General features: G+C 36.6%; 5 protein-coding genes and 2 long non-coding RNA genes across 8 annotated transcripts; 3 read left to right on the top strand and 4 right to left on the bottom strand.

Moving 5' to 3' along the window:
- Positions 1 to 9,169: 9,169 nt before the first annotated feature.
- On the bottom strand, positions 9,170 to 24,652 carry LOC138333878 (uncharacterized). The gene is made up of 14 exons (XM_069282521.1): positions 24,520 to 24,652; positions 23,555 to 23,622; positions 22,696 to 22,716; positions 21,582 to 21,811; positions 20,558 to 20,777; positions 15,247 to 15,267; positions 14,599 to 14,840; positions 13,546 to 13,768; positions 12,547 to 12,686; positions 11,807 to 12,215; positions 11,512 to 11,631; positions 11,214 to 11,336; positions 10,291 to 10,401; positions 9,170 to 9,489 (listed from the first exon to the last, which is right to left on the bottom strand). Exons 2-14 carry the CDS (start codon positions 23,619 to 23,621, stop codon positions 9,203 to 9,205), a joined length of 2,214 nt encoding a protein of 737 aa, XP_069138622.1. The 5' UTR covers position 23,622; positions 24,520 to 24,652; the 3' UTR covers positions 9,170 to 9,202.
- A 1,964-nt stretch (positions 24,653 to 26,616) lies between these two features.
- On the top strand, positions 26,617 to 31,314 carry LOC138333876 (translocon-associated protein subunit beta-like). The gene is made up of 6 exons (XM_069282520.1): positions 26,617 to 26,745; positions 27,074 to 27,231; positions 27,989 to 28,087; positions 28,414 to 28,525; positions 28,786 to 28,863; positions 31,153 to 31,314. Exons 1-6 carry the CDS (start codon positions 26,731 to 26,733, stop codon positions 31,261 to 31,263), a joined length of 573 nt encoding a protein of 190 aa, XP_069138621.1. The 5' UTR covers positions 26,617 to 26,730; the 3' UTR covers positions 31,264 to 31,314.
- On the bottom strand, positions 29,530 to 30,917 carry LOC138333877 (uncharacterized). Its single transcript, XR_011210041.1, has 2 exons — positions 30,564 to 30,917; positions 29,530 to 29,982 (listed from the first exon to the last, which is right to left on the bottom strand). It is a non-coding gene; the product is annotated as an uncharacterized lncRNA (long non-coding RNA).
- Positions 31,315 to 31,568: 254 nt separating the features above from the next.
- On the bottom strand, positions 31,569 to 52,314 carry LOC138333875 (HAUS augmin-like complex subunit 6). Of its 2 annotated transcripts, none has more exons than XM_069282518.1 (18): positions 52,198 to 52,314; positions 50,132 to 50,301; positions 48,817 to 48,912; positions 48,363 to 48,444; positions 47,906 to 48,035; positions 47,465 to 47,636; positions 45,994 to 46,101; positions 45,293 to 45,374; positions 44,165 to 44,338; positions 43,702 to 43,804; positions 41,646 to 41,845; positions 40,846 to 40,957; positions 40,171 to 40,306; positions 39,638 to 39,774; positions 37,530 to 37,778; positions 36,053 to 36,904; positions 35,542 to 35,703; positions 31,569 to 34,203 (listed from the first exon to the last, which is right to left on the bottom strand). In XM_069282518.1, the coding sequence occupies exons 2-18, from the start codon at positions 50,233 to 50,235 to the stop codon at positions 33,470 to 33,472; spliced, it is 3,633 nt and encodes a 1,210-aa protein (XP_069138619.1). In that variant the 5' UTR covers positions 50,236 to 50,301; positions 52,198 to 52,314; the 3' UTR covers positions 31,569 to 33,469. The 2 variants fall into 2 exon arrangements, with proteins under 2 accessions (XP_069138619.1, XP_069138620.1); XM_069282519.1 differs by having other exon boundaries at positions 37,530 to 37,775.
- Positions 52,315 to 52,502: 188 nt separating this feature from the next.
- On the top strand, positions 52,503 to 58,691 carry LOC138333873 (leucine-rich repeat-containing protein 61-like). The gene is made up of 8 exons (XM_069282517.1): positions 52,503 to 52,594; positions 52,793 to 52,879; positions 53,341 to 53,487; positions 53,983 to 54,043; positions 54,700 to 54,845; positions 55,166 to 55,234; positions 55,560 to 55,688; positions 56,599 to 58,691. Exons 1-8 carry the CDS (start codon positions 52,588 to 52,590, stop codon positions 56,685 to 56,687), a joined length of 735 nt encoding a protein of 244 aa, XP_069138618.1. The 5' UTR covers positions 52,503 to 52,587; the 3' UTR covers positions 56,688 to 58,691.
- A 1,581-nt stretch (positions 58,692 to 60,272) lies between these two features.
- On the bottom strand, positions 60,273 to 66,490 carry LOC138333874 (uncharacterized). Its single transcript, XR_011210040.1, has 3 exons — positions 66,400 to 66,490; positions 61,463 to 61,581; positions 60,273 to 60,290 (listed from the first exon to the last, which is right to left on the bottom strand). It is a non-coding gene; the product is annotated as an uncharacterized lncRNA (long non-coding RNA).
- Positions 66,491 to 66,734: 244 nt separating this feature from the next.
- LOC138333872 (uncharacterized) lies at positions 66,735 to 89,616 on the top strand. Its single transcript, XM_069282515.1, has 16 exons — positions 66,735 to 66,795; positions 68,256 to 68,476; positions 68,876 to 68,976; positions 69,875 to 70,015; positions 71,191 to 71,302; positions 71,750 to 71,866; positions 72,706 to 72,835; positions 73,777 to 73,848; positions 75,762 to 75,894; positions 76,410 to 76,577; positions 77,326 to 77,516; positions 80,988 to 81,111; positions 81,488 to 81,707; positions 85,407 to 85,555; positions 86,360 to 86,584; positions 88,368 to 89,616. The coding sequence occupies exons 2-16, from the start codon at positions 68,260 to 68,262 to the stop codon at positions 89,058 to 89,060; spliced, it is 2,793 nt and encodes a 930-aa protein (XP_069138616.1). The 5' UTR covers positions 66,735 to 66,795; positions 68,256 to 68,259; the 3' UTR covers positions 89,061 to 89,616.
- The last annotated feature ends 14,864 nt before the right edge of the window (positions 89,617 to 104,480 follow it).

The following is a 104,480-nucleotide window of genomic DNA, read 5'->3' as shown; positions in this document are numbered from 1 at the left end:
CACCGATGTCCGAAGTGTCCTTGGTTGGTCAGTAGCTCCAGTAAATATCAATCTAAGTACATATTACCGTATTGTTGGTCCTGACTAATGTATACGGATTTGTTATGATACAAATCGTAAATGTTCTAATTCGTTGATGGTCAAGAACGATAAGTTCACGATGTCCAATCGTTAATTGGGGATGGGGAAAACGCACACTTTATGTGTATGAAGGACAAGTACAATGCATCAGGATTTATCAGGAAAAGACTAAGATAGGCTATACCTGATGTCTAATCCTATTGACATATACGTGTAACATCTTTTGTCAATCAAATATTTGGAAATTGATAAAAAGTACAATGCAAGAATTTTTCTGGTTCTGCAGGATATTTTCGTAGTGATAGTTTCATCAAGACTGTCCAGAGAAAGATCTTACGGAGTTTCAAATTCATACCTCATACTAGGGGTGGATATAACGTCACTGATAGTAGCCCCTGGATCATCGATGATGATATGGTACTAATAACGAAAGTCGAGTACTTAATGTACATTTATTCTATCAATTTAATTGAGATACAGGTCCTTTCCTCATTCCGTTTCACAAAGGATCTGACAACATCCCATTAGAGGTCACGTTCTGGTGACCTTTATATTTTCTCCACCTATAATATCAATTGAACACGACAATTCGTCCCAGCATACCTATTCATTTAGCTTTGTTGTGCTCCGTGGACGATATGACTACATACATTGAAATGATTTCGACAGCTCTTGCAAACTATTTTGTCCCTAAAGTTTAATTCCCAAAATTCTTGAAGAAACAGTTTGATTGGCCAAGAAAAAAGGTCACCATAACGCGACCACTAATGGAAGGTGGTCAGATTCTTTGTTAAACGGACTTATTTTAATCATATTGACATTCTATTGGCGAAAGGTATACAGGCAGCTTCTCGCTTATTTTTTTGTTTTGTTTTCATAAGCACCAGCCGTTGCCTTCTTTTATGCATATGCCTTAGGAATACTGGAATTGTGGTTCGTGTACCTTATGGATACAGATACATGCACAGGGATACTGGAACTGTGTGAACTTAAACAGTGAAGACATGATAACAGCTGAGAAGTTTTATGGTCGATACAAAGATATATTGCCTTTAGGATAGGAAATTAAGACAAGGTCGGGCTTTCTTTCCTTTACATTGCGGTCCTGCTATCAACATTCTATATGATCTCTATAAAAATGTAATATAAACACGGTATGTATACGTCATCGAAAAAGTTGATACCGCCCAGAAAGCATCCTCGATATTCTATGGGTTACTTTCACTATAGTTATATCCACCCCTGGACTATTCAGGAGAAGCAACTGACCAACCAAAGGCATACATTCTTCCTTTGAAGATTACAGAGAGCAAAGCCAAGCTTTAAAGCCACAAAGCCAACCACAATGTGTCATTATTCTATTCTTTTGATGTATATCAAATGACCTAATTAATTGCTCATTCGTTGCCGCAGACATAGCCTTCACTTTTGCTATGACATGGTTCAGTGGTGGATATTACGATACTGATAGTAACCCCTGGAATGCCCATAAGGTAGTGGACGCTTTCTCTTACTGAGCGCGTGGTCTTTCTTAGATTGGTATATGGCTGTTATGTCGCTTTCCAATTATTTCTCATGTCTCAAATATATTTGGGACAGGCATTACCATTGTCAATCTGTCTCAGAATACAACTGTGTCCTTGACCGTACGAGTGCAAGAAACAATTAAAACAAAAGCTCTTGGCCGAGATGAGGACATACTTTTAGTTATGGACAAAGATAGAGCTTTATGATAATTAATCTTAGTTTCTTTTTAAAACTATTTCAAGTGAAATTCCACCAAAATAAGACAATGATACCAAGTTTTTTGTTGATTTTTTTACAAGACATCATATTGGACTATCGATTCACACGTCCGTAGTTTCGCTTTTTCATGCAAAACCTATCTTGTCTTTCGAAAATGAATTAGCCGGAAAAGTTTGGCATTATTCAAACAAATAAAACGCATATAGAAATATGGATGTTTTGTCTCATTTTCTTCTGTCAATTTAAAGACGTTTCATTATTAACCTTTACTCTTTTTTTTTTAAATTACAAATATGACATGTACATGTATATATATTGACCGAGGATAGCTCTTCCGTGCACGGTACATTTTGTATAACAGCCGACGCCAAGTTAATGTGATGATGACGTATATAGATCTACATAATAAAAACAATTCAATCATTATCATAGATATGTATATATACTTACCCCATCATGTACATATCTAGCTGACCATCACCTTAGCAATGACCACGGATCGTCACTTGATAATGTGTTAATAATACAGGTATGTACAAGGTTGGTCAGTCTAGCCTATTAGACTGCTCCTTAAACTTGAGTGGTCAAAATCAACACCATAAATAAAACTCTCTGTCCGGAGTAGCTTGACTAGTGTCCAGTCCGTGTAGAATTACGCTGGTACTTCCGGACAATATGGTTTTAATATTCAATGTATCCAGTGCTTAATCAACTAAACACATTTAGTTCTGATTGTCCGGACGCATTTGGCAGATGACCAGTTATGGCTAAAACAAATTGACCGTTTGGATATTACTTGTACTTGATCTAAATATTTTCTTAAGGTTTATATCGTCCAGGATATTCTGACATTTAGAATACTGACTTACACAGATTAGGGATTAACTCGTTAGCGTAAATCAGTCGACCATTATTGATTACGACCAGATCAATGAACGATACACCTATGGTCACTCTATGGTTACTCTACGGACATTAATGACGGTCATTTTAAAGCATTGATTTGCACAAGTACTCAGCTTTGAATGTACAGATATAATATGTGTTATTTAGATAAGTACATTTGGAGGGCTATCGGGTTTCATTCTCAGTAAGTTATGTTCTTATATTTACTCATTTTCATATAACCAATCGCCATATCTCACTTGCGTTAATAGCGTTGACACAGCCGATTTGGTCCCTTACATAAGGAAAGTCATAATAAATACGATTTTGTATGTGTTAGGGTACATTGTTTGACATCGACATTAAGGCACCGTTACACATACACAGTTTCGGAATGTATGTTGGGTGCCAGAAGTTACAACTATAAGAAGCCATGTACTTGGAGAGCTTTTCAATGACATATTAAAACGTGCCCCACAGATAGAGAAACCGTAACAATAAACAATTTCAAGTATTTTAGTATTACCATAACTGGATTTGTGATAAAACAAGTTGGGGTAACTTTTACATGTAAAACTACTCTTGACTTTTGGGTTGTTTTGGAATTGGTTTACCACAAGTACGTGTAGTTTATGTTTTTACTCTGTCACTTAAATGTTATGTAGCATACCCCCTTAAGGAGATGCCAAGTCAATTTTATATCGGTAAACACCACAAAATGTACTAGACATGAATGTAACAACTTACAAGTGTAAAAATGATCGTTTTAACCCCAAAAGATATTTTCCCGCGAAACATATGTACAAAGGACAAGTACTAAAGTACACAAGAGATATTTCATAACGCTGAAGACTCTTAGTTCGAATTATAATATACTGTATCGATAAACTCATAGTCATTGTATTTAAGACTTTTTTTCGTTCCAGCACTTAGTGATAATGTAAATAGAGGCTCTTACATGAGTGACTATGTAATATGATTTTTTTTAAACTCTTTAGATAATTTGATATGCTACCCCAGCGGTCAGTATCTGCAACCCTTAGCGACCCATACATCGTAGGTAGGTGTATGTACTATATCTAGACATCTTAACCACCCGGCCACCGCGGCCCCGAAACTAGAATTAAAATTTTTAATTAGATCTTATATCATTCCCATTCTAGAAGAAACCAGTGTGTGAAATCGGCTTTTACCTTCTGAAAAAAATGCAATGATTATTTATTGATTCGCTTCCAAACAACTGAAATTGATCTTTAATCTCGGTTTAAAATCTAAGAATACTACATGTTAAACCTTTAATATATCCCCAAAAAAAGTTATCTAGACAAAACGAATTATGCGAATTTCCGTTCTGTCGCATGTACATGTAGCCAAGGAGGACTATCGATATACAATTATTGGCTAAGGTTTCCATTCTCATTCTTTGTGGTCAAATCTGCCGATGAACTTCACAACAAAACATCTTAAAGATGCTCCACCGCTGACAAACGTTATTTTTCCACTATCAAAAACATGAGCAGACGATTTAGTATTTTTCTTCAGTTAAAAAAGTTACTTACTTTACACCGTTACCACCATTGAAAAGTTTGAGCTTCTAATTTTACTTTAAGTTAAAAATATAAAAAAAAATAATTAATTGCATCCCGAAAAAATCCATGTCACTCTATCCTATATGTAATGAAATACTGATTGCTTATGCACCAAAGGCAAAATAAATTATTTTATTACATTATTTGTGCTAATTATACAAATATATACACGATTAAACACCAATTACTGTTCAAGTGATGAATATCATTTATGCTCTGTCGGCGGTGGAACATCTTTAAAAAATAAAAAAAAGGAGAGAGAATTGCGTTTTAATTATTTCATTACATAGTAGTAATGAAAAACGTAATATACATGTAATTAATTAACTATACCGGGGTTTATTTTGAACCAAATTAACATCATTCATCCACGTATCCTTGGGATTTCCATTCTCGTCTGAACCCTAGCATATCTCGGTTTCATCTTGCAGGTCCCCGTTTCTTTTCCAAAGCAGCCTAGCTTGTCAATCGGTGGAAGCCGCCGGGGAGGACAGTCTGTTCTGGCTCGGTACGCCCCTACTGAGTAGGAGCTGTACTCCTGGGCCCCGGGCATTGTGGTGGCGATTGGCCGTCTGTTGCGCCCCCGATCTCCGCAATGAAAGCAACACCTCCGTCACCCTTTCTGGGTACAACCCCTTCTGCCTTAAACTGCATAAGGATAGTTTGTTCTGTTTTTCGTCTGGTGTTTGAACTTTCAGAGTTCAAAGATGTCCCGCTATTGTCTTTTACAGGAATATTGATGGCCACGATCCTAAATATGATATTAAAATGCACATTGATTAGGATTAGTTTCACTAAAATGCTGACCAGGTACATACATGTATGTAGCTCATTCGATAGAGCGTTCGGCCAGTGTAACATAATGTACAATTGTATGTACGAATGGACTCTCATTGCATAAAATTAATTGTTTTTGGGAAAAATTTTACACGTTGTTCTGCATAATTTAATCATACGAAAAAGAAATGATGTGCATCCTCGATACTATAACCACATTGACAATGTTTATAATTTATTAAATTAGCATGATATAAATCGTTATTTAGAGTGCTGGATCTATTTCTTATTCTGGCATGCAATATATTGTATTTTCTATCACCTATAAGATAGTAAGAGGGTATTTGTGTATCTCTAAAACTGAGAAGGGAATTTTGAAAAGCCAAAAATGATACACTTTGTCTAATTTCAAGGTCCAATTGATTCCATAGTTGGATTGTAGAAGGAAAAAAGGAGGAGTTTGTTAGCTGTAGACGATAGTTATATTGAGAATTTTCTGAGACTAGAGGCGGAAGAAGAGCTGTTAGGTAATCAGGTGTTAAGTTATTTTTTAACTTGTAAAGTGATTGTAATTTTCTTCTGGATCTTCTATTTGAGAGCGGTTCGAGTCCAGTTTCAGAGTATAAAGATTCTCTGCTAGTGTAAGATGGTAATCCAGTAATTACACGAGCAGCTTCTAGTTGGAGTTTTTCAAGTCTGTCTGCAGCATCGAGAGTACACCCATCCCAAACCTCACAACAATATTCAAGTAGAGGAATGATATATGAGTTATAAATTCGATATAAAGTTTATCGATTTAAAATGAATTTTAGCTTTCGCAGAATACTAATTTGCCTTGAAACTTTTTTACAAATATCTTCAATATGGCTAGTCCATTTACAATGTCCGTCTAATATGACTCCCAGGTGTTTATGATTATCAACAAAATTTACACTAACGTTATCAAATTTAAGATCTATAGCATAATCTAATTCAGAATTATAAATAAGTAATGCCTCAGTTTTTGAAGGATTGAACTTAACTAACCATTTTGCGCCCATCGTTGAATGTGTACCAAATTATTATTAACTGCAGTTCCGATATTTAAAGGGGACGGATTAGAATATATCAACGATGTATCATCTGCAAATAATGTTGATAGACTTCGAAGATTATCGGATATATCATTTATGTACAAGATAAATAATATAGGACCTAAAACAGAGCCTTGTGGAACACCGGCACTTATACTTTTAATTGACGATTTAGAATTTCCAACATAAACCTGTTGTTTTCTATCACTGATGTAATTAACTAACCAATTCAATAGATTTCCACATATGCCATAGTTTGCTAATTTCACTTCCAGTCCCCTGTGCCACACACGATCAAACGCTTTCGATATATCACAAAAAACTAAACATGTAGGATGTGTATTTTCAAGGTTTTCACATAAAGTGTGATATGATGAACTGTAGAGTGACCAGACTGAAAACCAGACTGAAATTTGTATATTAATGAATTTTCAATTAAATAATTATTCAGATATTTTACAACTAATCTTCCAAAAACTTTCCCGACTGTACTAAGTAATGAAGTTGGTCTATAGTTAGTAAAGTCATGTTTATCCCCTTTTTTGAATAATGGTGTTACAAGAGCATGTTTCCATAGTTTTGGAAAAACTCCAGTTTCCAGTGAAGACCTAAATATGAGAGACAGAGGGAAAGCTACAGATAATGCTGTATTTTTTAACATGTTATGACTAATAGTATCTATGCCTACAGCTTTATTTATATTCAATGATTTTAAAATGTCGATTACGTCATTTAATTCAAACTGTATGTCAGAAATAGTAGATTGTGTTCGCAGTTCTATCCTCGGTAACTCAGTATTACTGTCGTCAATCGTAGAAATGGAAACAAAGTAATCATTGAGAACATTAGCTTTACCATTATCAGTCATTTCAATATTGCCATGTATATTTCTAATAGGAGGTATAATATTAGAACCATCTGATGTTTTAATTAATTTACGAACTATTTTCCAAAAATTACGGGGATTAGAATTTGAATATCGGTCTAAAATTCCATTAATATCAGCATAAAATATTTCTTTAGTTCTTTTCTTTACATTGTTCACGTGATTACGTTGTTTACGGAAGTTTAATAAATTTCTGTCGGTTCTGTTTGTTTTGTATAATTTCAAAAGTCTATTTCTTTTCCGAATTTCTCGTCTTATATTTAAGTCAAACCAAGTCATTTGGTCTAATTGTTACTGTCCGAGTCGGTATACATTCGTCAGCTATCTCTAAATATCGTGATGTAAAAATTTCACACATGTCATTTGGATCATTTGCAGTAAAAAATAAGTCTACCCAGTCCGTATCGTCTAATTTGGTGTTTAATAATTCATAATTTGCCTCGTTATAACATCTCACTTTTCTTTCATATGAAGTTCTAAAATTGGTTCTAATAGTCAATTCAAACGTTGTCGCTTTATGATCAGAAATATCACTGTCTATGTCATTTAAATGTCTTTTTCTGAGTATCCATCTCGGTTTTGGTGTTATTACAGCCCATAGTTCTCTAGCTTTCGTGAGTCGCAAAATGTATGTAGCCATACGACAAATGGCGCAGATACCTATGACGTCACATTTGGGATGGTTTGATGACGTAATAAAGATTATTTGATTTCACGCGATTATATGCATCACCAGAATAATAATAATAATAAAATAAAGATACTTTATACGCGCTACATATAGAATATGTTCTTAAATTACCAACTGTGGTCACAAGTAGATCTCCATGTTTGCTGTAACAGAGAGCTTTAAATAAGTGTTTTTCTATGTTATATACATTAATCGAACTGATGGAGCGCAAAAAAAAATTCATGAAAAATTCCTACAAAAAGAATACTCATGTCCTGACGTCAACACTGTTTTGTACGTGTCCTAACGAAAACCTCCTTCTCTAAAGTTCTAACGATAACACGTTTGATCGGAGAGCGCACGATGTCTGTCCTTGAATGTTTGAAAAAACGGCACATTCTGTGAGAAATTCATAACATAACAGTCAGTGAATCTTGAATAAAGTAAAAGTACTTTAGACGGTATTGCTAATTGATAAGTTGATTTATACAAACAGAGGTAAACTTACCGCGAGGCGGGCCTCACGACAGCTTCCCTACCGTGGAAAAAGGAATACACCTCTATGGTCTATAGATGCCAGAGCTTTGCAAACAATCTTCATAATGCGCGCTAGAGCATTATGAAGATTGTCTGCAAAGCTGTGGCATCTATGTAGACAATAGATGTCAAAGGAAGATAGTTTAATACTTATATTTACACTATTAACTCATTTTGGGGTCTTTGCATTAACATTGTTTAAGTTAGACAAGGAAAACTGTTTATCAACGACAATTTAATCTATAAGATGGAACAGCCATTTTGACGGTGATCAATTGACGTAACCATGTCAACATTGGTGACGTCAAAATGATCACGTTTTGGGCGTCAGTTATGCCAACATAGACTTCACTTTGCCTTAGTTTATATAGTAGAAGTTGTAAATGAATGTAAATACATTTTATTTCTTCATAACCATTCCAGCGGATAGTTATTGCAAAAGACTTTAAGCTTTTCCCGTACCAACGCAAACTAGAGAAGCAGCTATTGTAAAGCACTTTTATAATTAACTGCTATAATTTAAGACTTTCTCCCTTTCAACGCATAGCTATTGTGCAGGACATTTCCGTTCAAATTTTGAAATTCCCAGATACTTTTTCGAAAGAAAGAAAGCCCATACTTAGGTTATAGGGCAAACCCTTATAGGATTACATGGCGTTCGATATCATTATGACGTAAATTAGATGATTCCAGAACCTTGGAAGTGAATATTGGGTACACCAAATCTTGCACAAGTCTATAACAATATTGCGTTGTAACGAAATCTCTTGTAGCCTGCATATGGTATCCGTGATACAAGAGAACAGTCATCAGAGCATGAAGTGTAAGATCAGGACTTGAACCAAAGGAAAAACCATTGTGGGAACGTATTCTTCTCAATTATGTTAATAACTAGACACATGTAAAATAAAAAAGAATACATAAATAACATTTTGTAATTATTTAATTCAAGTCTACTTCACATGCGGATACGTTTCTCGGTGGTCTCTGACCTTGGGTTACTATAATAATCCCGAATGCCCAGACGAACACGTGGGAAAAAAGCCGGAAAAAAGAATTCCGTGCTGGGTTCCTCTATTATAACGGACTGGGCTGTGGACTGTGGCGCCTCCATGCGGCGAGATCTTTGATTAAATTCCGGAAGTAACATGACAACCTCTAATAGCATGATGAAGGTGATGACAGCCATCCAGATAATCAGTCCGACAAACATGGAGTTGGTCAGCAAATCTTCACTAGCAATGCCTGTTTAATATTAACCAATAACAAATTAACACCAAGCAGGGCAAACGTTTACTAGACCAGTTCTACCCTCAGTTACCTCCCTTCCTTCGCTACAATCGGAACTCTTCGGATGACGATATTTACATCCGGAGAGTTCCGAGTGCGCTTCACAAGTGAGTGGAGCACAGCCTGGCGGAGAGTAGAGAACTATAAGGGAAGGGAAGCAGTCTAAACGTTTATGTACGGAAAATGGCGAAGATTTTCGATAAAAAACATGAACTTCATATTATTAAAACAATAAAGCTATTAAGAAATAAGGCCACCAGAGATCCGACATTGATTGTCTTAAACAATCTTTTTACCAATTTTTTGTTGTTGTTGACCTTTTGACCCATATTCAATCACAGCCTGTGTTACCTCATAAGCTACAATTGCATTACGTTTCAACAAAAAACACCAATTCTTTCTCAAACTATTATCTGGACACCAGAATTTGGCAATCAACCCTAGTTTTAATTACATTGACCTTTGTATCTGACATTTGACCCCGAAGTTCACTTTGTATGAAGTTTTAACAAAATTCATTGACCCGTTCCCAAATTATGTCCTGGAAATCACAAGAGACATATGAAAACTAACACTATAGAGTTCTCTCCGTTTAACTGTCTGGTACGGAAGTCTATACATGTCATACAGTTTCTTTTTATCTCGTTATAGCAAGATAAGACAATAAACTAGATGACACTACAGGCTTCCGTGGTCAGGGGACTAATAACAATAATGAGTATAGATATCAGATTTGTATTTGAGAAAACCAGAGACCTGATGCAGTAGTGAGAGTGTATGGCCCCACACAGACACGTCCGTCCCACGTGTTAATGCACAGCTGGTCGGTGGCGCAGTCGCCATTGTTCGTCAGACACTCATTGATGTCTGAAAAATGAAAATAAAACATTTTCATGGCATCGACCCTTGTAGGAAATTACATTGGTCGACCCGAGTTTGGTGCATTTACACATGGCATAACCCACCAACGTACAACATTAGGATTAGAACACCTCAGAAATAGTTCGTTAACGTACATGTAGGTCTTGATGTCAGTATATATCCAGGTACATTCCGATCCATTATTGCATGTAACGCACAGTACACTAAGAACACTTCTTTATATTTCCCAGCCAAACCAACGCATTTATGCTTCCCGCTAGAAATCCAGACGGTACACTAACGTACAAAATGTATTTCTGGTTTCTGCAAAATGCTTATCAACTGTAATCATGCTTTATAGATTCGGTAAACGACTATAGCAGCGGTAACGTTTTCTGGCACATGTATGTACTTCCGGTTATAATGCTTAGTGCCACATAGTTTACATGTACTTCCGTTTCCGGTTAGATCCATTACCGACATACCTATGTATGCTTGGTTCTATTAAGATCATTTTGTCAACAATGTACTTCAAGTAAGTATTACCAACAAAGCTATATATTTCCGGTTCCGATAAGTTTACATACCGTTACAACTATGTATGTACTTCCGGTTCCATATGCATTTCCGATTAATATACGTTTTCTTACCATTACAACAATGCGTTTCTGGCTCAATACATGTTTCCTGTTCCGATCAGTTTGCTTACCGTCATATTGTAACCCTATATGTAATTCCGGTTTCGATGAGATTACTTACTGTCACATCGATGTATTTCCGGTTCCTTGTGTATTTCCGGTTCCGATTAGTTTACTTACCGTCGCAGCGATGTTCATCTTTCGCTAGAGCATATCCTTGTGGACAGGAACATGCGTAACTTCCGGCTGAGTTCGTGCAGAAATACTGACAACCACCATTCTTCGTTACACATTCATCAATATCTGAGACAAAAAGCAAGGGGTTATTTCGAAGAAATGATTTAAGGAAGTTAGACATTTTAAGAAGCGTAAATGACAAGAAGAAATTCAATTTTGCACATAAGATATATGTCTAAACGACTGATGTATACATGTAGGTATTGCTGGTTTATCAAGAACGAAGAGGAAAAATACTTACCCTGACAGTCTCCATTACTTAGCAACTTAAAGCCCGTCCGACAGGTGCATGTGTACCCGACCGCAGTGTTGATACAGCCATGGTCGCAGGAGCCCGTATTTTGGGCACAATGATTCACATCTTTAAAATATACATTCTCAAACTTCAATAGAAAGTAAATAAGATATATTTCAGAAAGTTTTAAATAAAATTACCAATATTATCTATTGATTTTTTTATTCTGTATTTATTTGGGTTATTTGTTGACACTACATACTTCAAAAGAAAATATACTTTATTTTTATCAGACAATTACCAAAAGGGTCCCAGACGGGGCCTTGTATTCCTGTAGGTCCTGCAACACCCGTGTCACCCTCATCCCCCTCGGACCCAGTCGCTCCCACGTCCCCTGGTAAACCATTGCTCCCTGACTTGCCCGGTGTGCCTGTCGCTCCAGTTGTTCCCGGAAGTCCGTTAACTCCTGTACTTCCGGCGTCACCAACGTCTCCTTTGTCACCCCTCTTACCTTCACTTCCGGTTATACCTTGTAATCCTTGTACACCGGTATAGCCCTGAGGGCCCTGGGCGCCCACGGAACCTGCCACGCCTATGTCCCCGTTTGTTCCAGTGAGTCCCTGTGGACCGGTGACCCCTTGGAGTCCCTGGGACCCTGTTGGGCCCACTAACCCCGTTGAACCTGTCACCCCCAAGTCTCCAAAAGCTCCCTGTCGTAATTACAACAACATTTCAGTAAGGGCTTAATTGCATGCGTTTCAACTATCAAATATGTTCATGTGAAGCACTTGTTTCCTCGTCATATTCCAGAAGCAGAACAGATATTTTTGTTATGCGTGTTTTACAGATGATATTCCCTTTGGGGCAGTTATCGCAATATCTGTGAAAGAATTACTTGCTGAATAGCCCCTTTAAATAGCCTAACTTCACACCATACATATTTATATTATTTCAAAAGAATTTCGTTTTCTCCTGTTAATACGTAAAGACTATTTTCCATGGCGTTTAATATCGCTGACGTATGTTTAAAAGAAAACTTACCGCTTGGCCTGTATTTCCAGTCGGACCCAAACTTCCCGTCGTTCCCGTCTCACCCGCTAGTCCGGTGACTCCCTCAGGACCCGTATTACCTTGGGCACCAACGGCCCCCGTGACGCCGGTCACTGATCTGGGTATTATCCCTGTTGATGAGAGGCCAGATATGAAGCATTTTTCACATATCGTACAGTAAGGATGAAGACTATGAGGAAGTTGTATGGTTGATATGATGAATACATGATGGAGATTACTCTCGTTTCCTTCAATCAACAGTCGAAAACCGCTTAATTGTTATCGGATATATTGAAATATCGTTCAATTTGAAAATGAAAAATAATCTCAGTCCAAAAGTCTTCTTTATATAGGTATTGTTTCATCGTTTAATTTGAAATACCGGTAATATGTGTAATTACAATTATCATCTTCTTGATACATTCCATTTTTAGAAACACTGACACGATATTGCTTTTTTAGCGTCACAACTAAGCCAACACTACCCGAGATACCCAAAGCTACATTGTATAGAGTTCACCAGGGAGGTGTCCTAAGGCCATTGGTCCTCTACCAATTCCATGCATTAACACCATAAGGCCATAGTTGTGGTTTTTTTCTGTTTTGCGTCTGCGTGCTGGTAGGTTTTAGGTGTCTTGAGTGGAAAAAAAACCAAACACAAACATTTTTTCCGAACTGGGCAATATAAAAGGTGTGTAACTAATGTTTCCTGCAATATCCATAGATATGAAATCTATCAAAAGAAACTCTTTTCTAAATTTGATCAATGAAAAGATTTTTTTAGATAATTGTACAAAAATCAGTATCAGTTTGAACCCCAAAAAAACCCATTTAATTCGTTGGCAAAACATTGTGTTTATTTTCTTGTGTGTGTTTTTTCGCCTTGCTGGCTGGTAGGTTTAAGAAAATCAAAATGACGCAAAACAGAAAAACTATGGCCTATTTGGTAAATATAGATTTACGGGAATCACTTTAACCGTAACAACTTACCATCCACCTGCACCATCACAGAGAACCTGTGCGTAACCTGGAAATGTTGGAATATCTTTTCTGTTCCCGGGGTAGCTATCCCGGACCGGAAGTCAGCTGACCCTGAGGCCGAGAACCGCGTGGGGTTGGGTGTAAACTCGAACACCACACATGGGGAGGGCGAAACGTCCACGAACACGATACGGTCATCGACGGTCACTATCATCATGTCGGGGACATCTACCTGTGTACACATAGCAAGCAATTATTCATCCTTCTTTTATTTTTCCTATATTCTTCACACGAAGCCCAAAATTGTCCAGTTATCATCAGGGTTATTTATGGACGACCTCTGTGTTCGTGATGTCTTGCGCACGGTGGCTGGGAAAGGACAAGGAAAATAAAATATAAAAAAAAATATTGCGTTCACACGCAATACTATTGCGTTCGTCTGCAATATTTTTTATTATTATTATATTTTATTTTATTTTCCAGTCACCGTACATGCGTGTGAAAGGTGCGGGATGTGTCTTTTGGGAGACTGTGGTATATCCGTGTGTCTTAATCGCATATTGGATCGCCCTTGACCTCTTTAGAGTGCTATATCACTGCAGCATGCCACAAGAAACTTTTTATTTTGGCAAAAAAAAAAAAAAAAAAAAAAAGTCTACTTAGGGTTACATTGGCATAAGAAAATAGGGTCGGTCGGTCGGAAGGATTTAAAAAAAAAATTAGTGTCTTTCACTCTAAAATGTTGGCCGGAACCAGAGTCTGAGATCGAAATCCCGACTTTTTTTTTTCGTAGAAAAGTGGGGAAAAATTAGGGTCGGTCGGGTAACCCTAAACAGATATTTTTTGGCCTTATATTTTTATTTATTATAAGATGGAGCCAAATACACAAAAGTACAAATGTGTAGTTAATGTCGCGATTATCACGGTGTTTATCTAGTTGGGTATAATTTAGAACATTTGGCGTACGATTCAGAAGTTGAATTTCAATTAAGCGCGTTAACCAACTAAAAGACATATAACGCTTCGCTTTACAGAAAAAGACCAATCTAGAAGTCCGATTACCTTGTAGTACCCATTCTCCGTAAAATTCTGCATTGTCGTGGTGTGTTTCATTCTGTAATTCATTGTTGTTGTGTTGATAGTTTTCCACAACTGGAAATATACTTGACAGTCATTTCCAAGTATGTTAACGTAGTAAGCGAGAAGGCGTCCAAATGTCAGTGGTATATCACGGAGCATGACGCCGAACCCGGATGCAGAGGACAGGAGTACTTCTGCTCCGGTGTTGTTAAATCCGAACAGAGCTGTGAACAGCAGTCAAACGTTGTAAAACATGAAATAAGCTAGTAGAACGAACGACTGTCAAAGATTTAAGATTTCCGACCACAATGTCTACATTTTCACACACATTTCACTACAGTGGGTTTTTCTGACATATCACAGTATGATCAAATAATCTGACTTCAATTACAGCTGTTTCCGATATATATGTGCAAATTGTAATGTAAACGTACTCTTAGACTGAATTGTCCCCTTTAAAGATGCTCCACCGCCGACAGAGCATAAATGCATTCATCATTAGAACAATAATTGGTGTTTAATCTTGTATATATATGTCTTTAACATTCTAAAACACACGAATAAGCTATAGAACGAGCAATATGATACACGAATAAGATGAAATGGTAATAACTTAGGGTGGGGGGTTGCCACTTGAAGGAGGTTCTGTATCTACAAACAGATCAAAAACAATGTTACATTTACCATAACTTGGCGAAAATTTTGATTTCTGTTATTTGTTCTTCAGTTATCTATCAATCACATATTCAAATGGATCAGAGCGAAACACGTACCGTGCATGTGCCCATTCATTGAACATTAAAGTTATCCAACACAGAATTTCTCTGCACTGTAATGAGTAACACCTACCCTGAAATGAGTAACACCTACCCTGTATGTGTACCACCTACCACCTACCCTATAAAATGTGTACCACCTACCACCTACCCTGTATGTGTTACCACCTACCCTATATGTGTACCACCTACCCTGTATGAGTAACACCTACCCTATATATGTACCATCTACCACCTACCCTGTATGAGTAACACCTACCCTATATGTGTACCATCTACAACCTACCCTGTATGTGTACCCCCTACCCTGTATATGTACCACCTACCACCTACCCTGTATGTGTACCACCTACCCTATATGTGTACCATCTACAACCTACCCTGTATGTGTACCCCCTACCCTGTATGAGTAACACCTACCCTATATGTGTACCACCTACCACGTATGTGTACCACCTACCCTGTATGTGTACCACCTACCCTGTATGTGTACAACCTACCCTATATGTGTACCACCTACCCTATATGTGTACCATCTACAATCTACCCTGTATGTGTACCCCCTACCCTGTATGAGTAACACCTACCCTATAGTGTACCACCTACCACCTACCCTGTATGTGTACCACCTACCCTATATGTGTACCATCTACAACCTACCCTGTATGTGTACCCCCTACCCTGTATGAGTAACACCTACCCATATGTGTACCACCTACCCTGTATGTGTACCACCTACCCTTATGGTACATCTACCTGTCACTACCACTACTGTGTGTAACCCCTACCCTGTATGTGTACCACCTACCTACCCCCTACCCTGTGTACCATCTACACCTACCTGTATGAGTACCCCCTACCCTGTATGTGTACCATCTACCTATTCCACCTACCCCGTATGTATACCACCTACCCTGTATGTGTACCATCTAAACCTACCCTGTATGTGTACCACCTACCCTGTATGTAACACCTACCCAATATATGTACCACCTACCACCTACCCTGTATGTGTACCACCTACCCTATATGTGTACCATCTACAACCTACCCTGTATGTGTACCACCTACCCTGTATGTGTACCTCCTACCCTGTATGTGTACCACCTACCCTGTACGTGTACCACCTACCCTATATGTGTACCATCTACAACCTACCCTGTATGTGTACCCCCTACCCTGTATGTGTACCCCCTATCCTGAATGTGTACCACCTACCCTGTATGTGTACCCCTACCCAGTATGTGTACCACCTACTCTGTATGAGTACCACCTACCCTGTATGTGTACCACCTACCCTGTATGAGTACCACCTACCCTGTATTTCTACCACCTACCCTGTATGAGTACCACCTACCCTGTATGTGTACCACCCTACCCTATATGTGTACCATCTACAACCTACCCTGTATGTGTACCACCTACCCTGTATGTGTACCTCCTACCCTGTATGTGTACCACCTACCCTGTACGTGTACCACCTACCCTATATGTGTACCATCTACAACCTACCCTGTATGTGTACCCCCTACCCTGTATGTGTACCCCCTATCCTGAATGTGTACCACCTACCCTGTATGTGTACCCCCTACCCAGTATGTGTACCACCTACTCTGTATGAGTACCACCTACCCTGTATGTGTACCACCTACCCTGTATGAGTACCACCTACCCTGTATTTACTACCACCTACCCTGTATGAGTACCACCTACCCGGTATGTGTACCACCTACCACCTACCCTATATGTGTACAACCTACCCTGTATGTGTACCCCCTACCCTGTATGTGTACCAACTACCGTTTATGTGTACCACCTACCCTGTATGTGTACCCCCTACCCTGTATGAGTACCACCTACCCTGTATGTGTACTCCCTACCCTGTATGTGTACCCCCTACCCTGTATGTGTACCCTCTACCCTGTATGTGTACCCCTATCCTGAATGTGTACCCCCTACCCTGTATGTGTACCCCCTACCCAGTATGTGTACCATCTACCCTGTATGAGTACCACCTACCCTGTATGTGTACCACCTACCCTGTATGTGTACCACCTACCCTGTATGAGTACCACCTACCCTGTATGTGTACCATCTACCATGTATGTGTACAACCTACCCTGTATGTGTACCACCTACCCTGTATGTGTACCACCTACCCTGTATGTGTACCACCTACCCTGTATGTGTACCACCTACCCTGTATGTGTACCACCTACCCTGTATGTGTACCACCTACCCTGTATGTGTACCACCTACCCTGTATGTGTACCACCTACCCTGTATGTGTACCACCTACCCTGTATGTGTACCACCTACCCTGTATGTGTACCACCTACCCTGTATGTGTACCACCTACCCTGTATGTGTACCCCCTACCCTGTATGTGTACCACCTACCCCTGTATGTGTACCACCTACCCTGTATGTGTACCACCTACCCTGTATGTGTACCCCCTACCCTGTATGTGTACCACCTACCCTGTATGTGTACCACCTACCCTGTATGTGTACCACCTACCCTGTATGTGTACCACCTACCCTGTATGTGTACCACCTACCCTGTATGTGTACCCCTACCACTGTATGTGTACCACCTACCTGTATGTGTACCACCTACCCTGTATGTGTACCACCTACCACCTACCCTGTATGTGTACCACCTACCCTGTATGTGTACCACCTACCCTTTATGTGTACCACCATACCCTGTATGTGTACCACCTACCCTGTATGTGTACCACCTACCCTGTATGTGTACCACCTACCCTGTATGTGTACCACCTACCCTGTATGTGTACCACCTACCCTGTATGTGTACACCTACCCTGTATGTGTACCACCTACCCTGTATGTGTACCACCTACCCTGTATGTGTACCCACCTACCCTGTATGTGTGTACCACCTACCCTGTATGTGTACCCCTACCCTGTATGTGTACCTCCTACCCTGTATGTGTACCACCTACCCTGTATGTGTACCACCTACCCTGTATGTGTACCACCTACCCTGTATGAGTACCACCTACCCTATGTGTACCCACTACCTGTATGTGTACCCCTAACCCTGTATGTGTACCACCTACCCTGTATGTGTACCACCTACCTGTATGTGTACCACCTACCCTGTATGTGTACCCCCTACCCTGTATGTGTACCCCCTACCCTGTATGTGTACCCCCTACCCTGTATGTGTACCACCCTACCCTGTATGTGTACCACCTACCCTGTATGTGTGTACCACCTACCTTATGGTACCCTACCCTGTATGTGTACCACCTACCCTGTATGTGTACCACCTACCCTGTATGTGTACCACCTACCCTGTATGTGTACCACCTACCCTGTATGTGTACCACCTACCCTGTATGTGTACCACCCTACCCTTTATGAGTACCACCTACCCTTATGTGTACCACCTACCCTTATGTGTACCACCTACCCTGTATGTGTACCACCTACCCTGTATGTGTACCCACCTACCCTGTATGTGTACCACCTACCCTGTATGTGTACCACCTACCCTGTATGTGTACCACCTACCCTGTATGTGTACCACCTACCCTGTATGTGTACCACCTACCCTGTATGTGTACCACCTACCCTGTATGTGTACCACTACCCTGTATGTGTACCACCTACCCTTGTATGTGTACCACCTACCCTGTATGTGTACCACCTACCCTGTATGTGTACCACCTACCCTGTATGTGTACCACCTACCCTGTATGTGTACCACCTACCCTGTATGTGTACCACCTACCCTGTATGTGTACCACCTACCCTGTATGTGTACCACCTACCCTGTATGTGTACCACCTACCCTGTATGTGTACCACCTACCCTGTATGTGTACCCCCTACCCTGTATGTGTACCACCTACCCTGTATGTGTACCACCTACCCTGTATGTGTACCACCTACCCTGTATGTGTACCACCTACCCTGTATGAGTACCACCCTACCCTGTATGTGTACCACCTACCCTGTATGTGTACCCCCTACCCTGTATGTGTACCACCTACCTGTATGTGTACCACCTACCCTGTATGTGTACCACCTACCCTGTATGAGTACCCCCTACCCTGTATGTGTACCACCTACCCTGTATGTGTACCACCTACCCTGTATGTGTACCACCTACCCTGTATGTGTACCACCTACCCTGTATGTGTACCACCTACCCTGTATGTGTACCACCTACCCTTTATGTGTACCACCTACCCTGTATGTGTACCACCTACCCTGTATGTGTACCACCTACCCTGTATGTGTACCACCTACCCTGTATGTGTACCACCTACCCTTTATGTGTACCACCTACCCTGTATGTGTACCACCTACCCTGTATGTGTACCACCTACCCTGTATGTGTACCACCTACCCTGTATGTGTACCACCTACCCTGTATGTGTACCACCTACCCTGTATGTGTACCACCTACCCTGTATGTGTACCACCTACCCTGTATGTGTACCACCTACCCTGTATGTGTACCACCTACCCTGTATGTGTACCACCTACCCTGTATGTGTAACCACCTACCCTGTATGTGTACCACCTACCCTGTATGTGTACCACCTACCCTGTATGTGTACCACCTACCCTGTATGTGTACCACCTACCCTGTATGTGTACCCCTACCCTGTATGTGTACCACCTACCCTGTATGTGTACCCCTACCCTGTATGTGTACCACCTACCCTGTATGTGTACCACCTACCCTGTATGTGTACCACCTACCCTGTATGTGTACCACCTACCCTGTATGTGTACCACCTACCCTGTATGTGTACCACCTACCCTGTATGTGTACCACCTACCCTGTATGTGTACCACCTACCCTGTATGTGTACCCCCTACCCTGTATGTGTACCACCTACCCTGTATGTGTACCCCCTACCCTGTATGTGTACCACCTACCCTGTATGTGTACCACCTACCCTGTATGTGTACCACCTACCCTGTATGAGTACCACCTACCCTGTATGTGTACCACCTACCCTGTATGTGTACCACCTACCCTGTATGTGTACCACCTACCCTGTATGTGTACCTCCTACCCTGTATGTGTACCCCCTACCCTGTATGTGTACCACCTACCCTGTATGAGTACCACCTACCATGTATGTGTACCTCCTACCCTGTATGTGTACCCCCTACGTACCTTGTATTATGGCCATGATCCCGTAGTGGTTGGTGTCCTGGTACGATGTAAAGGTGTAGTTATTGTTGACAGTTGGAGCTAGACTGAAGAATGAGACCATAGAATCCGACCGCGGATTGATGATGGAGTTAAAGGTGATACACTCCTCTAGGCCGATTGCCGTAAATCCCAGTATCTCCGATCCTGTCATAGTAACAGCTTTTCCGAGACCTAGGTCCACCTATAAAATATAATTTTTTTAAAGTTATCGCCATCACAAGCCAAAATTATCTCCCCTTTCTTATAGCGAAGAATGACATTTTCTTTGTGTAATAAACATATTTGATCTCTGACCTCTCTGTTAATGTGGAAGGATAGGCAATGGGAGATAACTATCAAGTTGTAGACTTGAAAGAAGCAGAAATACAGTTTCTGTTTTAAATCTGTTTTTCACTAATATGATATTGAAAGAGTTTTTCATCCAGCATGCCGCAGGTCAAATATATTTGAATCATTTAGGCATTAAAAGATAATCTGTTTGGCGGTTTCTACGTATATGACCATTGTTACTTTGATTGAATGTCAAAGTCATTCATTTGAACAAACATGGTAAGCCTTCATCCCAGCACTAGCGGTTGCGATGGCCGAGTGGTTAAGATGTCACGGCATATTACCAAGTCCTTCACCTGTGGGATGCGGGTTCTAATCCCAAGTGGGGCAGTTGCCATGTACTGACCGCTGGAACGTCCTTACATAACCATGGCTGGTATTAGGACGTTAAAATAACAACAACAACAAAACATTCGGGACCATTGTTAGGTACTGACCGCTGGTCGGTGGGTTTTTTCCTGTGTACTCCGACTAAGCCAAACACAAAAATAGTCTGGCACTTCCTGAAATGACACTGATTCTTATAGGGGATTTAACTTTGGGGATTTAACTTACAATTGAATTAAAAAGTTACGGACGGCGCATGACTGAGAGGGTATCCTGATTCTCCTGGTAAGATGGCCAAAAAACGTGATGCTGTCATGTTAAACAATACCTGATACTGTCCACTTGAGGAAAATGAGAGATCCTCGGTTGAGTACAATAGGGTGTAATCCTGTTGACCGACACCTGTCCATAACTGTAGTTGAAATATACAGTTAGCGTCCGTGGTTACCAGAAATCCCGTTAGCCAACCACTGGGCAGATTAATTCCGGTCAGAATCACGGTCTTCTGTCCACTGAGGGGGTTGGGCGTGCCCGTCGTAATGTTGTGTCCTACGTAAGCTAGATAAACAACCACGGACCATAGATTAATTGTTGCGTCTAGAACTCTAGAAATTCCGGAATTTCGCTTGATTTTTATTCTATGATTAGTGTATACGACGTTATGATACAGGTACGATGGCCTCCCCAGAAAAGAAAATTCGGTTGCCAAAGGCTAGTATTATCTTTTATAACAAAATAAAATGCATGTAACCAGTTCTAGCGTTGAAAGACAAATATTTCTTACTTTTTACGATGTATATTTTATAAAATATTCTCTTCTAAGATTTAAGAGATTCAGTAAACAATCAAACAAGCGATCGGTATAGGCCTATTAGGCCAAAAAAATGTCTGTTTAGGGTAACCCGACCGACCCTAATTTTTCTCTCTCCACTTTTCTAAAAAAATATATTAAAAAGTCGGGATTTCGATCTTAGACTCCGGTTCAGGCCATCATTTTAGAGTGAAAAAAAAAACACGGGGAAAAAAAGAAGAAAAAGACATCCTCCCGACCGACCGAACCTATTTTTTTACCCTAAATGTGTTTTTGGCCTTATCAGAGATCGATATAAGTTCTAAAAATGTGGCCATTCCTTATAATGTGCCATGGACAATTTAAAATTTATCACGTTTATCCCTAACCTTTATTATTAATAATCAATTTTTGTCTGTTTGTATGAATTTATCAATAAACCAAACGGTTTGTGCTCAGTTTCCCAATATTTGCCATTAAAAGGTAGATGGGTTTCTCCCGGGTACTCCGGTTTCCCCAACATTGAAACTTCTCAAAATCGTTTATAGGAGCCAACAAGTGTGATTATAAATTGTTATAAATGTTTGACAGCCATAAAGAGATAATTAGATTATAAATGTCTAAACATTATGTTTTAAAAACGATTACTTACTAACGTTCTGGCCCAGCGAAACTGAAGAAGAAAAAAAAGAAGAAAAACATGACAATGTAACATATTCCAGCAAAGTCACAGGCAAATAGTACATATTGGTAGAAGTGTATTCGTGGTAAACTAATTTATGTTGGGAAAATCCACCAAACATCAAAACAGCCAATATCGACGTTAGTATTCGATGTTCATGTTGAGAAACGCCTGATATGACATCGCCATGACGTCTGACAGACGTTTCTCGACGTCTAAAATCTGACAGTTTTGGTAAAATCAACGTTATTGTGACGGCACCGCGAGAATAGGAACCGATATTGTAGAATTTGAAAATGGTGCTTTACGTTTTAGTTCAGTTCTGTTTCATTTCCTCCCGGAAACACGTTTTAGGATAGTCGTGATGTGAAGCATATACACATTTCATTTGACCACAGGCGTTTGGCCTATAGATACGTATACGCGTACACTTCTATATATGTGTAATACTGTATAACACAGTATCATACATATATATGTCAGGGGCCTTGCACGAATTTCTAACCAACCGTATACATATGTGTGTGTATCATACTACAATACATATATATATATATATATATATACTGTTGATTAGAAATTTGTGTCAGGTCCCTGTGATGTCATACGTATATATAGAGCCAAAAGTCTGTGTTTTTTTTATTTGATCATCTTAGTTATGTTCATCTGCTCCAGAGAAATGATTTATATGCGTTCATTATATCACTAGTTTAATATCTTAAACATCATCCTTATCTTTGTAAAAAAAATTTACGTACATAATATGATGCACAGGGGCTTGGTAAATAAATCTAGCACAGGTCCATATAAAACAGTTAAATTTACCAACCTTCACAACGCGACAGCACCAACACCAATACGGCGAATTTGGCGATGTTTCTGTGACCAGTATCCATACTTAGAACATGAAAAAATTGGGGAAAGGTATAAAACATACAAAGTTTACACCGAATAAAAAATTAAATCCTCAAATTGATAAGGAATAGAATTTGGGAGGCGGGGCTGTATATATATGATCACTTCGTTACGCTACATGTAGCTGTAATGTATTATTCGTTATACTTTCTGGAAAATACGATAAAGAAGTCGCAGATTTGTTTTCAATCAACCAGGGATCAAGTACCTGCGGACATGATTTGAAAGTGTACAAAGAACATTCAAGGCTGTGCGTGAGAAAACACTCGTTTACCCAGAGAGTCGTGAATACTTGGAACAGTCTCCCATCAAATGTTGTTCACTCTAGGACAGTTAAGCAATTTGAATATGAACTCGATTCACAATGGAAAAATCAGCCACAAAAGTATTTATACACTGAAAAAATAAATCCGTAAATTTCTAAGAGCTGACTATTAAAGGATTATAAAATATCCTGTACATGTTAACATGTATGTTGTCAGAATGAATCTATGTATCTATCTATGTTATGAACACGTGTACATTTAGCTGAACCAGGTATACCACAACCTATCAGCATCATAAAGGAACCTTAACCCGGCTCCCCCACATGTCACAGGGGTCTGAGAATTAGTTATAGTTTAGTCACAAGTTTTCCAACATAATATGAATTTATGTACAAATCAACTGTAACTAATTCTCAAACCCCTGTGCCACATATATTTTTTTGTATGTGATAGGTGTATCGACAGAAATATTTTATTTACGCGATCTATTACAAATGGAAACGCATTCGCATACAATAAAACATTAATTGTGTTCCAAGGGAGGTAACTGTAACAAAATCAAACTTAATGGTTTTAAATAATTATAGATGATATTTTATATACGTGTTCTTACCTGTTCTTTATAACTGTATATGGAGAATGTCACTAACCACTGCAAGGCCCTTTTACTAGTACCAGCCAGCTACAGACCACCGGCGTCTTTATACTGCACGTGCACGCTTTCATGCGTGCCCATACCGAGTAGGTACTCCATACGGGTGTAAACACGTGTTTTACACGCGTATATCTTTACACCATTATACCATTTCTATCACTTTTTTCAAATAAAACTAACTCAAAATATATCATAAAATTGATTACACAAAAATTATTATCTTACCGTTTATATTAAACTTGTCAACATCTTCTGAACAATTTAATTAACATAGATAAAATGTTAATTTTCATAACCAGGGTTGGGGTAATGAAAAATGTAAAAGTAATTAATTGCAATCAATTACTTTTTTTTCTAGTAATTGAAAGTAGTTTGTAACTAAGAAATATATCAATTACATGCAATTGTAATTAATTACATTTACAAAACTGAGTAATTGTAATTGAGTTTTGACCAAGTAATTGTAATTGTAATTAATTACATTGCAATAAACCCAACCCTGTTCATAACACGGGTCTGGCAGACGGCAAAATCTCCATTCTTAACATAGGTTAAGCAAGAAACTTACATTTGTTTTGTGTTGAAACCTCATCTTAGACAATCAATATAACTATGTAAAAATTAGTATGTGATGATTATTTTAAAGAAACTTTTAATTTTGGTTTCGGAAAGGTAGTGGGCCTTTATACTGAAATTCCCTTCGCATATATATATACAATGTATATCAATTATGGACCTTTGCTGAGGTCCATATATTGTTATATCACCCCAATAGAATAAAAAATAACCGAAGGAAAAATCATATATTTTAAATTCTACATTGGCGATATAACACCAAATGGACCGAAACGTCACGGTCCTTAATTTTTATATTAGATATTTCATTTCTTTAACAAATCTTAAAAACAATCTATAATATGCATGTTAATTATAAGAAAAGCATTGCGCAAAGAACGGCACCCTGAAGAATGCTTTTGGGAAATGAAATCCGCAAAAATGGAATAACTGAGTCAGTATTGAACGTTATGTGACCATGTTTCAGCCAATGAGAATAGTTGAATATCAGAAAATATATAATTTATATATTATATATTAAAAACGGGAGTTTGTGTTATTACTCTAGCTATATATGTCACTTCCTGTTGTTTCCCGTTGTTGTGATTTTACAGGAATTTTGCCATATACACTTTTTTTTCTTAAAATATCGTCTGATAAAAGTGAATGTTTGCAGACAAAATGATTGTTCTCTTTTGAAACATCAGTTAAGCTTATCAAAAGTTTTGGTGTTAAACCTTCAAAATTATTTAATTAGCTGACGGCATAGAAATTGGATCTCGTGTACTTGTTATTTTAATCTGAAACAAAAATTCAAAGCGATCAAGAAACAAGATCGAATTTCAAATTCAATCACTGTGCCTTGTACAGATGTATAGTATAAAAATAACAATATGCAGATAAAATGTCGTATCGATAATTTTTTAACTTCACTTATGCGCAAGAAACGCATTTTCAAAATGGCTATAGGTTCTAGATTTATTATTAAATTCTTTTACGTGTGTAAATTAAGAATACTTATTCAAATGATAGAAAATTATATTGACAATTTGAATGTCATTTGATAATCCGTATATGAAAACATCAAGAGCTCCTTTATGATTCTCCTCAAAGATGATTGCTATCAAATCGTACTGGAACATTTTAGGACATCGTCAGTCCCTGTGACTAATATTGACCATATTCCAGAGGGAAGTTTTGTGTAGTTATTACAAAATTATTTTCTACGTCCTCTTTTATTATTGATATACAATTGTAGACTAGTTTCCCCTTTGTCTAAGGCCGTTTTCGATTATACGGTTTGACTCGGGTTGGACCTAGTTGTTCGTTTATTCATTGAAGACGGACCTGGGGCTTTTACATTGTTTTCAGACGAGCCTAAGCAAAGCCCTCACAGGCCTGTATCAAAAACTGCAGGTCCGTCAAAATTTATACTTCAAATAATGACTTTAACCAATGGTCGAACCGGTTGTTCCGAATATTTAATACGACTATATTGCCTTTCGTTTTTTTCGATAAGGGAAATCTGTAAGATTGACTTACCGCGACACGTATCGTACTAAAATAACCAATGCGCAGACTCGAATCTCCGACTTCCTTTTCCGCCTTGGGTTGATGCCGGTTTGCAAGGTACGTTTTCGTAGTCAATTTCTCATCTTTTTCTCCAGTTAACACGATTGCGTTATTTGCTACGGTATTTTGATTTAGTATATTTGTTAAATATTCCATCATTGTAACATTTCATTAAGCTTATTGATCCCGTAAAATACTTATTAGGCAGAAAGAGAAAGTCGACTTCAATAACCGGTTGTGTGCATACGTGGCCATAATGTTTGTGAATTTGAATGATTGGATGAATATATGGAATACTAGATATTCCTTATTGTTGTTTGGAAAACGCGACTTCGTAATTTAGCAAACTGATCAATGTTAAAACATATAGTGATTTCCTTTTCAGATGAAGCTTTGGTTGGCAGTGTTGGCTGCTTTGTGCATGGTGTTTAGTTGTAATGGAGACAATGCTCGACTGTTAGCTTCTAAGAACATATTGAACCAGTATTTGGTTGAAGGCAGAGATTTAACAGTGCAGTACAGTATCTTTAACACTGGAGGAAGGTAAACAAACCATTAACAATTTATCTCTTTGAAACAGGCTAGGCACAAGTTGACAACCCTGCGTAGGGTATATTGCATTAGTATATATTGCTTTTCAGTAACAGCTACCACATTGGTTAATCAGATACAACATTACAAATCAATAACTTGTAGATTTATCTGAATACAAGACTTTATCAAAAGCAACACATAAACTTATTTTTAACATTGCTTTTATCAAAAAAGGGTGTCTTTTAAATGATTATATGGCAACATCAGATCACAAACATGACATATTGTACATAATCCAGAAGTCAAAACTACGTGTCTCAATTTTTGTAAAAGTCACAAACTAATAAATTACCTCCCATAGCTTACTATGAGACAAAAATATAACGGGTAAAATTTGAATTTCGCATAACTATGACATTTGCATTGGGTGTCCCAACAATGGCTATTATAATACATTATTGTTGTCACTGAATGGAGGGCATGAACGACAAAGCAAGACAATAAAAATCAATTGTTTTCAAAGATCCTGCAGGCTCTTTGTTCTCTTTTGTTATTTTACATTATTATTATGTATTTTGGAATTGACTTGTGAATGATTGTGTGTTTATGAACAGTTTCAATTATGATTAGTTTTAATTTCCAATCCATATTATGTGTTGATCTAAAAAAAGTATCTTTTATTGTCTTGTGTGTTTCAAAGTTAATATACAATGCATGTTTTGCTTTGAATGGATAGACTAAGTAATTAATCCATTAACTCTTACAGTGCTGCTCTGGATGTTAATTTGAAGGATGATGGGTTCCCAGAGGCCGACTTCGAAGTCGTCCGAGGAAACCTGAATGTTCGCTGGGAGAGAATTGCTCCGTATCCTTTATTTTCGAAAGTTGCAAAAAATATTTTGGGTTTCATTGGAAATTATTTTGGAAAAAAAGTTCTTTTCCAATTGTTATCCAGTGAGTTTTAGTATGATCAATACAAATCCATTGGGAATTTGAAAGAGACAGCAATTGATTCTGTGAAATACAAGTTAATAGTAGATTGAGTGTTAAATTTTCTCTGAATCTGCATGGTTGTTTTTGAAAAGTGTGGGGTTCCTCTAGATTTGAAATTACCAGAGAATTTTTTTTTAATTTGATAAAACTAATCCATTCATTTCAAACAATGGTAACTTTTCCTTATCTGGAGCTTAGTGGAACCAATGTGACACATTCTGTCATCCTGAGGCCTCTCCAATATGGTTACTTCAACTTCACCTCAGGAGAAGTCAGCTACAAGGATTCGGAGGATGCTACAGAAGCTGTGGTAAGAATCACATTTTCCGTATGAAGGCTAACAGTAACCTGCCCAAAATGTGATATTACTCAGGTGGCCTATATCTGTGTATCTTTCCCCGTTATTTTAGGAAATTAAAATTATTCAGGAAACATCAAAGCATTAATAGTGTCCCTCCGCTAAATATCACTAGAATGCAGAATATTGCATCAAAGTTCTTAAAAAAATGTTTGTTAATTCAATATCATAAATGATTCAAATGTAATATTTTATGGAAATATGCTTTTCAGTTTGGATACACCAGTGCACCTGGAGAGGGTGGTATTGTAAACAGCAAAGAATACGACAGACGTTTCTCCCCTCATGTTGTAAGTTTCAAATGAATCATTTATTTCTTTATTCCTCTGCATGATGAAAATAATTTAAAATTATTAGTCATCCAAATCATAGTTTGCAGTGTTCCAGCTAGGATTTGAAAAGGGCAGGGCGCTGGGCAAAAAAAAGGGCATTTTTTTCGCGACATAAAACTTTTAGGGCATTTTATATACGACATACAGCTAATATCAGAAACAACTGTATAATATGTATATTATTGCATCATAATCATCAATGATTCTAATATCATTACCTATATTATGGCATCAAGTAGACTTTGGGAGTGTTTTGTGAATTCTCCAAAATGTCTGAGACATAGAAAGAAAATGTTGACTGTTTTGATAATGATTCGTTTAATTTTCATTTGGATTAACATGAACAGGATGCCACAATATCTGCTGTGTTTCAGTTCTGTATTTGTCTCTATGCTGATTCCTTAAGTCTTACTTTAAGAAACATCTTCCATATATTTGTCTTTGTAATGTGTGTTGTCATTTACAAAGTCCATTCAGTCTCGCATCAAGTAACATTTACCAAATAAGTATTATAAATTGCCACAATTTGTCTTTAAGTGATCATGTGTTTACCATTTTGTTTCAGAATTTAGTTCTATCCATGAGCTTGAATGGATTTACAGAATGAAAAGAGAAGAAACAAAATTCTTTCAATTAAATTAAATTTATTTAACAAGTAAATGTTGAAAACAATGTATCCACATATACAGCTCCCTGTAATCTCACCATGCACTCAGTAGACATACCTACACATCTCTCAGACATTAAGTTATCAATTAAAACAAACACACTTTCATCCATGATATCAAGAAGTTAATAAATTAAAATTAAAAAATATATATATATATAAATTGTAACAAAGTTTCATGTCCAAATTAAGTAGTTGACAACAATTGTAATTGACTTCAAAAGAGTTCTTTGATAAAAGTATGTGTATATATAACCTAGGAAATGTGTCACACATATACTAAATCACTGACAAACAATAAAATAAGGCTGGTTGTGAGGTGTTCATAAATCATAAGTGAAGCTAGCGCTGGACATCAGGAGTACTAGTCCTCAGCATCAGATTTGTCATCTATGGAGTAGAAGGAAGCTCTACAAATTAAAAAGAAAACAAAAATATTAAACAATTGGACCATTATTCAAGTTTTATTCTCAATGTTAATTATTTGAAATTGCATGTCTCTGACGCGAATTAACGTTTAAGATAGGCCTACTGGTCATGAAATAAATATTTTATACGCAATGAACGAAAAATACAGCTTATAGTAATACTTTTTGTTCAAATTAAGTTTGAATAAATGTATAGGATTAAATGAGGAACTCGATGACTGAAATAACTCCGTGTATTTTGATAATTTGTGTCTGGATTTAACCAGAGATTTAAATATCTCTGATTTAACGAAGCCATGCCTAACGGCTCGCACTACCAGAAAATGTATAATTACACAATAAAGTACGCAAGATATCAATTCCAAAGTGTTATCGGTGGCATAGAATAATAATTGCCAATTCAAAATCTCGCTTCTTGATCGATAAAGCTTCCTATTTTGTGAATTTATTTACTTTTTGCACATCAAAGAAAAGCCGATACGCGAAAATGCTACGCCGATTTTGAAGCAATCGAGGCAAAAATGTATCAAAATACATGACGAAAATTGCATATAACTACATACCTGAACATCCCGAAAAGATCGTGACATTTCTTTGCCGATTTGTTGAGTTCTTGGCGAGATAAAAACATTGTAAATTTGTTTATTGTGAGTCGGAAGTTGAAGACATCAATGATGTGCGCGAGCAAACAGGAAGCAGGAAGTTGTGTTAGCTAGACTTGCTAAGTCCCGAATTTGAGCCGACGATATCGGGGCAGTATGGGGAAATCGAAAAAGGGACAGGGCGATGGGAAAAGGGGCAGGGCGTTAGGAAAAAGGGCAGGGCGCTGGGAATTAAGGGCAGGGCGCCGCGCCCTGCTAACCCGACCTAGCTGGAACACTGTAGTTTGGATGGTTACACTTAAAAGTTCTTCTCAAAATTTTCTCAAAGACATGTAGTAAAGGAAGTTGAACATTTCTGGCAATCTTTTGGTTACCTGTTTTTATCGACTAAATTTCACTTTGTATAAAATAAAATACTGTTGGTGGTACTCCTCGAGTCCAACACATTGACTGTAATATGACTCAATCTCACTACTGGTCATTTGTCTGATGAAGTACATGTCACCAAAACTTAACAATATCATTATACCTTGGTAATTTTGCCTTCCAGCTGGACTGGTGCGTGTTTGCTGTGATGACTCTTCCGTCCCTCGTCATTCCATTCCTACTATTTTACAGAAGCAAAAGCCGATACGATCAGCCCAAGGCAAAGAAAAATTAAATTATGCACATCATATTTTCATGTTTTTTAATAAAACAAAAAAAAATTGTATGATTTATCTTTGTCAATTGTATACCTAGTTAAACATATGTAATTCTGACTATGGTCACTTGAATCAACTAATGCATTTTGAGGAAATGTTTTTGAAAAAAGACCTCTGACAGACCTAGAGCTTGGCCCCCATGTTGGCCATAAAAAGACACACTTGTGGTTGAAATGTTTTAGGGTCACCTATGGTAGCCTCAAATGTTAGCAAATCAATTGATTATAAGAGATAACATATTGAAAATAAAACGAACACCAAATTTCCATTTAAAATATTTTAATGCCTGAAAGTAATGCAGATTTCATTAATCAATGGATGAATGCACCTAGTATCACAATCTGAATATATAATGCCTAAACATTAATTATCTTGTGCATGTAGCAAGGCAAATCTTGGGACAATATATTGTAAACATATATTTTTGCAACGGCAACAATACTAAACCTGCTTCAAAATTACTTTTTGTCGATCTTTGTCCATGTGTTGTGACTAATGCAAAAAGTAGCTTGACCAAGTTTCGTTACAATCGAATATCATTAACATCATAAAAATGGATTTTAATTCAAATTTCAATTTAGACATCCATGCTGCTGAAAAGCAACACCTAAGCCTCTCCTATCGTTGAAAGCGAACCAAAAACACGCTATATACTGAAAGTTGTATCTGGATCAAGTGAAATATTGTGAAATGCGTAGATATTGCAGCACTGACCTAAGGCTTTGAGCTCCTGTATTAAAAAATAAATAAATCTAATTCTAGTATTTACAATTAAAATCTTAATAACTTTAAATTCATTGATTCCTACTACCTAGTTGTTCAAAAATATTGTATAACATAAAATGTTTGTGTAGAAACTTTCATTTTTCCTGTGGTTGTTGATAAACCACGAATAAAGAAACAATGATTGTTTTTCTCGTGCATTTAATTGGAACCATTGTCCAATATTTTACCACAGATGTTTCTACCCACGATAGCTTCAAACCACAAAATAATCTAACCATAAACATTTTACATTATAATAACAGTTTAAAATGGAAATATTCATTTTAATCAAAGTTAACAAAATATCAAGTTGTTAAATTAATAACTAAAATACAAGATGATTAAAATATATTATAATGTCTGTATTAGGTCTAATCCAGGGCCTCAAATTTTTCATTCAAAATCAGCACTTGTAAAAAGTATGGTTTTGCTGAAAAGCATTTATTTTGTAGTCACTTAGCATAAAGAATTGCTCCTAAACATATACAAAGGAAACCCCATTCTCATATACATATTGTCAGCTGTGGATCATCTGTAATAAACCTAAGGCCAAAAAAAAAAAAAAGATGTCGGTTTAGGGTTACCCGACCGATCTTTATTTTTTACCCCCGACCCTAATTTTTTTCCCTCACTTTTCCACAAAAAAATATTAAAGTCAGGATTTTGATCTCAGATGCTGGTTCCAGCCATCATTTTTAGAGTGAAAAACACAAAAAAAAGAAGAAAAAAATCCTCCCGACCGACCAACCCCCCCCCCCCCCCCCTTTTTTTTTTTGCCAATGTAACCCTAATTAACCATATTTTTTTTGGCCTAATGTAAATCTTGAATAAAAAAAATTGTTGACTTGTGCTAGGAATTTTGATGTTTACATGTAAGACTGTCTAAATTTTAGTATAAGGTATACCATTATACTTTTTCTGGTTCATTTGTGAGAAAAATATTAAAACATTGTAGTTATTTTCAGAATGTATTGAATTGCTAAGAAGCTATATGTCTTCAATAAAATGCTTAGGTTTCACAAAGCTTCAAGAAAACGTTTCAATGAGCATGATATACACAAGTGCAGTGGGAAAAGTTTTTACAAATTTATATGTTTACTGACTAATCTATAAATAATTCTGATTTGTTTATACTACATATGTTTCTTTAGAATTATTTGATAGAACAAATCAATTGTTTTGATAACCTGAATATGCACTAATGCTAAATCAATGTAAAATGAAAATGATTATACTATAGTTCTATATTAGACATTCATAGATGACATAGGCAAATTTCTGTAGTAAAGTTAAAAAGAGTTTCAAATTTTTAAGAAACAAACAGTAGAAATCTGTTTAACTTAACCAACAATAACAGAAAGATAAACTGCTTAAAAACAATATACTTCAATACAGCTATCAAGATTCACCTCTAATGTTAGCGGAAGTTTGTTTGAGCTTCTGAAACCATGCAGTAAGATTGTTACGGTCCACTGACCCATCATTTAAAGACATGGTAAAAGAATTTTGGTTAGAACTTGGAGCCGATACACTAGAAATCTGTCCAGGGATCCTTGATTGAGCTTGAGATTTTCCTGGAGTTCCTCCTTCCAACTGGAATCCTCCCTTCAACGGAACAAAAGAATCATCTAAATCGTCCACTAATTCTAAATCTTGTCCTTCTAGAAAGAGAATGCCATCCTCAAGACCTGCATCCCCATCATCAATACCCCCTGACCACTGTCCAGTGGACTTCGCACCTCCTGACCACTGTCCTGAGGGAGCTATGTTCACTAGCCAGGGGCTCGTCTGTAGGTGCAGGGAATTGTCTATCACTGGTTGATGTGGAGTAAGAGATATAAGGATGTCATTATCATCTGCTTTCTCATCTGTCTGAGGAAAGTTTGGCTTGGTATACACTTGATCGCCCAAACTTCCAGTTTTAACACTGTCCAGACTTGTGAACCCTCTGATGAGGTCAAGTTTGGGTGATCTGCCTTTGTCCTCAAAAATTCCTTGCATGCCATCTGTGATTTCGTCCATGGACATGTTTGGAAGTTGAATGTCGTCTAGCTGTTCTCCGTCAATTTCTCCCAGACCTTCAAATGTAGGAAAGTTACCGTCTCCCGCCCCTCCTAAATCAATGCTAAGTCCTGTAAATAACAATTAAAACATTTATTCAATACAGTGGACCCGCGATAATCCGGACGCCGGTAGTCCGGAAAACTCACAATCCGAACGGAAATGTCAGGGAACGGATTTCCGTAACGTTATTTATACTCACTAGTCCGGAAATTTGTATTCAGAATCCGGAACTCCATTTTGGGAACGGAATTTCATTTTTGTTAATAAATTCCTGCAATAATCCGGACAAATTGTTGTCGCCACGTGCCGAGAAAATCCAAGGCCAGCTACAGTCATGTGTACAATACACACAATCACTTGACACTGAGTGTGTTGTCATAACGACGGCTACCAGGCCATAGCCACGGGCGTTTACCTGAACACCTTTCACACGGGTACATGCAGTCATGTAACGGTTCATTGGTTTTCTATAGGAGATCAAACTTCAGTGTTGTTATTGAGATACGCAATATATGTTTAGCCACACACTTTTAAACATGCAGTTTGAGCTTGGGTACGGGTATGTATGCTGTAGATACCTTACTTGTTTCGCATGCAGAATATATCGCTATGAGTATCGAATACAATAAAGTGAGATAATACTCACAAAATTAATAAGAATTTTAAATGTATGTGAATCTATTCGAATTCATCGTCTGTGGTATAAGATATAAAGGCTACGGCATATGCCATTTACACGTGTGTGACATTGTGCACGAAGTTAGACGTGAACGGGCGCGTGTTTGTTACAAACGTCTGTAAGTCAGAAAGCAAAGACTTGTAGAAATGGTCATTAAAAACACACATTATACAAAATAACAATTATATGAGTTTATAAAATGTTCACAACTATTTGCTATCATAGTTTTTTATGCCAAGAACGTAGATGATATTGATCCTTTGTTAGGCAATTTGCCGTACGATAGATCAAGAGTGGGATACGTAGCTATATGCATACATAGTACACAATTAACAATGGCTTTAGGTTTCGTATTTTGAAGAAGAAATAAGTTTATTCAATATTTTTAACGTAATGATATAAAAATACCTATAAATCATAACAAACGAAGGATTATCGAGGGTCCACTGTAAATATTATTTATTTTACAATTTTAACCATCTAAATTTGATAGAATATAAGCAAATCTAATTTTCTGATTTTCCCTTTTGACTTAAATTACCACTGAAAATGCAATACAGAAATTCAGAGAAAAATCCTTAATTTCAGACATTTCTTTCTTTATTAAATGCTTTCCCATGAGAAAAATTTAGGAATTTTGATGGAATCAACAGTTTCAGTAAGCTCCTCTGTTTCTCTGAATCAGACTTCTTATAGGTATCAGACTGGCCTGGTGCTTACTCCTTACCTGTGTCTGAGAAAGACAGGTTTGTTCGTTTCCCCGACTTTGGGGAATCTGTAGTTTTCAAGGCCTCCTTCCACATGTCCCTGACATCTTTAGACAGTGGACTGTCCACCATAATCATAGGCTCTGGCTCCGGCTGGTCAGCTTCTGGCATCGTGTCACATACTGTTGTACAACAATTACACAATAGACTCAGTGGAAAACATTTTCTTTAAAAAGCATCATGGTTTGTTAAGGTACAGTAAATTCTGCAATCGTAGAAAAAGAAATTGAAATGTTTGCTTATTTTTTTTTGGTTGAATCATTCAATATCTGACAATAATATACAATTTTTTTTCTTATTTTAAAACAAATGCTGTCTTAGTCTTCACTGTATTGTTCAATATAACTTGACAAAAAGACGAATTACTTTTAATAAATGAATAAGTACATAGATTGAGAAGCAATAGACATTACTGTTGAATTCATATGGAATTATGTAATAATTTATGTTTTTCGCTTTTACTTGACTGACCTTCCATATGTGACTTCATTAAAGCTCTAGCTGAAGTTGGACATGACTCGTCCGATTGATTCAAGTCATCATCAGCGCCTGGAGACCCAAAATCAAGTTTAAAGGACGTTTCAGGCCCATTACTGATTGGTAGTGAGTGGTCTGAATGGTACTGAGGTGTAGGGAGTCCTGAATTCACCGATTCTTTGTCGCTCTTGTCCAACGGCAGAAACTCTGGCTGCTCAAGTTCAAATGAATCATTATGAAGCGTATGTTTAGAACTATCAAGCTCAACAGATTTATTGTGATTTTCTGTACTAATTAACCTCGACTTTGAGGTGTTCATAGGGATGGAGTGACCAGAGTGAAGGCTAGAATGAGGCGATTGGTCATCCATGTCCACCAAACCTGAGGGTCGAGACAAGTTCGAGCTGATTGAGTGGACACTACCTCGTACAGATGACTGACCGGATTGATGCGAGTCTTCCGATCTTGGCGAATTTTTGAATTCCTGTGAGTGTTCTAAAGAAACATGTGAGGGTGAATTCCCTGTTAAACTTTCCAATAGGGATCGGGTTGTCTGTGACCTTGGAGACTCGTGGTATGACCTCGAAATGTTCTTTAGTGAATCCTGTGAATGTTTAGATACATCTGAAATTGGTGATCGCTGTGATTCTGAACGTTGTGAGCCATGTGGAGAGTTTATAGAACTAGACATTTTCTTGGTGTTGAACCTTGGTGAATCGTGCACTGAATGTTGCGATAGATTTGCCTCTCCACGAGATGACCCAGATTTCGGGGACTGTTCAAAACCTGACAGTGACCCTCCTTCTAATTCTCTGGACTTTTTGATGTAAGCACTCATTAAATCCTCTGAAAAATAATAGAATTTCTAGCAATATCCACAATTAACGATTAGTGCTTTTAGTATTTTTGCCATGATCAATATCATAAAACATGTTTAAAAGAAAACTAGTATAAAATGTAGCATTAAAGATCAAATTTCTTAATACTGCCATGTGGCTTGTGCAGCCAAAAGTTTTACTATTGAACAATCACCTTGTGAAAAACATTTAAATTAAATAATGGATATTATACAAGATTCTTTTTTTCTTTATCTATAAAAGCTATAAACAAAAGATCTGAGAGGGATCTTGCCGCCCATCAAAGAATAATCTACATCTGACAATGGAAAGAGGGACATTTTCAAACTTTCACTACATATGAAATCCTTTAAGAAAGATCCTTTAGAACTTTCTGTGAAATAGCACTAACAAGAATTGTTAATGGACGGAATGACAAACGGATTATGGACGAAAGGCAATTTGAAAAGTCCACCATGATCACATGGTGGACTTAAAATATTAGTTGCTATAAATGTCAGTCACCTTCTCTGCTGAAGGTGTTTAGATATATATGGCTACATTTGAAGCATGAAATGTGCAGTTGGCAATATTTCAGTGTATGTTTACATCATCAGCTGTAGAGGTATCCTTACCATCATCGGATTGATCCAGTAAGTGAGGGGCCATCATTCTATTGACGATGACATCACTGGGTGAGAGAGTGGCCGGTGACCTTTGAACCATGGTAGGAGGAGTCCTTGGGGAGGGGTGTTTTGGGGAGGTGTTTTCTACAGGGCTGCCCCCAGTACAACTGGTGATACCAGTGAGGGTACGATCCCCACTACTGAGGGACTGCTCCCGCGACGACGATGTGGCACTCTGGTACGAGTTCTCAAATCCTACTGACAAACACACAGAACAGGATAAACAAAGGAATGTTCATCACTGCAACATGATTTTGAAAAAGTACCACAGAAATGAATTTACAATGTCTAGATTTCCAATATGTACCAACTTTCCATTGAACTTGGCCTTGATTTCTCAAAACAAAATGTGAAACTATTTCTAATTTCAATATGTAAATTCTTTTCACAACTGACTGATCGCCAGACAGTATATAGCCATGCCTCCCGCTTGCAACTGACAAGTACGCAATCAAGTCATAGGAAATTTTGTAACATACACAATACAAAGTGCAAAGTCACGTCCGGTTTGATCAAAGGCTGGCAATCATTCAATTTTAAGTCTGTTTTTTATGTAAAGTTTGAATCAAGAACTCAGGACCAGTGTGACACAATGACATGACACATCATGGTATATACTTATTTATTGTACTTCGCATTGTATATAACTTAGGGCTGTTCCAGCAAAACATATATGGTAGGGGGGGGGAAGGCACTTTGAAATTTGGAGACCCACCGATAGAAGCGATTTTCAATTTTGTTGACCCCCACACATATCTATTTTTTTGTAAATAAGACCATGGTATATAAGTGATTTAATTTTGTATTTAGCTCAGACATCTTTTTGGATTGACATATTTTGATTTCTAGTATCACCGAAGAGTCCTAGGACAAACTATTGTTTGATGTGCTGCATCTATTTTGAAATTTGTATAAAGGAATAGTCTTCCTAGAACCAGCAGAAAATCTACTTAAGATGCTGAAGTGTTGCACAAGCGTAGAGTAGACATCTGAACATTCACACTTGCGCTTGTGAACTGCCACTTTTTCCTCAACTTGCATAGTAATACAAGTGAATTCAAATAAAATATGTTGATTACAACAGTATTTTGCCAAACACTTTTGTTTCTCTGTACCATTGCCATGTTTGATTGAATATAATATGTTTTCGATAAATATTCTGCCATTATTATATCAAAACACCCAGAAAATAAATAATTGTTTTTATTGAAGATGAACAACCTATTAGTATTGTCAGAAATTAACATTTTTCTCAACAGTTATTTTGCAGTCAGGATGACTGACAGCATTATAAAACACAAATTTTGCATTTTATTTCAAAAGGTTACAAATGCTTCTGATAGACCCACCCACAGAAGTGATTTTATTGAAACGCCACCTTGGCACAGAAGTGATTTTATTTTGATCCCACCATGGCACTTACTATTTTTTAAAGTGCCTTCACTGGGTGCCATATATGTTTTGCTGGAACAGCCCTTATAAGCAATGCATCACATGTAACTATATGTAAACAAACATTGTCCTTGCCACTAACACGCAACTAGTAGTATATTGACTAACCCGGTATATGTATGCGACTATTTATCTTACTAGTCTGTATTCCCCAACATGAGTTCCTAACCCAACAGACTCCCCTCCGAGGGATGTCGCCTCGTAGCCTACATCCTGGAGTCTTTCCCTCAACTGGGGTCTCTCTAAATTCCCAGTATATCTAACAACCTTACACCTACTTCGCCCCTCCCCTTTGTACATATATTGAAAAGGCACGTGCGGCCTAAACTATATAATTCCGATTAAACCCAAATCTTATCCGTCACCGCTGACCGCTTTGGTAAACTGCAAGTCAGGGTCTGCCCTGCCTACCGTGCAAGACAATACTGCTGCTTCACCTATCAATCTGCAGTTTGTTTTACTTTCCCATATGTGCTATATCAAATGTACTTTCAAACTACTTGTTATAAACTAAATATTTACCCATTTTGTTAAACGAGATAGCCTTTACAAGTCTTATTTAAATATACAATTTTTCCTATTGGATATTGTACATCCAGCTGTACCTGTGTGTGCTGGACGAGCAGTAGAGTAGGATTTACTGTTAGTGAGTGTAGCTTGTCTCTGGTCCGGAGGGTTCCGCGTCTTTGCTCCCTTACTTGGCATCTTACTGACCTTTCTTGGCACCTTTGTTGCTGGAGCTCTGAAAGGTCAAGGTCATTCTAAAGCTTTTACCAAGATCAAGCAGGCCATAATTCTAAAGTTTTTACTAGAGATTTTAGTGAATTGAAGATCAAAGTTTTACAGATTCTATGTTGATTTTTTTCTTTTACATTTCAATTCCATTATGCATTCAATTGTGACTAGGTTCAACTAGGGTCATTATCATAGTAAAATGAACACTTCATGGGTAACATGATAGTCATTAATTAGGTTTGTCTCAATTGTTTCTCCAAGTAAGGAAAATATCGTTCTGCTCAAGATTTTGGGTTCATGTTACACTTACCAGGTACACATCTACCTAGCAGGATTAACACTAACATAAAGAATTCATTGTTTTACAATGAGTTGGTCCAAAACAGAACCTTCATGAACCTACTTCTTTTTAGCAGCTGATGAACTAATGTTGACTCTAGGTACATATTCAGGCGAGCCCTGAAACAGCTTTTCGTGTCCCTGCCGGACGGACTTTGCAATACCTTGAACCAGTTTACTGGCAGCTTCAGGTGTAGTTTCTACAGGTGTTAACAGAATATACAATCAGTTAAGTTTGTATTATCACTAGGAACTTGAGTTGCAATATAATATATATACACTTTCAAATTTTAGACACTAATCGTACATGGTTATTTCATCCGTATATGGCTGATAATGTATACAAGATGTTCATCCAACCATGTCATACAGCCATGGCATGAATATCGTAACACACCTGGGTAATTACATTACTATGATGCCATAATCAATATATGATGTGTTATTGTCTCTGTATATAGAAACGTTACATTTGAGCCTGATTTCTATTGTTTTACATATAGATACAAAATTTTTAGTTTCACTTATATTTCCATTGATAAAAGTTATGAGATAAATAGAATCTTACATTCATGGCTAAGTAATATGAAGTTTACCAAATTTGTTAAATAATTTGATAAGCTAAAGGGTTGTGGCATATCAAATTATTGAACTCATTTGATAAGTTTCACATCACATAGCCATTTGAGAAATATCCTTAATTTTTTATATATATATCTACCTTAACAAGGTAACATACCATTCTGAGGAGTCCGGCTTAATGCAGATCTAACAGATACGCCCCCCTCAAAGGCCTGGCCCGGCGTAAACGATAACGAGGGTGATGGCTCCATCAACCCCAAACCAAGATTCTGTATAAACAAAGAATCATAGAAGACATGCTGAAACACTAAGTGTATTGACAATGAGTTTGGAAAACAGCAATAATCTTTCAATATACATGTGTGTTTACTTGCATTTTATTACATTTCATGGTTTATATTCAGTAATTATCTACGTGTTTGTCTTTATCATTTAAATTATATGATAAACTATATAATAAGCATGGGTCTATTCCGTCTATGAGTATTACAGAGTTAGCTCCCTTCCTGGCTGGTATCCATTGTGATGTCATTATTTTGTGGGCACAATTCACAATATTTTTTTTAGAAAAGTATGACAGTATGCTCGCAAACACATGACAATCAATACCCACAAGGGCAGATAACTCTGTAATATGCAAATACAGTATCAGTAATGACCTTAATTATTGCTTTTTCCAGATCCAATTCAAATTGAAAAGTCACGGCAAAGTCCATGAGCAAACACACAAAATTTCAGAAGTATTACTCATGGACTCGTGTATTTAAATACATGATGTAGTGAAAATAAAATTTGATTGGTAAAATCAATATGTGTGTACCCCATCTCTGATCTAGTAAACTCGGAAACTGTTGTTCATGTAAAATCTTTGAAATTAAAAAATAGGCCAAAAATACAGATACAAATATTTCTTATCAATGAACCTGAATAATCGCAGTTAAATAATAATGTACAAACTGTTGATCTTGTGCTGCGTGGAGTACTATTCTGATTGTGGCTATCGAGTTGGTCTCGGAGCTGCTCCACAGACTGCTTTAGTTTGGGTAGATTTACTGATACTTCCTTCTTCAGTGTCCTTGTGTTGGTCAGGTAGGCATGGTTACTGTGTACCTGTTGAGTGACCGCACCTAGGTCATCGCTGAAGTCAGGTACACCAACTGGAAAAAAACATAAGAGAAACTGTGAAACTAGAACTGTAAGCCAATGTCTTACTAATGGTAAAACGTCTTATCAACAGCTAAGGTCATTAAAGGGACAATTCAGTCTGAGAGAACATTAAAATTTGTATATATATCGGAAAACCCCAGTTCTAATGGAAATTAGATCAGTCTGTTTAACTGTGATATGCCAGAAAAGTCCATGGTGGTGAAATGCATGTGAAATGTTCAAACTCGCTCGCTGTCCGCTATTACACATAGTAGTCGAACATCTTGTATGCCGAACCCTGTCTCTTGTTCGTAGAGTGATGCAACTTTTGTCTAGAACTGCTCAAATCGCTCTGACAGTAGTGTGTATACTTTATCAGGTGAATTATCTTGTCTCAAAATCATTTTATCACCTCCTCAGTGGTTATGTAGTTCATTTGTTTAACGTGCGTGACTTTTGCTCGGGTATGAGTACAGCGTACATATTGTACCTGCTTAATCGTATTGATCAACGATTTGTTATTACAACGGTATCAATTAAAATTCTAAACATTGACGTGTAATTTGTCAATATTATATTTTTTTTGTTTCATAAGAAATGTAGAACAATACATTTATGCCATAGTTTGCTTCTTGGTTATGTTAAATAATTAACCTGAGTGAATTGTCTCTTTAATATGTGCCAGGAGTACCTAAAGAAAAGCCACCGACCTGCAGTCAGTACCTACATTGTCTCAATAATTTCTATTCTGTAATGTTCATGACCAGGAAAGAGATTGAGGATTTTGTAACAAGTAGTAATTGATTTTTACTATTATCTTTATAATCCTTTGTATGTGAATACATAGTTACATACTGCATGTTATCAGAATAATCAACAGGTTATTGGTCAGAATGTTTACTTACCTTGGTGTAATCTTTCTTGGTCAGAATGTTTACTTACCTTGGTGTAATCTTTCTTGGTCAGAATGTTTACTTACCTTGGTGTAATCTTTCTTGGTCAGAATGTTTACTTACCTTGGTGTAATCTTTCTTGGTCAGAATGTTTACTTACCTTGGTGTAATCTTTCTTGGTCAGAATGTTTACTTACCTTGGTGTAATCTTTCTTGGTCAGAATGTTTACTTACCTTGGTGTAATCTTTCTTGGTCAGAATGTTTACTTACCTTGGTGTAATCTTTCTTGGTCAGAATGTTTACTTACCTTGGTGTAATCTTTCTTGGTCAGAATGTTTACTTACCTTGGTGTAATCTTTCTTGGTCAGAATGTTTACTTACCTTGGTGTAATCTTTCTTGGTCAGAATGTTTACTTACCTTGGTGTAATCTTTCTTGGTCAGAATGTTTACTTACCTTGGTGTAATCTTTCTTGGTCAGAATGTTTACTTACCTTGGTGTAATCTTTCTTGGTCAGAATGTTTACTTACCTTGGTGTAATCTTTCTTGGTCAGAATGTTTACTTACCTTGGTGTAATCTTTCTTGGTCAGAATGTTTGCTTACCTTGGTGTAATCTTTCTTGGTCAGAATGTTTACTTACCTTGGTGTAATCTTTCTTGGTCAGAATGTTTACTTACCTTGGTGTAATCTTTCTTGGTCAGAATGTTTACTTACCTTGGTGTAATCTTTCTTGGTCAGAATGTTTACTTACCTTGGTGTAATCTTTCTTGGTCAGAATGTTTACTTACCTTGGTGTAATCTTTCTGGGTCAGAATGTTTACTTACCTTGGTGTAATCTTTCTTGGTCAGAATGTTTACTTACCTTGGTGTAATCTTTCTTGGTCAGAATGTTTACTTACCTTGGTGTAATCTTTCTTGGTCAGAATGTTTACTTACCTTGGTGTAATCTTTCTTGGTCAGAATGTTTACTTACCTTGGTGTAATCTTTCTATATAAAGATGCAAACACAGATTCCAGAGCTGTAGTAGACTAACCAGGTTTAACTTTCCTCCGTGAAATGTGTTGTCTACATGTCGCTGTAACCAGAGATTCATTAATAAATAATCAACAGGTATAAAGTAAAATATGTACCTTGTACAGGAGATATTTCTCAATCTGTCAGATTATTTATCTACAATCATCTTTTAATACTTTAACAGAGTAAATGGATAATTAGTTACAGTTCCGTTTGAGCGTGTATCAAGTAAGGGTTTTGGTTATCTAATAACTGCCATATACATTTGATCCGGCAAAAATACCTCTAAAAGTTATCACTGTCACGTTTCTGGTTTTGCATAAATTAAGTCGAGTATGTGTAACATATGTGCAAGTAAGCAGTCATTCAGAAGATTTGTGGGAGCACATTATGTAACTGATCCTTATATAAGTTGACTTACCTGTCTGATTTCCTGTTCACACTCCCTAAGGAGTAGATCGGGTACTTTGATATTAATACTAGCAGCATCAATTTTATGTTGACTCATGGTACGATCTACTATGGATTCAATGACCTCCCTCTCCGCAGCCTCACGCTCGCAGAAGTCGTTGACCTGCTTCCACATGTCACGTACCTGTGAGGTGATACAAACATCTGTATATACTGGACTTTGGAGAGTTGTATCATTACAATTACCTTAGAGAATTGAGATTTTTTCCAAACTTTTCATACAGTATACAAAATGCTTATTAAAGAGAAAGACCAACATATTATGGAGGATTAATTTCAAATCCTTCTTTTATTTAAAGAACTAAACTGAAAGTCTTTAAAATTTGTAAATTTGACCAGAAGCATCAATTTCCCATATAGACCTTTATATTAAACAAATGGTCTTTATAAAACTCCAAGTATGTGTGGTGGATTGTGGAATGATGCAACTGTATACTTACCTGCTGTATTCTCTGAGTACGTGTGGTGGATCATGGAATGATACAACTGTAAACTTACCTGCTGTTTTCTCTGAGTATGTGTGGTGGATTGTGGAATGATACAACTGTAAACTTACCTGCTGTATTCTCTGAGTATGTGTGGTGGATTGTGGAATGACACGACTGTAAACTTAATTGCTGTATTCTCTGAGTACGTTTGGTGGATTGTGGAATGATACAACTGTAAACTTACCTGGTGTATTCTCTGAATACGTTTGGTGGATTGTGGAATGATACAACTGTAAACTTACCTGCTGTATTCTCTGAGTACGTTTGGTGGGTTGTGGAATGATACAACTGTAAACTTACCTGCTGTATTCTCTGAGTACATTTGGTGGATTGTGGAATGATACGACTGTAAACTTACCTGCTGTTTTCTCTGAGTATGTGTGATGGATTGTGGAATGACACGACTGTAAACTTACCTGCTGTATTCTCTGAGTATGTGTGGTGGATTGTGGAATGATACGACTGTAAACTTACCTGCTGTATTCTCTGAGTACGTTTGGTGGATTGTGGAATGATACGACTGTAAACTTCCGTGCTGTTTTCTCTGAGTATGTGTGGTCGATTGTGGAATGATACGACTGTAAACTTACCTGCTGTATTCTCTGAGTACGTTTGGTGGATTGTGGATCAAATTCATTGTCATAACAATCGGATCTTCTTCTCCTTATCGGGCTGAAATGTAAAAGAAGAATTACTTACTTGTGCAGTAGTTTCATAGTTTCCATTAAGATTATAAGCCTCCTTCGTATGTGAATATGAAGGATTCTACCCAAGAGTTACAAATGTAGTAATACTTTAGACTTGCCATGAATTTTACATTTTGTGATACTGAGGCCAGATTATCCCCGTCCTTCATATCCACAAATTCCCATAAAGATTTACCATCATTTTGAAGACTGGAAATATGCGTTTTAGATGCATCTTTGTGTTTTAGGATAATATATATTAAAGATGCTCCATCCCTGACATATGATTTTTTCCCCCATCAAAATCAGGAGCAGGCAATTTAGTATATTTCTTCAGTTACAAAAGTTACTTACTTTACACCATTACCACCATTGCAAAGTTTGAGCTTCTTACTTCACTCCAAGACAAAAAATATATGTATTTCGTAAAATTTTTTCCATTAAAAATGGTTAATGATATGTAAAGCTGAAAATTTCCTATGCATTCTAAAAATTGGTAAGCATGCTATGAATGAAAAAATAATTCTAAAAGAAATCAAACGTAAAATTTTCCCTAAATAGAAAGTAATGGCATGAATCCCCAATAGATATTCTGTGATACCAACCTGCCTCGCGCGACAGCAGAATCTGCAGCTTGCTGTTTGAAAGTCCGCTCTAGATGTTCTTTCTCCCTCACTTCCTTTGATTGTTTTCGATAGTCTTTAACCAGCTCACTGTAAGACAAAGGCCCAACAATAGTAATGTTTCAACATGTAATTGAGACAATGCCTCACTATCATTTAACAGTCTTAGACTTCAGTTTTTGCTTAGCCAATCAGAAAAGACTTTTTGTAATGTCATCTTTGATTGGCTAAGTCTAAACTTAAAGACAGTTTTGGACTGGGTTTCAATAACAGGCGGTGCCCGGTACTTTTTGCCGGTTGAACCTGGCTGTGGTACTGCCTGATTTGGGCTAAATCACATTATATAGCATACAGATGGTATAGAAAAGTACCCCCTGAAATTGCAATTGTACCGCCTCTCCTGAAAGATAATGAAAACCCTGAGTTCAAGATTGTTGAATGATCCTGAGACTAGGTCCAACTACAGTAATGTTTCGATATAAAATTGAGACATGGACAACTACAGTCATTTCATATGATATTAATATATTATTCAGACAACTTTACAGTAATATGAAATTAAACAAATCATTACATTCATGCATAAAAATTCTCATTCCTTAATTTGTAGCTAAGAGGCACTTGTTAGTTGGATAATTAAAATTTCCTATGATTAGTATCTAGTGTATAGATGAATCCTGACAAGCTTTCATTTGATGAAGGCTAACAATCAAAGTGAAGGTCACAGTGACCTACTTTTGGAGCATAACACACTACCTTACAATTGTGAAAGATGCTCCACTGCCGACAGACCATAAATGATACCCATCATTTGAGCAATAACTGGTGTTTAATCGTGTATATATATGTCTAATTAACACAAAAAGTAATTTAAAATAATTTATTTTGCTTTCGGTGCATGCGCAATCAGTATTGCATTCCATACAGGACATAGTACCACGGATTTTTTTCGGGATGCAATTAATTATTTTTGATATTTTCATCTTAAAGTAAAAAAAGAAGCTCAAACTTTTCAATGGTGGTAATGGTGTAAAGTAAGTAACTTTTGTAACTGAAGAAAAATACTAAATCGTCTGCTCCTGTTTTTGAAAGAGAAAAATTACCATTTGCCAGCGGTGGAACATCTTTAAGTTTTTATTGATTAGTATTACTGGAAGTAGAGGTTGGGACAGAAAACTAAACTTGGTCATCAGACCTACAATGAAAGATATATATGAAGCATGAAAAAATTCCTTTGAATTACAAAGAATTAGTATGAATTCACCATATGGTCAAACAATTTTGAATAAGTTACCATCAGTAATGTTTTGGAAGACATAAAATTTGAAGATTCAGTACATTTCGTTTACAGACAAATCACTAGGATCTGAGAGGATCAGAGCCAAAAGGGGTTGAAATGGCTTAAACTTCAAAATTAAAACGTTCTAATTGTGTTTCTATAAACCATGCCTACCCAGTATAGGCTTTCCACTCTCTATTTAACATTAGCGTTGTCTGAGATTCTTCCAAAAATTTCTTTCGCAGACGAACTACAGCACATTGCATATTCTTGGCTATCACATCCCCGAGGGCGTCCGTCTGAGAAGACAACTGGGGGTATCGAAGCTGCTCAAAGTCTTTCACACCTGAAACAATAATTAAAAGGCCATTGAAATCAGGAAAATATGACATTAAAATAGCAACAAAATTTAGAATTTTGGGTAAATCAAGCTAGAAAATAATAATTTTCAGATGTCTAAAATTGTAAGACTGCAAAATGTACCATCTTCTTTCTGTAATAATGTCTTATAAGTACATATAACATACCATTTTCTTTCTGTAATAATGTCTTATAAGTACATATAACATACCATCTTCTTTCTGTAATAATGTCTTATAAGTACATATAACATACCATTTTCTTTCTGTAACAAGGTCCTAAGTACGTATCCAGAGAAGTGAAACAACAGATCGTAGAATTTGTCCCCTCCTGGAGACATGAAATGTGAAGCAACGATTCTCGGCAGGTGTGCCTCTGGCTCCGTCTGAAATAAATGAAACGAACATTTCGTTACACTATAAGGAAAATGTTTGTAGAGTTACGAATTGCTTCCTTAATGAAAGAAGATCAATATTTAATCAAAGTTTACGGGCCAAATGCAAATCACTTGCGCATTACATGAAAATTAGTCGTTCAGAAATATAAGATGAATTACAGTAGTATTCTGGTATAATAAGTAAGAATAAAGCTGTTACTTGTTGATTCAAGATATTATTTCGTATTCAAAGAATTTATTTTTTTCATTTTCGAATTTTGTTTCCTTTAAAACGATTTTAGATGTCTTGTGTTGCTTATCCCTATGGTATATTACCTTTGCGATGTTGACCAGCCAGTTGTGACATGTACGTCGGAACTGCTGTTCTTGTTGTTTATCTAGTACAGGCCAACAGTCTCTATAAAACAACAATTAAATAAACACAATATATATTGGAAAAAGAACTATGTGAAAGTTCTCATATTTCTTAATCTATATTGATACAAAAATATGATATTATTTTTTGGAATAATATGAATATATATATATATATATATATATGCTCCCAAATGGTTGTTTAGGGAGTTGTTTAGCAAACTCACCAATGCATTTTTATAGCTACATTATCAGAATTGAAATACAAGTTGGAATCAACAGGTTATTTATAAAAGTTTGATGAATTTAAAGGTTGAAAAGGGGAAAATCATTCATAGTCCTTTTCCTCTCACGTTAACAGTATCTTTTTGACACAATACTTTATATGAATTTTTTGCATCAATAACATCCTTACCTGAATTCTTCTCTGCACATGATAGGGTTGAGCTTGTTAAAAAGAAAGTGAAGCACCACTTCGGCTCCTTTCTTGTTTGGAAGGTTAAACATATCTCTGGAAAATTCAAAATGGAATCAATCACAAACAGAAACTGATAATACAAACATCACATTTTTGTATTAATGTTCTATCTTCAATCTTTTTGTTAACCTTGATTAGTATAATCAAAACCTGAGTCTTTCTTTTCATATACCGTATTCGACCCAATAAGCGCCCATGTCCCTATGAGAGCCCCTCCCAATTTTGAGGCCTTTATTTCAATTGCCCAGGCCTAATTAAAGACCAAAACCTGTACAGATTTTCAATAATTTCGTCTTATTAGAACTTTTTCAAGTTTTAAACGCCCTGGGCGCTTATTGGGTCGAATACAGTACATAAATATAGTCTTTTCCCAAAACTAGGTTATCGATCCCTGCATTGCGGCTGTTTACCGTATGGGGGCACTCCGCTTAAGTAGCAAGTTTCACTTCCGGAGCTATGTTATGGCTTCACTGACAAAGGCGACAATGGCTACCAAGACGAAGAAGTACTGCTGTATTTGCAGAAATTTCAGAGGGAAATGTGTCAATTCAAAAGTGATTACATTGCACAGATTTCCAGCAAACGACACAGTACAAAAAGCATGGTTGCAACGCTGTAAACTCGTTATGAAAATATTCAAATGTATGAAGAGCAGTTTGTTGTGTACCTTTCACACGCTCTATTAATTGTCGTTTAATTCCCGATACTGGCTGGCCGTGATACTTAGGTAGCTCTTCAATTCAGCGACGGTAAACCGCTCCAGGCTATCGTTGTTTACACAAGCCTCTTTAATCCTATTGTCCACCATATTGTTACATTGTGGTCGATAGCCCCCGGAAGTAAGAAAAGTAACAGCGCCCTCTATGCGTAAGGGGCTATAATCTAGTTTTGGGAATGGACTATATGGTACATACTCCAGTTATTCACATTTTTTACTTCTGGAAAATACCAAATGTAAATATCATAATCCTCTGTATTGTCCCTTGAAAATAGGAGCATGTATACAGCTACGTGTACGATACCAATATATTTAATAACTACATCTTAAACAGGGCATATGCATCCAGTAGACCCCTGAGATCTAGAGTATTACTCGAGCTCTCAGAAATCAGATTGGACTCTTCAGTCTGTTTTATTCCTATGACTGTTTGTCATAAGTTTTGACTCTTCAGACTTCTGAGAAATGATGATTTGACTTCTGAATCTGCTAAAAGTCAAGGGTCAACTGGATGTCAGGTGTTAAACAACTTACTTATTAAACGGTAGACTATAGGAGGCTGCCATAGCCCCGGAATCAAAGCCCAACAGTTGTAGGTTGGTGAACAACATCTGCCTCAGGTCGAGTGTGTCACCCATTTTGGTAATTTAATACAGATGCCTTCAAGATCAGTATAATAATTAGATTTTACTGAAAGACTCCATCTAAAAAAAGAAAAGAAAAACATTTTTACAATTATGAATAAATATTTATAAGGGCGCAGCTATCCGTGCCCGAAGCACTTCGAAGGTAACACGTACATGAAAATATAAGAAAAAACCCAATCTTCAAAAACCAATCCTATACACTGACAGCTTCAGTTTGCGACCGCCCTTTTTTTTCTCATACCTATGCCATAATGGGGAAGTGAATCATGGGCAATTACCATGGATATGATGCTTTGAAGTAAGCTCAATGTATAATCAAGCGGTTCAAACGCTCTTATGATCTGACAAACGTTATCTTCATCAGACAGAAGCTCAGTGCTATTGCTCTTTTTTTGTAAGCGTTCAAGTGATTAAGACCCCCTTCCAATATAATCAAACACAAGTTCTCTAATGGGGGTTTCCTTCTCAAATGGGGTTATGAGGACAAGGATAGAGTGTGAATATATGAATAAAAAATAAACAGAAAATTAGGCTCCGTTATTTCCATAAATTGCACTTTTTAAAATTGCATAATATTATTATTAATCATTAATTACTGAAACATCTGGCTGCGCCCTTTAAGGCCTTGCCTTCAATCATATTACAACAGTATTTGGGTAATTACAAAAGTGCACAGAAATACATATGAACCTCTTATTGCATGCCCCTTGAGGCGTAGCAGTTAGAATCTTATGCAAATCACGCCATCTTGCAGGATAGCCATGTAGCAAGAATGCTTGAATCAGACAGATGTGTTACAAGCATTGCCTGTTAAAGTTATATAAAACGAAATTACTGAAACAGACTTGAATCTGTCCGGATTCGGACGCCATCTTCCTGATAAAGCATGATCACAAAGCGCTTGTATCTGTTCAGATTTTTCAGTGTAGGACAAGCTTTTGTGGTAAAAGTATTCTAAATACGGTTGTCTAGAAATTAATCGGGCATTTAAAATCAAATCTGGTTCCATTTACAGATGGAACAAATATATCTGTAGAAGTATAACATGTTCGAGACATTACTTTTATATTTCTCATTAAATGTAAATCACCATCGTGTAACAATAATAATCAGACAATGCTAAGATGCGAAGTAACTGGACACGGAACATATAAAATGTGGAATGACAGCTACATACTAAAAGCGGAATGAAAACGGAACATAGAAAAACACAGAAACATATGAGATAAGTTCAATATTTTCTCTGAGCTTATTAATTAGCAATCTCCAACTTCGCTAGCCAAGGGTACATTGTCTACGATACCGAACGGTATCTTAGACTACTGTACCCTTGGCTAGTGAATGAGCAATCTATGCATCAATCTTTTTATTTTGTTGGTACAAAAAGTATTATTAAAACTGTTCGTCTGTACAAGACCTGGCTACCTTGCACTACCACAAGCTCACAAATTATAAAATGGCTTTCAACAGAACAATCAAAATTGGAAAACAATATCGTCATATCATTGTTTAATTTCCATATAATCTGTCCAATCAAAGGATTTAAGCTTCCGCATAGCCCACTCAGCTTTTTGGGAAGCTAATAGGCCTACTTGTGTTTATTATTTCCAGTTCAGGATTTATACCGGTTATTCCTATTCACTGGAATGTCATTTAATCGAAAATTTAGTGAGAGAGAAAAACCTATAACCTTGCGTTTGAAATTTAAGACATGGACGTCGGAAATTAAATGAAGTTTTATAATATATCAATTCAAATTCAGTGACAACTGACGTAATGGCAACACATTATATAGAGCCCTTGTTTTTCTAAAGTCCATGGTACCAACACTCTGGCAACAGGAATGAACTTGATTTTTAAAGTTTAAAAAAATAATGCCGGTAAAGTGATTTACTTATTCATAACTTATATTTGACATGTTTGAATCATTTTTCGTCCCTTCGGAATGCTTACCCTATATAAGGAAATGTATTGTGTGTTAAATCGAGACAAATGTAAAGGTCCAAATGCTGCAGAATTTGACGTGACTTGCCCCGGTAGCCATATTGAAAGTAGCCGCCAAGTCGGTTACCCGGATGTTAAACAGGAAATAACCTTTTAGCGATAGTGTAAAAAATTTTATTTATAACAAATGTACGTCTTTAAATATTCATTGATAAAATATCAAAAAACATTCTACATTATTAGCTAAATAATAGTTCACTAATTAGATTTAATATGTTTTGTTTTTATATAATAATTTATATTAACAAAAATAATAATTAAATAATAGTTACCGAGTACATCACTTTTGTTTACAGTCGCAACCAAAATGTACGTGATGATATTTTAGAAATCAACAGTATGGAAGGTTTGTTAATAATACTTTAAAATATTCATAAATGCCATCGATACGGTGTACTTGCTTGGTGAACGTCAGCATGTTATCCATATTTTTTGAAGTGGAGATATATTGTAAAATGACTAGAATAGACTACTTTCTGATCTTTGTATGTATGTTTTGAACATGTTCTGTCTGTTGAAAGAAAAAAACTGCTTTAACTTCCAGAAGGAAAAGTAACGAAAGCCCTACTGAAGACCAGAAGCGGAGAGTTTGAACTAGAAAGCATCCATTCCATCAATCTTAGAGAATTAGGTAGCTGTGTTCATGTATTCTACCTGTATTCAATTGAATTACAGAGAAATAATTAATTTACAACCTATCATACTGTTAGTGTTGCAATAAAAAAAATAATGTATTTTTTGTTCCAATAATAACTTAATTTCAGATAGATTCATCTATACTTATAGCTCCTTCAATGCGCCAAGTTTGTTGCCTTACACACTCCGCTTTAAGTCAGATTTTTGTCCCTTGTCCATCTTTAGTACATTGTAATGCAATAGTTGTCATATGCTGTAATAAAATTCGCGGTAAGATCCCAACAAATACAGAATATTTTCTAAGATTTTTTTTCTGTTCATCTAATTCCATACAATAAATAAAAGTAAAGAAATGATGCATTTGTTTCATTTTCCTTACATACTGGTATTAATAGTTGTATCTACAAAATGCTGAATTTGTTATACCCAGGTAAATATTTTTCATTATTCATACAGGCATTTCCGATCTTGGATGTATAGGGGAGTGTACTGGATTACAGCGTGCCAATCTGTCTAGAAATGACATCACAAAGCTTACCAAATTGGCAGGACTTTCAAACTTAACTGCTTTAAATCTTTCAGCCAACAGAATTATGACTCTGGGTGAGTTCCATTAAAATCAACTAATTATACAAATTACTTTGTAGGATGAGTTTCATATTTGAAGCTGGTTAGATTAAATGATGGTTGGTTCATGTAATTATATTTCTATGGTGATCTTTTATACCAGTGTGTTTCTGGAAGATTTTGGATATGGTAACTTTTAAGAAATATCTGGTACTTTTTTAAAGGAGTTATTGCCCATTGTACATACCTATAGACCTTAAACAGCCTAATGTATTATCTCAAGTGATATCCTGCCTAATCAGTTCAGTGGTTGAATATGCCTGCATGCTAGACAACTGCCCACACGAGATTTAAACTGTGGTATTACATATTTATATAGGTATTATTTGGACATCTTAACCACTTAGCCACCATAGCCTCTAATATGAAGGCTATGTGTATAAGTTTACTGATCAAGCTTCAACAATACTGGAAATACAAATTCACCAGTAGACCTCTTAGCTTTATATTTTTCCTTTCTGTTGTCTCTAGAAGGATTACAAGCCCTGGACAATTTACAATCTCTCAATTTAGCTGGGAATCTAATTGGTGGGTAAGTAAAAAATCTATATATTTATATGGGGTTTGTATTTCACTCCAAATAATGGTTGTCGTATCGAAAAAAATTCCCAACTTAGAAAAAAACCAAGAAACACAGGGCTAGCCTAATAGTCACCTGAGTTAATTCTGATACAGAATGTCAAAAGGATTTGTCAATATTCTTTGACCAATGTACCAGCCACCAGTTACTTGATGTTATCCAGAACCAGCTAGTGTACTGGGCATGCTGCAAAGAAGGTTATTTTTGTGGAGTTAATATTTTTTGCGGTTTAACAGTACATTGCTATGGTGGCGAAAATTTGATCCTAAAAAAATTGAGGAACTGAATAAATAAATTATAATACATATACCCTTATATTGAAGGAGTTCCATTATTCATAGTACTCACAATGTTCTGTCCATTTGTATGAACTTCTAGCTATATATACACATGTACATGTATAGTTTGGGTTGTTTTTTTCGATATAAAGATGCGTTTTTATGTCCATTTATATTCAAATGCATGTTTATTTAGTGAAATTTTAATGAATTTTCAGTTTTGGAAAGAAGTGAGTCAGTCTAGAAAAAAAAATCCACTTTATTGGGATCAAGTAATTCAAAAATAAATTAAAAAGTTGTTGATTCATTTATTTCCCCATTTTATTTCAGTGTTGAAAACTTTAGATGTCTACAAGGTCTAGAAAAACTCGAGAGTCTGACAGTTAATGACAAAGCCTTATCCAATCCTTTCTGTGTTAATGTCGGATACAGAAAAGAATTATCAAAATTACTACCGAAACTGAGGACGATTGATGGTACGTAGATGTTAACAATGATAAATCTCATCACTATTATTCCTGTTCAAAAATTGTATATACCGGTACCAGTGATGCTTCCAATACTTCAGGTCCGCAAGCCTGTTCGTACATTACGCACCTGATTTTCAACTTTTGGAAATTATATCAAGCAATATACTTCTTGAAAAGCACAAATTTTGCACACTTGAGCAACTGTATCATGTTTTGCATTTTGTCATTCACTTGATCTCCATGTACCATTTTGCACGTTAATTATCTGAATGTCCACAAAGCCTATAATAGCTTCTTACACACATGAAACAATGATTTTGTTTTAGGAGAGCGGTTACATGGCCGAGGGAGTGAGGTGTTTGAAATGTGCAAGGAGGTTGAAGAAGCATTAGAAAGTAATTAAATATTGTAGAACTTAAAAAATTGATATAATTAAGTTTGAAACAAATTACAGAATTTATTGATCTTCATAATATTTGCAGAATGTGATATTTTAGTTAAGAACCACTTAAGCAAAGACTGGTCCGTTTCTTAGCATAGAAGTAAAATCAAATCATAGGTACATAAAGATGTGACTAGCTAGTAGACCATGACTGCACCTTATAGTTGATTTCCTAATGGACAAAGTATTTGGTGCTATTTCTAAAGTATTTCAATTATTTTCATTTGGGTAATTTTGTTACGGTTTCTTTATAACAAGTGATATATTAATCATTATAGTGCGATCCAACACCAGTCGAGACCCAAAGATCACTAAAGCAGAGGACTGGCTACCAGAAGACTACTGGAAATTTTCCACTAAAAAGTTTGAGCAAACAAATTTGGCTGACGCTGATGAACAATTACAAGGTAATGTGCTGTTAACATTTTGTTAGTGGCCATGTGATATACATATATTTAACATGTATGAACTGTTCCCCCTACAGATTCTTGCTGCTGATTACTGCATCCTTGCCACAAACAGTTTGCTGTTATTAATTTGAAGTGGTGGACGAGTGGTCAAGATGTCTCAACATATAACCACAAGCCCTCCACCTCAGGGTCATGAGTTTGAATATCATGAGGGCAGTTGCCAGGTACTGACTGCTGGTCAGTGATTTTTCTCTGGGTTCTCCGGCTTTCCTTCATCATCATACCTGGCACATCCTTGCATGACCCTGGCTGTAAATAGGACATTTAACTAATAAAGCCAAAACTGTTTGCTGTAAGCTTTACCCGTCATACAACAGAGGTTTTGGTGTGATCAGATCCCTTAAACAAATTAATCAAGCTCAATCTTCATCATATTTACCTTTCTTAAATTGCTTGCCTGGGATTGCTTTCTAGGTCAAAAGGTCAAAAGTTAAAGGTCATTGTTACTTAGAATGGAAAATCTGTTTCCATGCCTATCTTATTCCCCATGCATGCAGACAATGAACTTCAAACTAAATGCCCATTTACCTGAAGTGTCTGTTCTCAATTGCTGAATTCTAAACATTCTGTACTAATTTTTCAGGCCATGTTGGCCGAGTGGTTTAGAAGTCCACAAATCTGGGACCCAGATGTGGTAGTTGCCAGGTGATGGTTTGTGGTTTTTCTATGGGTACTCCAGCTTTCCTCCACCTCTGCTTTGTCCTTGAATGACCCTGAATGTTGCATGTAATAGTACAATAAAACAAAACATTTAACCAAACCTGTTTTGATGCTGCTTTTGCATGTGGTATTCAAATTAAGAGTTTCTGCCATGAATTATAGTTATTTTTCATTTTTTTGTTTTCAGGTCTTTTATTCTCCTGCCAACTTCTAAGTGAAAAAGCTGATGCATCTCTGAGTTCATTAAAATCTGGACAGTCAACCGAGAAATCTTGATAATGGAAGAAAGTAGACAACTGTATTTATATTGTCAAAAACATTTTCCTTATTTCCAAATATCTTGGTAGTATGGGATTTTGGTGCCTTGGGTTTCTCAGCAAGAAACAAGATGGGTGTTGTACATAATCAATTTGTACATGGCTGAAAGTCAATAGAATTGGTGTTATTAAAATATCATCATTTGTCTAAGCCCTAAAAAGACAAGTTGGAAAGTTGTAAGGGCTTGGTTGTCTTTTGTAATATGAATGAGAACACTGGCATTTGGCATTATAACAAAGTACACTTAGTCTATCTATGTCATGGTTGAATGCACATTGGTAGAGTTACCTGAGCTCCTAGACAAAGGCAAAAAAAACCTGGCTTTTATTAGAAATAAAAGTGTACTTTATTAACACAAGGACTTGCTATGTTTTAAGTTTGAAATAAGCCTCAAACTGTACAATATGCGGGAGAGAGAACAGATCTCGGGCCTGACAGGCCTTGATATAGTTCTCTCTCCCACATATTGTACAGTTTGAGGCTTATCTTCATAACATACAGTAACCATATTCGACACAATAAGAGCCCATCCTCTTTTTTGAGATGGCAATAATTTTGTGAAAAATCAGCACAAATTTGGTCCTATAACTGGCTATAAGCACTCCTTTATTGTTTCTTATTTATTTAACCACTCTCTGAGTGTTTAATGGTTTAAATACTGTAGTTATTTTCACTAGAGCATCGACAAGAAGGTACATTTAAAATAAATAATTAAATAATGAATAAAATATATACCATATTGTAATTTGTAGTTGAATTGTGTTATTTCACAAACAGAGGGCCTGTATCACTCACCTGGTTTGTAATGCCAAGTAATGTTCTGAATACAAGTTCATTGTTTCTTTTCTGAAGGAATTCGAATATTTACCTTTAATTTCCCTATTGGGCCCCACTCTTTCTGCTCCAGGGGGTCAAAGCCAAAATTTGACAAGTAGCGATTTTTAGGATTTACCTCTATTTCCCCCAGGGCCCCGCCCCTCCTGCCCCCAGTGGGGTCAGAGCCAAGATTTATACAAGTTATGTTTCCCTTCCCTAAAGGATGTTTGTGGCCAAATTTGGTTACAATCCATGCAGAACTCTAGGACAGGTAGCGATTTATATGATTTACTTCTATTTCCCCTATTGGACCCCGCCCCTCCTGCCCCCTGGGGGTCAGAGCCAAAATTTATACAAGTTCTGTTCCCCTTCCCACAAGGATGTTTCTGGCCAAATTTGGTTACAATCCATCCAGAACTCTAGGACAAGTAGTTCTGTTCCCCTTCCCCCAAGGATGTTTCTGACCAAATTTGGTTACAATCCATCCAGAACTCTAGGACAAGTAGCGTTTTATAGGATTTACCTCTATTACCCCTATTGGGCCCCGCCCCTCCTGCCCCAGGGGGGGTCAGGGTCACCATTTATGCAAATCTGATCCCCTTCCCCTAAGGAAGTTTCTGGCCAAATTTGGTTGCAATCCATGCAGAACTCTAGGACAAGTGGCGATTTATAGGATTTACCTCTATTACCCCTATTGAGCCCCGCCCCTCCTGCCCCAGGGGGGTCAGGGTCACCATTTATGCAAAATCTGATCCCCTTCCCCTAAAGTTTCTGACCAAATTATGTTAAAATTCATGCAGTACTTTATGACATGTAGCGATTTAAAGGAAATGTTGACGGACGGACGACAGACGCCGTGCAATAGCAAAAGCTCATCAGCCTTTCGAGCCAGGTGAGCTGAAAAGTAACTGTCTTTTAATAAATTCAGTATATTTGTAATTGTGGTCATGCTAGACATGGTGAGGAAAACAGGAGAATTATCAATTCTGTTTGTATTTGTGTCGAACACAAATTACAACATCATAATGTTTTATATATCATTGTATTCTATTTTGTCAGAACAAAAGTAAATAAATAACAATGACGAAACTTACATTTTTTAGATGTTCATTTTCTATCAATCATCTTATGTGTACTTACATCAATTTCTTACGTTTTCACATTTATCAACATTTAACAGCCAAACAGTTGACTTTCACTCTAAACATTTGCTCAAGCTCACAGCCAAACGGTTCACTTTCACACTAAACATTTGCTCAAGCTCACAGACAAACAGTTCACTTTCACACTAAACATTTGCTCAAGCTCACAGACAAACAGTTCACTTTCACACTAAACATTTGCTCAAGCTCACAGACAAACAGTTCACTTTCACACTAAACATTTGCTCAAGCTCACAGCCAAACAGTTCACTTTCACACTAAACATTTGCTCAAGCTCACAGACAAACAGTTCACTTTCACACTAAACATTTGCTCAAGCTCACAGACAAACAGTTCACTTTCACACTAAACATTTGCTCAAGCTCACAGACAAACAGTTCACTTTCACACTAAACATTTGCTCAAGCTCACAGACAAACAGTTCACTTTCACACTAAACATTTGCTCAAGCTCACAGACAAACAGTTCACTTTCACATTAAACATATAAATTTGCTCAAGCTCACAGTCAAACATTAAGCTCACTATCAAACAGCTTACTTTCACACTTAACATTTGCTCAAGCTCACAGTCAAACATTAAGCTAACTATCAAACAGTTCACTGTCACACTATAAATATTTGCTCAAGCTCACAGTCATACGCTCCACTACGATGTTCTAAGATGCTCAAATACAAGATCTAACAATCCCTGTTGAGGTCAGCTCAGCATGACCCCATGGCCTTGAATTGTAACACGTCCGTATCATTAGCTGTTCATATTTACAAATAATCAACCAAAGATTTTGTAGGCGACATTCTGATTGGCTTTTATATATTGGAGCGTATTGTAGACCATTATAGTGGAGTGGAATTACAAGTCTAATTTTAATTATTTTGGTTCACTTCATCACTAAACATCTGCTCAAACTCACATTTAATAAGTTTAAACCAAATTAGTCCTCTTTCTTCAACATCTATTCAAGTGCTTGTAAACTTTCATCATCGATAAACCAAAGTTAAACATCACAAAGTTGTTAATGATTTTATCAACTTCCTCTGAAGTCATTGTACATCTACAACAAAAACCGAACATTTAACATCTTGCCAACTGTAAATTTACTTGTAACGCTGTATGCATTTTCTAATACAAGCTATAAGTAATTATTCTCTTAAACAAAATCCAATTTCTATACAGTGTTATTTTTAGCATACAATGTAGTAAGAGATATTCATTTTATATAACAAATACAAGCGAAGTACATGTTCAAATTTAAATCATTTTACGATATACACAATGAATGGTTGAATTCTACAAAATAATTTAATTAGTCATATTGATTGTCACACACTAGGAATACTCTTGATAACAGTTTCAAAAGAACATTTTCTGCCTGCGGTGCAGGATGATATCACGAATGTGTCACCTGGGTCAGGGTAATATGTAATTATGTATCAACTTTTTTTCAGTAAAGGTGATTTGCTTTTGTCATTCTTTGAACTTCCAATCCTGTCGACACATCGGACACAGCTGGTTCACTTGCTGGGAGTTGAGCCACTTCACAATACAGTGGATATGGAAACAATGAGAACACTCACCCCAAACTGTCAACAGAAAGAAAACAAACATTGGTGAAAATACTCACCCAACCTTGTCAACACAAAACAGTGATATATACATGGAGAATACATATACTACATACAAAACATGAACAATAGATCAATTTGCATCTTTCAGAGAAGAATTTGTTTAAAGGTACAATGCGGTCTAAGAGAACATTAAAATTTGTACATATATTGGAAACAAACCAGTTCTAATGGAAATTAGATCAGTCGGTTTTACTGTGATATGCCAGAAAAGCCCATGGTGGTGAAATGTGTGTGAAATATTCAAACTCGCTCGCTGTCCGCCATTACACATTGTGGTCAAAAGTCTTGTATGCTGAACCCTGTCCCTTGCTCATAAAGTAATGCAACTTTTGTCTAGAACTGCTCAAATCGCTCTGACAGTAGTGTGTTTACCTTATTAGGTGAATTGTCTTGCCTAAAAATCATTTTATCACCGCCTCAGTGGTTATGTAGTTCATTTGTTTAGCGTGCGTGACTTTGGCTCGGGTAAGGGTACAACGTATACATGTACCTGCTTTATCATATTGATCAACGATTTGTAATTTCAATGGTATCAATTAAAATACTTTACAATGACGTGGAATTTGTCAATATTTTATGTTATATGTTTCATAAGAAATGTAGAACAATACATTTATGCCATATTTTGCTTCTTGGTTATGTAAAAGAATAAGCCTGAGTGAATTGTCCCTTTAAAGCAATGTGGCCAAATTGTGTTCAGGTCCATGATTACCTTGTGGAGCCATTATGTCCCTCCTTTATCTTGATGCATTAACACAAGCCCTCTACATCTAGGTTGCATGATTGAAACCCCTGTGGGGTAGTTATAAGGTACTGACTTTAGGTTGATGTTTTTTTCTTTGGATACTCCAGCTTTTCTCCACCTCCTAAACCTGGCTTGTCTTTATATGACTTTGGTTTTTAATAGGGCATTAAACCAAACGAACCTATTTAAACCCATCTTTAACTCGTTCAAAATTTTCTGACAAGCTTTGAAGCTTTATTAGAAGTTCTTTTTATTCCCTTTGCGGTAAATAAACAAGCAATGATATTTTGACTTTTTAACCACTCTGGGCTCTTATTACGTTTAATACGGTATTTGAATCCAAATGGAAGTTAACAGTTGATAAATAAAAGGCCGGTCATACCTAATGGACAGTCATCTCCTGGTAGCTTACAGTCGGGACAACAACCATCGAACGCCATACGACAAATACCACAGTTGTCATCATTGGCTACCCAGCGCCATGTCGCCACAGCTGTCCAACTGTTTAAACATGAAAAAATAAACCAATAATGCATCCAGTAGTACCAGAAACATATAAGAGATTTACAACAATAATAGCATAAAAAATAATTGATATCAATGGTCTAAGATGAAGTTATAACACCAAATGCTAGTTTCACGGACACAGGGAGGAACCAGATTAGGATAACTGCAGTTACCCTTATCCAACATGGCGACGGTACAAAAATATGAGGAAACTGTACGGTCTGTTCACAGAATCGAATAGACATGTATTTTTTGTTTAAATTTGAAGTGTACCAAGTCATATGCACAGAGACCCACAGACGTTAAAATCAAGCATGTAAAATTGTGCAAGATTAGGGTAAACACAAAAGGTTTCATTATCTTTCAGATCAAGAGGCATGGTACAATTGCATTTTTATTGCATTGGGATACTTTTCTATACTATTTGTAAGCTGTTGTTTTGATGTCTGGCAAAATGATAGTCAACTAACGCACGGTAATTACGACAGCGTTAAGAAACATAATAAGGGCACAGCCCATCATGCAAAGGGCACAAAGTGCAAAGCACTTCTAAGGCAACATCTGCATGAAAATATAAGAAACAAGAGGCCCAAGGGCCTTAACGGTCATCTGACTATCTTGGCAATAGCTTTATAGGAAAATAATTAGATATGGTGTCATGGTAGCCATCTTCAATCTGGGATCAACCAGAGATATAACAACACTTTGACAAGATCATATAAGCCGCATTTCATGTTTCAAGTTTCAGTTAAATTGCACTGGTAGAACTTGAGAAGAAGTTCAAAATGTGTTTTCAAGATGGCATCTGTGGCAGCCATCTTGGATCATCTGTGGCAGCCATCTTGGATTTTGGATTGACATAAAATATAACAACACTTGGTCGGGACCATGTCAGGATCATTTCATGCAGATTTCAGCTAAATCACACTGGTAGAACTTCAGAAGAAGTTCAAAATTCAAGATTTTGGAATATTTGACTCTCGTGACTTTGAAAGTAGGTCAAGGTCATTCATTTCCACAACTTTGATAGCCCTTTATCTCAGCATGCTGCTGACTAAATATGAATACCCTGGACCTTTCGGCTAATTAAAAGGTGTAGTTAAAAGATTTTAGCTTAATTGACCCGTGACCTTGAAAGAAGGTCAAAGTCATTCATTTTTATAACTATGGTAACCCTGCATCCCAGCTTGCCACCAGCAAAATATGAGTACCCTGGATTTTGGGTTAATTAAAAGGTGTAGTTAAAAGATTTTAGCCTATTTGACCCCTGTAACCTTGAAAGAACATCAAGGTCATTAATTTTCACAACTTTGATAGCCCTTCATCCCATCATGCTACAGGCCAAATATGAGTACCCTGAACCTTTCGGTTAGTTAGAAGAAGTCATTCAAAGATTTTAGTCTATTTGACCCTGGTGACCTTGACAATAAGTCAAGGTCATTAAGTTTCACAACTTTTGTAGCCCTTCATGCCAGCATGCTACAGGCCAAATATGAGTACCCTGGACCTTTTGGTTAGTTAGAAGAAGTCGTTCAAAGATTTTAGCCTATTTGACCCCGGTGACCTTGACAATAAGTCAAGGTCATTAAGTTTCACAACTTTTGTAGCCCTTCATCCCAGCATGCTACAGGCCAAATATGAGTACCCTGGACCTTTTGGTTAGTTAGAAGAAGTCGTTCAAAGATTTTAGCCTATTTGACCCCTGTGACCTTGAAAGTAGATCAAGGTCATTTATTTTCACAACTTTGGTAGCCCTTCATCCCAGCATGCTACAGGCCAAATATGAGTACCCTGAACCTTTCGGTTAGTTAGAAGAAGTCATTCAAAGATTTTAGTCTATTTGACTCCTATGACCTTGGAAGTAGGCAAGGTCATTCATTTTCACAACTATGGTAGCCATTCATCCCAGCATGCTACAGGCCAAATATGAGTACCCTGGACCTTTCGGTTAGTTAGAAGAAGTCGTTCAAAGATTTTAGCCTATTTGACCTCCGGTGACCTTGACAGTACGTCAAGGTCATTAATTTTCACAACTTTTGTAGCCCTTCATCCCATCATGCTACAGGCCAAATATGAGTACCCTGGACCTTTTGGTTAGTTAGAAGAAGTCGTTCAAAGGTTAGTTAGAAGAAGTCGTTCAAAGGTTTTAGCCTATTTGACCCCTGTGACCTTAAAAGTAGGTCAAGGTCATTCATTTTCACAACTATGGTAGCCATTCATCCCAGCATGCTACAAGCCAAATATGAGTACCCTGGACCTTTCGGTTAGTTAGAAGAAGTCGTTCAAAGATTTTAGCCTATTTGACCCCCGGTGACCTTGACAATAAGTCAAGGTCATTAAGTTTCACAATTTTTGTAGCCCTTCATGCCAGCATACTACAGGCCAAATATGAGTACCCTGGACCTTTTGGTTAGTTAGAAGAAGTCGTTCAAAGATTTTAGCCTATTTGACCCCTGTGACCTTGAAAGTAGATCAAGGTCATTTATTTTCACAACTTTGGTAGCCCTTCATCCCAGCATGCTACAGGCCAAATATGAGTACCCTGAACCTTTCGGTTAGTTAGAAGAAGTCATTCAAATGTTTTAGTCTATTTGACTCCTATGACCTTGAAAGTAGGCCAAGGTCATTCATTTTCACAACTATGGTAGCCAATCATCCCAGCATGCTACAGGCCAAAGAAGAAGTTGTTCAAAGATTTTAGCCTATTTGACCTCCGGTGACCTTGACAGTACGTCAAGGTCATTAATTTTCACAACTTTTGTAGCCCTTCATCCCATCATGATACAGGCCAAATATGAGTACCCTGACCCTTTTGGTTAGTTAGAAGAAGTCGTTCAAAGATTTTAGCCTATTTGACCCCTGTGACCTTGAAAGTAGATCAAGGTCATTTATTTTCACAACTTTGGTAGCCCTTCATCCCAGCATGCTACAGGCCAAATATGAGAACCCTGGATATTTCGGTTAGTTAAAAGAAGTTGTTCAAAGATTTTAGCCTATTTGACCCCTGTGACCTTGAAAGTAGATCAAGGTCATTTATTTTCACATCTTTGGTAGCCCTTCATCCCAGCATGCTACAGGCCAAATATGAGTACCCTGGACCTTTCGGTTAGTTAGAAGAAGTCGTTCAAAGATTTTAGCCTATTTGACCCCAGGTGACCTTGACAGTACGTCAAGGTCATTAATTTTCACAACTTTTGTAGCCCTTCATCCCAGCATGCTACAGGCCAAATATGAGTACCCTGGACCTTTTGGTTAGTTAGAAGAAGTCGTTCAAAGATTTTAGCCTATTTGACCCCTGTGACCTTGAAAGTAGGTCAAGGTCATTTATTTTCACAACTTTGATAGCCCTTCATCCAAGTATGCTACAGGCCAAATATGAGTACTTTGGGCCTTACAGTTATTGAGAAGAAGTTGTTTGAATGAAAAGTTTACGCACGGCGGACGGCGCACGGCGGACGACGACGGACGGTGCATGATGACTATAGGTCATCCTGACCCTTTGGGTCAGATGACCTAAAAACCCAATCTTCAAAATCCAGCCATACACACTGACAGCTTCAGTTTCTGGCCCCCATTTTTTTATGGAGAGGGGAATCATGGATAATTACCATGGGATATGATGCTTTGAAGTAAAATAAGCTCATAATATAATCGAGCGGTTCAAACACTCTTATGATCTGACAAACGTAATCTTCATCAGGCAAATGGAATATCTGTTACAGAAATGAAATTTCTTCATTCCTAATTATATATAATAGGGGTTTCTTTCTCAAATGGGGGTTTTGGGGACAAGGTGAATATATGAATAAAAAATAAACAGAAAATTCAGCTCCGTTATTTCCATAAATTGCACTTTTTAACATTGCATTATTAATGAATACTGAAACATTTGACTGAAAAGGGCCTTGCCTTCAGTCATATTACAACCCATAATTGCTTGAAACATAATATGAATAATTGTATAGTGTATACCCATACATGATGTATTACATAGCACTTACCCTAATAAATGCAGGAAAAATGTAGGTCATCGTCAAAATATACGAGTAGGTTGGTGTTGCACATGAAAAAAAAAAGAAATCGGACATGTTAGCATAACTTTATTTTGCAATTTTTCACATTTTTGTTTTTTTGTATTTAAAGGCCCATTACCTTTCCAAAACAGCTTTTAATTTTTGAAATGGGAATGTAAAACGAGATCGATAATTTTGTAGAGTCGCAAAAGTTATTAACTCATCTTTAATACTACACTCATCATCATCTTCAGAAAATTTTGATTAAAATAAATGAATTTTGATTTTCATAACGCGGGTCGTCTTATGTTTCCCGCCGTCGTCCTAAATACCGCGCAGTAGTTGGATATTACTATGCCAGAAGACAAAACAGCGAAATAACTCTCCACTGTTATCATATGTTACAGAGAAAATTTTCCATATGTTTGATGCTGTTACCTCATCTTAGGCGATGGATAGGCATTTTCTTTTGTTATTTATGTTTTTAAGAAACCTTTAAATTTTGCTTTGGAAAGGTAGTGGGCCTTTAAGATATTTTTTGCTCGCATTTGTTACATGTGAGATAACTGGACATTACTTTGTTAACCATGGGCACACTTTACCAGTGAGTGGCTTTGGTCTTCAAAGGTCAGTATACCAAGTACCTGGCAACAGACAGCTGACAGACCAAAGCAAAAAGTGCCCGAGGTGACCATGTCAAGTGCTGAGATCGATGTCTTATGATTCAGTTGGGCAAACCAACTTTGACCCACTCCCTTTTAAATTACGGTTTACTTAAAAGCATCAAGTTTAAACTCACTCTTCACTTTCACTTTCATCTGTGGGTGGTATACCGACTTTGATCGTAAACTGGAAGAATCAAATTCCCTCGTTTCCTATTTCGGAACTTAGTGAATATGACTAATTTTTATCCAAGTCGTGAAAATGTTTCCGGATATGAAATTAAATATTTTTCATATAAATAAATAGATTAGATGTCAACATAGATTTAGCCAACAAGTATTGTATTCATACAAATACAAAAACATATCACAACTGACATTATTCTGGATTTTAACAAGCACATACAGTAATAAAAAATAATGTAATGATTGTCCGGATGTTTCCTCGCCCCTGCCGTTTAATAGTTTATGCACTATATCTCCGTTTCCGGTTTAGATTGAGCTGATTTCCTCCAACATGTGGATTTGTTTACGTATGTTTTCTTTTCGTATATTTAATTGTAACGATTACCAAGTCACCTGACACATAATGTCAGTCTGTGCCTTACTTATATTTGCTCTAATAGTACTTATATTTGCTCTGATAATATTGTGATGACTTTTATCTCTTTAGCCTATCTAGAGAGCCTTTAGTCCGCTAAACCTGCCTATATTTCTGCTTATGTACAGCCTGCAGAGCCTTACTTGTTAATATTTGTACATGTATACGATTCAACCATTAAATTACGGTTAAACCCACCAAGGACGTATATGAGAAGGATAAGTCACACTGGGTTTTGGGGAAGTCCAAGGCAGGCGCTTTTGTGTTTGTGCACTGACCGTGACGTTGGGCGACGACTGATTTTCCTTTGATATCCGCCGGCGCAGCCTTTGATGTAGCTTGCGGGTGCGAGGGTTACCGTCTTACTTTCTGAAGCGGTGCTGTCATTTCATGAGCTGTCGATTTTTTTTTAACGAAAATTTAAGACATATCCCCTAAACATTCCGTCTTTAAAGCAAGTTATAAACGTCGTGAAATTTAATAAACTTTACAATGGTGTTTCGTTTGACTCGATAAGACAAGTATTTGTTGAGAAAAACGGTTTTTATTCCCGGTTCATAGGCGTCTCGCGTGGTGTTTAGTAATGTAAAGAGACAGACACGAATCCTTCCATTAAATTACGGTTAAACCCACCATCAACTATTCTTAGGCTTTACCATGAGCTTCTCACTCTTGGCGAGTGTTACAAAGTCCAGGGTTTTAATTCACACCAGAACGAGCTACATCCTTATATTTATATCTCAATCACCAACAATGATCTAGTATATGCTACAACGTACATCTCTGCCTGTCTACCTTGTCACAATTAAGAAAGCGTGCAATTAAGAAACGTCATTAGGCCTAACATAATTTTTGTTGCCTGGTGGAAATTTCCGAAGCGGTAATGTCATATTAAATGGGTTTTAAAATAAGATTTAGGACTTGAAATGTATAAATGTAATGCAACATTATGTTAACAATTCCCTTTGAAAGTTTCACTGATGTTTTCATAATGAATTTTTGAAAGTGTACTGTATACAATGTATTTTGTGATCAAATGAGAATGTGATTTCGAATACAGTCTTATGCAACACTACCATGGATCTTGTTTTGACTTCAGAATCAGAAAGTTGTACAACTCTACTTATGTATATGGATGATTTACATAGATGAACTGAGACAACCTTTGCCACAAGAGTTTGCTTCGTGAACTTGTACATGATCGCTGTAATACTTGATCAATGATCATGTGCTTTGGTAGATGTAATAGTGATGTCAATTAAATTTGAATTTAATTAAATATACCAAAATGTGAAGCATGAAACATCAAAATATTGGATAATTAACACTTGTTTTGATGATGTTGAAGTGGCTTTATCAGGTTTAAGATTAAGATCTCAATTTTTTTTACAGTAATATGGACTTCCCTGAAGCCAACTTTCCAAACCCATCTGCTCAGGTAACAAAGAGACATGAGGTGTTTTATGAGTATGGTTCCCATGGTTTCGTCGATGTTCAACAGCGTGGACAGAAGAATGAAGCAGTTTGTCAAAAGGTTCCAGAAGGCTTTCTGAGAAAGGGAGATTATTTGTGTGCGAAACGTCCAACACTACCACTATCTTCTTCACCAGAAAGTATGCATGAAAATGCAATGAATCACATTGATAACAATATGGCTTTAATGATTATAACTTGGTTTTAGGAACACAGAAAAACAAATTCATAATGATGTAATGATTTAACTCATTTACCCCTGAAATTTCATAATGGACTCTTCTAGTCTTTTATTTCAAAGAGCCAAAATGTGTCTTCAGGGTGGATTTTTTCATGATAATTAATTGTAAGTCAATGAAAAATTGTAAATTATGACAACGTGCATTGTACATGTACATTGATCATTCTCGATCCTTCCTCCAATTTCTCTACATATTAGATGAGCAATTGTTGTAGCATCAATTCTTGTTGTCTTTAATTCTTAATTTGAGGAAATAAGCATTAATCCAGCTTACCTGCACTTTCATTTTTCATTTCAGATGTGGATGCCAATAACACATGTGATCTCATGAAAGATGTATTAAAGGTACAGGAAGAAGCTGCAAATTTCAAGAGACTTATAAACCATTACAGCTTCGAAGTAAGTACTCATAACAGGAGAGTCTAAGTACCTCTAGATTTGTAATATGTGCAGTTAGTTAGGGGCAAAGAAATTATTTCAACAGTGTGGACAGATAAAATCCTGTCAAATTTTGAAGAAATTTGCCCATTCACATAACATAAAGATAATAATAGAACTATTAGAACAAATAGTAAGAGAATGTATAATTATTAATTTAAGGATGTACCGTTTAAAATTATTTAAAGATGCTCCACAGCTGACAAACCATATTTTTGCTCTGACAAAAACAGGAGCAGACAAGTTAGTATTTAAAAAAGTTACTTACTTAACACCATTACCACCATTGTAAAGTTTGAGCTTCCCATTTTACTTCAAGATAAAAATATTAAAAATTGTCGATTGGATCCCGAAAAAATTCTTTGGTACTATTTCCACTGTGGAATGAAGTACTGATTATGCATGCACCAAAAGTAAAATAAATGGTCTGTTGTGTTACACGTTTAAACCCTAACTGATGGTCAAATGATGAGTATCATTTATGATCTGTCGGCGGTGGAGCATCTTTAACGTAAGCGATGGAACGGGGAGTGGAGGATAAATATGTGTTGCTTTCTGTTGTGTGTAACTTTGATGGGGAGGGGTGGGTAGGGGTAGTGGTGGGATATTTCTAGTTGTTCATAACTTCATACGATGCATACTTTGACTTGAGTATCTTTCCAAATGTATGGTTTGTCCGATAATAGCTTTAAAACGAAGGGGAGATGCCAAATATGATATTTATTAATGAGTTAAATGAGGTGTTTGTTTTTATTTACTGGGAGAAGAGAAAGACTCTTTATGCAATAATTGTATCTGTAAGATATGTAAAAAACATCATGTCATTATGTCAGATAACAAACATTTGTTCTATATTTAGCATGATACCTTGTCTGAGAATGCCAAGAAACGTATAAGAAACTACAGTTTAAAACGGACAAGGAAACAGTGTAAGGACTTACATCTTCTACAGAGGCTAGCTGAACAGTATGGGAAGTTTCGTGAACTTTCTGACATTCCTGTAAGTGTGTTTCAGTATTCCTTCACATGTACTATGTAATAAGGCCATATATAAAAAAATTGTTTCCGGTAACCCGACCGACCCTATAAAATCAGTGTCTACTTAAAAATTTTTTTATCAGTTTTGTCCTCAAGCAAACAAATAACAACCTAAATTTTGTTTAGTTTTGCACAAAATCAGGAATTTTGGTACAAAGTCTGTCAATTTCAGACACCAACAATCCTGTGGGAATCAAATCCATGGTTTACATAAGGTTGAATAAAGCCTATTTCAGTTTTTCACTGCAAGAAACGGACCAAGAGAAAAAATATTTAAAAAAAAAAAAAAATCTCTACCTACTGACCCATTTTTAAAGGGTGTTACCGAAATTTTTTTTTTTTAATTTGGCCTAACTATAGTTACAAGCAGAGTTAGTCTGATTTTAGTTTTTCCTGATAGCAATAATGTTGCTATGGTTAAAATTGTATGTTGTATGTGATAGTGACTTCTACTGCTCACTCATTAGAACCTGCGCTTACCCAAAACCTTTTTATCAAGTTACCATCAACGAAAAAAATAACAACTAAAATTATTTTTGAACTTGGCCAAGATAAGAATTTATATGCATGTACATGTGAATAGTGTCTAAACAAGATACTTAAGGAATCAATTCCATGGACTTTATCTCTGGTTACTGGTTATAGATTTAGCCAAGCAATAAAAGTTAAAAAAAAAAAATGGATAGTATGTACCCAGTCAAGATTGCAATATTTTGTTGAATGATATTACAATCATGGGATGTTTCGTGATGACAATATCTTATAAATAATTTTCATGTCGTTTACCTTTGAATTATTTATAACGATATAAGATGATATTCTGAAGATATTTAAAAAGATGCCTAAAATTACATTAAATTGTAATAATGAACGATTTTCTGTTTCAAATAAATATTGTAATGTTTAGTTAAATTATTAGATAAACAGATGTATACTCTATATACTGCAGGATATACCTCTTAATTTTTTTTCATATGAAATTTTTTGATATACATGTACATGTACATCTATAAGACAATGGATGATTTTATCTTATGACATATTCTTAACCTTTAATTGATTTCTTACATTAACATTTTACTGAACTAGTAATTTTTACAATAGCAAAATAAGCAAGAACATTATTTTTCTTTCCAGAAAACAAACTCTGAGTATGCTGGTGGGTGTATTTCTTGTCTAGTGGGGACATCAGATGAAACCACAGATGTTCGCCTTGTGTCAGCAGCTGGTAACAACCTCTCTCAACTCAGTATCCTTCTATACATAACAGATAAACTTAAACTAATCACATTAATACAGTTACACAATCTAACATCGTCAAGAGTTTAACTCGGACAAAATTGCAACAGGATTCATTTTTGTTGTTGGTTAAGTTGGATTAGTTTAACGCCCTATTAACAATCTGGGTTATTTAAGGATGTGCCAGGTTTAATGATTGAGAAAAGCCGAAGTTCCTGAGACCAGCGGTTAGTATCTGGCAGCTGCCCCACATGGAATTTGAACTTGTAGCACAACTTCAACATTCTCACCTGTAACCTTTTAGCAATATCGTTGAGTTATTGACTTAATTTAACGACTTGTATTCCAATATCAAACATTGCTAGCTTTGTCTTAACATGCCAGGTGAGCAATACAGGCCCTCTGTGCCTTATGTATACAGTTAGAACCAGAGAAAATTTAACTTAACAGTTATAAGGAATCTCACATGTGAAGATTGACCAAAAGGAATTGACATTGCGACTGGGCCAGCAGGATAAGTTGATAGAGGACTGGCCAGTTAGAGAGGTGACGGCCAGATGTGTGTCAGGTCAAGGTCAGTATATCTATGTACATGTAATTCTCTAATAACTTATTGCTTTATTACACAGTCACAATACTCAAATAGATCATCAAAAAAAAGGCAAAAAAATCTCTTCTGATATTTGATCAGTAGATACGTAGATACAAATTTCTGTATGATTTCTTGATTTTCTTCCAATGAATGATCTCAAAACAATTCTGTGTGACAGGATCAAAATAAGATTTAATAATTCAGTCGAACGGAAAACATCAATATAATAGACTTGACATATGATGTGTACGATGCGGAATGTCCTTGTTTACATTGCCGTCCTAACTGGAACTACTAAAAGTAGGCGGTGCCGCCTAACAGCATCAAATAAAGGGACGTAATGAGATAGGTTCCAATTATCATCACGTTAAAATAAGTACCAGGACACATTTTTGTAGGCAATGTTTTCTTTATTAATACAGTTAGTTAGAATTAGTTAGTATTGAAATGATTTACCGTATTCGACCTAATAAGCGGTCATGTCCCTATAAGCGCCCCTCCCCCTTTTTGAGGCCTCAATTTCAATTGCCCAGGCATAGATTAAGACCAAAACTACACAAAAATGTATAGATTTGCAATACAATTTCGTTCTATTAGCACCTTTTCATTCTTTGTAATTTGTATACGCCCTTGGCGCTTGTTGGGTCGAATACGGTACTTACATTGTTTCCTTTAAAGAAGATTGTGCATAGAATTGTCATATTTCTTTTGAGAAATATTGTGGCAAATGCCTACATTTCTTAGGACATTTTTACATATATTTTCAATAATGGTTTGTATTAAAAAGACAGTATTGAGACTTGTTTGTTTTTGGTCCACAGAACACATAGCTGCCAGAGGTCTCAACTCATGTAGACTTTACAGTAACAGACGTGAGGGTAGGAAATTTAAGTCTGTAGCTGCGGCAACCTTCACTGCAGAGCAGGGACAACCAACCTCTGTTTGTCTCAGGTAGGCAGGGTGGGTCACTGCAGGGACAACCAACCCCGTTTGTCTCAGGTAGGCAGGGTGGGTCACAGCTGGGGCAACCAAGGTCTGTTTGTCTCAGGTAGGCAGGGTGGGTCACAGCAGAGACAACCAACCTCTGTTTGTTTCAGGTAGGCAGGGTGGGTCACAGCAGGGACAACCAACCTCTGTTTGTCTCAGGTAGGCAGGTTGGGTCACAGCAGGGACAACCAACCTCTATTTGCCTCAGGAAGGCAGGGTGGGTCACAGCAGGGACAACCAACCTCTGTTTGTCTTAGGTAGGCAGGTGGGTCACAGCAGAGACAACCAACCTCTGTTTGTTTCAGGTAGGCAGGGTGGGTCACAGCAGAGACAACCAACCTCTGTTTGTTTCAGGTAGGCAGGTGGGTCACAGCAGGGACAACCAGCCTCTGTTTGTCTCAGAAAGGCAGGGTGGGTCACAGCAGGGACAACCAACCTCTGTTTGTCTCAGGTAGGCAGGGTGGGTCACAGCAGAGACAACCAACCTCTGTTTGTTTCAGGTAGGCAGGGTGGGTCACAGCAGGGACAACCAACCTCTGTTTGTCTCAGGTAGGCAGGTTGGGTCACAGCAGGGACAACCAACCTCTGTTTGTCTCAGGTAGGCAGGTTGGGTCTCCTTGATGATTCATCTTTATTTTGAATACATTTTACATGTGACATTTTTACTTCATAATTATGGTGCACATACTTTCTTCATTCACAAGTCTATCAACCAGCATCAAGATCATGATTTATGACGGTATTCCAAATTTAGATTTGTGTTTCCTTGTGATGTTATTCATTGGAAACAATAATCAACAATTATTTGTAGTAATATTTGTTTTTACTCTTCGGAAACCTGCCTTGGTTAAATGCTACTTGTGCTGTGCATGTTAATATGAGATAACCGGTATATTTTTTTACAGTAAATATATCCCAGGGGAGTGTTTGGTTTCCACGACAACCGGTGCTGTGTATCTATGGTCTTCTGATCAAAGGTGAGACACAGAATATATATCTGTAGATACATGTATAAGTCCCTGTAGATAACCTTACCCATAATAAATTCTCTCTTTTATATATAAATGTACTGTGAAACTGTAACTATTGAAAGTCTTGCTTTACAACATACATATCAAGATTTTGTGGTGGAGAAAAATTGAGTTCATGGGTAAAAATCACCAACCAACAGTTTTTAACACCTAGAAAATGTTCCCATGTGGCTCTAAAATTGTTACTGTATATTTGCTGATATTCATTTTTTTTAATATCGCTAAATTAACAAATTCATTCAATTTCAAGAAATTTTGATACCTTACAAAATTGATCAAAATGGTAGTTTTAAACTTTTACATCTTACAGTCTGTCGTATGAATAAATATATATATATATCAAAGATTACAAAGAAAGTTCGCGAAAATAAATCACAACAAATAAGTTCCAAACAAAAAATCTCAAAAATTTGCACCCACAAAATATAACAACTATAGATAGAGTATTGTTTTAGAGTAAATTATTGTACAGTAAACATGAATCTACAATGGACCCGCGATAATCCGGACGCCGATAGTCCGGAAATCTCACAATCCGGACGGAAATGTCAGGGAACGGATTTCCATAACGTTATTTATACTCACTTATTTGAGCCCGGAAATTCGGATTCAGAATCTGGAACTCCATTTTGAGAACGGAATGTAATTTTCGTTAAAAAATTTGGGCAATAATCTGGACAATTTGTTGTTGCGATGTGCCAAGAAAATCTAAGGCCAGCTACAGTCAATACACACTACCTTTTGACACTAGTGTGTGTTGTCATAACGACGGTTGCCAGGTCATAGCCACGGGTGTTTACCTGAACACCTTTCACACAGGTACATGCAGTCATGTAACGGTTCACGGAGATCAAACTTCAGTGTTGTAATTGAGATACGCAATATATTTTTAGCCACACGCTTTTAAACATGCAGTTTGAGCTTAAAATACGGGTACATATGCTGTAGATCTATACCTTACTGGTTTCGCATGCAGAATATATCGCTCTGAGTGTCGGATTCTCCTCCAAAGATAATACTCAGAATAATAATAAGTATTTTAAATGTATGTGAATCAGATATAAAGGCTACGGCACATGCCATTTACACGTGTTTGACATTGTGCACGAAGTTAGACGTGAATGGGCCCGGGCGCGTGATTGTTACACACGTCTGTGAGTCAGAAAGCAAAGACTTGTGGAAATGGTCAATAAAAAGACACAATATACAAAATAACAATTATATTAGTTCTTGAAATGTTCATAACTATTTGTTATCATAGTTTTTCTATGCTAAGAATGTACATGATATTGATGCTTGGTTAGGCATTTTGAAACATAATTTGCCGTACGACAGATCATGAGTGGGATACGTAGCTATATGCATACATAGTACAAAATTAACGATGGCTTTTGGTTTTGTATTTTGAAAAAGAAATACGTCTATTTAATATTATTAATGTAATAATATAAAAAAAAACAACACTTTTAAAACATAACAAATGAAGTATTTATTATAATACACATATATAACATAAAAGCCTATCATGGATTACAAGGTAAAGGGGAGTAACTTGTAATTGACAATTTAATTGACTAAGAACACAGGATTCGGCAGTCCGGAAAACTCATAATCCGGCGGTTTAGGCTGGGAACGAAGGTGTCCGGATTATCGAGGGTCCACTGTATATGTCTATGACAGGAATCTTACTGACATACTTTATCTATCTTATATATTTCTGTTTATTGAATTCTCACTCAATAATAATGATAATGATAATAAACTTTATTTAAAGAGGATAGATTTACATGTTAAGTCAAAGGCTACCATATGGTCCTCCTGTAAGTAAAACACAATATCACTTTGTTTTAATGTTACAGTCCATCAGTATTGATAGAAGACCGACCCACAAGGTTTTTATGTACGTTACCATGGCGACGAGCTGAGTTTGGTGCACATCCTCGTGAAGTGGTTGCTGCTGATCCAACTGTTGTACAACTGTTTGATGTCAGGGTAAGCTTTTCTGTGAACCAGGCCATTCAAATATTAATCATTTACAATATTGATGTGTTGAACATGATGAAAACAATTTCTTTATTCATGACAGTCATGTTTTGTCAACTCTTCGGTTAGGCATCTAGGAATGGTACATCTTCATGTGGAACATTCTTTTATTTTAGACAGATTTCAACAACTTTATAAGTGTGATAGTAGAATCATACAGAAGTGTGTTTGTATCAAATGTTTGTCCCCTGTATGTTGTAGAGGAGTCCTTGTAGGTCTGGTGTTGATCTGTTTGTCCCCTGCATGTTGTAGGGGAGTCCTTGTAAGTCTGGTGTTGATCTGTTTGTCCCCTGTATGTTGTAGAGAAGTCCTTGTAAGTCTGGTGTTGATCTGTTTGTCCCCTGTATGTTGTAGGGAAATCCCTGTCAGCCTGGTGTTGACCTGTTTGTCCCCTGTATGTTGTAGAGAAGTCCCTGTCAGCCTGGCATTGATCTGTTTGATTTATTTGTCCCTGTATGTTGTAGAGAAGTCCCTGTAAGCCTGGTGTTGACTTGTTTGCCTTACCCAGTTCGATGGTGATGACAGGAGAGAGAATATACATGTTCACACAGTCTGCAGCGTCCGAGTTTCATCACTTTGTCGCAACTGATTACAGCTTTTTCTTACTTGACCAGCGATTTCCGTCCACACCGGTAAGTTTCAACAGAGTTGTTCTTGAAATTGAATTTGTTCTAAAGTGGCAATGCTAGTCAGTTTGTAAAGGTCTTTTACCACTCGCTGCATGTTTCTGCCTTATGCTCATGATCATTTACATGGCACACATTTTGGACTGCTTGAAAAATGTAAACTTTTATCAGAAAGAAATTATTAAGATTAATAATTGTCAGTTATTTTTAATGTCCAAATTCATTAGTGCATTAACCTAAAGCAGTTTAGATAGTGTCAAGATAAGTACATATTTATGTCAACAATATACCAGATAGACTTACCAATGATGGGGTTTGATGGTTTTTGAAATATATCACAATATCATAGTGATGGGCCAATTATCGATCATTTATAATAAATAATCAGTGGCAATGTCCTTTCCGATTATCAAATATTGGTACAAAGTATGTTGTAGATTTTTTATTAACATATAATTTACCGGTAATAGATATTTTTTCAATCGTTAGTGGGTTGCTGTTAAATGTACTCTTTATCCTCATAAGAAAATGAAATATTTCTAAACTCTGAACTTTTGTGTAAGTATTCCATATCCAAAGAAAAAAAACACTGAAAAGTATAACTACAGCAAATTTGAATATCCATTATTTACTAGAAACAGATTATTTAATCAATTTTCGATTGGTTTATGACTTCTGAGTACAAAACGATAATCTATTATGATTTCAAACCGATTGGCCATCACTACAATATCATGTTTGGACTCCCCTTTAGGTACTAAATTGGAAGAGCATATTGAAAAATCCACCTCAGTATTTGGAAGGGGTCAACTTTCCTTCAAAAGGTCACAGCCTCCTTTTGATAGGCAGTCAGGGTCCTCCAGAAGTTTGCTGCTATACATATAAGTGTAGCTCAGGGAAGGCAGCTCAAGCATTAGGAGCACCCTGGAGAGTGTCAAGAATTGGGTGAGTTAGCTTAAATGGACTCATGGGTTTCAGATGCCAAAATTTAAAAATTACCTTAAAAATATAATGATACAGTAAGACCTTGTTTACATTGTGGACCTGTTTTGTTGTTTACATTGTGGATCTGTTGTGTTGTATACATTGTGGACCTGTTGTGTTGTTTGCATTGTAGACCTGTTGTGTTGTATACATTGTGGACTTGTTGTGTTGTATACAATGTGGATGTGTTGTGTTGTATACATTGTGGATCTGTTGTGTTGTATACATTGTGGATATGTTGTGTTGTATACATTATGGATCTGTTGTGTTGTATACATTGTGGACTGTTGTGTTGTATACATTGTGGACTGTTGTGTTGTATACATTGTAGATCTGTTGTGTTGTATACATTGTGGATCTGTTGTGTTGTATACATTGTGGATGTTGTGTTGTATACATTGTGGATCTGTTGTGTTGTATACATTGTGGACTGTTGTGTTGTATACATTGTGGATGTTGTGTTGTACATTGTGGATCTGTTGTGTTGTATACATTGTGGATTGTTGTGTTGTATACATTGTGGATCTGTTGTGTTGTATACATTGTGGATCTGTTGTGTTGTATACATTGTGGATCTGTTGTGTTGTATACATTGTGGATCTGTTGTGTTGTATACATTGTGATGTTGTGTTGTATACATTGTGGACCTGTTGTGTTGTATACATTGTGGACCTGTTGTGTTGTATATATTGTGGACCTGTTGTGTTGTATACATTGTGGATCTGTTGTGTTGTATACATTGTGGACCTGTTGTGTTTGTATACATTGTGGATCTGTTGTGTTGTATACATTGTGGACCTGTTGTGTTGTATACATTGTGGATCTGTTGTGTTGTATACATTGTGGATCTGTTGTGTGTATATTGTGGATCTGTTGTGTTGTATACATTGTGGATCTGTTTGTTGTATACATTGTGGATCTGTTGTGTTGTATACATTGTGGATCTGTTGTGTTGTATACATTGTGGATCTGTTGTGTTGTATACATTGTGGACCTGTTGTGTTGTATACATTGTGGATCTGTTGTGTTGTATACATTGTGGATCTGTTGTGTTGTATACATACATCATGGACCTGTTGTGTTGTATACATTGTGGACCTGTTGTGTTGTATACATCAGGGACCTGTTGTGTTGTATACATTGTGGACCTGTTGTGTTGTATACATTGTGGATCTGTTGTGTTGTATACATTGTGGACCTGTTGTGTTGTATACATTGTGGACCTGTTGTGTTGTATACATTGTGGATCTGTTGTGTTGTATACATTGTGGATCTGTTGTGTTGTATACATTGTGGATCTGTTGTGTTGTATACATTGTGGACCTGTTGTGTTGTATACATTGTGGATCTGTTGTGTTGTATACATTGTGGACCTGTTGTGTTGTATACATTGTGGACCTGTTGTGTTGTATACATTGTGGATCTGTTGTGTTGTATACATTGTGGACCTGTTGTGTTGTATACATTGTGGATCTGTTGTGTTGTATACATTGTGGACCTGTTGTGTTGTATACATTGTGGACCTGTTGTGTTGTATACATTGTGGACCTGTTGTGTTGTATACATTGTGGATCTGTTGTGTTGTATACATTGTGGATCTGTTGTGTTGTGTACATTGTGGATCTGTTGTGTTTGTATACATTGTGGATCTGTTGTGTTGTGTACATTGTGGATCTGTTGTGTTGTATACATTGTGGATCTGTTGTGTTGTATACATTGTGGATCTGTTGTGTTGTATACATTGTGGATCTGTTGTGTTGTATACATTGTGGACCTGTTGTGTTGTATACATTGTGGACCTGTTGTGTTGTATACATTGTGGACCTGTTGTGTTGTATACATTGTGGATCTGTTGTGTTGTATACATTGTGGACCTGTTTTGTTGTATACATTGTTGATCTGTTGTGTTGTATACATTGTGGATCTGTTGTGTTGTATACATTGTGGATCTGTTGTGTTGTATACATTGTGATTGTTGTGTTGTATACATTGTGGATGTTGTGTTGTATACATTGTGGATCTGTTGTGTTGTATACATTGTGGATATGTTGTGTTGTGTACATTGTGGATCTGTTGTGTTGTATACATTGTGGTTTTTTGCGTTGTATATATTGTGGATCTGTTGTGTTGTATATATTGTGGATCTGTTGTGTTGTGTACATTGTGGATCTGTTGTGTTGTATACATTGTGGATCTGTTGAGTTGTATACATTGTGGATCTGTTGTGTTGTATACATTGTGGATCTGTTGTGTTGTATACATTGTGGATTTGTTGTGTTGTATACATTGTGGATTTGTTGTGTTGTATACATTGTGGATCTGTTGTGTTGTATACATTGTGGATCTGTTGTGTTGTATACATTGTGGATCTGTTGTGTTGTATACATTGTGGATCTGTTGTGTTGTATACATTGTGGATCTGTTGTGTTGTATACATTGTGGACCTGTTGTGTTGTATACAATGTGGATCTGTTGTTTTGTATACATTGTGGATCTGTTGTGTTGTATACATTGTGGATCTGTTGTGTTGTATACATTGTGGATGTGTTGTGTTGTATACATTGTGGATCTGTTGTGTTGTATACATTGTGGATCTGTTGTGTTGTATACATTGTGGATCTGTTGTGTTGTATACATTGTGGACCTGTTGTGTTGTATACAATGTGGATCTGTAGTGTTTTACACATTGTGGATCTGTTGTGTTGTATACATTGTTGATCTGTTGTGTTGTATACATTGTGGATCTGTTGTGTTGTATACATTGTGGATCTGTTGTGTTGTATACATTGTGGACCTGTTGTGTTGTTTTCATTGTGGATCTGTTGGGTTGTTACATCATGGACCTGTTGTGTTGTATACATTGTGGACCTGTTGTGTTGTTACATCATGGACCTGTTGTGTTGTATACATTGTGGACCTGTTGTGTTGTATACATTGTGGATCTGTTGTGTTGTATACATTGTGGATCTGTTGTGTTGTATACATTGTGGATCTGTTGTGTTGTATACATTGTGGATCTGTTGTGTTGTATACATTGTGGATCTGTTGTGTTGTATACATTGTGGATCTGTTGTGTTGTATACATTGTGGATCTGTTGTGTTGTATACATTGTGGATCTGTTGTGTTGTATACATTGTGGATCTGTTGTGTTGTACACATTGTAGACCTGTTGTGTTGTATACATTGTGGATCTGTTGTGTTGTACACATTGTAGACCTGTTGTGTTGTTTACATTGTGGATCTGTTGTGTTGTTACATCATGGACATGTTGTGTTGTTTACATTGTGGATCTGTTGCATTGTTACATCATGGACATGTTGTGTTGTATACATTGTGGATCTGTTGTGTTGTATACATTGTGGACATGTTGTGTTGTATACATTGTGGATCTGTTGCGTTGTTACATCATGGACCTGTTGTGTTGTTTACAGAGATGTATTCCATCATCAATCTATGTGTGGGGGTTCAGAAGAGGTTCTAACCACCGACAGATTTAACACGTCCCTGGCCGGTATCACCACAATACCTCTGGACGATGACTTCTTCACTATACAAGTTTGTTTGATACCCATTTCTTATTAGTTGTACAGTATATACAGAATATTCAGAATATACAGTATATTATGTGAAGATCAGAAAATGATTAATCAGGAATGTGATGTCATCATTTTATCTTATCTCTGACAATATTTCTTCACGATTGATTACCTCAACATGACAAATGTTATTCTTTAGACAAGACTAAGTGTTAAGAAGCTCCTGGGTTGAGGACATTTTGTCCTATAGTGAGGCAGTTCAAATCGCCTTTCGTCCACGGTCTGTCATCCATCCGTTGTCCGTCCATCCTTCCGTCCCTACTTCTGTACGTCCATCTGTTTTTCTGTCCATCTTTCCGTCCGTTAATAGTTCCTGCTTTCCTATTGATATGCAGCTGGACAGTTATGGTGAGATATTCTACCAGGGATATCAATTCTCTGATGAGGTCCATGACAAGACCTGCTCTGTGGAAACAGATGGCCATCCCTGGGATGATATCACAATCAGGAAGGGGCACAAATGGATAACAAGATATGTTAGAAAAAGAAAAGAAACACAGAAAGATGAAAACAAAAGAAAACAGTCAACAGACCAGAATAATTGTGTTTATACAAGTAAGTGGCATTGATATGCATGTTAACTGGGACAATAGACTGAATACTTTCTAAAATAACTGGTACTCTCCCTCAGCTTACGTGTAACACCCAAAACTTATTGTCCACTGTCACAGTTGTATTTGATAGCATATCAACTTTATTTCAGTCTACTTTCTGGAATATCTGTAGTTTTGGCAATGCAAGTTAAGAGAAAAATAGCTAAAATCTGACCTGGAACTTCCTGTAGCCTGACCTTGGGCATCTGACCTTGGACAAAATAAAACCTGTACAATCTGACCTTGGACAAAATAAAACCTGTACAATGTGACAAAATAATTGTTTTACAATCTGACCTGGGACAAAATAAATCTTTTACAATCAGACCTGTTTCTAAATAAATCCTGCACAATTTTACTTGGGACAAAATGAATCCCGTACAATCTGATGTGGGACAAAATGGATCATGTATACTTTGACCTAGGACAAAATAAATCCTGTACAATCTGACCTGGAACAAAATAAAACCTGTACAATCTTACCTGGGACAAAATAAATCCTGTACAATCTGACCTGGGACAAAATAAATCCTGTACAATCTGACCTGGGACAAAATAAATCCTGTACAATCTGACCTGGGACAAAATAAATCCTGTACAATCTGACCTGGGACAAAATAAATCCTGTACAATCTGACCTGAGACAAAATAAATCCTGTACAATCTGACCTGGGACAAAATAAATCCTGTACAATCTGACCTGGGACAAAATAAATCCTGTACAATCTGACCTGGGACAAAATAAATCCTGTACAATCTGACCTGGGACAAAATAAATCCTGTACAATCTGACCTGGAACAAAATAAATCATGTATAATCTGACCTGAGACAAAATGAAATAAATCCTGTACAATCTGACCAAAGACAAAATGAAATAAATTCTGTACAATCTGACCCGAGACAAAGCGAAATAAATTCTGTACAATCTGACCAAAGACAAAACGAAATAAATTCTGTACAATCTGACCAAAGACAAAATGAAATAAATCCTTTACAATCTAACCAAAGACAAAATAAATTCTGTACAATCTGACCAAAGACAAAATGAAATAAATCCTGTACAATCTGACCAAAGACAAAATGAAATAAATCCTGTACAATCTAACCAAAGACAAAATAAATCCTGTACAATCTGACCTGGGACAAAATAAATCCTGTACAATCTGACCTGGGACAAAATAAATCCTGTACAATCTGACCTGGGACAAAATAAATCCTGTACAATCTGACCTGGGACAAAATAAATCCTGTACAATCTGACCTGGGACAAAATAAATCCTGTACAATCTGACCTGGGGCAAAATGAAATAAATCCTGTACAATCTGACCAAAGACAAAATGAAATAAATCCTGTACAATCTGACCAAAGACAAAATGAAATAAATCCTGTACAATCTGACCTGAGACAAAATGAAATAAATCCTGTACAATCTGACCTGAGACAAAATGAAATAAATCCTGTACAATCTGACCTGAGACAAAATGAAATAAATCCTGTACAATCAGAACTGAGACAAAATTAAATAAATCCTGTACTATCTGACCCGAGACAAAATGAAATAAATCCTGTACAATCTGACCAAAGACAAAATAAATCCTGTACAATCTGACCTGAGACAAAATGAAATAAATCCTGTACAATCTGACCTGAGACAAAATGAAATAAATCCTGTACAATCTGACCGAAGACAAAATAAATCCTGTACAATCTGACCTGAGACAAAATGAAATAAATCCTGTACAATCAGAACTGAGACAAAATGAAATAAATCCTGTACTATCTGACCTGAGACAAAATGAAATAAATCCTGTACAATCTGACCAAAGACAAAATAAATCCTGTACAATCTGACCTGAGACAAAATGAAATAAATCCTGTACAATCTGACCTGAGACAAAATGAAATAAATCCTGTACAATCTGACCGAAGACAAAATAAATCCTGTACAATCTGACCTGAGACAAAATGAAATAAATCCTGTACAATCTGACCTGAGACAAAATGAAATAAATCCTGTACAATCTGACCGAAGACAAAATAAATCCTGTACAATCTGACCTGAGACAAAATGAAATAAATCCTGTACAATCAGAACTGAGACAAAATGAAATAAATCCTGTACTATCTGACCTGAGACAAAATGAAATAAATCCTGTACAATCTGACCAAAGACAAAATAAATCCTGTACAATCTGACCTGAGACAAAATGAAATAAATCCTGTACAATCTGACCTGAGACAAAATGAAATAAATCCTGTACAATCTGACCGAAGACAAAATAAATCCTGTACAATCTGACCTGAGACAAAATGAAATAAATCCTGTACAATCTGACCTGAGACAAAATGAAATAAATCCTGTACAATCAGAACTGAGACAAAATGAAATAAATCCTGTACTATCTGACCTGAGACAAAATGAAATAAATCCTGTACAATCTGACCGAAGACAAAATTTAATAAATCCTGTACAATCTGACCTGAGACAAAATGAAATAAATCCTGTACAATCTGACTGAAGACAAAATAAATCCTGTACAATCTGACCTGAGACAAAATGAAATAAATCCTGTACAATCTGACCTGAGACAAAATGAAATAAATTCTGTACAATCTGACCAAAGACAAAATAAATCCTGTACAATCTGACCTGAGACAAAATGAAATAAATCCTGTACAATCTGACCTGAGACAAAATGAAATAAATCCTGTACAATCTGACCAAAGACAAAATAAATCCTGTACAATCTGACCTGAGACAAAATAAATCCTGTACAATCTGACCTGAGACAAAATAAATCCTGTACAATCTGACCTGAGACAAAATAAATCCTGTACAATCTGACCTTGGATAAAATAAATCCTGTACAATCTGACCTGGAACAAAATGAAATAAATCCTGTACAATCTGACCTGAGACAAAATGAAATAAATCCTGTACAATCAGAACTGAGACAAAATGAAATAAATCCTGTACAATCTGGCCTTGGATAAAATAAATCCTGTACTATCTGACCTGAAACAAAATGAAATAAATCCTGTACAATCTGACCTGGGGCAAAATGAAGTAAATCCTGTACAATCTGACCTTGGATAAAATAAATCCTGTACAATCTGACCAAAGACAAAATGAAATAAATCCTGTAGAATCAGAACTGAGACAAAATGAAATAAATCCTGTACAATCTGACCTGGGACAAAATAAATCCTGTACAATCTGACCTGAAACAAAATGTAATAAATCCTGTACAATCTGGACTGAGACAAAATGAAATAAATCCTGTACAATCTGACCTGGTACAAAATGAAATAAATCCTGTACAATCTGACCTGGGACAAAATAAAACCTGTACAATCTTACCTGGGACAAAATAAATCCTGTAAAATCTGACCTGGGACAAAATAAATCCTGTACAATCTGACCTGAGACAAAATAAATAACTATATCACAGGTTTATGCTCTCTTCAATCTTTAGTTGATGCCTTCGATGCCCTAAATTTCCTGCTTTTGTTAATTGCACTTAAATCTTTCCATATGCTTATTAGTTTTCTATTGTGATAATATAAGTTGATTGTGTAAAACTTCATTCATATTTAGCCTTAAAACTATTCTCTTACCCTCTAGATCTATATATATAAACCATTCTGTTACCCTCTAGATCTTTCTCTGAAGGAGGAACCTAATATACATTGTCCACTTTGTCATCCTGAACAACAACAAGAGGAGAGGATTGAAGATAACACTGACCCTTGTCCATCCTGTCATCAGACCTTGACCACTGCTCAGCAGCTTGTTCAGGCTGGACAGGTGAGTCCTTGTCTTACCACCAGAAGTGTTCAAAATGAAATGAAACTTGAAGATTAATGTAGATTTCACTTCTACTGAAGAATAAAATACAATGCTGTAAATTATACAATTACCATATTCACTGTAAGAAGTGCCCAGGGCATTTAGAAAATTGTAATGAAGAGGGCACTTTTTAGGGATCCACACATTGATTTGTCACTGTAAACATGCATAATATAATGCTGTTTTTACTTTGTGACACATCATTAAGTCATGACCTGATTCACAAGTTAATGCACATGCAATAACATGAATTTCATGTAACATGCATCATTGGAGACCCACAGGTGATCGCACTATACTATGCAACACTTATCACTTGATAAGTGTAGCGTAGTATAGTGCAATCACCTGTGGGTCTCCAACGATTGTAATATGGGATAAAATGCCAATGTTATAAACATCATAGAGTTATAAGACATTGTTTTATCCATGGGTTGGCGGCAACTCCTCCAGAAAAGAGAAGGGGTGCTAATTACGGAGAAATACGGCTTGGACTTTTAAAGTCTATAACTGTTTTATCATATGTTCAGAGAAGTAAAATAAAACGAAGCCTGATGATCTTAATTTATCCATCTCTAATAAATCTGCATAAATAATAAACAATTTATGTTTCCCATTGACAGTGTGATATGAAGGTTTATTTACCCAAAGATGTAATATTTCCCTTGGGTAAATAAACATTCATATCACACTGTTACCAGGGCCATGAATGCATAACATTGTAATGTTTTAAATATCTTGAATGTATGATCTGTTATATAGAGAGTCGTTGGATACAAGCCGGATAAAATCAGATACTGGGAAGACAGATACAAAACAGCAGAGGAATTGTGGCAGGCTCGGAATTCTGGAATACATTCAGAAAAACCTTGTTCTCCAATCGGAGAACCTGAGGGAAATTTTCCACAGACGAACGCTCTAAGTAAAATCCTTGTAGCATTGTGGGAGGAGGACAGTCCGGATCTGTCCGCTCTGCTGCTGGAGAGGGTGAGTTTTCATGTAATAGTTTCTTACAAATTGGAGTAATTTTTCTGAAAATAAAGTAGTCCATTAGGGCCATTATTGTACAATTATTGACCTTATTTTGGGTGAATACAAGAATTTTTCCACTGAGAATTTGGTATATCTAAAGGGATTGCTGGAAGTTTTGGGCTCATTTCAGGCAGACAAGCAATTTCAATAATTTTTAGTTCTGATCAAATTTACTAACAAAATATAAGATCTATGTTAGTTACTTAGTGGAGCAAGCTAATTTATAATTTTAAGTCAAGAGATATGTCAATGTCTGACTATATGGGATATGGGGATTCATTTCACTGCATTAAGTTAACATGAGGTTGCCTTTAGACTACATAATGAGCAATAATATCTACAAGACTCCATTCCCTCTTTGCATATTACAGAGTTAGCTCCCTCTGGGTAGGTATCAATTGTTATGTCATTATTTTGTGAGCGCAATTAACGTCGTTTTCTCCGAAACGTATGACGTTATGCTCGCAGACACATGACATCACAATCAATACCTACCCGCAAGTGCAGATAACTCTGTAATACGCAAATTCGGAATAATGTATATTTGTTAAATTTTACAGCTTTAAAATTTCCTGATTTACTGCTTGGAACTTATTTGCGATGGTTTATTTCTGCGAATTATCTTTGTAATTTTTGAAAACGTCATTACGACAGGCTATAATATGTATAACCATGATTTTCATTAATTTTTAGAGGAATTCAATTCCAAGAATTTGGATGGATTTTCGAATTTAGCAGAATTAAAACCCCCGCGAATATTAGTAACTATAGAGTACTTTGGTGTAAGGAGTAATTTAATTTTTCACTCCCTTTGGGGTAAGACAAAAGAATTTCAAACAGAGAGGTAAAAATTCTTACAATAGGATATTATTATATATATAATATATTATAAGATATTGGTTTACCTATCCCACATCAAAAGGGATGAATGATTTTTAGGTCACCTGAGACAAAGTCTCAAGTGACCTATTCTAATCGCCTTTTGTCCGTCGCTGTCCATCTTCCGTCATGCGTCGTTCGTAGTGTGTCGTATCTCTGTAAACAATTTACATTTTCAACTTCTCCAAAACTGCTGAAGCAATTTCAATGAAATTTTGCACAAACCTTCTAAGGCATAAGGCCAATCAAAATTGTGAATTATATGGTCCCCACCCCCCAGGGAGCTATGGGAGGGGCCAAAAGGGGTAAAATTGACTAAAATTTCAAAAATCTTCTTCTCTACTCACAGATGTGGTAGAATCAAATACTCCACAAAATACTCCACATCGATAGAAAGGCCTCAAGGCCCTCTACAAAAATTGTGAATTATATGACCTTGGGGTCTCTAGTTTCCCCCTGGGGAGGAGGTTAAGTTTACTATGATTTATATTCGGCAAACACATTTGTGAGCATTATTTGCTCATTTGTAATAGGAAATGAGTCAAATGATGTCAGAATTATCAGTATGAGATGGCCATTAAACCCTATTAACAAATTTTCTATGCCTGACCCCCAGGGGCCTTAAGGGTGGGGTCAAAAGGGTTTAAATAGGCAAAAACTTCAAAAATCTTCTTCTGAAATTCTGGAAATGGTAGAATCAAATACTTTTCATAGATAGAAAGGTTTTAAGATCCTTTACAAAAATTGTGAATTATATGATCCTGGGGTCTCAGGTTTCTTCCTGGGGAGGGGGTCAAGTTTACTATAGTTTCATTTGTAGAAAAGCATTCAAATGACATTTTATCATTTGATATTTCAGGATGAAGAAATAAAACAAAAAAGGAAGGAAAAGAAAGAATCGCAGCCAAAAAATTCAAACAGACTTTTAAATGAAGATCAGCAATTTATACGAAATCTTCAGTTAGCTGCGGATGGCGGTAATCAGCAGGGTTCATCACAGAGGGCCACTGCGATGTCACCGTCAGCTATGAGTAAAGAGGATGTAAATGGATACGATAGTGACGCTAGCTTTCATAGATTGTTTGGTATAAACACACTTAGGGAAGAGGACGACTTACCTGAAGATGCGTCAAGTTCTCATAGTCAAGCACCACAAAGTGCTGAGTTGGATAACATTCTTGCCAAATCTCAGGAATACTTGGAATCTTTGACAATTCAGCTGACTCCAAGGAAGAGAAAGAGGCGTTCATCTAGGTCTTCAGTGGGTTTATTTTCGGAATGTTCAAATGATGGAGGTAGTAGACAATTAACGTGTGAATTCGGGAATTTCTCACCACAGAGCGATAGATTGATCCAGGAGAGTGATAACACTAGCGTGGATGACTTTGACCATCAGTTTTTTTCACAAGACATTGCCCAGTCTTTTACCATGTTTTCAGGGTCCATCTCAAATGTTAATACTCCACAACAGGACTCACAGTCATCGTTACAAAGGACGTTTAACACTTCTAGATCAGCAAAGAAATTAAAAATGTCAGATGTAGGCTCCTAGCCTTTACTTATTCCGTCTTTGCTTATTACAGAGTTAGCTCCCTTGCCGGTAGGTATCGATTGTTACATCATTATTTTGTGAGCGCAATTCACGTCATTTTCTCCGAAAAGTATGACATTACACTCACAAACACATGACGTCACAATCAATACCTACCCGCAAGTGCAGATAACTCTGTAATATGCAAATTCGGAATATCAGTGATCTGTGATTCTCTGAAGTTATATCAGTTATGGTTCCATGGCCAAATACTTGTGATATTTTTATATAGTGACCTCAGAAATGTGATTGTGCATGAATGGATTTCTTTTTATTGTGACTTTAAAGACACTCAATTGATTACTCTAATTATATTAATAATTACAATTTTCATACCCTAACTGCTAAACAAATCAAAGTCTGTTTACAGATCAAGATGATTTTAAAGTCAGACTGCATGGTGCTCGGAATAACTATTATTAATTTTCATTTTCGTATTTTTGTTCTTAATATTTTTCATATCAATTCAAGCTGTCAATAAATTGCATGTGTAAATAAAATGTCATATTTCTGGTAATTTTCAGTCTTTTTATTACTGTTTGATAGGATATTGTTATTTGCAAAATTAATGCATTATTCCAAGTTTATCCTTTTGATAAAAAAGATATAAGATGTAAAAAAGATCAAAATTGTTAATAAGAAAATAGATACAGTGGAACTTGGTTGATACGATCTACGATAATTCGACAACCTGGCTTAATACGAAGTACTTTGCCAGTCCCGGCTGAATTCCCTCTTTATCTTTGTTTAAAGAACTTGGATAATTCGAATTAGGAAAACTCGAAGAACTCGAAAATAACTCGAAGATAATACAAAGTAAATTTGACAACATTCATACATAAAATGTTCTTTTAACTCGAAATGAGATTTTGTGGACAACGAGTTCGCCGAATATGCCGTTTTTCTTTTTCATAAATCTGCCGTAGAACAGCATTTTAAATTATATATCTAGGTTTTATTGTTATAATTTTGCAACTACCATCGGCAATTTTGACATCTCTCTTGTTCACATCATTTTACGACATGGAACTGGTCTATCTTTACCAAGTAAAGAGATTGTCAGAAGACATGATAACTCTTTTAATTCGAACACTCGGATAACTCGAAGTTTTACCGTGGTCCCTTCGAGTTCGTATTTAACCGAGTTCCACTGTAATGTATTTCTATGGAAAGAAATATTTGTTATTAATTGTGAAGGTATTTTGATTTTTTGTTTGGCTTATTCTACGTGAAGTCAGGGGGGGAATCAGTCAATGACTTTTAATTTATAGTTTGATAATTTGAAATGCTGTAACAAATTTTTCTCGTGGTTTTATGGCATTCATTATAGTAAGCTTTTACTAAACATGTTTTTAATGTGAAATTTATGACAGAGTTGTGTCCCTTTATCTAAATTTCCACTACACAGGCGTTTTTCAATTATGCAGTTTGACTGGTTGGACCTACATGTAGTTGTTCGTTTATGATTTAAAGCTGGACATGATGGTTTTTAATTGTTTTCAGATGAGCTTTGACAAAGCCCTCCGAACAAACAAAAATGACCACACTATTATATTGGTTAGTGTTTGGAAGCGTTGACACAGTTATGTCCCTTTATTCATGGATGCATGAAGAAAGCAAATCTTGTGGGTTTTTTTATTTGTGTTTCTGATTAAGTATATGGTTTCCTGGAATCAGTGAGATATTTACTAAGATTTGTCTTAACAGTATCTATAGAATGACCAGTTGATAGTAAAATAAATAAAAAAACTTGGACTATAAGAACATTTTAATGAGAATTTTTTAAATTTGAATAATATTAATTGCTCTTGCGTAGAAATCTGATAATAGATTTCTCTATTCAAACTTTACACAGAGTTATGTCCCCTCGCCCATACTCTTAATATTCACCCTTTTTATATCAAAAAGTGTACAGCAATATATGTTTAAAGCATGTGAACTAATCAGCCCCATTAAAACAACAAAAACAGAAGTCTGTTAGAAATTGATGTTTAAAATTGTGCCGAGGAAATATAGATTTTGTTGACGCCGTGACGTCACGAGGCTGTATTGCATGGGTAGCCATGCAATACGGCTTCAGGCGACATGAGTGTATTGCCCTAGACTAGCCAGTATTACGCATGTAGTTATGTAAGAATTAGTATGTACATGTAGACTTACCAGGCCCTTTGTGACTGTTGGGTAATATAACTAGTATGTATGTGTAGACTTAGCAGGCCCTTTATGACTGTTGAGTGATATAACTAGTATGTACATGTAGACTTAGCAGGCCCTTTGTGACTGTTGAGTGATATAACTAGTATGTACATGTAGACTCAGCAGGCCCTTTGTGACTGTTGAGTGATATAACTAGTATGTACATGTAGACTTAGCAGGCCCTTTGTGACTGTTGAGTGATATAACTAGTATGTACATGTAGACTTAGCAGGCCCTTTGTGACTGTTAGGTGATATAACTAGTATGTACGTGTAGACTTAGCAGGCCCTTTGTGACTATTGAGTGATATAGCTAGTATGTAGGTGTAGACTTAGCAGGCCCTTTGTGACTGTTGTGACTGTTTGATGTGTGATATAACTAGTATGTACATGTAGACTTAGCAGGCCCTTTGTGACTGTTGAGTGATATAATTAGTATGTACATGTAGACTTAGCAGGCCCTTTGTGACTGTTGAGTGATATAACTAGTATGTATGTGTAGACTTAGCAGGCCCTTTGTGACTGTTGAGTGATATAACTAGTATGTATGTGTAGACTTAGCAGGCCCTTTGTGACTGTTGAGTGATATAACTAGTATGTACGTGTAGACTTAGCAGGCCCTTTGTGACTGTTGAGTGATGTAACTAGTATGTATGTGTAGACTTTGCAGGCCCTTTGTGACTGTTGAGTGATGTAACTAGTATGTACGTGTAGACTTAGCAGGCCCTTTGTGACTGTTGAGTGATATAACTAGTATGTATGTGTAGACTTAGCAGGCCCTTTGTGACTGTTGAGTGATATAACTAGTATGTATGTGTAGACTTAGCAGGCCCTTTGTGACTGTTGAGTGATATAACTAGTATGTACGTGTAGACTTAGCAGGCCCTTTGTGACTGTTGAGTGATATAACTAGTATGTACGTGTAGACTTAGCAGGCCCTTTGTGACTGTTGAGTGATTAACTAGTATGTAGTGTAGACTTAGCAGGCCCTTTGTGACTGTTGAGTGATGTAACTAGTATGTACGTGTAGACTTAGCAGGCCCTTTGTGACTGTTGAGTGATATAACTAGTATGTACATGTAGACTTAGCAGGCCCTTTGTGACTGTTGAGTGATGTAACTAGTATGTAGGTGTAGACTTAGCAGGCCCTTTGTGACTGTTGAGTGATGTAACTAGTATGTACGTGTAGACTTAGCAGGCCCTTTGTGACTGTTGAGTGATGTAACTAGTATGTACGTGTAGACTTAGCAGGCCCTTTGTGACTGTTGAGTGATGTAACTAGTATGTACGTGTAGACTTAGCAGGCCCTTTGTGACTGTTGAGTGATGTAACTAGTATGTACGTGTAGACTTAGCAGGCCCTTTGTGACTGTTGAGTGATGTAACTAGTATGTAGTGTAGACTTAGCAGGCCCTTTGTGACTGTTGAGTGATGTAACTAGTATGTAGGTGTAGACTTAGCAGGCCCTTTGTGACTGTTGAGTGATGTAACTAGTATGTACGTGTAGACTTAGCAGGCCCTTTGTGACTGTTGAGTGATATAACTAGTATGTACGTGTAGACTTAGCAGGCCCTTTGTGACTGTTGAGTGATATAACTAGTATGTATGTGTAGACTTAGCAGGCCCTTTGTGACTGTTGAGTGATGTAACTAGTATGTACGTGTAGACTTAGCAGGCCCTTTGTTACTGTTGAGTGATGTAACTAGTATGTAGGTGTAGACTTAGCAGGCCCTTTGTGACTGTTGAGTGATGTAACTAGTATGTAGGTGTAGACTTAGCAGGCCCTTTGTGACTGTTGAGTGATGTAACTAGTATGTAGGTGTAGACTTAGCAGGCCCTTTGTGACTGTTGAGTGATATAATTAGTATGTACATGTAGACTTAGCAGGCCCTTTGTGACTGTTGAGTATTATATAAACTAGTATGTATGTGTAGACTTAGCAGGCCCTTTGTGACTGTTGAGTGATGTAACTTGTATGTAGGTGTAGACTTAGCAGGCCCTTTGTGACTGTTGAGTGATGTAACTAGTATGTAGGTGTAGACTTAGCAGGCCCTTTGTGACTGTTGAGTGATATAACTAGTATGTACGTGTAGACTTAGCAGGCCCTTTGTGACTGTTGAGTGATGTAACTAGTATGTATGTGTAGACTTAGCAGGCCCTTTGTGACTGTTGAGTGATGTAACTAGTATGTAGGTGTAGACTTAGCAGGCCCTTTGTGACTGTTGAGTGATGTAACTAGTATGTAGGTGTAGACTTAGCAGGCCCTTTGTGACTGTTGAATATATAACTAGTATGTATGTGTAGACTTAGCAGGCCCTTTGTGACTGTTGAGTGATATAATTAGTATGTACGTGTAGACTTAGCAGGCCCTTTGTGACTGTTGAGTGATATAACTAGTATGTATGTGTAGACTTAGCAGGCCCTTTGTGACTGTTGAGTGATATAACTAGTATGTACGTGTAGACTTAGCAGGCCCTTTGTGACTGTTGAGTGATATAACTAGTATGTACATGTAGACTTAGCAGGCCCTTTGTGACTGTTGAGTGATATAACTAGTATGTACATGTAGACTTAGCAGGCCCTTTGTGACTGTTGAGTGATATAACTAGTATGTACATGTAGACTTAGCAGGCCCTTTGTGACTGTTGAGTGATATAACTAGTATGTACGTGTAGACTTAGCAGGCCCTTTGTGACTGTTGAGTGATATAACTAGTATGTACGTGTAGACTTAGCAGGCCCTTTGTGACTGTTGAGTGATATAACTAGTATGTACATGTAGACTTAGCAGGCCCTTTGTGACTGTTGAGTGATGTAACTAGTATGTAGTGTAGACTTGTGATGTGAGTGATAACTAGTATGTAGTGTAGACTTAGCAGGCCCTTTGTGACTGTTGAGTGATGTAACTAGTATGTACGTGTAGACTTAGCAGGCCCTTTGTGACTGTGTAGTGATGTAACTAGTATGTATGTGTAGACTTAGCAGGCCCTTTGTGACTGTTGAGTGATGTAACTAGTATGTAGGTGTAGACTTAGCAGGCCCTTTGTGACTGTTGAGTGATATAACTAGTATGTAGGTGTAGACTTAGCAGGCCCTTTGTGACTGTTGAGTGATGTAACTAGTATGTAGGTGTAGACTTAGCAGGCCCTTTGTGACTGTTGAGTGATATAACAAGTATGTAGGTGTAGACTTAGCAGGCCCTTTGTGACTGTTGAGTGATGTAACTAGTATGTACGTGTAGACTTAGCAGGCCCTTTGTGACTGTTGAGTGATGTAACAAGTATGTAGGTGTAGACTTAGCAGGCCCTTTGTGACTGTTGAGTGATATAATTAGTATGTACGTGTAGACTTAGCAGGCCCTTTGTGACTGTTGAGTGATATAACTAGTATGTATGTGTAGACTTAGCAGGCCCTTTGTGACTGTTGAGTGATGTAACTAGTATGTACGTGTAGACTTAGCAGGCCCTTTGTGACTGTTGAGTGAAGTAACAAGTATGTACGTGTAGACTTAGCAGGCCTTTGTGACTGTTGAATAATACAACTAGTATGTCTAACATATTTGATGCGAGTATGTACGTGTAGACTTAGCAGGCCCTTTATGACTATTAAGTGAAGTAGGCCCTTTATGTCTGTTGGGTGAAGCAGGCCCTTAGTGACTGTTGGGTGAAGCAGACCTTCTGTGACTGTCGGTGAAACAGGCAGTTTGTGACTGTCGGGTAAATTAGGCCTTTGTGACTGTTGGATGAAGGCCCTTTATATCTGTCGGGTGAAGCAGGCCCTTTGTGACTGTTGGGTGAAGCAGGCCCTTTGTGACTGTTGGTGAAGCAGGCAGTTTGTGCCAGTTGAGTATGTGGGCCGTTTGTGACTGTCGGGTAAATTAGGCCTTTGTGACTGTTGGATGAAGGCCCTTTATATCTGTCGGGTGAAGCAGGCCCTTTGTGACTGTTGGGTGAAGCAGGCCCTTTGTGACTGTTGGTGAAGCAGGCAGTTTGTGCCAGTTGAGTATGTGGGCCGAGGAGATCACCTTGGGATATAACAAGCATGTCTGACATATGTCTGACATCTGTTTGACACTTCCCTTTGGTTTGTTTCACTGCGACAAAAATGTCCGATTAGTTTCTATTTCTGTACGAAACCTTCGATATACCCAGTGAGATACTGAAACCTTTCATGAGTCATGGAAGTTTCGCATATTTGAATGTCTTCATTTCACTGCTGTCAGAATATCAAATTTTGCATTTTATTTTAAAACATTTATTACAGTTTTGTTATCAATTCTTTGGCTCCCCGGAATGAATGATACTCGTTAACGCTGCTATGGGTGATATTATAAGATTTATGAATAGTTTTATATCTCAATCTTACGAAATGAAAATAAATCGTCAGAATTTTGTCAAAACAACCATGAATTTCTTGTACTTATTGATGGTATCGAACAAGTTGTCTCTTCGTAAAATTATTCCCAAATAAACAAAAAGAGTTACTATCAAAAATGAAATTGTCTGTTTTTATGTATCAATACCAAATATAAAATTGCACTTTAAAGATTTGCATTTAATTTTTCATTACTTACTTTTTGAAATTTTATTAATACAGTATCTTCCAAATTAAGGACTGTATTTTATCGCTTGTCAATGTACGGAATAAATTTAGATCCCGAAAGCGTTAGTGTACTATCGATCATAGACGTAATGGTTTTCAAAATTTATTTCTTTGATTTAAACAAATTTTACTGATAGCCATTTATGTTTAAATAACATTTGGTCTAAGGAAGTTTTTATTTTGTGCATAAGAATATATCAGAGGGCAAGCGGTCTTAAAACATAAGAGACTTGTTTGTGGTAAAAAAAAATGTGCAAATGGCCCGCTGACGTGATACACATGTGCGGTCAAAATATTCAAAATGAAAAGTCAATTGAATTTATAATCTATTTTTTCGTAAATAAGAACTTTTATAGGATAGGCCTATACATAAAAATGGCTATTGTGATATACCACGGTATCATAAGGTCGAATCCGACAAGTCAATAGGTACTGTTTGAATATGAATGCGATACAGTTTTGGACCTAAAATTGAACCTTGGCGTACACCTCGAGAGGGCAACAATAATTCATCCCTAGCACAGGCCCCGGGACCTTTTATTTTTTTTTATAAATATCTTAAGGGTTCTCTGTCATACTACAAAATGTACATGGGTTTAGTGGATTGGTTCGTGGGCAAAATGCAATGATAGCTGTTACAGATTCTTTATAACCAGCAAGGACAAACAATAAAGCGACGATATTTGTTTATATTGGATAAATAAAAAAAATAAACTGCTTAATCCAATTTATTATTGAGGATTGCCCCCTTCAATCAAACAATTTCAAATATTGCGTAGCCAAGCATATTTCAAGGATGATATAATGTATACATGCAGCTGACTTACGATAATCCGGACATCGATCTCGCTAGTTCGGAAAATTCACAATCCGAACGGAAATGTCAGGGAAAGGACTTATTTATTGATAAAGTAAACAGAATCCTACAGGAAAATTCACAACCCGGACAGTTTGGTCTGGGGACAAAAGTGTTCGGATTATAGAGGCCCACTGTTCTGATATCTCATGAAGGGATAAACTTATATTAGGCCAAAAAATATGTCTGTTTAAAATAGGGTCGGTCGGTCGGGAGGAACTTTTTTTTTTTAGTGTCTTTCACTCTGAAATGATGACCGGAACTAGAGTCTGACATCGAAATGCCGACTTTTTAATTATTTTTTCGTAGAAAATTGGAAAAAATAGGGTCGTGGGTAAAAAATTAGGGTCCGACCCGGTCGGTCGGGTAACCCTAAACAGACATTTTTTTTTGCCTTAGAATATCACACCTTGAAGTGTCTACTGTCTACATGGTTTCGGCACTATTTAGCAGCCGGACTCGGGTTTAATTTGATAAAGTAAAGATACGGCCTTCGACATAAGCGATTAGACATTCAGAGTGGTCAGTTGATACAGGTGGGGCCCATAGGACTGAGGCTAGTGAAACAACGATATACACGTAATTAGGTAGATACTTCGTGACTTCACAACGAGTTTAACTATTTGCATAACCTTACCAACAGGACACATAATATTTCAATCTATCCTAATGTAATATCTAATGTAATATCCCCCCACTAAAGTCTTAATTAAGCACCTCAAATCCCAAATATCTGGAAAATATATAAGCGAAGACAGTGGAGTTATCATAAAAACAGAATGATAACTTACATGTATACTATATTGATAAATACTTGAGTTTTGAACTAAGATAAAAGAATCACTAAAGAAATATTATTCCAAAGATCTGCTTTTGTATGCTGCAATTCGTATTCATTCTTGTGAATAAAGAGGAGACAGAAATCCACCTTGAGCCCAGTTAGCGGACAAGTCTTAAAAACCAGGTTTAAAACGATGAAATGTTGACCGATTGCCATGAAATGTTTAACATTATATAATTTGTTTCTTTTCGATGTAACGATAAACGTTATGATGTCTAGAATATCGCTAAGCGAACTGCTATGCTCTGAAGGTATTCTGAACACAGCTTGCCAATAAAGGCTTATCAGTTTTGCACTTTACCGTGTCCTTGACGTATTTTCATTCAGAAAAATCCTCTTTTATGGCGAGAACTACTGTTACTAACTTATCACGTTACATTGCATCATACACTGTGTGGGTTTGAAACGTATTTTTAATAATGATCAGCGGTTCTGGATACCGGGAAGTATTCTTGGTGGGTTTCCAAATTTCTGAGGGGGTTTCCACGAGTTAAGAAATTGTAGAAAATGTGAAAATGCATTTTTTTGAAGAGATGTGGTTTCAGATGTTATCTCTGATCATTTGAGAGGTTTCCACGAGTGTAAAAATGTGAAAATATTTCTTTTTAAAGAGATGTGGTTTCAAATGTTTATTTTTGATAATTTGATAATTTATTGTATGAAAATGGGCAGTTTGTAATTGTATCAAAATACCCAGAATTGAAGGATAAATCTTTTATAAACCACAGAATTTCCGTGTGTTTGTTGTCAGAACGACTCTCTGACACCATTGTGATGGTGACGAACCGCGATGGGTATGTTTGAAACATATTCCAAAATACGGACACCGTCAACTAATACAAAGGTTGACTAAAATTTGGTAAATCGCTTTTAGTAATTAGTAGTTTTGTCTCCAAAGCAAAATCCTGAGAATAATGAATTCCTTTTTTTTTAATTTAATACCCGTATAATTTAAAACGTGTGTGTTTAAATAAATTTTAATGCTTCTCTTTTGTTTTGTTTTGTTTTAAATATAAAGTATTTTTTCTTAATATTTACCTAATATCCATCAGAATTCATTTGCATACTAGGACCCGCCCACAGTAACGTGACCGTGCCGTTAGTTTCCGGTTGTAAAAAACCTTCCGTGATCTGATTGGCGCACTCTAGTATTTTGACCTTTACAAGCTTTAAGTACGTACAGTGGACTTTTATAACACTGACTGTTTTTGTGAATGGGTGGTCCAGTCTCATGAGAACATTTGTACTCAACCGGATGTTATGTTGTTCATGCCTGCGTAACACTTCGCCAACCGCTTACGATATCGATAATTTCATTCTCTATCAACTGTTTGCAATGACCCCATTAGACGCAGTATTATTTTACACATGTAAGATACAATATATTCTTGAGAACAACTTGTGCGGTCACAACATTCGGTGACTAATTAAATAAATCAAACCTGCACTGAAACTCAATAAAACGTTCTTCGTTAGAACTACAATCCTCCGATTGCGGTTAGTGAATTTTAGGTTAAGAATAACTTATATGAACCTCCATCACAAGGGTCGATTGATTCTTAATGTAAAACTAATTAAAGATGCTCCACCGCTGACAATTGGTATTTTTTTCACTATCAAAAACAGGAGCAGACGATTTCATATTTTTCTTCAGTTTTAAAAGTTACTTACTTTACACCATTACCACCATTGAAAAGTTTGAGCTTCTAATTTTACTTCAAGTTGAAAATATAAAAAAATAATTAATTGCATCCCGAAAAAAATCTGTGGCACTATATCCTACATGGAATGAAGTACTGATTGCGCATGCACCAAAGGCAAAATAAATTATCTTATATTATTTTTTGTGTTAATTAGACATATATATACAAGATTAAACACCAATTATTGTTCTAATGATGAATGCCATTTTTGCTCTGTCGGCGGTGGATTGATTCTTAATGTAAAACTAATTTTAGAACCCATCCGGTGATAACATGATATCAACCATTGGCGAATCATAAATCGGTCGTCCGAACCAAAACCATTACACCTTTATCAAATGATTATTTTAAAACCTGTCGTCCAATAAGAAACCACGAGGCCTTAAACGAATTCGTTAGGTGTCATTGAAGACAATCGAATATTTCTCCTTTAAAACCATTCGTCCTGTCACAAAAAAGAACGCAACTCACGTTTTATTGAACTCAAGCGACTTCTTTGGTTCATTCATCCGACAACAACATTCTTATATGTTGATAACAATTTATGTATATTTCTAAATTTTGACAATAAACAGTCAACCACTTACAAAAAAAAATGTACTTGAAATATTTTTATCATTTTGCTTTCCCGACAAAAAGAGATTTAATCTAATGTATTCTTGATTTTGCTTTTATGTATTTACAGATATTTCATTTCTTAATACCATGTTTCTATGGTGAAAAGAAACCGGAATTCACGGAGAATAATCACCATCATATGACCAAATTAATATGCAGTACGAAGGTTCCAGCACAACACTCGACCTAAAAGCATGGAAATTTGTTGGTAGAATGCTAGACAGCCCAGCCATTGGGTCACAGGTATGTCAACGTATTTTATATGACGCGGCCGACGTGGTTTTAATTCTGTACTGATATCAGGTATGCTAATAGCTCTAACACCAAACAGACGTTCACACAATGAATAAACTCATCATTTGTTTATCCAATATTCGTTTCACGATAGTTTGCTAAAGATGCTCTTCCGCTTAATTATGAATGGTATTCTTTATCTATCAAAAGGTAGCAACAGACGAATTAGGATTTTTCTCCATGCAGGTACAGAAGTTACTTACTTAACACCATTACCATCATTGGAAAGTTTGAGCTTCTTATTTTACTTCCAAATAAAGTTATTAAAAAATAACTAATTGCGTCTCGAAATATCTCCATGGCACTGTGTCCTATATGGAATGATTGCGCGTATACCAAAAGCAAAATATTTATTTTATACATGGTTGTGTTTTTGTGCAAATTAGACAAATAAATTCACGATTAAAGATTAGTTATTGTCCAAATGATGGGTATTGTTTATGCTCTGTTGGCGGTGGAGCATCTTAAAATATAACAATTCTCTGGTCGTTTTCAATTGGTAAATAGTTCAAGTAATGACATAAACATGTAACTCCTCACACAAACTAAAACTTTATGATATTTATGGATGTAACTAAACTACATGGAATCAAAATCTTATTGTAGCCTAATGATCAACCCAATTGTATTCTACATATGCATGTTACAGAGTTATCTGCCCTTGCAGTTAAGTATTGATTGAGACGTCGTGTGTTTTCGAGCGTACCGTCATACTTTTCGGAGAAAACGACGTGAATTACACTCACCAAATTATTGACGTAACAATGGATACCTACCAGCAAGGGAGTTAACTCTGTATTATGCAAAGACGGAATATGTACTTGTTTGGATTTATTTATTATATTTACGTCCTATTAACAGCTTTCCGTGTTAACGATATATTGTGTGTGTATTTTGGAAGACTGCAGTATGTTCATGTTGAGTCTCTTTGTGATAGTGGAAACTATAGCCCCTTTTTATAGTGCTATCTCACTGAAACACGTCACAAGAGACACCGAACAACACACCCCACCCGGTCACATTATACTTACATCGCGCAAACCAGTCGTCCCACTTCCTTAATGCTGAGTGCTACGCAGAAGCAAAAAATATAGCATTTTATAGACTGTGGTGTCTCCTAGCTACTGACCAGTATATGTTAATTATCAGGAACATTCCAGACCTAATAACTCCATAGGATAAAAGAGAGTTTGTAATGGTATTCCTTTCTCTCTCGTTAGTTAAAAATCTGCGATATTTTGCTGTTTTGCAATGTTATAAAACTGTCCAACTGTTTACTAAATTGTAATTCCCTTTCGGACAAAATACCTCAGGTTTTTCCACCAAAGCAGAATTAACAGCACAACATTTGTTTTAATGCTGAAAGGTTATCTTAGAGTGTTAACCGGTATTTTAATGACCCACTTTACTTCCAGAAATATCTTTCTTGTGGTTTTATGACAAAAATATCCACGGGGGGTCGTCCCATTCATAAATTTAATGCTCCCACGCTTTTCCGGATGAAGTTGTTTGGGTAAGGGTCATCGGCTTTGCGAACAAGTTCATTGCATATTTAACCGAGTTATAGATGGGGTCTTTACCAAAACAGGTCTATTTATGTTTTTGAGATAAACCGAATGTAAAAATATCGTAATTATTTTGAAGGCATGGTAAATTACACTATATCGTACTTCCGGCCAAAGAACTAAGTAGCTTAAAAAACAAAATTCAGAACGACCTTAACACACATTTTTTTCATCTTTTTATCACTTGATGCCAAGTTTAGCGACAATTTTCAAATCAAGATAAAATTATTCCCTGCTAAAATAAGTTTACAAAACATGAAGTAGCCTTCTATTTATCTTCTTTCCGTTTAAAGATCATAATATATAATCACAGATTTTGCAACAAAGGAGAAATTGACAATTCACTAATCATATGTTTAAGTTAATCACCTTTTGAACAACCGGGCCCATATTTGTTTTGTTAATTGTAATCAAAGTTTTAAGCAATGATGTGAGAACTCATGCACTTTTCCCATTTTTTTTACATTTTAGGTTGATTTGAAGCACTTTTTATTTCTTTACTCAAAAATTGCCTAAAATAACAAATATTGAAAGATGCTACACCGCTGGGGAATGTCATTTCTCCTCTTTCAAAACAGTAATAGAGAAATTCTTTACACCATTGGCATGTACCTTGAGCGTCTTACCTCACTTCAAAATAAACATATTTCAAAATGATTAATTGTGTCCCAACAATTTCTTTGTCAGTATAACATGAATATAACGCAGTCTCCAAAACACGCACCAAGCACTTAATTCAATACACACTGCACACCGCATACATGGGAGGCAGTTTTTACATGACTCTGGCTTTAATAGGAAGTTAATTAACCAAACAAAGAGGCATGATTTCACTCATACATTACGTTAGATTGTTTGACAAAATTACTTATAGCGAAGCATTAGTCTAAATAGTCGAACTTACGTTAGTGTTTGCAAACAAACTACTTATAGCGAAGCATTAGTCTAAATAGTCATTGCTCATACCTTACGTTAGTCTGTTTGACAAAACTACTTATAGCGAAGCATTAGTATAAATAGTCATTGCTCATACCTTACGTTAGTCTGTTTGACAAAACTACTTATAGCGAAGCATTAGTAAATAGTCATTGCTCATACCTTACGTTAGTCTGTTTGACAAAACTACTTATAGCGAAGCATTAGTCTAAATAGTCATTGCTCATACCTTACGTTAGTCTGTTTGACAAAACTACTTATAGCGAAGCATTAGTCTAAATAGTCATTGCTCATACCTTACGTTAGTCTGTTTGACAAAACAACTTATAGCGAAGCATTAGTATAAATAGTCATTGCTCATACCTTACGTTAGTCTGTTTGACAAAACTAACTTATAGCGAAGCATTAGTCTAAATAGTCATTGCTCATACCTTACGTTAGTCTGTTTGACAAAACAACTTATAGCGAAGCATTAGTCTAAATAGTCATTGCTCATACCTTACGTTAGTCTGTTTGACAAAACTACTTATAGCGAAGCATTAGTCTAAATAGTCATTGCTCATACCTTACGTTAGTCTGTTTGACAAAACTACTTATAGCGAAGCATTAGTCTAAATAGTCATTAGTCTAAATAGTCATTGCTGATACCTTACGTTAGACTGTTTGATAAAACTACTTATAACGAAGCATAAATCGACATGGTCAAAACTACTTATAGCGAAGTATGTCTACGTGACCATTGGTCTATATGGGGTAGGCTTTGGGGTGGTATGCCTTCAGATTTGTTTTTATTTTAATTCTCCGTGTCCCTTTCACCTAAGATGTCTACGCATAACCCATCGTATGTTTACAAACATTGAGCGTTGATGTCTAGACTACCAGTAACGGATATACCGACAAGCTGACAGATTGCCAGATCGGACGCAGAATGATTTTATCACGAAAGAAAAAAAATACCTCCATTCACTAAGGCCGAGTAAACTAATCGTAGTACAACATGGCATGAATTAACATGGAAACACATTCTACGCCAGCCATGAAACAGAGACGAGTAATATGGCCCTTAGTGTTTCCGCCCGATAGTGCTTCTCTGAATAACGAGAGGCTGGCGTGAGAAAGGGGGGCACCACTGAGTAGGTCTGTGTGTTAGTAGGCCAGTAAGGTATTCTATGACCTTTTTGTTTACATGGCAAAATGAAGCATTTCTTGTTTACGGCTGTTACTACGGGATTTGGCAAATTCACAAGTCCGACTGTCTGCCCAATTGATCCTGAACCATTGCGGCGTTATAATTGTTCAAAGGAGTTTTGCAAGCGTACAATTCATCTGCCGGCAGCTTTCAGGTATTCACAGGCCTTAATTCTGACCAATCTTCCCTGTCATCGACATTATCTTGATAGCACGGCGTGATATTTAACAGTCTCACATTTTCGCCAAAATTTTCCAAATGACGCATTCCTTGGCAACATTTCCGAGTTGGATACTGGCCAGCTTGCTTGTCCAATCAAACAGCTCGAAGAAACACACCTATCTCAAATTGTAAACATTCTAGCCTTATGGCCACATCCTTGGCCTACTTGGCACCTGACGGTGAACCCTCTCTATACCGCGGTCACGTATGTTTACGAATAATCAATGTCCAAATTTTGTTTTGTTCTCATTATTTCATAATTATTAAAACCTCCAAAGGTAATCTTTTCCTGTTACATTTATCCCTAAACCGTAGAGTTTTCAGTTTTTCTTTTTTTTATTTTGGTGTTACATAAGTCTTAC

The sequence above is a fragment of the Argopecten irradians genome, chromosome 10 (assembly GCF_041381155.1).
Source record: "Argopecten irradians isolate NY chromosome 10, Ai_NY, whole genome shotgun sequence".
Lineage (NCBI taxonomy): Eukaryota > Metazoa > Mollusca > Bivalvia > Pectinida > Pectinidae > Argopecten > Argopecten irradians.
This window is presented reverse-complemented; position numbering and strand designations above follow the sequence as displayed.

Coding starts and splice junctions, on each gene's coding strand:
- LOC138333872 (XM_069282515.1), top strand. CDS start 68,260: ATGGACTTCCCTGAAGCCAACTTTCCAAACCCATCTGCTCAGGTAACA. Junction 77,517..80,987: donor TGGAGAGTGTCAAGAATTGG/GTGAGTTAGCTT, acceptor TGTTGTTTACAG/AGATGTATTCCATCATCAAT. Junction 81,112..81,487: donor ATGACTTCTTCACTATACAA/GTTTGTTTGATA, acceptor ATTGATATGCAG/CTGGACAGTTATGGTGAGAT.
- LOC138333878 (XM_069282521.1), bottom strand. CDS start 23,621: ATGGATACTGGTCACAGAAACATCGCCAAATTCGCCGTATTGGTGTTG. Junction 22,717..23,554: donor GGTGCTGTCGCGTTGTGAAG/GTTGGTAAATTT, acceptor TTTCTTCTTCAG/TTTCGCTGGGCCAGAACGTT. Junction 12,687..13,545: donor TGTGATGGTGCAGGTGGATG/GTAAGTTGTTAC, acceptor TCTCATCAACAG/GGATAATACCCAGATCAGTG.
- LOC138333876 (XM_069282520.1), top strand. Junction 27,232..27,988: donor ATCTTTAACACTGGAGGAAG/GTAAACAAACCA, acceptor TAACTCTTACAG/TGCTGCTCTGGATGTTAATT. Junction 28,864..31,152: donor GACGTTTCTCCCCTCATGTT/GTAAGTTTCAAA, acceptor TTTGCCTTCCAG/CTGGACTGGTGCGTGTTTGC.
- LOC138333873 (XM_069282517.1), top strand. Junction 52,880..53,340: donor CATCAATCTTAGAGAATTAG/GTAGCTGTGTTC, acceptor TTATTCATACAG/GCATTTCCGATCTTGGATGT. Junction 54,846..55,165: donor GAAACTGAGGACGATTGATG/GTACGTAGATGT, acceptor ATTTTGTTTTAG/GAGAGCGGTTACATGGCCGA.
- LOC138333875 (XM_069282518.1), bottom strand. CDS start 50,235: ATGGGTGACACACTCGACCTGAGGCAGATGTTGTTCACCAACCTACAA. Junction 48,913..50,131: donor TATAGTCTACCGTTTAATAA/GTAAGTTGTTTA, acceptor TGAATTTTCCAG/AGATATGTTTAACCTTCCAA. Junction 36,905..37,529: donor ACTGGATCAATCCGATGATG/GTAAGGATACCT, acceptor ATTATTTTTCAG/AGGATTTAATGAGTGCTTAC.